We start from the raw sequence: 110,000 nt of genomic DNA on the forward strand, positions 1-110,000 counted from the left end.
CTGTCGCCTTTTCTTCTCCTGGTTGACTGTGTTGCCTTTTCACCCCCACTTTCACCACTTTCACCCCCATTGGATTCTCTTGGATGCTTCCTACCAGTTCTCTGCAACTGCCTGTGGGTGCCACCTCATCTCACCCCTAGTATCTCGCCGTCTATGCGTGATATATGTTGATATTGTTGTGGACGGCAGTACACATGTATATTTAACAATTTCTTCATGACAGACAACTGCTTGCAACCACTCATGTCTGTGTGTTGTCTGTATATTGTGAGACATTTATTGTTGTGGGAGGTGAATGTACAGAGCCACTGCTACCTATATAATGCCACAACTTCTGTGTGTGGCCTTACAAGGGCCCGCAGCTTTGCTCTCAGCTCTCTGTGATACGCGATGCTCTATAGCTGAAGCAGTAACATTGGCCTGCACCGCACGTGAAGTATGAGCATGCAATTAAGCAAATCAGCTCTTTATTCTTTTGAATTGCACCTAATTGTCCCCCACCAAAGGGGGGACTATGGATTGGTTGGATGGATGGATGGATGGATTAGTTAGTTAGTTCGTTTGTTTGTTTGTTAGTCACACTGTAACGTTGACTTTGTGCCACTAGGGGGTGGCATTGACAATGAATGGGGACTCAGTGGTAAAGCAGCTCATACAGTTAAAGTTATCATACAATGTGGGGGACAATGAATGGGGACTCAGTGGTAAAGCAATACAGTTAAAGTTATCATAGGTAACATAATAGTCTACACACGCTACACACTTGGAGACATCAGACTAGGTTGATGTGTTGAAGTGAGAGTCAATGGAGAATTTTTGGGCAAACCTCTAACCACAAGACACTGTAGTTATTGTACAGTTGTTGGACTGTTGTACTGTTATTGCATCATCACTGCACTACCACTGTGCCTCAGTGTTGACTACTTATATCATATTACCACTTAACTACTGTGGAATACCATATATCACTTATCATTTAGCATTTATATTATTCATAACACTCACGCTCCTGGTGTTGTATGTCATATTGTATATTGTATATTGTATTATAAATTATATTGTAGTGTACATTGTGTAATGTACAGATTGTATTTATTGCGTATTGTAGTTCTTATATATTGTACTGTATTAAGTAAAAACAGGACAATTACAGTTACTACATTTCTAGATATAACTTGTAAGCCTAATTCTGAGGAGAGTAGGCACCAGAAATATATGGTCAATCTGTCCTTTCATTGTCCCATACGAAAATGCTTATACAATTTCACTCATATTTCAAGTACACTCCGCAATCATTGACTGACCCAAGGGTGGAACTACATCACTGGTGGGGGACAACATGTTTACTATTTGCTTGTAAATATTTGCTTCCCTATTTGCCAAATGGTCTAAATCTGCCTCTGAAATGTCAAGAGGATTAATATGTTGAAATAAGTTTATGAATCTCAGACTAGTGATATGGAACAATAAATGAACTCAAAGCATATCCAATGGGCTGAACTCTAATTACAAAAATAAGCACAAATAAAGAAACTGTAAGCTGCTCTGTCAGAGTACTTTGCCTTAACGGTCCTGATAAGAGCGCAACCAGCCATATCTCTGGTCATCATAAAGGCTATCAAGTAGCTTCCATTTGAGTATTGTTGTTGCTAATGCTCAGTCCACCTGAAATCTGTGTCTAGTGTCTTATACAGCACGTGTTGCCTCCGAGAAATTATGTAATTTGCCGTAGACAACACGCACTGTGTGACAGGCTAGTAATAAAAGAGTTAAGAGTGAAACAGTTGTTGCTCTCTCCTGTCTTTACTGTGAAGCTTTGGCTTTGTAGGGTAGTTACTTTGATGATTATGATGTAAGCACTATTGTAGCATGCAGTGCAGTGCCTTGTTGTTACAGAAGCTGAGCTTGGGGAGGAGTGTTATAATAATATTAATTAATTAAATAATAATCAAATATTATAAAAAATATAATTCCACTGTAGTCACAAACATTTCTCATATTCAACTCTTACAATGGCTGAAAACTCCATAGACAATAACTGTTACTCTTGTCAACCTTATTACCTTTAACTATTTCAACAAATTCACATATTGGGCAAAAAATATTTTGAAAACCTATTGTTGTAATTGTGTGGTTTTAATTAATTTAAGTAATTTCCCATACTAACTAAATTCTGCAAATACAATTAAGCCAGTAAGGAGCATTTTACATCCAACTGAATCAGTTAGTTTTATTATGTGTGTACCTTGAAAATATTAATACACTGTTTATTTGGTCTGCAACATGTTGTCAATACACTTGTGAGCTATATTGTTTAAAAGCAGACAAGCTGAGATGGCAGAGCATTTTTTATTTCTTGAAATGTGCTTTGCTCACTAGAGGATTTTACAATGGTTATCAACTCAAGAAATCCTAGGAATCGCCTCTTTGTGAGCCATGCTCTGCTAAGCTAATCATTAAGGATAATAAAACACGGTTATGTCACCAAGCTTCACTTAAATTCTAACCAACCTTTACATGGAGTTTGGGCCCAGAAGAGCGAGGAGACACAGGGAGCAGACATGGATCAACAGCCCAGCAGACCAACATGGAGCCGCCAGATAGAGTTCACTTTGGCTGGTATCGGTTGTGCTGTGGGTCTAGGCAACATATGGAGGTTCCCTTATCTCTGCTACAGGAGTGGAGGAGGTGAGAGACCAAGCTGTCAACCAGTTCATCCTCAAATTTCATCCACAAATACAACAGACTTAGATTTCTGGCTCCAGAAGTTAGTATAATGTGTTATTAAAGAGTATGATATCGAATGCTTTGTTCTACGGTAATGTTGAGTCAGATGAAAAATGTTAAAATGATGTTATTGTTATCACAAGTTTTGGTATTGGTATTTATTACATGAAAGCTTATGTGTTACAGGAACATAATTTGAAATTCTGTATATGCAGTTGCTATGAAAGGTATTTTTTTGTATGAAAATATTGACTGATAGTTATATCTATCCCTCCTCTATTCTGAATTGAACAAGTAGGAATCATTTGATGGAAGGATAGCTCACTGGATGATTATAAACTGTCCCTAATGTGAGGAAGGAGATGGCACGACACAGTGACTTTCATAAAAGTTAAAGATTAGAGGATACCATAAAGCAAGTAGAGTTGTAACGTCCTTTGAGAAGTGCCAACAGGAAGTGTGTGAAGGGTGAGTTGTCATCATTTCTTGCTAGGTGCCTTTCTGGTGCCATACCTACTTATGCTGGTGGTGCTGGGGATCCCTCTGCTCTACATGGAGCTGACTGTGGGACAGTACATGAGGAGAGGGCCTGTCCATGCTCTGGCTAATGTCTGCCCACTGCTCAAAGGTACCATGGATCCTAATATGGGTCTGATTGAATTTTTCCAATGTAATAAAGCAGATTATTCAATATTTTGAGGTATCACTGAAAGAAGTCCTGAACTGTAACATGTTCCTTTGTCTCACTGGAAAACAAGTGACATGACATGATATTGTTTGTCCCCCAGGAGTGGGCATGGCATCAGTGGCCATCTCCTTCATCATGTGTACCTACTACAATGTCGTCATTACGTGGGGCCTATATTATCTGTTCAGCTCCTTCCAGGCACCGCTGCCCTGGCAGAGTTGCAACAACACCTGGAACACTCCTAACTGCACCGAGCATGCCACCAACGACAGCGCATACTCTTCCACGGCCAGCCAGGAGTTCTTTGAGTACGTTTCACTGTGTGGGAGAGACGAGTGACAAGGCCAAGCAAATATTTATGTCGAATGACACCTCACGTGTTTTTGGGTGTTGGGTGTACTCATTACCTTGTTATACTACAGTGGTTATTGGTGGGTTAATGGTGAAGAGGAAAGCCAACACAGACCAAAGTTTTTGAAAAAAGGTTTAGAGCTATTGAAAAAGACAAGTGAAATAACATTACAGTCAGTTGAAGTTATATGGGATAAAGTTGAGGATGGCCTTACTCTGTCAATCTGTAAATTCTGAATGATTAATAGAAGTTTAGTATAGCACTATTTGGCCACGTGCCAGGCAAGTTACTGTTTGATTTTAGTCCGCTGTTGGGTGTCGACAAATAGCACAGCTACTGAATGATTGCTTAGGCAATTGGTCATTCATTTCTCGCTTGATTTCTTACTTGATGCCATAACATAATTGAACACCTAATCTTATAAACCATTTGTGCCTGCTTAATGTTAATTGTGGAATAGAAGATTACTCATTACTGAACACCTATTCTGAGAGTGGTACCTCTCATTTACAAATGGCAAATTTGGATGTTATATCATTCTCAATCTTCCATCTTCTGTTTATACAGAGTCAATATGGTGCCATTTAGTCTTGATGCAGAAATTAGAGTTAGAAAGAGGTGAAAGTAAATCGAAAGCAAACTTTAAAGGTCAAGGGAAGAAATTCTGGTAAATGTTTGTATTTATTACTATACAAAAAATGTAGGTGTGATATTGTACAAAAAGGTATTTGTAATAATAATAATAATAGAATATTTGGTTGGTGAAAGAAACCCCCCCCCACAAAGCATTGATGAGGATGCTGCAGCTAGGTCATTATTGTAGATCAAAAACAATAATGGGCCAAAAATGGAACCCTGCAGGACACCACATGTTATTATCGCCCCCTCTGATGTCCATCTATTTGCAACCTCATATTGTCTGTCAAGAAATTAATTGAGAACCATCTGTAGGTTGGTCCATAAAAGGTGTAGTGTGGTAATTTGTATAGCAGAATGTCATGATTAACAAAGGTTTTTGTAAGTGAATATTCTTTATTGTTTAGAGCAGAGTGAATTTCATCAAAAAGTATATTCTGAAGAATATTTTTTTCTAAATCCATACTGAAAAATCATACAGGATGGAAAGGGCATTCAGATGCTTCAGATTTATGTGATACACCAACTTTTCTAGAAAAATATATACTGTATCTGTCAGCTTTGACCAGCGCAACACTGTGGGGTTTGTTGTAGTTATAAGGTGCTGGAGCGGACGGGGGGAGTGGAGGAGACAGGAGTGATACGGTGGGAGCTTTCCCTTCTTCTCCTGCTGGCATGGATCCTCATTTACCTCTGCATCTTCAAGGGGGTGAAGTCAACAGGCAAGGTGAGAGGAGAGAGAGAGAAAGACACACAGAGAGTGAACAACAAGCCATCATTATATTAATGTGTGTGTCTGTGTGTCTGTGTGCAGGTTGTGTACTTCACAGCTCTGTTCCCGTATGTTATCCTGTTTGCTCTGCTGATCAACAACGTGCAGCTTCCTGGAGCTTTAGATGGGATAACCTTCTTCATCGTGCCAGAATGGGACAAGCTGCTCAGTGTGGAGGTAAGAAAAAGGAAAAAGAGGAGAAGAGGAATGTCTGCAGTAAAGAGAAATGGCTGGAAAAACTAGAGAAGAAAATATTGGCTCAGTCACCCTGACTGGATAGTCACAGCGACTTGGCATGGGAGGGCAGCATCTTGTGGTCAGTTTGAGTTAGCTGCTTTTATAGTGTGAGCTATACGTATACAGTGGTATAGGTATTAGTAATGGCAATGGTACTGGTATAGGTATAGGTGTTGGTGGTTAGGGTTAGTGTTAGTATTGGTATTGGTATTGGTATTGGTATTGGTATTAGTATTGGCATTGGTAGGTATTAGTATTAGTATTAGTATTAGTCTTAAAAAAATAGTATTAGTATTGGTAGTGGTATTGGTATTAGTGTTGATATTGGTATGGGTATTGGTATTGGTATCAGTATTGGTGTCACAATTGGTATTGGTGTTGGTATTGATGATGGTATTGGTATTGTATTGGTGATGCTGTTGGAAATAGCGTTAGTATTAGTGTTGGTATAGTGATGGTATTGACACTGGTTGGTGGTTTTGGATGTGCGCCCCTCTGTGTTGCAGGTGTGGGTCAATGCTGCAGCTCAGATCTTCAACTCCATTGGGATCGGGTTCGGCTCCCTCGTGGCCATGTCCAGCTACAACTCCTTCAACAACAACGTTCTGAAGTAAGCTAGAAACAATCATCAACTCAGATGTTCCCCTTTAACAGTAACAACAAGACTCTGTGGGCAGAGAAAAGGTGATCTAAAGAACATCTTCACTCTCCACAGAGACACCCTGGCTATATCCATCATCAACTCGTTAACCAGCATCCTGGCAGGGTTTGTCATTTTCTCTGCCTTTGGATACATGTCTCATCTACAGGGCATTCCTGTCAGTGAACTGGCTGTGGATGGTAAGATAATGAACAAAGTCTTGCATTATCTACATGTTATTAACAATATTTGTATGGATTTGTTGTAGTACTATACACATTTGTATCCGTAATTCTGTTCAAAGAAGCTTTATTTTGCTCTTGATTATTGTTTTGAAGAGTAGCGTCCTATGAAGGATCATTCACATATGTTAAGGGGTTCAGAACAGGGGAGAAGCATGAGTGTTTTGTTATTGTGGAGTAGGAGGTGCTTCAGTCAACTGTAGGATATTTGCAGCTATTGAAATCAATATGGAAACAGCAGTTTCAAAATGATTACAAGTCAAACATAGGTTGATGCTTTGGCTTTAATGTGGTAAATTGAACAAGCATTGGGGATAGTTGATATTTTTAAATGACAAAAACAACATGCACTTTTCATTTTGGATAGCACACAATAATTATATATATTGTATAATGAAGTGTAGTTGTCAATGTGTAGAGTGAATAAAGGTCAAACCAATCAAACTAGCAAGTGCTGTGTTTAAGTGGAGTGAACTGTCACGTTTGAAAACAGTGTACTCATTAACCTGTTATACTGCAGTAAGTGGCCTTGTCTTCATATCTTTCTCTAAACATGACAAGTTGAAAATGGACTCGCTCTGTAGATTCTACAGTGCTTACAGTAACAAAAGCTTACCTGCTTTGACAATAATTGTTGGTATTGGTATTGGTATAGGCACTGGTTGGTGGTTTTCCCTCTGTGTTGTAGGAAAGGGTCAATGCTGCAGCTCAGATTGGGATCGGTTTTTTTTTATTCAGGTTTAGGAGTGTCACCTTTTTACAAAATGCAATGAGGGAATTGATACATTTTTGATAAATGAAACAAGATTTAGATATTTTGCCACTGTGAGGGTTGGGAATTTGTAGGTCTATAAATTAGTAACTTTGGAATGGCAGCGCTTCCTGTCCCTGGTGCATTTGGTACAGTTCATTTTCATTAATGGGCTTTAATGTTTCTGACTGTGAGCAAGTGAAGCCAAGCCACACTACATCCTAGCGGTGTGCTAACTACAGGCATGAAATATAAGCCATAATGGCACATTAAAGCCATAATGACAAGACAAAGGAGGACCATGTGATGGGAAAAGGCCAACTGAAATTAATGCAATTGCCTCTTCCTCTTCTGAGTTTGGCAAAAGCTCATGGCACTTTATTGCTATTACAGAAATGATTCTGACTAACTAAGATGCACATGACCTTTCCATCTATAAATCACAAGTGCCTCAGGTATTGGAGTGGACATGAAGAGGCTTCAGATCCCTGCTTTTTAAAAATCTAGACTAAATGTCATTGAACAAGCCTTTCCCTATTGTAATGCAGTGTGCTTCACTCAAATACTGTTGGCTCCATCAGCTAATATAGCCCATTAGTACTCTACCTCCATATGTGTGCAGTCCAGCTGGGACCTTTCACTTTAAGTTCATACGTTCATAAACAACAACATTAATACTCACATTTCTAAGATCAAATGTGAATGCAAGAGGGCTAAGTATGCACCATCATTTATATAGCTTAATCAAGGGAAGGTCACTCTTTCCATCCTCAGGGGGTTATGGAAAATTATTTTTACTTTTCCAATCACTGAATCAATGAATCATGCTACAGTAACATCTTGTGTTTTTGTGTATCTAGGTCCAGGCCTGGTTTTTGTTGTTTACCCACAAGCCTTTGCCACCATGCCAGTGGCTCAGCTCTGGGCTGTGATGTTTTTCTTCATGCTGCTCTGCCTCGGGCTGGACAGCGAGGTACTGGACCAGGAAAGCAACATTACAGATGCAGTAGTCATCCACAGCAAAACCTCTCATGAACTACACTAGCCATAGAAGAGTTGTGATTCACCAGGAATGCTACATCTTGGTGTTTGTCTTTGGCAGTTTGCTATGGTTGAAGTGATGGTGACCAGTCTCATGGATGAATTTGACCAAAACCTGATGAAATTTTTCAAGCGGAAGGAGCTGTTTGTTCTTGGAGTTTGTGGTGCAGCCCTTCTTCTGGGGATTCCCTATGTAATGCAGGTACATGGATCTTGACCGCTTCACTGTTATCATTTACTGGAGCTGTAAACTGGAAATGACACAGGCTGTAATGCTGTAACGGGTCACAATATCCAAGACATCTCCTCCTCGGAGAAATTGGAGTAACCAAATTGTAACTTCCTCAGTCTCACTTACCTGCTGTCCTAAAGAGTCTGTGTCGCTGCCCAGGTGGGAATCTATGTGTTCCAGCTGATGGACCATTACACTGCCATAGTGTCCATCCTGTTCCTTGCTTTCTTTGAGGTGATAGCCACCTGTTGGTGTTATGGTGAGAGTAACATCACTTCACAACTAAAAGTAGACACATCATAGCAATGTTGAGCGCTGTGTGGGATATCTGACTCTCATAGTCATAGCCACAATACTCTACAAGTCAATCCACGTTCAAATAAAACATGCATGGCTGTTCACTGACATATCAAGTTAGGACATGTCTCAAATACCTTTTCACAGGTGTGAAGAGACTGTCAGACAACCTAGAAGAGATGACAGGAAAGAGGCCAAACATCTTCTTCAGAGTGTGTTGGCAAATAGTTGCCCCTCTGCTGATCACTGTGAGTCAGCAGGGTTTTTGCATAACCAGGATTTATTGTTATGATTTTTCTGACATCCCTCTATAACTGTCAGTTAAAACACTTCTCTTTGTGGCAGGTAATCCTAGTTTTCGCCATCATCCAGTTCAAACCAGCCCGTTATGAAGAGTACGTCTTCCCTCCCTGGGCTCAGGGGGTTGGCTGGGTCATCGCCTTGGCCTCCATCATCTGGATTCCACTGGGTGCCATTCACACCATGTGGGTCCTGCCTGGCTCATTCACACAGGTAATGGACACCAATTGCTTCACTTATTTTGCGCAACAGTATCTAACACACATGTGGATGTGTTGCCATCTACTCATTAAACATACTGTGTCTTAAGAGGATTATTGGTAAATTTGTCCAACAGAAACTGAAGCTGTCGATTACACCATTTGCCCTGAATGAAATGTCAAAGATGCCTTATTATGAGAGGGGAGGAGCAGACACATATCCAGGCATAGCAGTCATCAGCTCCACCATCCATCTACCAGAGAAGGCTCCTATTCAGACAAACCTCTGATACCTCTGTGCCTCGCTAGGTCAGCAGGGCTCAGCATTTGACCCGCCCACCACTGGCGCTGGTACGAAATGTTTGCGGCAGGTAACTTGTGGCATATTTTTAGCAAGTTGAACTTTGTCACAAATTCTCACGGTTCGCCTTTAGTGGCAAATCTATACCAAACTTCTGCTAAGAGTTCACCATAAGTACAAAACTAATTTACATAATTGTGAAAATTTGTTGACGCATTTCTGCCATTGAACAACATTGCTACAAGTGTCCATTTTTATCAGTCAGTTTTGATTAGCCTGCTATCTTGTTGAACTTCTGCTACTGGTTTTGCAGATTTGTCACTAAGAGTGAGATGTTATGAACAGTCAGTCTTACGAATCTGTTTTTCACAGATGTGTGCATCTTTAATATCTGACCTACAGTGCTTCTGTTGGGAGAGTGCTCCAAGGCCATGGAGCCCAGAGCTTCACAGAGACTTAACACTGCCTTCCTGCATGGGCTTTGCTTTGCTAGAGTGCCATCTTTTGGCCATATCTGTTGATGCGACTCTGTATAATTGATGCGATTCTGTACATTTATAAAAATGAGATTTCATAAAATAATGCCACTATTTTAGCATTCACAGTTCAGTGTTGCAATTTTTTATAAGCCCACTTTTCTGAAAACATTAATGACTATGGTCCAATTCCTGATAACTGCTAATTTATTAGGTCAAACACAATATGATATTGCTGATTAAAATGATAAATGTAGGTTGGTGTCAGGAGTGGGTGTGGTAAGTGGCATGGGTCACGCTATTCTTTTCATGTCATGTAAGGTATAATAAAAACTGTCACAAAGTCCACAGCATGTGTCTTGTTTCTATAATCACAAGATGATGTAACAGGAACTGCCTAGGACTGTTTGGTTGGCAGGAAGGACAGAGAATAAAGCAACACAAATCAGGTACTCACTTCTGGGCAATAATGTTTCTTTATTTATTGCAAAATTGCTACTGAAAAGTACACACTTGTAGGATACACATGTGCACTGAGTTAGTTACGTCCTCTACACAAGTTGCCAGTGTTGCCTTTGTTAAATCCCTCACAAACGAATCCAAAGAGCGAAACAGTTGCAATTGCACGGGCAAATTAGTGGACTGGAGAAATACACTTGCTTGACAGAAAAGGGACTATCCCTTGTACACTTTTGCTCATTGCTTACATGGGTTTGGAAAAGTGAGCTGGTTACATCCAAACCGGGCTAAACCGAATTCCTTTGTTAAAGCATAAGTAAGGATGGCAGAATGGACAGAATGTAAGTAGGACATGGTATCGTCTACGGTTAGGGGTTGTGTGTGTGAGACCACATCTATCTATAATCGAAAGTTAAAATATTTATAAAAAATTAAAACAATAATCATCATTATTCTTATAAACAGCAATTACTCTTTTCATTCCATTTCGAAAAGATATGTAATATGACCTACAAAAACAAAACAAAAACAGACCAAAACACAAAACCATCATGTGCAATCAATGGCATTCTCTTCCCTCTGAAGTGGCGGTCGTGCAGATGGCCACGTAGCACAGGAGCAACGCACTCCTCCTCTCACTCCTACTGTTTGTTTGCAGTCAGCTTAGTACTTGACAAGGCTGAAGATACACCAGAGGCCAGGTTGCTGCGTTCAGTAGTATTTTGGTAGTGGTTGAGAACGTCCGCGCCCTTCGTGACCGATCCCCCCCCCCCCCCCCCCAAACCACCCCCGCACAGCCTCCTCCTCAAGGCTCCGGCCCTCCAGACCCAGCAGAACTGTAGTTGATTTGTTTTCCCTTGCCCAGCAGAGGTCGCCGAGGAGTCGAGTCACCGTGGGCTGCCATCTGTCCGCTCCTCCTGCAGCTTCCCGCTCCACTGCTATGACACCTGCTCCACCGGCCTCATCTGCACATCTCCGATCTGACAAACAAATCAAACAAATCGATGCTCAACTGCATTGCTGACAGTGTACTTGGTTTCAGATCAAGCGATGTTGAATTTGAGAGGCAGAATAAAGGCAAGGGTTGAGAGAGAGAGAGAGAGAGAGAGAGAGAGAGATACCTGGACATGAGGAGGAGCACTGAGGACATATGTGACTGCGCTGGCTATGTCTTCCGCTTTCAAACACTGCAGACAGAGAAAGCAACTATTAATAATAAAGCTCCTTGAGTATTTTCACTTTTTCGGTTTAACTCATCCGCTCGCACGGCGACTTACTTTTATACTCTCGTACACTGCAGCCGCTTTCTCCGGATCACTGTTGTGGTGCCGGAAGGCAAACTCAGTCTCCACTATTCCAGGGGATATACACTGCAGGGGAGGAAGTCGACGGACAGATTTATGACCCGTGTTTACACATAAACACACGCACAGGCAAAACAGACTTCCTTAAGACTCATTTTTTTGTGAGTCTTCAGCAATGTTTTTGTTTGGCCTGCCCTAATTTGAAATCACGCCAACTTAAGGCCTATTTTAGCAGCAGAGCTCTCACTGTGGAATTTGGTTCCTGTATGTCATTAGATCACTTCATCTAAGATCTCAACGATTACATTTTCAACTAGCATTTTTCTTCAGTTATAGGGGCCTTATGTGACTCAATATGGCACCGACAGCTGAGGCCAGAGGAGGACCTGATGGTGAAAACTTACTGTGGCTCTGATGTGGGTTTTTGCTTCTCGTAGTTCTTGCCTTAGCCCTTCGGTTAGCGCAGTCACAGCATATTTAGTGGCACAGTAGAAGTGCTCGTCAGCACTTGGTACCATTCTGTGTCCACCCATACTACAACAGGAGCAAGGTGAGAGCGAGAGGGAGAGAGGGAGAGAGAGAGAGAGAGAGAGAGAGAGAGAAAGAGAGAGAAAGAGAGAGAGAGAGAGAGAGAGAGAGAGAGGGGTGGGGGGGATTCTTTTTATTGCTATTACAGCTTAATCTATACTTTAGGCCTTGCGTTTAGAGGCCCCTTGCATAACCTACCTGTTAATATTGATGATGTGGCCATCATCCACATTCCTCTCCTTCATTGATTTGTAGGCCTCACGGGTGCAGATAGACAGGGCTAAGACATTCACCTGTAGGGGAAGTGCAGTTAAAAACAGCAGTCAATACTATATATAAAGTAAGTAAAAGAAGAGCAGGCTAATTCATACGGAACAACCTCATTTGGAGCTTATCAATGAAAAAATTATATAGGAGTTATTCAGTTAGCTGATATCTGTTGTTTGCAGAATAACTTTATTGTGAAATCGCAATTTAGTATGTCACATGATGGAGCGGTATCAGTTCAGCTGGTTGATATTCACTGGGTCACTGTGTCAGACCATGTGAACCTGCTGCTCCTGTCCCGCTTGCAGCCTCTGAGCTGCTCCCACAGTGACATTGAGAGACGGCAGGTTAAAGCCAAAGTGGTGGCAAGATAGGGGGAGGTGACTAAACAAGGTCAGTGTGCAGATTACACAGGCTAAAAATACACTGCCGTACACATTCACGCGGGCTGCCATGACAACAGATGGGCAAGCGTTAGAAATGCTGGACTCTGGAGGCAGGGACTTTTGAGGAGGGGGTCTTGAATGGTCAAAAGCTCAATGAATCAAACTGTAAAGAAAAGTCCCAACAAGGGAAAGAGTGCTGGCTTTCACAACTGGGGCCTCTGTGCTGGGCCAGGGCTTCTGCTCAGAACCAATGAAGCAGCCTCTGTGAGTGGGAGGGTATCAGTGTGCGCGTGTGCGTGTGTGTGTGTTGTGTGTGTATGCGCACGGGCCCATGTGTCCACACATTTGTACGCCTGTATGAGCTGCCTTAGCTCTCAGTGCTGACAACACGTGCTCTGCAAACACAAGCCTTCCACTCACCCTGGGCAGCCATTTCAGCTCCTCCCTTTGGTTCTGTGTTTTGAGTGGGAATTTCAACCAACTTCAGGTTTTTATGACAATATGAAACTAATAGCTAAAAGCTAAAAATAGAGACACACCAAAACTGCACAGCCAAATGTGGCCTACCTACTTTTTCCATCAAGTCTCGATGAACATTGCTTTTTCCAAAATTTGTTATTACACTATCATAGAGTTTTCATTCTTTTTCACAAATGGCCGTGTTCTTTTATTGTAAAGTTACTGAATATGCTTGCAGAATTACATTACAATGGCAAGAGGAGCAACTTTAAAATTGGGACAAATTAGTAAATTAAATTAATTTTGTGTCAAATTGGGAAAAGAGAGAGCAAGTGGTAAATGGATGGATTTTGTTTAAATTACTTTTATTTTCTCTGCCAACTATCAGTTCTTCCATGGCTAGTAATTTAAAGGGCTAATTGTTCCCATCCCTATTCTGAACTGCTCTTTGAATACTTAGAATCTCTCAAACTTTTTTCTGCATGAGCAGTTATATGTTTGCATGTGTGTGATCCACCCACATCGATCATGTTCCTCCAGCCCTCCGTCTTGCCGCTGAGCAGGGGCTCGTCGTGGGCCAGTCCGGCGTTGTTGATGCACACGTCCACCCCCTGGTGCAGCGTCTTGATTGCTGAGAACATGGACAGGATCTCCTCCTCGTTGGACAGGTCACACTTATAGGGGATCAGCGTGCCACTGTAGCCTGCGCTCTGACACTCTGCTGCCAGCTTCTGGAAAACACAACACCAACCCATCCACTGTGATTGGAGCAAATGTGGCTGCCTGTTTCTTACAGGACAAACACAAGCGTTATGAGACTTTCTTTTTCTGAAAGTTGACTGTTATCAAGAATGACACACTGTTACATAAGAGCTCCAACAGATTAACTTGCAGTACCATAATTAACTCAGAGCGCCACAGACACCCTACCCACTCATCCGCTGAGAAAAGCTGTGAGCACATGCAACCATAAAATCAATATTACATCAGAGGAGGGCCAGAGGTAACCTGGTCAGCAACTGTGAAATCTAAACTGCTCCAGTCAGAGCAGGTTGTTTAAACTGATAAAAACATATTTATTGGGAACACAACATCCTCACATAGCTCACACCATGATCCTGGCTGTGGAGAAGTGAGCTCAGCCCCTGTGGGAGGCCTCTGCCTTTGGGATGCGGCTGAGCTGAGCCCGCTGCAGGCAAACAGGAAGGCCAAACCCCAACCAGGTCAGCTGGCCGTCCAGGACTGTGGGGTTTGATGCAACTCGACACAGATCCTCCTGCGAGGCACAGCTGCACCAATCACATGATGTCTCGCTCTGGATGCCAGTCAGGCGGGGAGGGGAGGTGGGCGATAAGGGTGGGGTTGGTAGCAGCAGCCGTGCCGCTGGCAGGCAGAGATGCTGCCCAGGACTGTGGGACACGGAGTGAGCCTCTCTCCAGCTAAAGGGATCCAACATTTAGCAACTGGACTGCATAGACTCATTAAAGGAAAACTTAAAGGAAAGCTATTGGCATGGTACCTTGCATTTCTGGGTCCATTTTGTTTTTGGTGTATATTTCTTATTACTGCAGATAACTGGCCAAATGTAGACAATGTGACGTCATATTGAGATTCTTTCAGCGCAGCTACAATGGAAAATGTCAGTGATCTAAAACATCAACAGTAAACTTCAGGTTTTGGTGCCAGTTGCTCAGAATCAATGAGCAAGGCCTTCTTTCTAGACTCACAATTTTGCACCGACGTTCGAGTAAGGGGCGTGGCCATGATCATAGACACGCCCCCGGTGTTCACAAACTAGCTGGCTAGCTAGCTCTAGCTGCATCACGTCACCCTAGAAATGCTTCCTACTACCTCCTCCCTTCCTTCGTGAACCGGAAACTGATGTTTGCTACACCATCTTGTCAACTGTCCCAATACTGTAGGAAACTAAATAAGTTATCTCCTTCATGGCAGCTTTGTCAGAGGAGTCTTCTGTCAAGAAGTATTTTCCCATGCCATGCCTTCTGCACATGAATGGCATTTGAAAAAATTGATATGCCTTGCCAACCACTGGCAACCAGAATGAAAATGAAAGTAGCGGTAGAAAAGTTGGTAGTAGTTGTTACTCTCATCATAGAGTCTTTTCTTGCTTAATGTTAAACCACTTTTTGTTTTCATAGCACTCTGAACCATCTGGCTACTTACCCTATTGATGCCTGAGGAATGTTCGCTTATCTCACTGCTGCACTGCTGCTAAATGCCTTAATTGTAAATTGAGTCAGCATGGATCACAGTGGCTATGATGTGGGAGTTTCTGTTAAGTGTCTGACAGTTGGATGTACTGTAAGTACTATTTGCTGATAGTGGCAGCTACTGCAGTTGGTCCTTATGGAAACAAAGTGTACATCGTGCAACCTGCTTTTCATTATCTGCAGAAAATGCGGTTGGGGAAGTGCTTTTTCTACAAAAAAAAAAAGAAGAATATAGAGAACACACCCTAACCTGCACTGAGAGTGTCCAGATCTCCCTGCTCCTCCTCTAAGCTGTTTAACTTGGATTATCCACAGAGAAGGCATTACCTGAATAAAGCTGTCAAAACGCTCAAACACTTTACACTGTGCTGTAAAGACTGACACTGACCCTCTCTAAGTGATGCCCCTGCAGTAGAAAGGCAAACCATTTCCTTCAGTCCACCACCTTAGATGTGAAGCTCAGCGGTCAGCGGTCTGCTCAGTTGCAGTAGAGCCTTGTATTTGAACTGCATTTAAACTGCCGCACTTTAATCCAAGATCACCTAATTCCCCGGAGAGATTGGCATGGGAGTCGGCTCTCAGGGCGGAAGGGGCCACAGGGGAGGCAGCGGGCAGGTGGGGTGCTAGAAAGGCCCTTCTTGACTCAGGGAGGAGGTTAATGTAAAGGGGAAGCCGGGCCAGTCTTTTGTGACAAGGAGTGAATTAGCTGAGAGCGCAGTTGGAGTGTGAGCAGCAGTGCAGAAAAGGCTACGACTGGCTGTGATCCGGATCCAACTACAGGAAGTCTCAGGCTGTGAATCTGTGAGTGTGTGTGTGTGTGTGTCTGTGTGTGTGTGTGGGGGGGGTGTTGGCACTAGCATGCGCCCTCATACTGGTGCTGCCTGCAGCAATGTCACTATGGAATGCTGTCCCACAGATAGGCAACCGGGCCTGAAAATGTGTTTACAGCAGTAAACACAGGCCAATTCGATCCACACATAGCTTCATTCAATACAATCCACATGAAAACTGGGTATATGCAGGTTTCAGACAGTTAAATGACATATTTTTTAAGACCTTTTTAAGTGAGAATAAACAACCATTTTGACCAGTTTGGCCAACATTAATGTTTACAAAAATCAAACCTTTTAAATACATAATACAGATTTACAAAACCTCGTCTTTATCAGTCACTTTCATTTGGTTCTGTTGCTGTGTAATTATGAAAGATTCGCCTACACGTGCACACACACAGAGACAGAACCAAGAAAGCCTTGATAAGCCCAATATTGAAAGATAACGATTCTTATGATTCATAACACAATTTATGTGATTACAGGCCATAAACCCTTCACATGTGATAGTGCTATATGTGCAATGAGTAATGGGCGTACACACACCCACCCAGCAGTCAGACTCATGTGGGCAGGCCCGCACAGTCACATTCGTGCCCTGTAACCCCTGCGGGGGTCTGTTATGTAAGGTCAACAATGCAGGAGACATCACTGTCCCAAGCCATGTTCATCAATCATTCACCCAGTCACATGGAACTGCCATGAGTGTCCCAGCAAAACAACTCGCCAGTGAATGGGAAAGAGATAAAAATAAAAGATGCCGAAGCGCTAAAGGCTGGCGCGCTTTAAGAGGTCCGCTTGCATTTAGCCAGATCAATGGCACATGGCAGCAGCCATGAGCGGGGAGAGCTCTGAAATTAGATTTGTCTCAGGTTGGCTCAGGAGGTCTCCCAGACAAAAGAGGGATTGTGTTATAGGCCAGCGTGCCTCCTTTTATTCACTGACAAGACTACACACTGATGGGCAGTTAAGACTCAAAAGACGGCCAGCAGGAGCACAATCTATTTGAGGATCCAGCCAGTAAAACCCCCCTTCATCCTTCCTGTCCCGTCTCCTAAGTACCTGTGACACACAATACAATTTTGCCTGTCATAATGCATTTTCATCCTCATTACCGAGACTGTTGACCAGTGATCACACAAAAGTGTGAGCAGGAGGAGGGGGGGAGGGAAGGAGGGAGCCACTAAGTGAGAGAGAAGAAGACAGAGAAATCAAGGGAGAGAACAAAACAGACCAACCTGAAACTATACACTGTATAACAAATGATCAAAATACATACAGGTTACAGTGTCATAATGCTTTAGCAGCGCCAAGTACAGTTCTCACATCGTCTACTTTTCACCTGCAAGCCACCAGCCTACATAATATTAAAGGAAACCTCACATATCTCACATGTGATAGTCCTATTATCTCTAAGAGTTCAATAACTGTCTGGAACATGAGCAACACTCCCCCAAAGCCATAAACCAGAGAACCAAGGCTCTATTCTGTGTTGTCAAGAGATTTCACCTGGAGCTAATCCATTGAAAATTAATTAGAGACTGACTCTGTTCAAAGGATGTTTGTTTGAGATTTTATAGCTAAAACGAGCTTCATTTCTTGATTGTACCATTAAAGATTTCTTGTTCCCAAATTTGTTCCCAAATCTTCAATTTTCTGAGCACAAACCAACAAGAATGAGAGTCTGTGAAGAACACATCCAGTTGGAACACATTATTCTGTTAAGGCCAATCACTCATTATCCAGCTGAGCTACTATTGTGTGATATAACAGGAAAATTGCTCCTAAAAGTCTCTTTCAAGCTTTCAGCCCAGAGCGCAAGGTGTGACCTGGGGTCAAGGATGACAGTAGGCAGTATAAAAGGATTGCGGCAGGGCAGAAGGGATGGTTTTGTGATTATCTCTTCTTCACACACTGAAAGACTGCCACTAAAAGGTCTAAAGGTTGAACAGGGCGGTTTTACAGCACTTCCCACAGGATAGTCTAATAAAGATAGGGAGATACCGACAATAATTACCCTCTTGTTGGTTGTAACTACGCTCAATGATGGATTTAGCCTTTCCTAGTGAATTCCAAAAAAGGAATCGATTAACTATAGAGCAATTCAGGGCGGCTAGCAGCAGTTTGAAATAATTTGATTAAAGTATTAGCTCTGTAGTCCAAGTCCAAACATTACACAGGCCAAGTGCAGGAAAAAAGTAAATAAAAAAAACAATAAGCACGTCTTTGATGAGAAGTCCAAGACAACTGATGTTTGGTGTGTGGATCTGGCACAAATGAAAAAGCCTTTTATAACTGGTAGAATAAGGACAGAGCTGGTAGCCAGGTGTTGTGTAACAGACTGGTGCAACCAGTGTGGTGGGATTTCATTTTCCCAAACAGAGCGATAAAACCCAGGTACAGACAGGAGCAGAGCTATATTATAAATAAGGGAGCAAGCGGTGCCCAGATGTCACTCTAATACGAGTATTACTTGAACACCACATTTATGAGTGAGAAACCATGACTCATATGTTCACATGGGCATCATATGATAAATAAAAGTCCTGTTCTGTTCTTGTGTTTCTAGTTGTAATGTGATTACTGCTGGAGGGGTGAAGACTCCCTCGACTGAAGCAGCATGCACCGCATGCCTTCCCCGTCTCATGTGATGGGTTATTTCAGCACCTGACGCCGGCCCTCAGTACAACAACTATGCTCTCAACAACACAGGCCCGAGGGCGGCCCAGATGTCAGCGACAAGCCCAATCATTATGCATGTTAAGTTTACACTAGGCTGTGCCCAGAACAGACAACAACACAGCCTCATGGAGACGGTGGCAATTTGAGACATCTAAGGTAACAACCTTTCAAATTGGGCCATGTCTATTTAGTATGTAGGCTTGGAGTAGGCCTAAAATGTTTCCAGTATCAAACAAGCGCCCAGCGACAAATCCAATTTGGCTCCTGTTGGAGAGAGCAATCCAATTTGCATTCTTTCACCTCAACTCCCCATTTTTTTTAAATCATGAACTTGCTGAACCCGGCTTGTCTCTGTGTTTGTGATGCAGCCTCATTCAGTCTTTACACCGCATAGCGCTTTCCCTCTCACTCTCCTCTCTGCTACCGATATACATTTGATTAAGACTGCTGGCCCGCTGCCTCAGTTGCACTTATGTACCTCTTGCATGACTTCATCCTCCTCTGCACATTAGCTCTCCTAATACAGACACACACAGTCTCACACACACTCACACAATCACAGCAGAGGCTTCAACAGAGGAGAGCTTTCCAAGAAGTATTCAACAGGACAGGATAGGACAGGACAGGACAGGAAGCACCCCACCCATCATAGCTTTATAGTCAAGCAGGAGGCCCAGGAGGGAATGTCAGTGCCAGTAAACCTTACACCTTGTAAGATGATAAGCGCAGAAAGGACAGCGCAGTGGTGGTGCAAGGGAAAAGGCTCACAGGGGTCGCTGAGCTGTCCGGGCCAATCAGACTGTTTCTGTACGAGGCCCAGGTGACCTAGTATAATGTAACTGTTACAAATTAAAAACACTCCTGCAATGCACGCATTAAATAGATTTAAAATAATAGTGATAAGAAAAGTAACTGATTAAGGAGTGTAGAATCTTGTCATTGGTATACTGCAGTGATATTAGTTGAGATTGTAACGCATGAAATTTGGTCCAGCTGTTTCAGTATTTCTGTCCCTCAGTCACTCATCTCGGTCACTCAGCGGGTTGTAACTCCACCTAGGAGTGGGTTATTGATGGGGTAAAGTGCTCTGTGGAGGCCCCAGTGCCCCTGGTGGGGTCAGGCAGAGAGCTTGCCACTGAGCGCTCATCACGGGGGTCCAGCTCGGCTTGGTCACTCACTAAACAGAAACTGTAGAAGTAGGCTATCACAGCAGGGTAAAGACCATCGCCAAGGTCCCAGACTCTGATGAGAGCTGGGAAAAAAAAACTGAGGACAATTTTATCACTCTGAAATCCATTGACTGAGCAGATACTACAAAGACTGTCAGTATGGGATTGGTGAAAATGAGTTTTAAAACTAATTTGAAGGTGTAAATGGAGCTGAGGTTGTCGTGTTTGTACACTTGGGTGCGAAACAGAGCTGAAATAGTGTGATTTTTCCAGCATCACCACCCTTACTTCATAAATGTATGACTACATACCCATATGCAATTGGTATCCTCAAAACAATCTGGACTGCTGCTTTGGAAGGTTTCATATATCAGGAAATGGGTGTTATTTGTTGTGTGGGTGTGAAAGCTGCTGCTGTGGGGTGCAGAATCCATGGGAACATGATGGATTATTAGATGGATACATGTCCTTGTCAGCTACAACTCAAGTGGAAAATGTACAGTCAGTGGAAAAGCTTTCTGCATGGGCAAGACAAAAGCTCATAAGCTGAAGAAGTCATGAGGTGACTAGATGAGCTCAGGAGAAAATTGACACGGCAAATAAAATACCTACTGTGTAGGTGCAGAGACAGCACCTCATAGCCAGCGACAACTGATACAGCAAAAAACACACTGTTAAACACAATGACTGCACTGTTCATAGAGATATTATGTTGTACATAGGCATAGGCTAAATGGGCTTTTGTAGTACTGAAGTGGGCTTTGTAGTTCTTAAGTCAGAAGCTATTACATTTCCAAACAAACATCTGGCACATCACACACACACACACATACCTCTAGCATGACAAGATGTGGGGAGAACAAGACACAACAAATGCATTTGTACGGGGAAAACATGGAGATGGAGAGGGGCACAGACTGGCTGGGAGAGAGAGGAAAACACAAAGCGAGGCAGAGCGTGTGAGACAAAGAAAGAGCAAGGCTGTCCCTCTCTGACCTGACCCACTTCAAATCCTTGCTGGAGTGAAACCTATTCACTGTAAGATAAGTGGACTGGCCGGCCAGACACAACCTAAGGGGGAGGGGGGGGTCCACCATGGTGACAGCCTCTCAAAGATACAATGGGTGGTGGGCAGTATTCAGAAGTCCTTTGGGCCAAGTCTACCACCACAGGCATGTGAATGCAGAGAGGGAGACACTGATTCACTTTTAGTGTGTCACCTCAGCCTTTGAAGCGTGACGGAGCACCTTTTCACCTCCTCCACAACGGGCACCGAAACTAAGCTGGACAGCCAGTGTCTGAAATTAACTTTTTGGCTCACCTGCCAAGGGCCTTGAGTTTTAATTTAAAACTTGCTCACTCACTCATACCATGGATCAAGTTTGTAATTCATCAAGAAGTGACTCACCACATGGGAATAACATGAGGTTTCAATTAACGTTAGGCTAGTTAACCCTCCAGGTGGCGGAGAGACAGGAGAAAAGTTTGTAGAACTTTCTACGCTATTGCTTTGTGCAGAGCAGCAGCCAATCAACAGCCTGTTTACTAGTCCTCTCAAGTGTTGCCGTCATTTCGGGGCATGAACGGGATTTTTGGACCCCATTTGCCAATCATTCTGTTCGTAAAAATGGGTGAAATAAAGTACGTGGAAATTACATATGATGAAGTTATTATGCTCTTTATGGTCTGTTATCCTCGCTTCATAAAGCCATGAAATGCTGGAATGCTAAGTATGGCTAGCATTTTTTTCCCTTTTTCATTGCAGCTTCAAAACTAGAATCCACCTCAACAAATAAAAAAATGTATAATAGAGAAACCGCCTCTATTCATTTTTTACATTACACTTAAAGGAGTGGGATCCAGAATCCCTTATTTGGGCCAAAAATGATGTCACGCTTGAGCGGTCTATACATGCCATTGTTTTGCTTTGATTTAATGGTCAGACAGAGTGTATAGTGGTCAGTAGGGATAAAGTTTCAGACCAACGACTGCATTCAAACACCAAGGTATTCAAATGCTGTTGTCTCAAAAAGTTACCGCCCACTGGGTGACCCTTATTGATTTATCTATCAAGGACAGATCTTACTGCAATTTGGCGGGTGTTAATTTCAGACCCTGTGGATAGAATTACACATCTCTGTCTGACACAATGGAGGCCATCAGCTTTCTGAGCACAGATTTGAAGAAAAACACTTATTTGTCACTGATGGTGCTAGTTTAAGTCTTCTGACAACTTTCAAACACTTATAGTTAATCGTTTCTGGGGCATTTTTTTATGTAGACGCATCAATCCCCTCCCAAAGTCATGCGAACTTCAATCAGTGTGCATACTGAACACATATATATATTGTGTTATATGCTAAATAACACAATAACAATAACACAATAACCTGTTAAATAACCACAGGGCTATTTAGAACTAAAAACCCACAAATCATCTTTGGTAAATGTATCTGATCTAAAATTGCAGCAGTCAAATCCTCGTAATTTTCACTGATGCCACCACCGGTAAATTCGCCTAAACTGGCACTCAAGAAATGTCAGTTTCACTTTATCAATTATAAAATTCTAAAACAAATGTATTATCTAGAATTTAGGGCCTTAACAATGTTCTTTCTACTTTTAGCTTAGGTTAAAATGGACTTGGTTACTTGCAATGAGGCTACAGAAGTAATTCTCCATAGTAAACAGTTACTAGAACTCTTTAAGTTAATGACTGATGTTTAAAATGCTGTTTCTTTCAGTGAAGAGATAAGCTAATGATAAAGATGGGTGCCCATTGATTCTCTTGATCAATCAAGGGACACCAGCTGAGACAGTGGCCCTTCCCTCTGGGTCCTGGTAAAAGTCAAACCAGGGTCAGTGGAATAGCTCATTTCTGATTAATTATTTTACACTAGCTTCAAGAATCACACTTTGATGTTTAATGCAGGCCTGCATCATGACACACAGTACATTTTCTATTAAGCATCGGAGGCTTAGGCAACTCATCGATTACATGACAGCCCCCACCCACCCACTCACCCCCCACCCAAGCTCTGCCTCTCCTCCCCCGGAGCCAATAACGACAGCAAAACTGACACCAATCTGCTCTACACCCTCCCTAGCCTGCAGATAATGCACAGAAATAAAGATTTAACTTATGGTTATCTTATATTTACAAAGTGTAGGCGTAGGCTAATGACACTGGCATATTACCAATCAAATCATAAAGTCAGCATATACAATTCTACAGTTCACCAAGACTCTCGTCGGTACACAGAGATGATGCAGAGAGTAAATCCATGTAAACTCAATTACATCAACCTTTTCATTTGTGAAATAAAGTTAACTAAGTAAATAGAAATGTCTATGATATCATGAATTCACGGTATGCATTATGGCAAGCTGCAAGTTGAAAATATACAGGCTATGTGGGCCAAATAAAAACATGATTACCCTATTCAACCAGTAGACATTTGCATGCTCTGAGTTGTGGCCTTGGCCAACATATGAATTTCAGCCTCTGCTCAGACTTAAAACCCTTATCCTCCTATTATATATATATAGGATAATATATATAGGAGGCCGCTTGGACACCTATTGTAACCACAAGGAATAAATTGTGCAAAGAGATTTTTCTACCAGCTAAATAAAAGCTTATTCCACCGGGGGTTTCAAGAGTTAATGAGAAGCTCTGTTGCTGCTGCTTGGAAGCAGCCAGCTCCTCTCCATTCCAGCACAGAGCCCATGGTGACCACACGTCTCCCTTCAGCTCGCTGTTCCCCCCGCTGCCTACTCTACATTCTCACAGACAACAGACACTGCTGCTGCCGCCACAACTCTCCACTCAACTTTCTCCGTCTTTTGTTTACAAAGTAAATGGCCTGAAATAGAAACACATGACATTTGGATATGGTTTTCAATTTCAGCATGCTAATATGTGGTCTGCTACGATTAAGAATATTGTTCTTGGGAAATGCTCATCCATAGTCACTGCCCCATTTCCCGACGTAAAGAAATGAGCACCAAGGGGAAGTCAAGAACAATTGCTTAGTGATGGACACTTGCATCCCCACTAAGAGCATGCCAGGTTTGGCACAACTACAGCAGGAACCCAGTGTACATGGCAGAGAGAGTACAATGCTGGCTTTGTCCCTCAGCTCACACACAGACAACTCTCTGAGGCCTCGTACAAGTGATGAAGTCTGTCACAGACAGTCAGAGTTGGAAACCTGTTGCTCTACACAATCTGATATTTCTCCCTAGTTTGGCTAAATATTTAGGCAACTGAAGCATAGTGCTTAATTAAGTCTGACACAGCTGTACTGGAAGGCAACGCTTAACATTTTCAAAATTTCAAAAGGTTTTATTTGCATCGGTACTATAAAGATTTTGAGGGCTGTGGTCTTGTTTGCGTCTTGCACAAGTCAAGGACAGGGAAACGAGCTGCTGCAGTTAACTATTGACAGGAGAGGCCATGTGACCAGAGTATGAATGGAGGGAGGCTACATCAATTGCGCAATTCAAATGCTCTGTATCTGTGCATGTGTGGGAATGGGTGTGTATATAGCCAAGGTGGGGAAAATATATTGCATGTCTAAAACAAGACCTAAAGTAAGTATGGGGGCATTTATTTTGTATCGCTAGAAAGAAAAACAACTCAACTTTCCTTTGAGCTGGCTTACATGCTTGTCAGATGAACATCGTCAGCAGCAGAGCTCCTGAAACTGATGTTGCCCCAACACCGTTGCCAATTTTAGACCGAAGCCGGTCTAAATCACAGTGTATTTTCAGCTTATTGTTACCTCTAGAAACAAGTCCCAGACCTCAAGATATTAGTCATGGTAAAAATACAGCCTGATATCAGCCTCAACAACTTACTAAGTACTTTGGGAACCATCCATTTACACTTAAGACCACTGGTTGTGAATTTGGAACTAGTAAATAAATACTAGTGAATAAAGAGAGAAATGGTGCAGTGAAGGCAGGGTTTCACGTTTTGCCAGCACGTGCACGAGCAAGAACAAGCATAGTTTGTTGCTCAGTACATACTGAACAAGTAAAATGGGTGTTGCTGCAAGCTGTAAACAATACAGCAGTAAAATAGGTATAACAGCCACAGTATAGCGCATAGCCTTTTATGTTTTGCTACTCCAAATCCGATAGCGTGTACCTTACATCAAATAGTCAGAAACAGTTAATGATGGTTATAACTAGTTATAGCTTTCAGTGTACTTGCATAAACATGGGCAAAGTCCTCAAAGAGCTCCGCCATGGGTTTATGGAGAGCAACAGTAAGTAATATAGCAATAGAAAGTGAAGAAACGTCCTACACTCTAGAAGCACAGAAATATGGACGCTTCAAATCTACGGTGACAAGGCAGTCTCCTTGTTCGACACATTTCAGCCTGTGCAAGGCAGTGGGAAGACGTCTTGGCTATTCGGCCATGCAATATGCTTGTTTTGGAGTAGGAGACTAACAGAGTGTCACTCACTAAAGATAGTTGTTCTTCTGCCATGGTGGCTGGAAGCGTATTGAAGACATTTGGCTTCTGGGTTGTGCCTGTCCTGTATTGTATGTTACTGTATGTGGTGTTGCAATGTGTTTTATTATGGTTTAGAAAAGAGTATAGATAAACTGGCTCAAGTTCTTGGTAGGAATGTTTGAGGAAACATGATGTGTCCATTGGGGTGTATTATTGCTGCCCATTTGTGATCATGTATTTGAGAAGGATTTTCCTTGTTTTCTTTTTTCTTTCTCTCTTTTCTATTCAATGCTTTTTGATACATCCTTATTAAATTGTACACCAAATATACATATATATATATATATATATATATATATATATATATATATACAGTATATGGGATGTTAACAGTAGACCCCACTTGACTATTGCTCACTTGGTGATGCCTAGCCTGATCGGCTGATCATAGGTTACTAACTGAGCACATCTGTGTAATGTGAACCTTTATAAGTGAGCGTCTCCAGTGGGAACTCATACCAACACACCCCTGAAGAAGACTGCGGTCAAAACACTGGGTGCTGGCTATGTATGTGCTGGCTTTAAATAAAAGTAAAGAATGAAGCCTTCCAATTGTTTTGATTTAGCTGTGAATTTTACAACCTAAATGTAGCCTATTCTGATCATCCTGTCCAGCCAGGAAGATATAATACATCTTTTCTGCCACATTTGAAAAATGGTGTGTGCACCCCTGAGCAGTATCTAAAAATAATGTGCTCATACCGCACCGAGGCATATGCTACCATTGTGTGTCTCAGAGTAACGCACTTCTCTTCATCGTCAAGTCACATTTTGCCACTTGAGCAATGGCCGTGCTTGCTGACTGCTGTCTGATTTACAGGCCTCTAAATCTTAATTATAATTAAAAGTTGATTTCAATAGTAATCACATTCAACTTCAAGTCACTGCATTCAATTTCAAATTCTACCTTACAAATTACATTTTTGAATTCATTCATTCAAGAAATCCATTTTTAATTCAGCAGTTCAATATGAGCAAGCCAAATTCAAATTTAGGTTAGGTTCTTGCTAATAAATTTCTTTCATTTTTTTACAGTTATATGTAAGGTATACATTTGGGACCATAAGTAATATTTTTTATTATGGACCCCCAATTAGATGTATGTTAATCCAGGGGCCCCATTGTGAAATGACTTTTGTTGTTAAATATTATCCAGAGCAGAAACTCAGGTCTGGCCTGCCGTTGGTTGAGAGATAACAGTGAGGAGGCTGAAACCTTTGATCAGAAAACACAGTCTTATAGCTTATAAACAAGACTGAAATTATACTGTTTCACAAGGCTGGGGACCCCCTGTGACCCCCTCAAGACCCCTGGGGATCCCCAGACACCACTTTGGAAACCATGTGGGGGAACCTTGCTCTGCCTCAACAGCCGGTTTATTTAGCACTGGCAGGGGACACATTAAGGGATGACAGGGTGGCCTAGCAGTTAGAGAGACCCCCCTTCCCCCAGACTACCCAGTTCAAGTCCCCGTGTCAGCAACTTCAGCATCTCCTCTGCTGAAGTGTCCTTGAGCAAGACACTGAATCCCTACCAGCTCTACATGCTGTTCTGTAGCTGACCCCGACCTTTGACCTCCCTGGAGAGGATCAACTGTAAGAGAAATTCCCTTCAGGGATCAATAAGCCATACAGGGATCAATCAGGTGAGGTTATGTGTGTGGCAATTGGGAAATTCAGCATGGACCCAGACAGCGTTTTATAACTCAGTGTGTCACATTTCCTTCATTTGGTGGGCGGTGCCGTCTTGATTTTACCAAATACTTTTCTTACTGTGGCATTAGCAACACTCACTCTCATTGCATAGTCCAGCCTTAACAAAAAAAATACTACAATCTTTCTGGGATCAAACCGGAGCAAATCAAATTTGATCCCATAAATCTTCCTCTAATATTCATATGGAGAGTTAAGTGTGTCGGTGGTACATTATAGTCGTGCTTTATTGTTTATATCTCCTATGGGATCACTATCACTTATAGTTTTGCTGTAATAGTTGTAAAGTATTCTTCTAAAATGTACTATATGATTACTAACGTTATAGCTCTTTTTCGTGAGGGAAATGCGTTAACTGACGTTACGTTACGCCTGGCTAAACACATACAACAGCAGCGTTACTTAATTTGCAATTTGCATAATAATAGGTTATTTGTCTAGAGGTTAGAGATTTCTAGCCAGGTAACGTTACTGCTAACCTACCGCTGAAGTTGTGGAGCAAATGTTAGCTAACTTACCAGTTCACGTTAGGTTAGTTAGCTAGTCTGTTGCCCCAACGTTACTCTTAATGTAAGGAGCTCGTCTGCTCTGAGTCGGAGGGTTTTCAAAGCATCAGTGGTTTTAAATTACATTGCTCACCTCTATCTTGTCGACATTCCTGGCACAGCCGACAACCCTCATGCCTTGCTGGACCAGTGCCCGGGCTACAGCCGCTCCAATCCCGACCGAGGCTCCAGTCACCAGAGCCACTCTGCCTTTCCACCGCTCCATCTCCAGATCAACGTTAGTTTCTTCACTGGTCTTGTAGCAGCTGCTCCTCGGCTGTACCTATGTATACTTAGCTCAAATTGTTGCACAGTTGCACTTCACAGTATCATGTAGCGTGGGGAGGGATGCAGCACCTACTGGCTTCTCGCTCTGTCTATGCAGCATCCAGGAAAACAGCAGTCAGTGTACGGAAGCCCAGATCCATGCGCTCCTCGGGATGAAATATTAATGGCAACCTTTGCGTTTGCAAAGTGTTTGGTTCACATCACCTCCTACTTTATTTTTGAGCCCTGGCGCCTGCGGGCTCAATGTGACTTGTGAGCTCCTCATCTTTGGTTATGTATCGCCGCCTACTGGTAAAAACAAGTAATTTATAAACAGTAATGTGCGCTGAACTAGGAATTTTCATATTTCCGATTGCAACTGAAGGCAGCAATAGTTCCACGTCAGATCTACTGTATAAATTAATTTGTTGTGGCAACCCGTGGTATTTTTTATTTTTTGTTTAGATTTTATTTAACTTATAATAAAAGCACTCACGTTAGAGGAAATCACAGATAGGGGTGTATGAACATTGATACTGGTCTCAGATATAAAACAGGTTATTGGCATTAGTCACTACTTTTGTGTCCCTTCAAGTAAAGTTAGTGGTTACTGGTAACACATATACCTTTCCATTAGCTATCATTTTTTCCAACTAAAAAGTAATCATGGAAAGGTAACCATAAAGTAATGATGCCGACATAATGTATATTTTCCCACTCTGTAACTACAGCATAAAGAGAAAATGTTTTGAGCTACAACACATGTAGTCACTGTATGTGATGTTTCTCATGCCATGTTTTCCAGACTTTGGACACTGGAATGACGGTGTGTGCCAAGACAGTGTGAACATCAACTTTTTAATTCAAAGTCGACATGGAGACTTTATAAATTGTGATTCAGTTGGACTGGTCAGTTACATCTTAAACATTGCAAACACAAGCTTCCTAAAGTTACTGAAATAAATGTTCTTCAGAAATATGTGCATGGTTCCCTGTTATATGTTTGTGTATTTATCCATAAGACAGTGGTACCCACTGTAGGCCTACATCTATCCTGCATTTCTCTTGCAGCAGCTTCATTTTCCTATAGTGAAATATAACTGGAAAAACCTGTGGTGCAATATGGAAACAGAAGAAAAAACAACTTTATAATGCATATTAATAAATATTCTTTATTTAGTAAATTTTGCACATTGCGCTCTTAACATCACACCCAAATTCTTATTATAAATGGATGTTTCTTCTCTGTAAAATCTTTATATTTAGAATTTCTGTACACATTTATTGGTACAACCTTTGCCACTACATTGAAGTGTCACAGAAGAGAAACAAAATGGAAACAAATAAAAAAAAAATGGAAATAAGACTACTAAAATGTATCCCTAATGCCTAATTCCACTGTGCTCTTACCAACAGCCCTACAAGACCAACAACAAATAGCTAGGTTTGGTCAAAGAGAACAATTACAGGTGAGAAGATGACTGAAAAATGGGATGGAAAGCGTGTTTGTGTGTAAGAGCAAAAGAGAGAGAGAGAGAGATGACAGAATAGATAGAAAGTAAGAATCACATTTACTTCAAACAAAGGAAGAAATAATTGAACAAGACACTAAATTTATTTCTGAATTTTCTCTTTTCTAAAGGTGGCGCAGCAGTGGTCATGAGTGTTTTCCCACAGGAAGATTTCATGAGTGCGGCTAGTTGACGCTAGCGGTGGCTAGCCACTCTCCACTACAGACCGTCTTACTCTGCTCAGTGGTGCGGCAGTACTTGGTGAATTTGTCTTTCAGGTGCTGTCGGTACTGGTCACGGTTGGTGTAGAAAGACTTGTTGCTTTCCACAAACGCCTGGATTTCATCCTGTGTCAGACAGTTCTCTTCATCTGAAGTCACTTCAGAATCGTCCTGCATCAACAGCACAACCGCAGCACAGAAAGTTACTTCAGGGTCAGAATAAAAACAAGCGCACTAAAAAATGCTAAACAGGTTGGTAGACAGGTAGATAAAAGTAAAGGCTAAAAAATAATTAAAATCATACAAACAATACAAGCTACTAACATCCTTTTCTAGCATAAACCACTGAATCTTTAATCTGAATGTCTCACTAACCAGAAGTTCCATGAGACTTTTCGCGTTTGCCTCTTGAGGCCCCAGATGAAGGCTGAGGCTCTTTTGATGTACTGCCCATGGTAACCGAAGTGCAATGCTGGCAAACGTATTGCCACACAAGGAGGAAAATATTTCTTTGGTTCGGCAAGTGTGCGAAGTCGGACTGTGCCCCCTTGTGTTGCCATCTTTCATAAAACCTTCACCTTTGTGTCCCTGTAGAAGTATGCATACTTTAATTGATATACAAAGAACATTGTAGAGTGCATTCAATGTGCAAAGTTTCATTTTTCCCCTCACCTGATCATTGCATAAGCCCTTGCCCTTTCTTTTCTTCTTATTTTTGCACTTAGTGTTTTCTTCAGAGTTAGCCCAGCAGTCCACGCAGCTGTCCATTCCCTCCTCCTTGTCTTCAGCACAGTGGTGTTCTCCTTCAGAGGGCAAAAAAATGTGACAACAAAAGTGTGAGACAAGAGATTGAAGAGACTATATGTTCAAAATCCCTGAACTAGTTTCAGTTCTAAGTCCTCGGCGTCTCAGCGCTGTTCGAACCGGACCTGCTTCGTCGTGGTTGCAGATTCCCTCGGTGCAGGCGACGTCGGAGCCCTCTCGCGATCCCGTCTCGCTGCCCTCCATACTTGAGGAGTAGCCACAGTCACTAATGTTGCTGTGGGGGGGCAAACCTGGAGACACACGCAGATAAAAACAGACCGATCCCCCTTAGCTCAGTAACTTGTCCTCGCATTCGAACATCATGGCATTGGTAGGGCTGATCTAACAATAACTTCAATGGAAATATTAGCTTGGCTTGGCTTGAGGTGCTGTCTGATGGGCATCGTTACCTGGCTTGGTGGTGTCTGGGCAGCTACATGAAGTGGTTCCATTGGTGGCGATGCTCTCCTCATTTCCAGCCTCCTCCTCCTCATCCTGGCTGCCACAGACCTTGCAGCCCTCCACATCCTCAAGTGAACCCTGCAACACCAGAGGGGCCAGAGGTAAATACAGGCAAAGGAATCAGATAAGCTGCTTGGATGCACTATGAACGTTTAAAGGATACGGCTGGTGTTGGCACATTTGTTATCATCAACAAATCCAATGAAAATAACAAAATCAACAATGCATTTGCTCTACTCCCATTACTTTCCGACTTCCCACGTTCCCTTTTTAGCCTTCAAACTGGAAGTCATTGGCTCCAATTGTAAGCTAAAAACCTTTAAATACAGCTCAAAAAGACATAGTCTCAATTTAAAAAATCGTTAACTGTTACCATGAAAACTCAGGCTATTGTAGTTCCTACCAAATCAAATTCAAATGGGAACAACTTTTTTGGTGCTATGGAACTACTTTTCTGAGATGGAAAACGCGCTTACAGCCGGCTTATTAAGTTGTTTGAGGAAAAAGTCGGCTGGCCCGGTGCATCGCGATGATGAAATATGCTGCCCAGAGCAGCGGCATGGCTCTTTGACGTGTTTTTAATCGTTTTTTTTAATACAATGGAGTTCTATGGCTACTGGGACATGGCTTCATTGGGCATCGGCTACATGGACGGGACTTGTTGGCAAAACAAATTCATTGCTGAATTTGTTTTGTTATTATTCATTTTGTTATTTTCATAGGATTTGTTGACGTTAGGCTGTGTTCACACATAGCATTTTTTGATGTGGAAAAAACCCTGCCTGGTGCGCTTTTTGTGAGGAGAAATAAGAAGCGGATCACGGCAACGTCACCTGATGTTAGCTGAGCAGCTGCTAGCTCACTAACCAGCTGGTTAGCACTTCTAGCAGACAAAACAGTGTTGTGCAACAAGCAAAGGCTTACCAGATATTTCCAATACATGTCCAGTATAATCCATACTGCCTTTATGATCGCTGTTGCGGTAACGGAAATTCACTTATTACAACGTCCAATTTCACCACCAGCACTTTCACTTTCTCCATATTTGTTGTTGCTATGGGAAACGGCCAGCGTCTCTGTCATCACGACTGGTTGGCTGGGAAAAAGCGGTTCACGTCACCCGGCACTTTTCTGAAAAGCTGAACATTTCTCAACTTTTGAAAGCGCTCCGCTCTGAGGAAAAAACCCCGGCTGCAGCGCTTTTCGGGTGCAGCCGCCTTTTGTGCACCTCGCGGTCGCTTCCCATTACTTTTAATGAGGAAAGGGCACTGGCAGTTGGGGAAAGGGCGCTATGTGTGAACGAAGCCTCGTCCTTTAAGACCTGGTTTATTTTCACAATGACATAGTGCTTTGAAGAATATTACTACAGCTCTCGAGCAGATTGGCAGTATAACAGAGGGGGAGTGGAGGGGCAACTTCCTGTCTGTGAGTTCACTGTTACTTCCTGGGGTGGAGGATTACCTCATCCAGACTTTTCTCCTTGTCCTCTGCCTCCTGTTCAGTCATGTCAAAGCCACACTTGTTTTTGCGTCTGTTCTTTCGCTTTTGCCTCTTCTTCTCCTGCTTCAGCTCTTTTGCCCTCTCCTCCTCAGACAGCTCCTCCACAAACTGCTCCAGCCGACTGATCCCCTGCATCTTCTCCACAGCCATCTAGAGGCACGGTAATAGATACATTAGTGACACAGTGAATCGCACAGCAATAATTCATTCATCATTTGATAAATCCATCTTATCGGCATTACACATTCACTGGCTTGGAAGATATGTACCTCAAAACTCTTGCGTAGTGCATCTATTCCCAAGTAGAACAGCATCTGCCAGGTCTGCTCCTCAGCTCTTAGTTTCTGCCAGATCCTATGCAGCCGCTCATAGAGGTGGATTCCCAGACAGGTGAGGACTTCCTCTTGTGCAATGTCAATGGTCTTGGCGTGCCTCTCTCTGCGTCTAAAAAACACACAAAAAACCCCATCAATTAGATGTATAAATACTAAGAAACAATCATGCAATGGCAGAGGGTGACTGAATTCAAATTGACCTTGTGAATGAGGAATGCAAATGCTAGAAGCACCATGTAGTACTTTACTTACTCATAGCCCCCTGCAAACTCGGGCTCCGCCCGGCCAAGGAGGTGGGCAATGAAGTCGGTCTCACAGCACACGTGGACATGGCGTTCGTGGGGGCAGCAGCAGAGTCCCTCATACAAGGCAGCGCAGTAACCCTTCTCTTTACTGCAGTCCAGCTCCCCCACCAGGATGTTGTACGCCCTAAGTACTTTATTCTTACAGTCAGTGCAAAACCTGTAGGTAAAAAGGTAATTCCTCTTAAATCTCCAGCACAAGATGTAACAGAGTAAAACAAATGAAGCATCTTTGAAATTGACGCTATGACACATTACCTGTGTTTGCGCAAGTATGTCTCCAGCGTCTCTAGGAGACAAGCGTTATCGATGACGACGACCTCATCCCTGCACTCCTGAGACATCAGCTCCCACACATCCATCCAGCTTCCTCTGTGAGCAAACCCACAGCTATTAAAATACCGGCATCAAAAAGCACCAACAATCATCATCTCTTAAAAGATAAACGAGTAATTCTGGCAAATCAACTCTGCAACAGCTCTCTTTCTCTCTCATGTCTCAAACTCCTACCTCAAGGTGAACCGTCAGCCTTCACAATGCAGAAACTGTATAGTCAACAGTATAGTCACATCACTTAATAAAAACTAACATGTCTGACTGAGGTTGTCTGATAACAACTGTGATACAAAGGCCCATTCCCGACATCCAGACGCTGACTTTGAAGCCGCTGCTGCTACCGTAGAGCCACAAGACCCGAAGCCTGCACCACACACACAGACTTTACAAGTGCTGGATGAGGATTTCAATAATCTGCAAATTTGAGGACTTTAAGAGAAAGAAGTATCAAAAGATTACAGCGGAAGTGGCAGGAGATGGATATGTGGTAATGTCTTAGTTCATTTAACAGTATAATTCTCACACTAAGCTACAAGCCCTACTAGGTTTAACATGGGCCTGGGTTGTTATGTTATACCATTATATGCAGAAATGCGTTATGTATTTTTATAACCTCTTGCAGGTCAAGACTGATGTAAAACTTGGGTGTAACTGGCTTGTTTAACAAAAAGCACACAGCAGTGCCGTCGGCCATAAAGTTTTACATCTGACTGTAAAACCAGTTGCGAATCAGTATTCATGTAATAAGATATACTGCCTAACTGTAGGGAAATGTTTTTCCAATGCGGTTTTCTAATCTAAAAAATTAGATTTGGCCAAACTTTTCTACCAAGCAATGTGCTCTCATTCACAAGAATGGTGCTGTAAGTGCATATGTATGCAACTAGGCTACACGCTGAACCTGTTTTAAAATAATCTCACCATTGGTGAGAGGTACAAAAGTTTCATTGTAGCATTTGCAAAATGCTACAATGCTACAGTTACAAGCCAGTTACACCCAAGTTTTACATCAGTCTTGACCTGCAAGAGTACAAAAAATGTCAGTGTTATCATCTTTACATGCACTCTCTTGCCCATGTCTCCTACTGTCTTTCCAAAATGCAAAATCCGTCACTGTTCATCTAAAATAACATCACCATGACAGCTATCTCAGGATTTCCATGTTAGGGCTAAATTCCATTGTGGTAAAGCAGCTTAAGCATAACCGTTACATTTTCTGCCTTTCTTATAGGGTTCACAGCACAAGACGTCTAAAGAGAAAAAAGGAGAGCACTGCGATTATGGCATTCCACAAAAACTCAACATCATAAGCAGCTTATGATGTGAGTCACCGCTTATAAGATCTCAGAACAGGAATACAAATCATATTTCTCCTCATTTTTCTCTCTTTCTGATTCATTTTTATTTTAGATGTTTATTAGCCGTTTATTTTCTTGGCTGAAGGTAGGGTTGTCCCAAAAACTTCTGACAACCACAGATCCTTGCCCCCACTAGACTAGCAAAACTGACCACGTAAGCTTAAGACTGTGAGGGCTAAGTCTGAGTCTGGAGGTTGGAGAATGGGCTAAAGTCAGTCTTTTCTGAAAGCACAGGCTCTTCTGCCTACCTGCAGGGGGACTCAAATGGCCCAAGGGAAAAGAGGATGCTACATCTGTTTTCTGCCACGGGTCCTACAATGTCTTTTCCAAAACCTACCGCTCTCTCTGTCCCTTCACTAAGGATTAATGGAAGACAACTCAAAGACACGTTTCTGGGTGTGGGTGGAGTTACTATCGGACTTGTCGAATGTAGCCTCTAAACAATAACATCCTGGATCTAGTTAAAAACAAATAAACAAAAAACAACTGATGCAGCGGTTGGATGATGAAAACAGATGTTATACGTTACTCACCCCAGAGGTTTGGGTTTGTGCGTGTCTAAGGAGTGCAACTGGCATCGTTTGTTCTTTTTGCTTTTTGGAATGGCATCAATCATGTCATTCAACTTTGACCTATAAAACAAACAAACAAACAAACAAACAAGCAGATAAACACTGAAGCCTGCCATTCCAATAATATTTCTAAGCTTTACTATGAATAAAACAGTGTAAGTTGTTTTCATTTGCTACACGTTGTGAGACTTGTCGTAACTGACCATCCTCATATTAATCAGAAAAACAAACTTAAAAACAGAATTGATGGGAGTTCAGTCTAGGTAAGTGACCATGAAAAGTGTCTATCAAAGCCAGAAATAGAGTGTAAGCCAGAGAGCCCAGACTGTAATCTGTGAAGTCAAGAAGAATCATTTTATGGCTCCATTTACAAACAAATGACACTGTGAGAGTATTGAGGATGACTTCTCTATGTATGTGTATTGTCTGATTCAGAACTGTTAGAGCTACTATGAAATAAATATTTGATTGTTAAAGGTCATATGAATATCTCTCTAATAGCCCTTAATACAACCCAGGAGTATTACAGTATGGCATAATACCATCTCAGCACTGGAAATGTAAACCAAAGCATAAAGACTGTATGAGTCTCACCCATGGATGTAGAAGAGGGTGTAGAGCTTCTTTACATCGGCCAAACAGGCCTTGGTGACAGAGAGCATGCCCGTGGGTTTCACAGTGAGGGGCTCCAGCGCAGGGTTCCCCGACTCCACCAAGTGGGAGAAGAGCCGCTCTACACTCCGTCTGCAGCCCACGCATGGCACCAGCTGGGATAACGCACTGAGCACCTCCCTGGACTTCACCATCATGGCAATATTCAAGTCCTGCTGCTTCAATTTGGAGTGATACTGAGGCAGAGGAGTGAAACATCTGTTACCAATGTGTTGACAAGTCATATGAAGGCATACCTTTCCTCTGGTCGGGTACAGTACATCAGGAAAAGAACACAAATCCATGTTTTCTTACACCTTTGTACGTTTAACACTAAAACCACTCACCTCAGCAAACTGTTTCCATTGGGAGCTGTTAATCTGGTGGCTGTCAAGGTTCATGACACTGTCAGAAAACTCCATCACCAACTGTGAACAAGATAGAGGGGGGACAACATCCAATACATTCAGTTATTGTACAGGTATTGTATATTACAGAACGGCTCACAGACTCATTCCAGCTGTGCTGATAATTGTGCAACTACGCCTCCTATGTACTGCATCACCATCACACCCATAATCACAGCCAAAATCACCTTCTTGGATATTACTGTAATATAACACAAACTGTTCCCCATAATAACAGTAAAGAATGCCCTCTAGGCTATCATTGCTATATCAAACAACCTGTCGTACCCATAATCACAGTAAAGAATGTCCGCTAGGCTATGGTTGCTATATCATACAAGCTGTCGTACACATATTCACAGCAAAGAACACCTTCTCGGTTATTACTGCTATAAAAAATATTCATCCCTTGTCTACACCCAACTCAACATCTCCAATATACTTTGCCAGCTAGAACATTAACACCAAAACTATTCAGTCACTGTACAGTCAAGACATCTTCCCACGCAAAGGCAAAACTATGAAGAATTCCTATGCAGCAGGTCAAATAGATCACAAACCGCACTGACATTTTTAATAGCAGTCATGAGGGCATTGTGGCTCACTGAAAATGTCACGATTGACATTGTAGAACACGCTGATCCCTAATTTATGTGGCAAGACACTTTAAGTTTTTTTGTCATTGAACCATGAACAACCACGTGCCATGCAGGTTATGCAGGTTTACATTCCAACCAAAGACTACACCAGTTGAGTTTTACTGATAAGTTCCTCCTTTCTGGTTGAAGTTGTGCTAATCAGTGAAATCACCTTCTGTTAGGGCGGGGCGATAATTCAATATTATCGTTTATCGTCTTTCAGTGGAATCATATTGTGATGATATGAAGATATTTTAATATCGTGACACATTTCTGCTGTCTAAACTGATGATGACAAGCAAACTTTAAAAACTCTCATAAAATGAGGTATGGTAGGAATATTATTTGAATATTTCTGTTTTGTTTGACATCACACCTAACATTACCATTCGGTTCAATGAGATGAACATTAATTTGATTATTTAACGTCATTTTGCATACATGAACCATATTGTGATATATATTGATATTGAGAAAAAATCCTTATGATTATCGTGATATTGATTTTAACCATATCTCCCAGCCCTACCTTCTGTAGTCTTTGGCTGGAATGAAACCCTGTATACTCTTGGCCCTCCATGGCACATGATTACCTATCTGTGATCTACACACAATGATTCATAATATGAAAGTGGATTTTTTTTTTTTTTTTTTACAAATTAATTAAAAATTAAAAGCTGAAATGGTTTGAGTCAAGAAGTATTCAACCCCTTTGCAGTGACACTCAAAATTGAGTTAAGGTGCATCCAAATTCTTTTGAATGTTCTTTTGAGTTCAGAAGAGCACAAAGCAAAGCAAGGGCTTTTCAGTGGTTGGGACTGGGAGACTCGCAAGGACAGGGGGAACGATGAATGGGACCAAATACAGGTAAGTTTCCAAGGAGAACCTGCTTCAGAAAGCTCGGGACCTTAGACTGGGGTGACGATTTATGTTCCAACAGGAGACTGACCCTGAGTATACAGCCAAATCAACACTGGAATGGCTTCAGAGCAAGAATGTGAATGTCGGGCGTCCTGGTAGTTCAGTTGCCTAGGGCCCATGCTATGTGACTGCTTCATCCTGGGTTCGAATCTGGCTCTTGACCTTTGTCGCATGTCATCTTCTGCTTGCTCCCAGTCTTTTGTGTCTCCACTTTGAACTGTCTAATAAAGGCAAAAATGTGGCACAGGGTGGGCAGTACATCTTAGGGAGGCTTTGAAAAACCTGACAACAGAGTGCTAGTAAGCAAACTTAATGAACTTGGTTTTTCAAATGCTACATGTTAAGTAATGTCACACGCATGTTCTTTATGTTTTGAAGCCATAGAAAACACTGTAAAATTGTACACTACTAATTTAGCTTGTCAATGTCATCACCTCAATGCAAATTGGTTGGTGTTATTTCATTATCACGTAGCTAACCCAATCTTTTAAAATTGCAAGATGTTGTGACTTGGCAAACTTCATAAAGAATCTCACTTTTCAACACTATATTTTCAGATTCTATGGACTTCAGATGTCATACCTAGAAACCTATATAAATAGAGTTAAAATTATCTTTAAAAAAAATATATCATTATAAATATATATTTTTTTGTCTGGTCGGATTTCTCTTGGACTGGGTATGCATACCAGGCCTATGCACTGGTCGGGGATGTCACTGATGCTTACTAGACTGGCATTCGGTGTGCGATTCCAAAGAGTCATCAGAGCTACTATTTATTTTGAAGAAACATTTTAGTGAGTGACGTGCGGAAATTACATAATTTGAAAGATAAATCTGCAATTTTACACCCTGAATATCAATAACACTATAGGACTCAGCACTCGGGTATTGGTCTGGTATTGGCAATGCCTTAGTCCTATCTAAACTTTTGCTACTGGTGATCAAACCAGTCAGAGAACCGAATTGACAAGCTAATACTTCACCTAAGGAGGCCTTGTTCAGTTAGCTAGTCCACACCTGTAATCTTCAGAGCACTGGGACTTTTTCCCGGTTGTCATACGTATTAAGGATAATCTGTAACTGTGGGGACATCTGTTTAGGTAGGTACAGAAATGCGTACTTACCGTGAGAGTATCATCAATATACAGCGGGATTTGTCTCGCCAGGAATGGGAAGTCTTCTTCACCGTCCCTGCAAACCGCTACCAGACGCGCCATGTCTTCTAGCTCCGGTTGTAGTGCAGCACCGCCTGTACATTACACACACACACACACACCCGACTGACCAAATCTGACATTCGCAGAGGCTACACCAAGCTAATGCTAATGTATTGCAGGTCATTTCGAGCTAGCTGCAACATAACGTTGTCACTGCAATAAAGACCAACTTTCAGATAATCTCATGACGTTACAACAAAGTACGAAATGCTTACGTTGACAATATCTGATATTGTGAGACGGTTGCAATTACAGGTTTGCCTTGACCCAGATTTAGCTAGCTAGCAAAACAGACAAGGAAATGAGAGCTTACACGAGGGCAAGGGGATGACATTTTAGCCAAGTCTGTAAGACTTGTCTGTAAGTCTAAAATTATCTAACGTTAGTTACAAGGACAGGTTCATCGTGCTAGCTTCTATCTGCTAAGTAGGTTAAACCAGCTACCGGCTAGCTAATTGACGTTAGCTTGCTAACTTTATTTATCAGCACAATTCTATAAAATGTGCAATACTGAAAAGCAATGGCTCGTAACCTTACCTGTGTAACGTTAATATTCTCAACGTTGACTATATACTACCGTTAACGTTACGTTGACACAAAGTTTCTGTTCCAGTTGTGATAGTCTAAGCCCCGTCGATGCCAGCAAACTTGGCTAACTTAGTTAACGTTAGCCCTGCTACCCTAACGTTACCTGGCTAACTAGCTCACATTAGCAAGCTCCATTTGTATGGCTGAGAAATACGGCTAATATAAAGTTAAATTGCGGTGACTGGCTAGTTAACGGCTGTCACTCTCATCAACTCGTGCTATTTACCTTTTAAAATATTGACCATAGTTAATCAAAGTAAGAAAACAAAGGGCCCGCTTTGCTAAAAGAAATCCGCCATTATATTTTACTCACCCGTTTTTGAAAGTTGCTTTTTTAAACAAAAATAAACAAGTGCGACGGAGAGACTACGGTGGCGGAATCTTCTTTACTGCCTGACCTTTGCACTCACGACGTAGACGCACGTAATGAGCTGACGTACATGATACATGTGGCCGCCAGGGGGCGCCAGAGTGGAGACAGGTGGCAGGTAAGCGAGAAACATCCAGCTGCATGGAGAGAGCGGTCAGAGACCTGTCGGCTTTAATGGTACAATCAGCTACTTATTTTAATGTTATTGAAGAGCTTGATCGGTAGATGGAACATGTAGTGCCATGTTGCGACAATTTCCAAATACAGGCTATTTTACTCCAGTGTTTACAGACATGACATACAAAATGCATGTTAGCTCTCCTATGAAAAGCTCAGACCTACTACTGACCCAGTCTTTAAAATACCATAGTAGTGCTTTACAATAGGTAGACTATATCATTCAGTAGTGAAAATGCAGTGATTTAACAAATTTAATTTGCATTTAAATAACATTGTCAAAGGTGAATCATTCAAGAACATTCAGCAATGTGTCCTGGCCACAGATGTATTTGTAATAGCCCATGTCCTCACTGGCTGTGGGACATCATTTCATTAAGATAAGCATATATGAGCATAAATATCACACAGCATGTACAAAGGTAACCTAAGCATCACAGTTCAAATCTTATGACATAAAAAAAATCTCCATGTTTTAATTGCTCTGAATTCCAGTCTTTCACTCTGCCACACAAAAAAAGTTCAAAATGTATGAAGTGATATTGTAGTTTTGCAAAAGCAAACTTCACCAGAATTTTACTGTAATCCCACAGAGATGTAAAACATATATTACAGAGCAATTTGTGAACATGTATGACAGCAAAACACACACCGAAAATGAGTCACTGCGACTAAATGTGTCCACCAACACGTTGGTCAAGCCTGTCATTACATTTGCGAGCATGAAAAATAACAACTGATTCCTGCTGACAGCTTGAACGAGGCAAAGTCCGTCCACCTCGCTTCTCTTTTTGTCAGAAAGGGAGTCTGCTTCTTTTTTATACGAATTCCATGACGACGGTACAAAGTGACAGCCTGAGAGTCTTTTGAAATAAAGCAAAATCACATCAGCTACGCCAAGGCAGGACATAAAGAACAAGGACTGAGCGATAGTCCAGATGCAGAAAGGTAGATTGGCCAAGCGGCGGGACACCGGCTCCACAAGCACCTGACATGTGAACAAAGCAGCGTACAGCACGCCGCTTCCCACCAAGAGGCTGCCCATCGCTTCCAGCCACTCTCTCACTTGGCTTCTTGGCCGCATCACATACAGTCCGATCTGAGCTCCCGCCATGTAGATGGCGATGTAGCCCACGACGGAGAAGATGCCCTCCTTGTTGGCATGCAGAAAGTCCTTCTCTCTGTCGTTGTTGTGGATAAGGAAAGACTTGAGACCGGTTGTCTCCAGAGCATACTGGTAAAGACCGCCGATCAGCAGGGCAAAGACCCACGACTGACCGACTGGGAGTAGAGCCAAGAGCATAGAGGCCGCAACTCTGACTATGGCTAGTGTGAAGAAGAAGTTCCAGTGAACGCCGTATTCTGTCACATGCTCATGGTAGCCAGTCATTTTGACACTCGCCAACCTTCCCATACCCAGGACGACCAGGGGCCAGACAGACAGCAGCTGCTTGGTGACATGATTCATCTTGGACCCCGAGACGTTCTTCCTCCGCGCTTCTGGACAGACTAGGGCATTCGCAAAGACATAAGCTCCAACGCCAAAGTCCATGACCCCCGTCCCGTAGGTTTCGGTTTTAGCATACCGCCTCGGGAAGACGCTGAAGTCCACTGCCAGAATGCTGATGGCCGTTTTCACGTTAACGAGCACTCGAAAGATAGTCACAAAGGGGATCTGGTCGCTCTGAACATGGGTCTGGAGGAAGCTCTTGGCGGCGCTCTGCGGGTGGCTGTTGGTGCGGTAGATGAAGCACAGCACGCACCCTGACACCAAGGCCAGGCCCGCGATGACCTGGTGAAGGATGTCACTCAGGATGGTGCAGGAGAGGACCAGGGGGAGGATGACCGTGGAGAAGTCCAGGAGGAGGTGAGACATCCATGGGAACGGCAGCGGGAGACTCCCTGTGCCCTGGTGATAGAGAATCAGGACCACCGCTCTGTTGATGAGGCACACTGGGGCCAGAAATGAGCCCAGGGCCACTTCCTGCAGGCTGGTCCCATTCAGGTTGCTGACGAACGCCTCCTTCAGTTCCCGCTGAGACATCGCCTGCCAACATTCAAGTTCATTATTCACCATAACAACTGCAAGGCTGCTGAACAATCTCCCAGATCTTTCTATTCTTATTCTTAATAGTAGTAGTCGTAGTCGCAGTAGTAGTAGTAGTCCGAGTAGTTGCCTAATAGCAATTATATTTTCAGATACTAATCGTAATAATGTGATTAACTTGAAGAGCAGTAGTGCACTAGCTTTCAGCAGGCCCACTAATACTAGCCAAACCGGTAGGCTCTATACAATATTACAGTCCTGGCAGGGCCAAGTCCAGTAACCTACAACGTTAACATCACGTTACTTGTCACTTTGTCAGTCGTGTTATAACAGTACTTACCACGGGCTGGTCTGAAAAGCGTGGTGGGATACAGGTTCACTCAAAAATACCTTTTATTTTATTTATTTTTTTACTACAGCATTGCTGTTTACAGAGGGTTCATGCTTTCAGAAAGCTTCGCACACAACACTGGCGTCGCTCATTTCCGTGTTCTGCGGTTCCAATGCCGCATTCAATACGACTCGGATTCCCGGAAACTTCCGACTAACCGGGACCCGGAGTTCCCCGCAGCGAGCTCATGCGGTTCCTTGCGTCCTTGGCTGTGTTAGGGGAAAGTATCAGGCATTGCAAGGATCTTTTTTTTTCTTTTTTTTTTTTTTATCAAAATAATATTGTCAACAGTGCCTCAAAGTGTTGCTCGTGTATCATTGCCTTTGTCTGTAGTATAATCCACACATCCTATGTTCAGAATGTGTGCACTAATTCATCATCATATTTTATCTTGAAGTTGAATTTTGTTAAAACGTATCACTCTCTATAACAATGGGCACCTTGACACAAATAGAAAAGAAATCCAGCCATTGCAAATAAAAGAAAAAAGAAAAGAAAAAATGAAATAAAATAATCAATGGTATTGCTTTATGGTCATTCTGAGAGAACCTATCAACAAGATCTCAGCCTCCCTCTCTCTCATATTGCCTGTAGTTCTCGCTATCTCACTAGCTAGACTATCTCCAGCCTCTACAATGGTCTGTTAAGGATTAAATCAATTACTGCTAGTCAGGTATTTTTGTCCCAGTTTCCATGGCTTGAAAAGACATATGCTACACCACATTGCCTCTGGTCTTGCATTACTTATTGGCCTATTGGTCTTTTTCACTAATATTGTAATGGAAATGTGTCTGTAATTCAAATCAATCAGCTTTCTTCCAAATGTATTTGATTAGTTATATCTAGTGAATACTTTACACACGTTTTCAGCTTTTGACAGCACAAAACAGGAAGCAAAACATCTTATTTTCAAGGTGCCCTGAAGGCACCTGAAGGAGCAAGCGCGCAGCGAGTTCACACGGGCAACATTTGCCCTCAGTAATGACTTGTAACTAAAAGACTATTTAAAAAAAAACAGTAGAGATTCAAATAGCACCCTGTAAGCATATTTCAGCAAATACTGATCTTATTTCATATTTCAGAAAAAAAACACTCAGCAAGTTTATCTGCCTTCAAAAGACACAGCATCCTGTGCAAGTATGACCATTCAAAAACCTCCACAAAAGTTGAAAGTAAGGAGGAAGATAAACCATCTATCTGACAGCAGCAGAGTTGATGTGAAAAGCCTACTTGACTGACAGGGAGGAAACTTCGACAGACAAGCCAGCAGCGTTGCTCCATGAAACTGACAGAAATAACATTCTGGGGAAACACTGAATACATGTCATTTGTTGGGGGGGGGGGGGAATGATCAAATTTAAAGATATTGAATATTGGCACAAAATATTGTCTATCGGCAGCTCCAAAACCCCCTATCAATTGAACCCTATCTCAGATTAGGACATGAATATGAAGCTGAGAGTAGCCTACTGATTTCACTGCTATCCCTTTCACACCAGACTAGTGAACTGGGAAATATGTGGGTATGTGAAAGTGTCGACCTGGACAAATTGGGAAAGGGGTATAATTGGAAATGTCTGAGTTCAAACCTGCAGCGAATGCAGGTCAAATTCCGCTGCCTTCAAGTCTGTCTTCAGGGCTAAGTTTACCCGTGTGGTTTTCAGCTCTGGTGGGCGTGGCCTGAGCAGCATCAGGAAGAGGGCGGGAAGAAGTGGATGTGGTTAGGGAGGGAGGCAGGCAGCCGGGAACAGAAAAGTCATATTTGTCCTTGTGGAATTTTATGACAGCAGAGGAAAATGTCCTGATTAATGGCGGCAGAGTGAGATTAATAAAGTACTGGTCTTTGTTAGAAGGCAGAGAACCGTTTGTATCATAGTTTTAGTGACCGATGTGAAGAACATTCCCTGGAGAAAATATCCGTAACGCTAAAATCCATGAATTCTGCCGAGGACCAACGTACTAGAGCAGGATATAGACATGGAGGGGGAAAGGTAAGTAGCCAGCGTTGTGCCGACAGTCACAGTAACACTAGCGGCTCAGAAGTTTAGTTAACCAAATTAAAAGTTAATGAAAACTTTAACAGATTGGCTGAGTCACATTCAAAGCCTTTGTAAAATACCCGATAAACGCACAACTGGTGTCGCCACATAACAAATATGCGGTAACGTTAGCTGAAATCGACACTCACCCCAAAGCCGCCCCGGTGTGTGTTGGGTACGCCAAACTCAATTCAAAAATCTGGCAATTTACTGCTACCTTGCTTATACGCAAACGCACACACTTCGTAGGAGACATTTTACGAATCGTCTGTGGCCGGTTGTTAATTTGACATACAGGTGATCCACCAGGCAGCAGTTATTTCAATACAATTTCAATATATAGAAGTGGGCCATAGTGCTCGCGACTGCCCACCACGGTGTGTTTTGGTGGAAGCAAAATATGGGGAAAAAGCAAACTAGTTCTAAAAGTGAAAACTTTTACTAAAATAGGCGCTGCTTGGTGGATCATGTGTGTGCCGAGTCTACTAGTGTCATAAATTCATATGTACAAAAAAAATCTTCAAGTTATGTTTTACGGGGTTAAGTAGGTATGCCAATAAGCAAGACAAAATTAAATTGCCATTTTTGAATGGAGCTTGGTTTGAGAGAACAGTACGTAACGTTTCAAGGGCTAGTCATACCGGTTTCGCTGAGCAACCACGTTGTTTAGCTATTGTTCAATAACTATATTGCTTAAATCAAATATTTATTAAGCATTTTTGCGTGCATTCTTCATACAATGTTGTGTAACCGCCGTTTTAAAATGACAACAAGCCACTTGACGCTGTGCTTTCTAAAATGATAATCTAATATTATATGATCTAATATACCTATTAGCAGTGTAGAGTTCGGTGTTTAATTCACAACATCAAAGATATTTAGCCTGGTTAAAACTAAATTTATGTGTAATAGTGTCCGGAGGAGAAGTGATCAGAGATGCCCCTGCAGAATCTATTATGAGTGATACCCAGATAATGTGATGGATTACATCTGTCTGCACTAGTTCTACAAGTTCAGACTGTTTACAGAGTCAGGCTGCAGGTCCAGTGCCATGTGATCTTGGCAGGATAAAGTAGACTTCCTTATGTCCAGGCTTAAGTAATTGTGATCACTGTGAATTACACATGACACATTGACCAATAAGTGGTTCTGGAAAAAAGATTATGTGTGTAAGACCTAACATAAGTGTCCATGAGAATAGCACACAATTGAATTCGTACATAGTTTTATACTTTGTATGTAATCAGTATTTGTGATCATGGACTTTCCCAAAGCCGAGAACTAATACTTGAACCTATAATGGCATTGAGATGAAAAGTGTGTAGCTGCTACATAAACCATAAATATTACACTGAATTTATGGACCCACAGAATGTTTGACTTTTTTTTTTTACTTTTTTGACCTAAATAAACTTTATTTTGTCATACTGGTATCAGTTCAGAGCCAGGAATTGTATCCTCATACTGAGAATACTACCTTTGCCATCTTTTTAAATGTATTGTCTTCAGACTTGAAGACATCACTGGTTTGGCTCTCAGTTGCCTGGTTTCTGGCTTTTGGAGAGAGTTCATGTTACAATATTGATTAGACTGTCCTAGACCAAGGAATAACAAAAAATATATACATAAAGAACCCTCTACATTTTCTCCCTGACTCTTATTTCATCATCCTGCACTTCTCTATCCATTATGATCAAGAATTTAAGCTTTTCTGTTTATGCATTGATGTAAGTCACTACGTGGACGAGAGCACTGATTAAATGCCTAAAATGTACCTACCGGTATATAAATTGTTAAATTCTTTGGTATCCCTAATTATCATCTTTATTATTGCACTAACACTTGTGCCAGCTCATGTTTTGTGCACAGTGTCTCTTCTCTTTGTGTGTTTGACTCACTCTTTGCCTCCTCCATATAGGCGAAGGGAGTGGGCAAGAAAGTCCATCCTCATCGCCAGTCTCTGAATGATTCACTGGAGGGAGAAATCCAGGCCTTCCTGGTAGACGAAGACCAGCTCCACACCTACGATGACCTCACCAAAGTCAACCCAGTGACCCCAACAACAGGTAACAAGTAGGGCTATAATGGTGTGGGGCTCTGGAACCGCTTTGAAGAGGTTTTGTATCACAGGGATTGGTTGTCCTGGTTGCAATGGTAGCTAATGAACAAGGCTTGTTTTTAACTTCATAACCAAGTCAAGAAGACAACAGGCTGTTACTCCCAAGCAGCAAGTGTGCTAATAGTGAGAAGAACAGTGAAGGTCAGGGCTTTTACACAGAGACTTCTCTCACTTATCTGATGTCAGAAATGTTGATAAAAGCTCTTGCCAGTTTTTTAGGCTGCAATGCTTCCAACAGTCTGATTCATGATCTGTCTGAGCCCAAAGGAGAGGCTGCCATTGTATGTGGCAGTGTGTCAATGAGAGCTTAGAGAGGTAGAGGGTGAAGAGAAGTGGGTGCAAAGTCAAGTACACCCGATTATAACGACAGAAAAGATGACACCCATAGAAAATTAATTATTCCCTGACAGTGCTGTTCCTAAGTCTGCGATGAGCAGATAAATCGGACGTGTTATTTGTGCTAAATAATTTATTTTGAATTGCATATAAAATTCTTTGTTGCTGGAGCATGCTGTAGCCCATGAAACTAAACATTTCACAAAGACGCTGGTTTGACATGGTGCATAAACTTAATACACAGCCAGTGGTGACACAAATGTTTTCCAGCTCATGTCACCTTGGATTGCAGTATTTGGTGTGTATTTACCCACGTCAAGATAAAATCTGCAGGGATGATAAACACAGCATTAATGCATGAATAATTGCTCTGCCCCCATAATGATGTAATATTATGGGGGCATTAAACACAGAACCAAGGGCATGGTTTGCTTTGTTGACTATATACTTCACAGACACATACCCAAAAAGCAGTGATAATAGGCCAGATACTATTCATTTATTTTATTATAAAGTTGTGATGTAGTAGGGCCATAGGTAAATGGGAAACATGATGTATGAATTGAAAAGGGTCTATAATGTGCAACATTTTGTTTTATCAGTTTTCATTTTCACTCTCCATTGTTTGTACCATTTCAAACAATACAAAACATTTCTTGCAGCTCTCATTCTGATTGAGATAGAACTAGTGCAATGTCCTTGGCATATAAAAGAATACATACAGACACCATAAAGCTTTGATTGCTAGATTGTTGATGCTCATTAAAATAAAATTGATGTAGCCCTGTTTTGAACTACTATTAGCAAGGCACCAGTCAGCAAGGCAGCCATTTAGTCTTACCATAACAAGACCGTCATGCTTACTTCATATAGCTCTATTAATGTGGTCAAAAGTTTAGAGAAGTCTATAAAAGAACAGAGACTTTTTAAATCGATTCAAATCGATTCCATTGAATCTATAATTGTAGTTAATGTTTTGATATCATAAAGGCAGCTCTGTTTCTCTCTGAAGTGCTTTAGTTAATCTGCTATGCTGTTACTTTTTTCAGCCCAAGGAAAATGCTGTCAAACAAAACATAACAGTACAGCTTATTAACAGTAGAGGTCAGGCTAATACCATGGTGCTGCAGCAGGACTCTTCTCTGACTTGGTTACTGTTGCTGTAGGGTCGATTATGCTGCATTTCCATATTGTTTGGATAATGTCATGTTCAAAGCGTTTAGAATGGAGCCATGTTTAGAATCATCAACTCTGACCTGTGGTTTACTGATCAGACTGGAGTAGGCTCACAAAAACTATCTATTTATCTATCTATCCATGATACTGGATTTATCAGTATGAGAAGACCCGTCAGACCCCAGAACCTCCCAGGAAATTTGCTGGTGGTTTTGACTACAAGTTGGGCTGCATGTTGCTAGAAAGCCTCTGGGGGGCGGTGGCTCAGTGGAGAAAGCCTTTGGATCAAATTAATCTAGTTTTTGGGTGTTCTCCTGTTGTCGCCTCCAGTGATGTTGGTAGTATATTGTTTAACATTACTAAAAATGAGATTGTATCAGAAATTATATCAGTTTATTCACCTTTCTGAATTTCTGTCAGTGACATTCAATTTTGAATCTTGTTAAGCTCATTGCTATTCTGTTATTCCTTCAAGCTTTTCCTGTGTGTGGCCAATGCTAATGAATATATCCTGTTTATTTCTCTGGCAGTGCTGAAATGCCTGCAGGCCAGGTACAGTGTGAAGGTGTTTTACACCCATGCAGGCTGCACCTTGGTGGCACTCAACCCCTTCCAGCCCATCCCAGACCTTTACTCTCTGGATGTGATGAAGGAGTATCACTGTGCAACTCAGCCTCAGGTATTTACTGATCACACTGGTCTCTCAGCGTTATCAAACTGATTTACACACGTTCTGCTGGTATTAAAGAAGAAGCAGTGACATTACATTTAACATGTCTGTGATATTGTTCTCCACAGGAGTTCAAACCACATATCTTTATTGTGGCGGAAGAGGCCTACAGGAATGTGCAGGGCCAGCTGGAGCCGGTCAACCAGTCCTTGGTGGTCAGTGGTGAGAGCGGCGCAGGAAAGGTGAATCAACATATACTATGTTATGCTTATTATTAGTTGACTAGTGATTTATTTTGCCCGGCTGAGCTCTGATTCTTGGTGGTCTCTGAACGATCTTCTTTCTACATTCTAGACCTGGACGTCCCGCTGCCTGATGAAATACTACGCCACTGTGGCCGCCTCCTCCTCAGTGGTGAAGAGTCAGGACACGGTGGAGCGGATCGAGAAGAGGGTGCTGGACTCCAACCCCATCATGGAAGCTTTTGGTGAGACGGCTTGCCACTGGTTTCTTGTTGATGTGAACATTGTTGCTGTGGACCGTCACTCAGTCAAAGCTTTAACCCCTGTGTAGGCAACGCCTGTACTCTACGGAACAACAACAGCAGTCGCTTTGGAAAGTACATCCAGCTCCAGCTAGACAGGTACCTTTTGTACTTCCTTCATTATTGAGCTTCATGTCATCAGCTTATTGTTGCAGAGAGGAAGTGTAGGACAGGCCGATGATCTGTTTATTCAGCTAAACACGCTATTTGTCATGAAGGTGTCAACTGTTAGTGGGGGCGTCGGTGCAAACGTATTTGCTGGAGAAGACCAGGGTGGCCTGCCAGCCGGCTAACGAGAGGAACTTCCACATCTTTTACCAGGCAAGTTAAAAGACACTAAACGTCATGTGTAATCCTGAACTCTTGACAGTTGAGCCGTGGCTACATTTAAGTATGGGTGATCATTGTACAAGAAGATTTCTTGTATAGTGTTGCGTAAGTTGGTTCTGTAAATTATTGCTGTTTATAATGGGATATAAGTGGCTGTAGGTTATGGTATTGCAATTTGTCATTTATACACTATAGATGCTGAGAGCTCATTGTGTTTCAGATGATGAAAGGGGCCACAGATGAGCAGAGAAAGGAGTGGAGGATGCCATGTGACCAACAGTTTGTCTGGCTTCCAAATGCTGAAAAAACAGTGGAGGGTTGGTCTTTATTTGTTGTATTTAGGCATTTTTAAACTGATCTGTTTTTCTGGACAGTGATTTTCATGAGTAACTTTGCTCTTCTTTTGAATGTTTTGCAGAAGATTGTTATCATGAGACCATAGAGGCAATGATTCACCTGGGCATTAATGCAGAGAGGCAGAGACAAATATTTAGGGTAAGGTATTTATATTTAAATCTATCTTTATATGCGTCCTTGATTATCTTTCTTTGTAAGCATAGCATCTCATTTCTTCTCTTTGGTGTAACAGATATTAGCAGGGATTTTGCAGCTGGGCAATGTCAGTTTCTCCTCCTCCGCGGATGAATCGCAACCTTGTAACCTGGAGGAACAATCTAAAGGTACTGGATATGATTTTATTTCACATAATGTCACTTGCATTCCAGTCATAGAATGCTTGAAATCTCTTCTATCAAAGTTTTTATGCTGATTTCAATCCAAAAGCTATGTTGTTCAAGAGATTAGTTCCATATGGCATCATTCTGACAAACCATTTTTTTTACCCTCTTACAAGGGTTTGATTTCTATATATAAATCTGGTATTATTATAGTGTTAATTGTTTGTGTGTGTATGTGTGGAGAGATTTTCCCATTGTCGTAGCCTGGCTGGCGGAGCGGGTCCACCCCACTTTGACAATAAAATGCTTCTCTAACCTTTGTTGGCACTCGATTGGACTGTATTCCCATATTGCAAGCCGCTGGATTAAATTATAAATTCCGTGACACTGTGCTCCCTGACATCAATTACCACATACATGAATTCTGTTATGTTTCCTTCGGCAGACTTCTTGCAGCGGGCTGCTGGGCTGCTGTGCGTCCCTGTGGAGGAGCTGCAGACCTGTCTGAGAGTGAGGACGCTGAAGGCCGGGAAGCAGAGCGTCCTCAAGCCCTGCTCCCAGTCCGAGTGCAGCGTTAGGAGAGACTGCCTGGCCAAGGTCATCTACGCCCAGTAAGAATGAGGATTTGATTAGCAAACAGATCATGGAAATTTGTCAGACTGATAATATTGAGTGAAAAGCGCTGGTCATGCTGGAGCTTGTGTTTGCACTGCGGCTGAGTCTCTGTAATCAAACATTCCTTTCTATCAACCACTTAAATGTGAAACCATCATACCTGTGTTGTGTACTGTACACAGTAAGGGAGACATGCCCTTTAGTCACTGTTTATAATTATTGGCTGTCTCTCTTTTTGGGGGATTAATTGAGTTATTTTCTTTAACAGATTGTTTGAATGGCTGGTTACATTCATCAACAACAGCATATGCGCAGACAACTCCACTTGGTGCAATTTCATAGGTACAAAAAATATTTTCTTTGATTATGTTGCATACATACCTATCTGTCTTTCTTCAGTCTCTTTGTTCAAGCTCACACAGTCCTCTCTGTGATCTCCAGGTCTTCTAGATGTGTACGGGTTTGAGTGCTTTCAGATCAATAACCTGGAGCAGCTGTGCATCAACTACGCCAATGAGAAACTCCAGCAGCACTTTGTGGCCCACTATCTCAGAGCCCAGCAGGTAGCTCTTCTCAGCTTGCTGTTTCCATGCAGAGACCTCAGCAGAGCCTGAGAGTCTCAACGTCCGGGGCTCAGAGACTTATGGAGGCTTCGTTCACTCTTTATGACCCTCTGCCTGTGGAAAACTCTAATAGAGCAGTCTGTGAACAATTTTAATGAAACGTTGGAAGCATCGTTTCAGCATTAGCTTTTACTGTATCCTTCTTTTGTTCTTATTCTGTCATTTAATTTAATTCTATTGTGGTACATGTTGAGGTATTTCTTTTTACCAAATGTGAAGAGGCTAGATAAATTTGATTGTCCGATTAGTTGATAATCTGAAGATGAAATGAGCGGATATGATAATGTTTGTCTTGCCTCGCCTCTGATGTGAAATAATGGGTTTCCTATAATTCAATTGGATGAATAGTTTTTTCCTTGGGTATGTGAACACTTGGTTGGCGGGACTGAATATCTACTTTCATATCTGCTCCTCCCAGGAGGAATATGTGTCAGAGGGGTTGGAGTGGTCCTTCGTCAAATACCAGGACAACCAGAGCTGTCTGGACCTGATAGAGGGCAGCCCTACCAGCGTCCTTTCTCTTCTAAATGAGGTCTGCTGGTCTTTTTCATGACTTGTGCATGAATTGATTGATTTTAAGTATTTATTTATCAAGAGTAGATGGATTTTGTACAACTTCTTACCTGCCTATCCAGGAATGTCGTCTTAATCGCGCCTCAGACGCCAAAAAGTTCAGGACCCGTCTGGAGAAGGAGCTCTCTGACAACACCAACATCAGCTGGGATAAGTTCAGCAAGGAGCCACACTTTACTGTGGCCCATTACGCTGGCAGAGTCAACTACCAGATAGAGGGCATGATGGAGAAAAACAAGGTATGCAAGAAAGTCAGTAGCTGTTAAATTAAGTTGACCATCGACCCATCCATTAATTTTCTGCTGGATTTGCTGCTGTAGGACCCGGTGCCCCCAGAGCTCATCGACCTGCTGCAGAAGTCTGACGACCCTCTCCTTCACCAGATCTTCGCTGACAAGGAGACTGAGAACCCAACATCCAGGGGGCTCAGTAAGGTCACCGTGGTCTCCAAGTTCAAGGTGGGATTCAACTCAACCATTATTACCAGGATTATGAAGCTTGTTAGGGCCTCTAGAGCTCCTCCTGGCAGGATTTAGCCACACTGGATCTTGTCATGACACTGATGATGTTCATGTCTGACTGTAGAACTCTCTGGAGAGCCTGATGAAGATCCTCCACACCACAACCCCCCATTACACCCGCTGCATCAAACCTAACCCGGACTGCAAGCCGATGACCTTCAAAAAGGAGGAGGTAGATGCTCTGCACTGGTATCTGGTGGGGTGATTGAAGATGATGCAGTGGAAATTAGTGCTTTCTATTTTCACAATAGGAAAAAGTCTTAATGAGGACCTTTCCTGTCTGTTGTCAGGTTATTATGCAGCTGGAAGCCTGTGGGATTGTGGAGACCATACACATTAGTGCTGCAGGGTTTCCAATAAGGTAACACATTTTTGTCTTTGTTTCACTCCAGTCTTCTTTGCTTCATTTCTGTTGTTTTTTGGTTGACTTGTCATTTCTGTTCTGTTGTGCAGAATTCCTTTCAAAGGCTTCATACAACGGTATGGACTGATTTCTGAATCTTCAGTGTTCAAGTCAGGAGCTCATGATGGCAGTAAGTACGGTTTCTGGCTTGATGCAGTTGAGGTCAATTTAAGCATGTTTACAGTTGACAAAAAAGTGATTTTATTTCCTCTCTTTAGGTCTGCTGGTTTATTCTCCTTTTCCTTCACTAGCCCTCTTACTAGATTTGGTCCTCAATTCTCTACTCTCCTTGGGGCTTTTCAATTTGGTGCATAAAAACAGGACTTTTCTAACAAAACTTTGCAACTCCTTTAGAACTTTTCAGGTAAATGCATGCATTTCTGACCATCAGAACCTGCTTTGCATGTTGTTTAATGGCATTTGTTATATTGGTCTACTTGACTATTGTTTGCTTGAGCTTTGATATTTGTCATGATCCACTGTTGGGCTGCTTCTTATATTAATGTTTAAGGAGCCTGCTCACTAACCCTGAACACCGCCAAATGCTTTGGCATACTTCACATCTCTACTGTCTGTCCTTGATTTACACTTGCATGTTATCAGGTTTGAAAGATGCATTGCCGACATTCACCTCAAATTCCACAGCAATCATATCAGTGTTCTGTGGTACCAGTGCTGGTGATGTCTGTGTTGCATTTCTACTTGGTCTGTGGCTTTGCACCTAAACTGTGTGTGTGTTAACTAACCAACCGACATTTACTGCCAAAATGTACTGTATGGTAAAACTGAATCTCTAGACTAGTGGAGTGCAGCTCAGCACTAGGCCTGCACCCTGGCTACTGGCTCTGTTGTCCAACTTGAAGTGTGTCTCTAGTGCTTAAAATGACTGTTTCGGCCCAGTCTAATTTCTGGTTGCCCCCCTGTCTCAGATGTGGAGGCTGACAGCAAGGACAGTCTTCGGCCAGCGGTGGACAAGCTTCTCAGAGTGGTGTTACAAAGCCAGGCTCTTGACAGGGAAACACGCAGCTCATTGGTGCACTGTGGAAGGACTAAAGTTTTTCTGACCCAGTTCATGGTCAGTCATTTGTACACACACACACACACACACATTCTTACACATACTTTCATCAAGTGGATGTAGCTTAATGCAAAAATGTGTGGGAAAACATTTTCTGATTTGCTACATAATGCTATAGAAGCTATTAGCATTCAGTTGAATGTATCTTCTCGGTCTAAATATGGTCTAATCTGTCCCGTAGCTGGAGTTTCTGGAGGATCAGAGAAAGAAGATCCTATCCCAGCGGGCCTTCTCCATTCAGTGCTGCTGGCGAAGGCACCAACGGCACAGACGCCTCGCCCGGAGACGGGCTGCCACCCAGGTCCAAGCAGGTAAAGCCCTTAATGCCCTGGCCTGGAACTGCCGAGTGAGCTCAGTGTAAACAGTAGAGTTCACTGGCCTCGCTCCCACTGTGTCTGCTCGCTACCACCCGACTGTCTGGCCAGCAGGCGCCAGCTGGTGGAGTCTGTACACACCGTCTCAGGTTGACTGTTCTTATCCCTGCAGAAGCAACAGAACCCGTCACAGATAATCGCAGCTCATCTCATCACCTGTTAATGAGAGATGTTCTCTTTTAGCTTTTCTTTTGACACTTTCTTCTGGACGCTAGTCTCCCTCACAAAGGATATAAAAACATTCATCCCAACAGTGGTACAATATGGTGCATAGATTGCACTTGCAGTGTGTAAATGGCTTAGTGTTTTTCAGTCAAATGTTGAAGCTTTGAGCTTTGTGCTTTGTGCTCCCTGCAGCGGTGCGGTCATGGCTGGTCCGCAGGCAGGTCCAGAGATGGCACAGCGCAGCTGCAGTCATCCAGACCGCCTGGAGGAGATGGAGGGTGAGCAGTAGAAAGAAAACATCACACTGTCCGTAGAGTCAAGTAAAAGTCTGAATATTAATATTTTTATGATGGAATTCTGTGACATGACAGTGTACCAACTACTTTCAGCACAGTTTGTTTTGATTGTGCAAATGGAATAATTACGATTTCTGTGATGATGGGTATGAATTTTATTTTAATGTCACTCATGATTTCATACTCCAAATCATACAGTATTTTCTAGCTAGTTCTCCTTGTAAAGTTGTAAATAATCTGTATGTGGCTGTGTTTTGTTCTTGTTATGGCAGGCATTATTGAATTCCTTGGCCGAGGCAGAGCTGGATGATGCGAAGCAGCTTGTGGAGGAGGACATGCCCGTGCTGAACCCCGTCGTCAGGGAGCGAGGCTCGGTGCAGCTCTCCAGCATCCAGGAGCCGGTCACGGTGCGAGGATGGCCCATGGGCCTGGCTCTGGCCTCAGCCCCGTCCATCACCGTGTCTCTGACCGCCACCGGCTTCCAGAAGATGATGTCTGTCATGGCCTCCCTCAACCTGCCCTCCAGGAGAGGGGAGTACAAGGTGGAGACCAACCAGTACAAGCAGGGGCTTGCCTCCATAAGGGCTAAACCCAGGGTGAGGACACATCCACATCCCTTAGTGAAATGCATCCATCATCACCCATAGCTTTTCTTTATGTGAGACAGGTGATATTATGTTTTTTTTCTTTTCGCCTCTCAGGGATCTGTAAAGATGCACTATCGGCGATCTCCACTTCTCTATGCTGACATGCATCCAGACCTGGTGAGCAATGGAGAGACAGGATTCAACCAGATCCTGCTTGAGAAAACCTTGTAATCTGTTAAGAGCTCCCTTTCTTTACATAACACTAAGGCTTTCATGGACACAGTTGAAGGCTAGTTGCTTTTGCAATGGAACAAAGGGAACAGCTACTCATCCACAATTTTAAATAGAAGGAACAAACTTGAGATTTTACACTGCCACTTTGCATAATCAATTTTTTTTGCATCTTACTTTCTCAGTGTTTAAGTTGATGACTATTTAGAGCTCAAATGAACCTTTGTAAAGATGCTAAGGATGCCAAAGGTTATCTTGTTATGTTGCGATATTCAAAAGGAGAGTAACATGTAACCAATCATGAACTACTGATACAGCCCATAACATCCAACTTTTTGAAAAATTGCCATTTAACTAAAACTTCCCATTTGCACCATTGTATAATGATGCTTTTAGGTTACAGGAGATCTTAGAAGATAAGAGCCTGACATTATCTAAAATGATCTGTAGTGGCCTCTAGGGTTATCAGAGACTAAACAATCATAGCTGAAATTCAGCATCTCAGTCAGTAGACTGTCTAAAAAAATTTTTGCTTTGGTACATTTGAGATAAGAGGGTCTTTCAGGGCCGTTTGTGGAACATATGGCATGTGTCCCAGGTGTAGGAAAGTTTTTCAATCTCCCAGATGGGACATGAAGTCGTGTATGATGATAATGTCAATAGAGGACGAGGAACATAGCAATACCTGATTCATTATGCTTTACTTTTGTCTAAAATCATCCAGAAAATATAAAGGGGAAAAAAACAAACTGCACAGTCTTCCAGTTGACAGTTCACCAAAAGAAATGTGATCTTTTTCTAACTTTGTTGCAAAAATTTTACATTTGATTTGATGGCCTAAAACAAAACTAGAAGAAAGGTATAGAACTGCAACAGGCAAGCAAATGTTAAACAGAACTTACTTAAATCTTTCAAACCTTAATATCCATTATATTTATGTTTTGTTTTTGTTTAGGTAAGTGTATCTTGAGGCTGGTCATTTAACAGACAAAAAAACGCACAACCTGCACTCTGCATCACAGTTACATTTCACTGATAGTTGTCTCTTTGTTTATCTCGTACCACTTCATCATATGGCTTGAAACAAAACCACAAATGATGTAGAATTGCTGGAAAATGCAAGAAAATAACAAAAAATGGAAATAACGGGGCACTAACAACATTTTTCAGTCCCCTTGGTTGAACTGCACCCTCACTTTACAGCACTATTTTTGGTCCTGGACAAAATACGCTACACTGAACATAATTGTTATGTAAACCGGCTCTATCACGTGGCACAATCTAAGCACCTTTAAAAACCAAAGACCACAAGTATTTTTCTAGTTGTGGCCTTTTGGAACATTTGATCGTTGTTGAAAGTCTTGGTCCTTTGACAAGTGCCTTTCTTAAAATCCGGATTTAACTTACAATGGGGTATTAGTGTATTTATTTATTTATGGGTGATTTGATTGACTTCTTTTTGGGTGTAAATACATGATAAAATATCCATTCAGATGCACATATGAATGGTGCAAAGTATATTAGAAGCATTCATTTCCAATGTGTTCCCCGGTGGAAAACAAATTACACATTACGCAAGCATTGCACAGATTAAGCGCACATATTGCACATAAAGCCCATACAGCAGCTGACATACACATTGAAGCAGACACACAAACAGAAAGATGATAAACCAGGTCATATTCAAATTGCTGCTCTTTCTAAGTGTTTGATAAAGGGTGCTGGTAAAATGCACATCAGGGAAATATGTTTTGATTACACCACTTTCTGCTCTTATATCTGGATATTTCAGATGACAGACCAAATAAGCATTTTATCAACTACAGCTCAAAGCAATGCAAGTACTGTATAATACATGAAAATCTTCTCGTTACACTACAGTGTTTTGTGTGGGAGAAAACTGACTTTGTTGTCTTTTAACTGACATGCTTATACAGGGACCAAGCTTCATTATCAATATTCAAAACTTCATCTTGCTGCAGGAAGTTTTACTTTTAACCAAATGATGCAGTAAAGGAAGCACCTGACGTCTCTGCTGTAGCTTTTGATGTGACAGTTCTGTTGATTGCGAGCATATCCCCATTTGCTTGTTGAATAATTCCCACTAGATTTTTTATTACCTATTACCACCATCTAGACTTAGTGTCACTTGAATATTTGTTGACCTCTTATTATCAGTATATACTTTGGAAGCTTTATACTCAGACCAAGTGTCTTGTTTCATGTATTACGTCAGCTGTACCAAGAGATCAATGTATAATAACTTTTGTATTATCTTTGTGTTGAAATAAATGTTTAATTATGATTGTGTTGTCAGTTTATTATAATATAAAATCTTTAAAGCACAAACTGGCTTTGAAACTCTTAGGAGTGTTCAATGTTTTTTGTTCTGTTTTACATCCATGTGATCAGTCATTTCATAAGTGTGTTCAGCTAAGCACATTATAAAGCCTCAAGTGTTGACTCTGGAATTTAAACTGTTTGAAAGTGTTTCATCTTTTATTTGAACACTGTTATGCATACATGGCATTAACAGGCAGATGACAGGAAGTTAGATCAATAGAAACCACCGCAACAAAGTAAATATACAGCATGCTTGACACAATATGGGCCATAGCAAAACATCTTATAAAATGGTATTGCACAGTTAAAAAAATAATAATCAAAAGGTAATTAATTTCTCTGTCAAATCAATGCTGGCACAATTCTATAAATCGTCGCCGTCTCTGGACCCCAACGCTTTTTCTTCATTTTCTACAATTTTCAAACACTGATCTGAAAACTCAATGAACAGAGGCTCCTGCATGGCGGCCTTCATCGCATCTTGTTTGCTGTCAGCGTTGTCAATGGACTGCAGTAACTGTCTGAGATGGGGGTTACAGAGAAGATCTTTCAGCCCCTCTGATTGCCCTGCAGAGAAGAAAAATATACAGAGCATGAAGTACCCAAAACTGACTTTTCTGAAAACTTATTTCATGTGGTCATTACTAAATTCAAGTGTGAGATGAAAGCTGGATATGTGATGCTGCTGCCAATAGCTTAAGAAAGACTGGAAGATTAAGGTTATACCTAACAGTTGGAGCCTCTGTAATGGCACTTTGTCTATATAATCATCTTCATGCAAGAGATCTTCGACACTCCATGGCTCTGCAAAGAGAAAATAAGAATGACATTCATGCGGAGCATCAAAAAGGTTTTAAGGTGAAGTGTGTTCACCTATTACTATTTATATGATTGTGCTCCCACTGGATTACTTGAACACTCTGCACAAAGCAAAACAAAGAAAGAATCACATGAATGATTAAACCTATCACACTGTACCAGTGGAGGATGCAGCCGTAACAGGAGTGATGGGTGCTGGCTGCTTAACAGGCAGGCAAGTGTCTATGGACAGAAAAATAAATAAATTAGGAGGTGAATCAGTTGATGATGACCAGATTAATACCTTCCAGTGATATTACATCATAGCTTGTCTTAACATCACACAACTGAATTAAGATACTCTTTAGTTTTGTGATCCATGTTTTATCTATCATGGGCATTAATTGTCATGATTACAGTTGGCTCTTTGTTATTTTTGTTTGAATCCCGTTGATTTACCTTTATGTCTCTTGTAACAGCCTAGCGAACAACTGCGAGGGGAAAGAAACAAATAGGTGAAGTTAATTTATCTTGCTGATCAAAGCTTATTCTGACACATAAAGGCAACTTCTGCGCAATACTGAATCCAAGTATGATGGACATTAACTGCAATAGTATACATTTTTAAACAGCATATTTTTATGATAGGTAATTGATTCTATTACTAGGCAAATAGGAATAACCATGGATGTATTAACCCACTCCAACATTTTTTTTATTTGACACTAAATCACGGCATCAAACGTAAGAGATTAAAACAGAAACTGTTTATATTGAGAATAAAGGGAAACACAGGCCTTTAGGTCAATGCTAAACCATGCAAATAAATCTACACATCTGAATGACACAAAAAAGTACTTTCGTGGCACAGTGAAGTGGAAGCGTGACTTTAGTTAGGAACTCGTTATTTGTACCTACGTGGCTTTCCGTAACATGTGATGGTGGTGTCCAACTATCAGGTCAAAATGCACACGTGCTCCTTATTGACGAGAGCAGGATTATGACCTGTAAATATGCCCATGCCCTTCTCTATTTTGAATCTCAAGCTGCGATTGTGTTTGTATTTCAGGTTTCTGGGAACCACTGATGTGTTTAGGAGCGTATAACGTTACTGCTGTACTGTAACTTACTACTGTACCGTAGCAGCTTGTCTGGGTAACCTCGTTTGGGTTGCTAATAGGTCGAATATCACAACTGCGAAGCCCATAATGTTCTACCAGGGCAATGGAGTACACTATCGACAATATTTTATTCATTCTTCATCACTAAATTACAATACTGTTAAAGTTTTGGCTAGCTCCGTGCCAAGCCTAGACAGAACATAAGAAGCTAACGTTAGGTTAACAGTTGTCGGTTAGTTAGCTTGCAAACAGTAGGTTAACGTTACTTACTATCTTATTTTGCAGGCTGGACATCTGTATTTTGGTGTCTGGTCGCTGCAAACATTGCAGATTTGCATATTTGCGGGTAGAAAGAATACGAAAACTAAGCTAACAAGTTGCTGTAGGATGTAGTAGCTAGATGGTAACCACGTGTCAAGACGGCAGGAAAAAACAGTAATAGCTCTTCCGGTTGGGTAATTCCAGTTTCAAAATAAAAGCACTTAAATTCACATCCTCATTTTTGTTTTTTTCCCACCACAATTTGAACACTGTATATTGTACTGTTCAAAACCAGTTGGACTGTACTCACGGGATAAAATGAGAATCACGATTTTCTTGCTTAGAACTGAGATCACGATTCTTAGGGAAACAAATTTTTAATAGAATTTTTTATTGCACTCCGATACAGACAGAAACAACACACACACAGCACCAGCCAGCAGAGTGGGAGGGTCGTCACATGTGGTTTGTTGTCACAATTTGAACCATCAAAGTCAAATTGTTAATGCCATCAGAAATGATAAAGCAATCGAAAGACACCAGAAAGAAGTTTTTTTTTTTTTTTTTACAAAGAAATCTCTTCCCAGGCTAGAGGAGCAGCACACACCCTTGAGCAGTTTTTGGGAGCTGACCTCTGTCTGGCTTTGATGCCTGAATGTGCCACTCCTCTGGGACAGAGAAAGGTGAACAGAGAGGCGCTCGCTCCCTCTCAGAGCTGAGGAAACACCAGACAAGGGGAGGAAGGACAAATTGTTAGGGAGCAGGAAGCGGGTTGACTCCGGTGATTGAATAAGGTAAAATGGGAGGGACAGATGCTGAATAGAGAACACAACCTGTTATAAACCTGTTGTATTCAATATAATCCAGCAAGAATTATGTTTCCCTGCTAGGTTATAACCAATGGAAACAATCAATCAGAGATAGCTTTGTTAACAATATCCTCTTTATTGAAATGACATACAGTATAATAGCTTTTTCACCCACATAAATGACTATACACTGAGCGCACACCACTGACCTATATAGCTCAACACAAACTATTCTTGCACAGCTGTAACCAGAGAGTAGCAGATCTCGTTACAGGGGTAGACAGTGGAATGGAGAGCCATCTCGTGACTGGTTTCCTGGGCTTGTTCCCGGTGTCACAGCACTCCATCCACTGGGTCAGGGAAGGCAGAAACACGTTTGGCCACGGTCAACATCAGAAATCCAACTTGTTCCAGGATCTGTATGGAAAACAAAATGAAATGTTTATTATGAAGCCAACTCTGTATATAGCTTCTACCAAAATTCAATTTACACTTGTTCTAAATAATTGCATAGATGTTTTTATTTGGCTAAACAACCTGGGAATAGAACAAAAAGATTTTACACACAAGCCCATCCCATGTACAAATTCTGGGTGTAGAGAATATTTTTTCCTCTATCCCAGCCTGAGTCTTGCTTACCATATAGTGCTATTTAACTTGCAGTGCATTTGGTCAGCCTTCATGAACTGGTAAATTTGTAATTTTGTAACATTATCCCCACAAAGTTCAACCCAATCAGTTGACAAAGTCCTACAAGTGGTAAACTCAAGCTAGTCCCATGCAAGGTCTATAGATTATCAGGTCTAAATGATAAGAAAACAACCAAGTGTCCTTGAGAGCAACGTAGAATGACGATCCTGTGAGTTTACAAATGCAAATCCTGACCCAACCTCGTCATTTACAGACCTTGGTTCACGACACCTGACATTAGGAGTTGTAAAGTATAAGTAGCTTTTTGCAGTGGGAACAACGTCAATGTACAAACAAGGCTTTGTGTGTGCACATGACAATAAGGAACATCAGTAATCTAATATTGACCTACTGAGATTCTGAACAGGTAGGGCTGGGTATCAAAAAAAAATTTTAATACCCTACCTATCCCAGTTCCTCAGTTTTTGGTGCCAACATCAATTTGAAGGCGTCGAAAAGCTTTAAAATATTGGATTCTTTCAATGGGGTCTCACATTTTCCACAGGTTCATGGGCATTTTGTTGAAAAAAAACAACAAAACAGCTGAGCATGATCTGATTCTGTTTAGAGGAATACTGTTATCACATGAAATATGCTTTTTTCGCTCAACAAAGCGGTCACTACCAATAGCAAAACTGAATTTAGTAGCTCATTCTTCACAGGTCCTGACTGTGATCAACCTAAACAAGCTGTTCACCTCACATAAAGGAGGTGGTCACGTGATAGCAACAGTAGCCTACGGGTGCTTGTTTACAAGAACCACCGAACGTATTGACTACCTCCTGCTTGACTATTTATCTGAATATGAACATAATATAGTTAGATAATTATCCAAGCAGGGAGTTGTACTTTTTTGTTTTGCATAGCTTAGGCCATTGTTGAGAAATAAAAAAGCAATTAGGTGCCAAATGAACACCATTCCACAGATGAACAGCTCAGATTAAAAGGCATACCTACCTAGAGCAGGAGGAAAGTCAGTCAAGACGACGAACTCTTGGTTCTCCTCCGTTTAATTTCGCTGTTGTGAAATTTCTCTGCTATTTTCCTCTCGTGTCCCGCGGGGCAATGGCGATTCGTGTTCAGCTCGATTTCTCTCTTTGTTCTCCCCTTGCCACCAGCATGACACGAATATTCAACTAGATTATAGTAATCATATTGGTCGTAGTATGCTTCCTCGAAAGAAGCAAATCTTTCCATATCTGTTGCCATGAGGAGACGAATGCAGCAGTTTTACCAGACGGATCTCAGAACGAGTAAACAGATGATGTCACCCAGTGTTTATATACAAGCTGTCACATGATCACGGCGCGTCGGGGGAACGGCGTAGAGGCAAGGCAGTGCACCAACTACCTTATACATTAATAAACAGTTTGTAAGCTAATAAGGTATTTGGGGGTTTAAAATTGTGATAATATTGTGATAACAATGGTGCATAATACGCCATAGGTATTAAGCTGCGTTAAGATGAGAGAAGGGCTATAGACCTTCAGTGGTTTAGACCTTCATGCAGAGGATAGCTGTGGCTAAATGGGATATCTATATGTGGGATATATGTGGTATACCGTATATGAGTAGCCAGGCGGTGTGCACTGCAGGGTTATTTACTGATGCGTACTTTATTTTTAATTATAAGCATCACAAACTATTTGAAACCACAACAAAACTCTCTTACAGACAACTGTTGTACTGTTTTTTTTCCCAGCAAAAAAATAGTTTTGAACCGGGGTATGAGGTAGGTTACTATAGCTTTCTGTACAGTCAGAGGAACACGGTATGTTAATGGAAAGTTTTGCATGAGCAGAAAAATACAAACCATTTCCTTGCATAGTAGAAGTTGTTTCCGTATTTAATCCCATGTTCAGTGAGTGTGGAGACTGTTCTGTTGCTCAGCCACATGATAGCACAGTGGCACGCCCATGATGGTGTGGCACGTCCTGACGCGTTTCCACGTCGCAGCTCTGTCCCAAATGCGAAGTAGCTGCGTATGCGTGTCTCCAGCTAGGCCAGAGAATGATGGCGGCGCCCGTCCTGAGAGTGTCCACCCCTCGATGGGAAAGAATAGCCAGGCTTCTCGTTTGCCTATTAGGCATAATATTGTCTTTATATGCTTTTCACGTTGAGAGGGAAAAGGCTCGGGACGCGAGTTATCGGGCTATGTGCGACGTCAGCAGCTCCATCAGCTGTTCAAAAGTCTTCAGTTCAAGGTAATTTGAATTCACCAAGCAGCGCCTACTGTGGCGCTCAATGAGACTGGCTTGTATTGTGGCATTTTGGGAAGGGCTGCGCGGTTTGAACTGTCAAATGCATTGAGCTAACGTTTGCCAGAGACACATAGCTAACGCTAACTGCAAATCATAACTGCCTAGGTGTAACTACTGGCTAAGAAACCTACTATTGGAAATTAGCTAACTGTTAACGTTACCATGAACCACCCAGTCAACATTTTATTAAGCATATCATTAGCTAGCTAGCTCAATGGAGCTAGCATTGCTAGCTACTATCCAACGTATCACATCTGCTAACGTTACACTCTTAGCTAGCTAGCCATCAACAGAGAGCCGTCAACATTGTTAAATTATCATTCGATAAGGTACTGATAGCTAACGATATCTTATCGTACTTGCTACTCTCAATTTTAGAAACTTAATACTAGCGCCAACGTTATCTTAGTCTGACCATTGTTGTGAAGAGAGAGTGTCTATCAGTGGATGAAGCCACTCCATCCACCGTCCAAAAACAGAGATTTTTGGTTCTTAGCCGGCTCATTTTGATGGTTTTGGGTAACGTTACCCTATCCCACTATAGTTAGCTGTCATGTTAATGTTACCAGCTATCTATAACGTTAACCGTGGTGACATTTCAGTCCAAAGGGTCATTGTTAAGCCAGGGCTACTCCCTGACCAGATACCCGGTGAGGGACACACTGCACTGAGCCTCTCCAGAGGTCACTGGGGGACTGGAGTGACCAAGGGACCCAAATTGTCAGGAAAATCTAATTGAATATCACTGATCATATACTGTTACCAGTTGGACAAATTGTCCTAATTGGACAGATGAAACTGTTACTAGGATATTTGATGATAATTGTATTGTTGCATTACTGCAATGTTGATTGAATGAAAACATGAGACAAATCAGAGTTGGTTTACTCTCAAAGAACAGTTTGCCAACATCAGCCATTACAAAAAATATTGTTATACTTGTGATAGAGGTATTCAGAGCAGTTCATGTTTTGAAGTTACCATACTTCACTTTGGGAATGCCCAGTTTGCATGCACCTTTTCGGGAATCAAATTAAGACCCCACCTGTTGGAATCCCACTGAATATGAGTCATTTCAGTTCCTTGGCCCTGCACAGATACTTACAGCATGATTGGAATGTAACCCACCTACTGACAGTTACATATTTTTGAGATGACTGTGTGAATACTAGAGGTGTTAATCCAGCCTTTCTCACAGCTTTGAACAATTTTTATCAGTTAACAATTTGCAAAAAATAAGTTACTTAATTGACTTAACTAAATGAAAGCTGGGTGAATTTCCTCCCTCTAAATGAAGGCTCATAGTTTTTCCTACTTTTACCTTTAGTAACTCTGGTCTCAGCAATCTTGGTTATATGACCACCAGCTGTCTGATCGATAACAAAGATCAAGAGGCTATTTTTTAAATGCAAATTTCAGTTTTTAAGATAAAGTGAATGTAGTTATATCCCCTGTATATGCAGCTGTAGCCCATTTTATTTGTCATGTCTGAGTGTGTTACTGTACGTCACTTCAACATATTTTTGTATCTGTACAAGATAACAACAAACATCTGTGGGACAAATCAAATCCATTGGTTTACCTCAATTTGAGGTAAGGCTGCTATAATTTACACCACAATGTCCAAAAGGCTGTCACTCCTACACCTCCTATAATAATGAAACTTTGTACACATATATATATATACAGCATTAACAGATTTGTTAATGATGCATTTCCAGAAAAACTGGTATTTACCTTAAGCATCGACAGGGTTCATATGCTGGTCTGGAAAGCATAGAAATAGAGTGTGACAATTTCAAGGTCTTCAGAAGTATGGGAGAAAAATCACAAAGTTTTGAAAAAGTCTGTCTGAATAGGGCTAATCAATGATCTGTTATTTAGGCCTATTCCTGACTGTGTGCAACATCAATCACTGTTATCAAACTGAAAGATTAATTTTGGTGTTCGTTGTATGTTGGTGGAAACGTGCTTTCTTTTATATTGACCGTGACAAATAGCATAATGGAAACATTCTGTGAGAGTAAAAAAAAAAACAGTTTGAATCATTTGCCAACCCTGCCTGCTGCCCTACCAAGTGAGCTAAAAGTTGCTACTATACTATTGATTATCCATACTACTATAGTATTAACTATTAATATTACTTTTGGGACATATAAGGTCTACAAATGCGCACTATCAGAAAAGCAATGTGGCCATCATTAACCAATAAACTTTGGCCAGTCAAAAAATTGGTGATAACAATTTGTCCAATCATCATGAAGCTTGATACATTTAGTATATGAGCATGCAAACTATTGTTTTTACATGAGTTACAGGTGCTCCGGTGTTTGAAGGTAGGTGGGATGTTGCAGTCTTCTGACTGCCTTGTTCCACCACGTGTTAGAAAGTACAGACTGTAAGCCTTCATTTGAGGGTTAACAGTTGAAGAGCAAAAGCCCTTTGGGTCCATTGTCCATTTCAGGGTGCTAAAAGGTTGATGAAGATTATTAAAGTAACCATTAAAAAATGAGGCAACAGTAAACATGTCATCCCCACGAATGATGAAGTCCCCATCTGGGCCAATCAGTAACAAATATGTCACTTTGTTTTGAGCTGTAATTGTAGTTCCCTCTTGGGCCAATCAGTGTAATTTTGAATGCTGTATTGCAGCGGTGAGATGCATCAATTCCCCAAGTTTGGTCAAAATGTGGTGTCTTGAATTTTTGCGCCTTACACATGGATGAGAGAACAAAAGATGTAGCGCCGCCCCTTGGGCTGATCAGTGTAATTTTGAACATGTGAGATGCATCGTTTCCCCAAGTTTCGGGAAATTCCAACAAGTAGCTAAAACGTTCTAGAGCCCCCCTTAGCTCTGTCAGTGCAATTTTTAAAGCATTTATCATAGCTTATGATATTATAACTGTCGCAATTTTTACAATTTTAAAATAGCAAAATATTTGTGTAAGGGGCTTTAAGCCATGCATCATCACCAGTCTCTTCATATCTTACCACTGTTCTCCCCAAACATATCAATGTATGTCAATGAGAAATCAGCAGTGACTCCCTTTTTACTCTGATGCACAATGTGGCACACTGTTGGGGCATATGATCAAACCAGCCTCTTACCATCATGCTCCTGCTGCAGAGCCTCACAATTGACGTGAATAACCGTGATCATTGTTTCTCCTCCTCTGATCCCAGAGTTCACAAAAAAGTATTAGTGAAGAGAAACAATGCACATAAGATCTATGTTTATCCAGGCACTTTGAAAGTACCCCATGTACTGCTACGCTAGAGCTTTGGAACGTGCTCATTGATTAATTGGACTTTTTCTGTAAAGTCACTTGACAGATATCAGAATGCCTGGACTAGCAGGATCTGATCTGCTACTTTGCACAGTGTTATAACTTATGCTACAACATGTAAGAAACTAAATCCACAATTGACTTGTCTGCAGCACTGTAGAGCAGTAAGGTTGCAAAGTAGTAGTATATGTACTACTTTGGAGTATATGTACATTTTCACTGAAACAGTTGAATGATTTGACTATTCCCAGTGATGGTATGAAACTTGTTCTGTTTTAATTACACAAAGTTAATGCATATGTATTCCATCTTCCAGGGAAATATTTCACCATACTGAACGATAGTGCTTAAATTGTGTATGTTAAAGTGCTGCTTTTAGCCTGTGTGATGTTCTGGTTTTCTCTAAAGGAAATATGTCAGGACAGAAAAAATATCCTGTTGGCATATTTAGAATTGCAACAACAGACTTCAGACACAAACTGCAACACAGCAGGGCAAAAACTTAACTAAGTTCACTGGGGCACACATTCTTATGATGGAATATGGGGCCTACTGTGTTGCATATTTACTGTGAACAACGGAGTAGTGCAACCATGTGGGGATGTGGAAGAAGTGTTAAACCAACACCAGTAGTTGCACCACTCAAACTCCTACCCAGGTTAATTGATTATCTTGCCGTTGAGGCCATACTTAGAGTTCTGGAAATCAGACAAATTTAAATAAAATGTAGGGGTTAAAATGTAGTCTAATTTGTGATCTGATCTGTCTCATATCCTGAAACAACTAGGTTGGGAAACCCTGTCTCGATGGAAACAGTCATCTCATTTCTAGGTGATTGTGCATTGCTGTATATTTGTTAATTTACAAGACGGAGCCTTGTTCTTTTCTCACCTCCACAAGCACCTCAATGGGGTTTGAATCTTGGCTTCAATACTAAACTGCGATCTATTCTTTTCAGTTTGCCACTGTTTTGCCCCTTACTTTTTTTGCAATTAAGGTTATAACTGCCTTCTCTACTGATGTTTATTTTTTGTCATGGTTTAGGTGGGGTCGAGGATTTGGACTCTTGGGCTCAATTTTTGGAAATGACAGTGCACTGAACCAGCCGAACAGTGTCTATGGGATTTTCTTTTACGCCTTTCAGCTCTTACTAGGTAAGATGTCATTTTAGAGTGATCTGTTGGTATTGAAAATTCAGTTGACACATCTCCCTAGTCATGGCACAATTATTGCTGACTCACCACTCTCTCTTCCTCTGTCTCAGCTATATTTAACTAAACCTGGCTCACATGATAAGTCATGTCTTATCATGTATAGTGTCTGTCTTTAAATATTCTTAAATGGAAGGCTCACTATTTTTAGAAACTTATCCTATTGATCGCTTGTCAAACCCTCCGCTCAGGACATTTTGAAAGCTTTCATACCGCAATTTTTTTTTAAGAAATTGGTACCAGCTTCCTCTGTGCATTTGTTAGTGCAAGTCAGTGGAGATTGAAACAATTTCTCTCAGCATCATCTACAAGCTATCCAATTTACCATTATGGCCTGTTCAAACCATCAGGGATATATTAGAACAGCAACATGCCTGTGTGTTTTCCGGTTTTCAAGATTTCAGGGTCTCAAGATTTTACTTTTTTACTGAATAACAGTAATAACTTGCTGTTAATTGTAACAGTAAGAATAAGCAAGTTAACAGTTTGAAAGGACTTGAATGCGGTTCTGAGAGTAGTGGCTTCATTCTCCGGAGTTTGATTTTTAATTGGATAAACAATACAATGATTGGCCTATTCTGATACGGGCAGTGATAAGTAAGAATGTGTTATAAATACTTTGCCTTATGAATGACTTGTTTTAACTTAAAGGTCTTCTTCAGTACCCTTGCCAATGTTAAAGTCACATTCTCCTCCCTCCTTAGTACATTGTAGATGGTTTTGCTGACTCAGTCATGCTAGTTCTACATGTAGTTTGACTAGTTTGACACGTTTGCCTGCTGACTGCTGAGCCACCTGGTGCTGGCACAGAACAAGAGGTCCTTTTACCCATAGCAGTTACTACTCATTTGACTAACACAATAGTAGCCCAGTTAAGTCAAACTGCAGGGCAGCGGGTCAGGATTTCCATACTGAAGGGCACAAGGACTAGGGACAAATCCACAAACTCCAGAAAAAAGACTTTAAATTATTTCTGATTCATGCCAATGTATAGCTTGGAACTGCTCCATCAACACTAAGTGCGAGACTGACTTTGTAGACTCGAAAATGTTCATATCCAAATGATGATGATTATGCTACGGCAGTGCTCTCTAAAACCATAAAATCCCCAGACATCCTGTGTACAGTCATATTTACTTTTTCGTTTCCAATTCATTCTTTATGAAGCTGTGCATTGGTTTATCACAGATGAAGAGGCGAAACTCTTCTCTCATCAGAGATACTGAAGAATGTACTAATACTTGAATGAACCATTATAGGACATTACATTTCAGAGTTGAAATTCGGTGCTATTCCCATTTAAGTATTTTGATATACTTATATATATTATATATGAAGTATGTGAGGAGTTTGTCTCTTGCTGTTATTTTCCTCTCTGTTAACAATCCCTTGAAACGGAAAATTACTTTTTTGTGTTGTATCAATAAGATGATACAGACAAAAAAGTCACATTTTTGCTTTCTTCAAGATTTTATACCACTGCAGCCAAACTGCAGTGCAAACTCCTGCCCATGCTTCCTTTTATCAGGGCTCTGATTTCCATTTCCTGAGGTTTTTAACGGAGCTTATCCTCAGCTGCTGCTGCCCTTGTACAGTATGTTGGAGCTGCTTTGTTGTATTGCTCCTCTATTGTAATTTCAGTGATATGAAGAGAACATTGTGACAGAATGTGTGTGCTGGGTATTTCCCACGTTAAACAACCTGTTTAGTACTACAACTATATAAAGTTCTGATGGTGGTTCATGTTGCCAGGGTTAGGACTGCACTGAATCGTGTATAATCATATAACGCGATTTTAGTTTCCACAATTAATAATTGTAGAATTTGACAATATGTAAACATTTAACTTTTTATTTCACTTAATTCGGAACACTCACTGTGAAATCATGCGCTCCCATTAACACTGCTCTGCTGTTCACAATGAGCACTGCGATCAATCACAGCCTTCAGTTGCGCAGCTTATTTATCTCTTTTAGATTTGCCATTCTACATGACTGAAGCATGTGCGGACATAGCAGTTGTGCTGGGTACATTGCTGGCAGGAGAAACAAAAAGCCTAGCATGTCAACTGAAGTAGTGAATAGCCAAAATTGAATGTTTATCTATCTGGCAGTACATCAGTCCAAAACATTGTGTAAAAACTGTCAAATCCAGCCTCGGACCGCCTCATCTTCTGTCATTCGGAAATATTTTGGTTACCAACCAGATGACATCAAACAAGCACAGATAGTGGGGAACCTTTGCCTTGGAACTATGGCAGCACCTCATGTGACCTCCACATTCTAAGGTTGAGGTTGCTTCAGCATCCCATCCTCGTCTTCTCACACAAATGTAATGGGAACACTGTGCAGTGAGTCTCCATAATTTAGACCAATTTTAGACTGAAATCAATAATTGTTGATTGATAATTGTGATCACAATATTTGGCAAAATAATCAAGACTAGCATTTTTAGCCATTATTGTGCAGCCCCAACCAGGGGTAATGTCTGTGTTTGAACTGTTCGTCATCACCAAGAGTGATGACACCAATAGAGAAATGTCTGAGACTGAAAGAGACAAGAACAGTTGATTTGACAAACTCATCAGGTTGTCTGTGTATTGCAGGACTGTGTATTTTTTTACGGTGCCTTACACAATTTACCTAAGCCCTAGTTTCTGTTTCCTGTCATAGGAATGACTGTCAGTGCAATGGCTGCCCTTATTCTCATGACGACGTCCATCTTATCGGTGGTGGGTTCGCTCTACCTGGGCTACATCCTCTACTTTGTCCTAAAGGACTTCTGCATCATCTGCATCACCACATATGCGCTGAACTTCATTCTCTTTATCCTCAACTACAAGCGACTGGTTTACTTGAATGAGGCCTGGAAGCAGCAGCTCCAAGCCAAGCAGGACTAAGTTGTCAAGATGGCAAGAAAAATATGACAAACAAAAAAAGAAATGTGACCTCTGAACATTTGACTTGCCACCAGGAGACCTTGCTTCCAAACAATGTTTATTCTGCTGTGTGTTCAAAAAAAGAAACGAAGAAATTTAACTTAATGTTGGGCCCGACATCTCAATGTTGATTGCAAACACGGAAGGATTTATCAGTGAAAGATTTTTTTTTTCTTTTAATTTCTTTTTCCTTTTTTTAACATTGTACTCACTTAAGGAATGGGCTGGCTTTGTGTGTGGGGAAGTACATCAACCCAAGCAAGCAGTGGCAGAGGTCCACAATATAGACGATGGAGGACAGCCCTCTTGTGAACAAAAAGGATCGGAAAATGGAAGAAAAACGGGACATAAAAGGGGTTTACTTGAAATGGTTAGGAAGGTCCTGTTACTGCACAGTGGATCTGCACTAAAACCTGAGCAGGACGGAATAATGTGTCCGAAAAGTAGAAATACACCATCACTAGGTTATCATACAGTTTGCAGATATGGTTCTATGGGAGGGTGAGGGGGGACAAAATGGTTAACATTTATAAAGAATAGAGTTTTGTTGTTTTGTTTTGTTTTTTTTGTTTTTTTCCATGTTTACACTTTACAGCACGTTTCTTTTTGAAGAGGACCACTAAAATTAAACATGGGAGAATGTGAGAACTTGTGTGTAGATCAGTCAGATTATTGTTTCTCTTTTGCAATTCTGTAAATAGCTGCTGAGCAATATTCCAGGCTAGATTGTGATTTAGTGTTGACATAGACTTTTAAGGAAAAAACCACCAACAAAACAGGAAAAAATAGAAATAAATCTGGAACAAAAAGCGATTGAGGTCACCGTGTCGGTGAATAAGTCTGAAGATGTGCTTGCGGTTAGTGTGGGACATCTTACTTCCCGCAATCCTGGTCAGGCATGCAGTTCAGAGTTGTGTGATTTCTTTGTCGTAAGTGGTCACTGTCTCATCTGCTCTCAGAAGCCATCAACACAAGAAGTCTTTCAAACAGAACAATAGGTTCATAACACCAAGTCTGCGTAACAGCACCCTCACTGTCTTTTTTTGTTGTTGTGTGAAAAGCATTCCTGACCACCACACACAAGTGGGATCCATGAAGACTTATGTGCCTAAAGGAGTGTGAGGTGAATTAACTTTTTATTTTTCGGGAGGGTTGTAATGTCACGTTAACACCATTGTTGCTGATTGTTTTATTGTTACAGATCCAAGGCTTTATTTTTATGATCACAATATTGTAAACTAAAATGCCAGTAAAGTGTTTCTCTCTCCCCAATATACTCTAATGAGGTAGCACAGGCTGCTACACTGTGATTGTCTGCTCAAGGGTAAAGTGGCCTGGTGGCAGAGGCGTCTAATGTCTTGCAGATGCAAATGTTCTAGTTACGTTGATGCTCGTCTGGCTTTTGTTCCCTGTCAATTGCAAGGTAAAGGTGATCTCGACAAGCTGAGTTACAGTTCATTTGCAGGATGTGAACAAAAATTGGAAAATGTAATGCTTTGTTGACATGAACAACAGAAGTGTACACGGTGTAAGATTCTTTCAGCAAGAAACCAAGACAAACTCTTAAGCCATATCTGGGTTGCTGACGGTCTCCTAAGATGTACAGTTGCAGACACTGAAGCTTTTCATTAAGTGGTTGATCTCTATTTATTGAAAAATGTTTTTTAGAATGGAAACTGGCATAATCTTGATCTAACTCATAGTGATACAGATTTGTAGACTGACACCAGTATGGGAAAGGAGACCAGATTGCAGTGCCTAGAAACCCACAGTATTGTCCAACATGTGGAACAGTTCCAGGCAGCTGGATTTCCCACTACCACCACCAAGGTACCTAGTAAGACCATTGTCTTTTATTTCGCACCCAAACTCCATTGATTTTATACATGTTTGCAGTTTCCTACTTTTCAGATGCATGGTACAATACGTCCTGGCTTCAAGCATATGTTGGCCATCGGACAATCTTACAGATACTGTTATAGATCTATAACAGGAGTACTACTAATAACGGTAATAATCTCTGTGTGGTTCAGGTTTTATACCAGTTGGTTAATAGTTTCAATTCCACCACTGCTAGTCTCCATGTCCCTTCATGTGTGTATGATGGAATGCGGTTTCTCTGAGTTTTTTTTTTTTTCTGGGGGGAAAAAGTCTTGTTGATGATGGCAACTGTTCAATGAATTTTAGTGACATGCTCCCTGTGATAATGTATCAAGTCATCAGTTGTGTTTGAAAATGATTGATGCAGTACATGTATTTTCCAGGATATTGTCAAACAGTTGTCAGATATTGGATATTGTCAATTTCTGCCATTTTTATGAAATTGTATGGTCTTCTGGTCTTTCATAGAATGAGGTAAATGGTTGCATTGTCAGTTCTCAGCATGTCATCGTTCACTAAGATCTTGCTCTAACAGCATTGCCTTGTTGGGCTTGCATCAGATTCTTTTAAGTCAAACTCAGAATGAGATCACCAACCACACTGTTTTGTCCTCATCCATATCTGGGAAAGCCTGTGCACTCTCATCTGTCACATCTAAGACAAGTCTCCCTGGGGTTCACTTGCATAAGTCAAATTTCCATTTGCAAAAATCTGATTTGACTTTGACATAACTTGCTCATTTTTGGCAACGATTTTGGGTCCTTTGAGTGTCAGCCATAGAAATGACAAGCGTAGGTAGTCTAATGTTAAGTCCGTGATTCCTGTAATTTGTAAGCCTGTTACTACTAGTCGCCCAGTTACTTTAAAGAGTCGGGTGAGGAATTTGGGATGTTGAGTCACTAAAGTTAAAACCCCAAGAAAGTGTTCGTTGGCTGGATAAGCGATTGCAGCGATGTGAAGGTTTTTTTTTTTCCATGTCAAAAAGAAGGTTAAATTAAGATCAGTACTGCTATGACTCAACCTGTCTTAGCATGACTGCATTTTCATAAATATTGAATTAGGCCCTGAGGTATATAACTGCCATGTTTGTTGCATCACCAATGCCATCAAAAGTGCCTTCTGTTTGATCACTGGGCCTTGAGCCAAAGAAGAGCAACAGTAAAAGCCTTGTAAAATGAAGAATGATAACAGTAACGGGCACTCCTGCTTGCCTTCCTTAAGATGTAATCTGATAATTGGTAATTCCCAAAGATTTGTTATCCAGTATCAGTGCAAAAATCCATTTAGAATTACCAGGCAAAATGCCCTGTCGAATCAATGGCCGTTCCTTTTTTTTTTTTCTTGAACTCCACTATATTGTCATCTTTACTTTTTCTAGCTAGGACATGTTTGTTAGCGAAGAGTACACTATCAGTTAAAACTACAAGATTGTAATGTTCCTTTTCCATCATTAATTACGCCCTTTAGCTGTATAGACTGTTAACATTCTGGGTTATTTTAGTTAAAAAAAAATTGGGGGGTTGGAGGGCTAGGATTCCATGTGTCAGCATAAAATGTTTATTAAATTTCTTTGTGGAGGAAAACTACTTAGGTTTGCTTCTGTATTTGCCAAATATGTTTTAAAATGCTGTATTTTCTTACATGGAAAAGTGTTACATGAATGGTAGGAGGGTGCAGAAAAACAATCTGATTAAATCCAGCTTACCTTACGGGAAAAAGTTGACACGAGAGAACATTTTAAATTGTGTCATTGTCATGTGGAAATGATCTACCATTAAAACATTCCCTCTGAAACGACTTCTGTCATTTTAAGTTATTTGAGAGAAACACTGCTGTTACACTTATGAACTATTATTACTATTAATTAAAAGGGCATTACTGCTTAATTTTTCTTAACAATTCATATTATTCTTATGACCCAGGACATTAACATCAGTATGTGAACATGAACAAATCTTTCCTAAAAAAAGTGCTAAAAATAACAAGAGAACCAAGAGTCTCATCTTTGATGTCATACTGATAGCCTCAATAGTAAAGCCTCAAGCTGCTCCGCTGACCATGAATGGAGACTTTTTAGACTGGTTGAACATCTATATTTTATATTAAAGTAATACTGCTGGTTCCAAACTCCAAATCCTCAGTGAGCCTCAAAATAATCCTGGATACGGGCAGTATCACCTTTCCATCATTTGCAAATCACTGCCTCTACATTGGTGTAACATCACAGATTGAGACAAACTCTTTCAGACAAAATCGGAGACTGTGTGGGATGTTTACTGATCATGGTCTGCTTCTAGTGTGATAAGTGTCCTATGGCACAGGAATAGGGTTGGGTATCGTTGGATTTTAACGATTCTGATTCCAATTCCGATTCTGCTTATCGATTCCGGTTCTTAACGATTCTCGATTACAATTCTTTGAGGGGCAGGGTCAAAACATGCTTATTTCACAGAAAAAACTTTTTTTTTTTTTTTAAATATGACTTTACACAAGTCATATTCAGACACTCCTAACTTGTGCGCACAAACAATAAAGACCCGGGTATTTTTCAAAGTCTTTGTAAGAGTCACAGTTCTCACTCCGACTCCGGTATGGCCGGTATGAAGAAAGGTATGTATGTTGTCTGTCTCCGGAGCTGTATGTGTGTGCGTACAGTTCAATCCTACCGCACTTGAAGTATGTGTGGAATACATGTTCCTTAGTTCACAGTCTTCTTACTGCAGGCAACAGGTTCTGTATCTTGTGGGCTGGGCTCGCCATCCAGTGCTGGATTAGTTCAGAGAGCTAATGCCTTTAGTAAAAACTCGATTGCAGCTAGCGGACTTTTAGATTGCTAACGCTTTTAGCATAACTCAATGGAGTTGAACATAGCGAAAATTAGCATCACGGCTAGCGGACTTTTAGATTGCTAACGCTTTTAGCATAACTAGACTAAACTGCATAACTAAGAAACAGGAAACTTCTTCTTCTTCTTCATTGGTTTTACTGGCGGACTACAAACCAAAGGTGCATGCCGCCACCACGGAAACTGAAACTAGCGCGAGTGAAATCTGTTTAGGAACCGATAAGCAGAATCGAAATTAAAATGTCTTAATGATTCCTTTGAATCGGAATTTTGGAACCGGTTCTCGATGCCCAACCCTACACAGGAATAGCATCAAAATAGAATTTCAGGGGTCTTCCCCTTTAAATTAAAATATTTTAATTGGTCCCTTTTGGAGGCATGAGAGCAATCAGCAGCTGACACATAAACATCACATCCAAGTACATCCAACAACTCCAAGTGAGTTGTTGGAAACATTCAGCAAACATTCTTCAAATGTTTCAAGCAAGCTGTTGAGAGAGCAGTATCTTTTATGGTACATGTGCAGAGAATCTCCAGTTACACAACACAGTTTGGTGTGAACGGAAATTACAGCTGGACCAAATCCCAATGCATTTATAACACTGAAAAAGTGCATGTAAAGGCCAAGTTTCAATTGCCTTTTCACAGGCAATACAATTGGATTGTGATGGCAAGTTGGGGATTTGAGTACAATCAATGTGTACAGCTTCTTGTACTGCAACATATTACTAGAAATGTTTGATGGAAAACAAAAGATCAGAGTCTTAATGGTCAGTATTTGTCCAGCTGTAGCACAAAGGTCAATCAGCAGTCACAGATAGTGATAACTAGTTGGAGTCACATCACCTTCACAAATTCGAAAAGCAAGTTAACCCTTGAGTAATACATGGCTTAAGCCCAGCATTGTGATTCACATTAACACTGTATATAAAGTACTTTGATCCCCAAAAAACCCTAAGTTGGGTTGGTTCTGTGGTTGTCATCACAAAATATCAAAACACCATTTGACAGCTTTATTAGAGAAAATCCATCCCCAAACACACGGAGTAAAGGAAATTAGAGGAAATGATCTTAATGATTAGAATTTGTTTGAGATTTGTAAATTGATTTCATGCCAGAAAATACACCCGTCCCCAGTACAAAGCCACCAGAACCAGAACTTAAAGTTTATGTTTCCTATAGTCCCATACCATATCATGTGCTTCTTATTCAGATGATAGTGGACAGCCCAGTCAATATTTAAAAAAAAAAAATCAAGTGAATCAAGACTTGATGTCATAGTTTGATGTCATCAAGCAACAAAACCTAGAATTGCACCAGTTATTGACAGTATTTTAACAACACTTTGACCAAGGCCTAGCTTCCATAAGGCACGGTGCTTACATGGAATCGAGCCCGTCCTGGGCTGGGTGTTAGAGCAGGCAGGAATACTTGGTCCAGGGAGGCAGTCTGCCTGTTTCGTTTGCCAGTCTCCAGTACCTCTCTTTCAGTATGAAGGCTCCTGCTTTAGGCTGCCTCTGCCTGCTGAAAATGCCCTTCTTGTTCCCCACCACACGGACCACCCCTGCAGACAGAACAGGAAGGATCAACAGTAACCTTTTTATATAGAGGACAGAGAAACAGGGGCCGTTTCCCAGGTCAGTGAGCAGAACGATTAAGGTGTAAAGAAATTTCAATTTTCTTCGCAATAAGTCTGCTTCCTGAATGCTCACAGGCCAATAAACTAATCCTTGAGGTGTAAGTAGTTAGGAATAGGCTAATAATAGTTCAGTCACCATGGTGTTCTGATATGGCTGTCTGGAGTGCAAACGTAGAGAGCTGGCCCGACATCGGGCTGGCTTTCACACAACCCCTGAATGTCGGGAAACTTCAACCCATGCTTGTCTTAAAAAATGCACGAGTGATGCCAAGTCCCAGTACAGACTGAATCTCCCAATGCACAGACACACCCTTTGTACAGCAATACCAGAACCCTTTGCATAATTTAATCATGGAGGGTAATAAATGACAAAAAAGCAATAAAGAACTCTGCTATAGTACAAACTAGGGCAAATAAGGGCATGCATCTGCACCAGATTTGGTTCTACAGGTTGTCGTGATCCCACGCTACCTTGTGCGGTCATGAAGTCGGCAAAGTTCCAGATGAGTTCGCCAATGACGTACTCCTTCCTCTTCTGGTCGAACACACTGTGGTAACCCTGCAGGACTAGCTTCTGGTACTCCTCAGTAAACATCACAGGTGGATCCTGCAGGGTGGAGAACAGAGCTCGATGATAATTATGTTAGGCATTAACATGTTTCTGGCACGGTGTGTTGTAATCGGACTAGATTTTAACCAGATTCTCAAAGGCAGATGTGAGGTGATTGATTGTCTGAGTTTCAGCGCAATTTGGATTTCATCATGGCCTTAGGATCCTACCAGAAATACCATGCATGCTGGTTCCATAAGTATGTTAACACTGTACAGTCAGGTTTCCTCACACTGTGAAGCCCTGGGACCGCGTCGGCTCCATATTCACTCTGGATGATGGGTTTCTGGTACTTTCCATACCAGTTCTCAAACTGGGTGTTGAGCTGGATGGGGATCAACTCTAGGTGGCCTGGGTCATGGTACCAGGAGAAGTAACTGTTCACAGAGAGGACATCTACATAGGGAGCCTGCGGACAGGAAAAGATAACGGATATGAGATGTGACTGGTTGAGATGCACTCCTCAACACGTTCATGGCATTCCTACTCCTAACACAGCCTAATCAGTGTTTTCTGAACATAAACAACCCCCACCCTAGCTAGAAATCAGGACACAAAGATTATAATCTCTAATGTCACTCTGATAAAGAGCCAAGAGATACTCCATTGACAATTCATGGGAGACTAACTTTGTGGGTTCATGGAATGTTTATCTTTTTGGTGCTGGTGTGACCGCGGCTTTAGCATGAAAGTGTGTTGCCCTTAATTGGATCAGGTGTGCAAGAGTAAAGTTGGGGGAAAAAAACTTGCAAGACGGGGTACTTGGCTTGGGAAACACCGATCTAAGGAACTGTGGACTGGTATGACAAAAAACTATGGAGCGGCACAAAGACTTTTCTCTCATGTTTGAGTATAAGAGACCGCAGCGAATGTTCACAAATCCAGAGTGAATTGCCCTAAGATATAGGAGTAGAATTTGAATAATGAATTCAGTGGTAATCACCTTTAACAGTTCTGAGGCCAAGGAAGAGCCCTTTGCAAATTATTGGCTGCAGGGAGTCAGTCACTGCAAACTAATCAGTACCTTCAAGCTGCTAACATCAGCCAGAGAGATTGCCTCACAGAATAGGTATGTCCACAACACAGTTCGACATAGCATAGCAACAAGTATTTTAGAATTTCTGAACTTCTGAAGCTCTCAACGGGTGTCTTGATCTGATGTGCCTATTGCAGCACTGGGACAGGGCTATATTCAAAGACACAAAAAGTGTATGTTGCACTTTTTCCTTGCATTTTTTTCCCTGCATGAGTAAATAAGAGAGTCAATCCTTCATCCTAAATGCAATTGTAGCCAATGCATAGACCTTTCATAAATCAGAGCAACGTTCTAGAGGCACACCCACAACAAGATTTCCATTGATGCACAACTCAGGCCAGGAGAGACTGATCAAAATTGGTGATAGTGATTATATTTTTTTCCTTGATTTTGGACATTTGTTCACTTTAATTGCTATGTTAGGAACAAGCATTATGGGGAAAAAGTTCCAGTATTTGTCCTTAAAGGAATAGTTCACCCAAAAATGAAAATTCTATCATCATCTCCTCCCCCTCATGCCAGTTGAAACACAGGTGAAATTTGTCCATATAACACACAGGGAGCTTGCCAGCACAACTCCATAGCAGCCTTCTCCAAAACAACTGAAGTCAGTGGGGACCAGTTCTTCAGAGTTCCAAAAAGACCTACAGTATATTTACACCATCATTTAGTGCAAATCTTAACTACAGCTGATTGATTTGCAACAAATAATGGTGTATAGGTCTTTCTATTCACAGTGTGATTGTTTGGCTGTTTTTGTTTTGGAACTCTAAAGAACAGGTCCCCATTGACTTCAGTTGTTTTGGAGAAGGCTGCTACCAAGTTGTGCTGGCAACCTCCCTGTGTGTTATATGGACTAACAAATTTCACCTGTGTTTCATTTGGCATGAGGGTGAGTAGATGATGACAGAATTTCATTTTTGGGTGAACTATTCCTTTAAGCTGCTCGACAAGTTCTTAGAGCTGTTTGACATGTGCCCTGCTAGCTGCAAGACTGTGCTAAGAGCTAGCAGCTAGCTAACACTGATTTCAATGAGTTTCAAGTTTCAATGATTTCCCCTCTCACAATGTGGCAAGTGTCCTTTGAAGAACTAATGGGCTAAAAATAATATATTTTAATCATATTTTATTAATAAATGATATTGTGCCAAGTAGTCATGTGCTCGGCAGGTGTTTACATGCAGGCATATTGATAACAGATATTGAGGTGATGGCTGTAAAAACTCACCCCTTTGTCCCTGGCATAGTTACTGCATGTGACATATGTGACAGGCCGGGTCGGGTCCAGAGTTTTGGTATGAGTTATCAAGGTCCTGGAAGAAAAACAGAGAGCACCCTTGGGTGACTTTGGAAGTGTGGGGTTTAATCACATACCAGATTACACAATGCCATAGAAAACTGTTACAAAATATGAACATCTGTTGTGTGTGATTTGAACAATTGCTTTAGTCTGTCACAACTCCAGAGTGACAAAGGATTTGTCTGTGCACTGGGAATTATCTGTACTCTCCATGTACACCCAACACACTACATAACTTTGTTGTTTACTATAGCTGGGTAGGTCAAGTATTTGTCTGCTCTCTCCCAAAGTCTTGCGCTGTTATTGAGCTCCACCTGTTAGTGTTCAGGGCAGGTTCACTATAGAGCTGCAACGATTAATCGATTAGTTGTCAACTACTAAATTAATCGCCAACTATTCTGATAATCGATTAATCGGTTTGAGTAATTGTTTAAGAAAAATAAGTCAAAATTCTCTGATTCCAGCTTCTTAAATGTGAATATTTTCTGGTTTGTTTACTCCTCTATGACAGTAAACTGAATATCTTTGGGTTGTGGACAAAACAAGACATTTGAGGACGTCATCTTGGGCTTTGGGAAACACTGATCGACATTTTTCACCATTTTCTGACATTTTATAGACCAAACAACTAATCGATTAATCGAGAAAATAATCGACAGATTAATCGACAATGAAAATAATCGTTAGTTGCAGCCCTAGTTCACTACCACTCTGACTGCATTCCACACACCATAGTAAAGGCCACAGGCTCTGACTAGCCCATACCATTACCTCTGCTATTTCTCCCCAACACACACACACACACACACACACACACACACACACACACACACACATACAGTTTTCCAATGCTTGACATTTCTGGAAAATTGCAGGCTTCCAGTGCCTTAATAGTTCAAGACAAAAGGGAAGTGGCATGGAAGAGGTAAAAAATATATATCACCACGACTCACTTGAAATACAGTCCAGCAGGTGGCATCTCTGAGGCCGGCTCATTGGCTACTGACCACATGACCACAGAGGGATGGTTCTTGTCCCGGCGGACCAGCTCGTCCATGACAACCAGGTGGTGGGCCAGGGAGGCGTTTCTAAAACTACGACTAGATGATCACACAAGACACACAAGACTTCAATCAACACCCACTGGGCTGATGACAAATCTGATCAGGGTTTAGATCACGCTAAACACAAGGCTCACAGATCAGATCCAGTCTGATACAGATTTTCTGCTGGTTTTGGTCGTCATTTCAAATTCATCCTGTCTCAACCGGCCCACAACACAAGTGAACTCTCTACTGGCATCCGCAAGCACACAGAGCACTGACTCACCTCCCTCTGTGTTATGTGCAATGATTCTTCTGCTTTTGGATAAAAAGTTAGTTTCACAAAGGTCACTGAAGAAGAAGCTAATCATCAATCCCTTGTTTAACTTCACACTCTTGTGAGTGATATTTCCTGATGCCGAGACTCGACTGTTCCAGTGTTCTTTCTAGCATCCATGTTCATGCATCTTAACACTAGCAAATTCAATTTTTGTTTGTTTATTTAATGATGCTGCAAATGTTTTAAAAGTGATATATAAATAAAGCTTATTTTTATTATAAATGTCTCTCAAAAAAGCCCAAAGTTTGGGCTTACAAAAACACAGTGAGAGAGTTGCGAGAATGCTGAGAGACAGAGAGATGTTTCTGTATGTTCTCTTCCTCTAATACCACAACCAGTTATTAAGCATATCATCTAACTGTAAATTAAACTGCATGTAGATGTGCAGTAATTCAAACCTAATGGAATTTAGGTGGATGGAACTGATGCATCTTTTTGTTTTGTTTTTTTCTTCAGTGAAATTTTGACGGATCTAAATGATCCAATTAAAATTACTTCAATTGAATGTAGGCAAATGCAAAGTAGCTTTGTGCATATTTTGTAATGTGATTAAATCTTAACACAATTACAACCCCCAGTTATGAGCGGGTTTGCCCACTTATTTTTAGTACATTGCCAGAAATGAGTAGCCTTTTCTGTTTTGCAATTATGCTGGCTACTATACAAAGATGAAAGTGAAAAATTTCAGATTTAATGGCTTTTCATTAGAAAATCTGAATTGAATGACAAGTGTAAATGAGTGTGTCCAGCCTGCAATTTAAATCAGGACTTTTCAACATGCCCTCTTGTAACTGAGTTAGACAACCTATCTAGACTGACTTTAATTAATTTACTGTTGATTATTCTCGAAGCGAATGGTGATGGGTGATGCAGCCGCAAAGCAAACTGTAACAGTCTGTGCTCAGTGTTCAAACACAGTGACTGATAGATAGATGACCATGCTGGCAACCACTTTGAACCCTCAAACAAACAGAAAGGTCACAGAGATGTGAGCAGGGCCACCTACATGTCTTTGATGCCCACCCCCGGACACTCGTCTATCACCACGATGCCGTGCCTGTCACACATCTGCAGGATCTCCTCAGCATAGGGGTAGTGGCTGGTGCGGAATGAGTTGGCCCCCAACCACTTCAATAAGTTGAAGTCCTTGACGATCAGGGGCCAGTCAAAGCCTTTACCTCGAATCTATGACACCCATTGGACAGAAGAATGGAAGCTTGTGTTACTGGACTGGATTCACTTATTTTTCAGGTCGTTTCATGTGAATTTCATGTTTGGAATACCATAAATATCCATATGCAATGTCCACATAACTGACTTGGCGGGGGGGAATTGAGTCTCTTGGTAAGAGTGTTGGCTCCCTCTAGTGGTACTCACATCAGAGTCCTCATGTTTATTGACTCCATGGAAATAGAAGGGCTTGTTGTTTATGAGGAACTGGGTGCTGGTAACCTTGACTGTGCGGATGCCAACTGGTAGGGTATATACATCCTCATATGCTGCTCTCCCATCGGCTGCCATCATGTGAACCTGAGGGTTTCAGTAAAGAACACTTATTTAAGAAACACTTATTTCTCAACTGCATCTCTCATCTCAGGTTGAGCAGCCAAGTTGGAAAGCTAGGAGACATCCTGTGTAAGTTGGTACCCATTGATCAGTGACAACATCTGTTTCTAGGTTACTTAAGGAGTTGGGGATTTGGGGTCAACGCTTGTGTCAGGTGATGCAGGCAACTTCAGAAACCACTAAAAAGAGCAGTCAGTGTCTCTCGCTGAAAAGAAACACCATCAGCTGTTGCACAAAGTATGGAAATCCATCTCATAACAAAAGGTAAGTGTTTTAATGTCAGGGAATCATGATAATTGTGGTGGTAGAATTGGGTACTCTGACATTATCCAACTTGTAGTTCTTAGTTAAGTATGTTTAACTAAGAAGTATGACTTATGTCTGTTGCCTGCTAATAGATTGTGGCTTCTAAACTGCTGAGCAGGGTGTCAGCATCAGCCATCACTTTATCTTCATTCATTCATTCCTTCACTCATCCATGCATTCAATTATGCTTGACTGTTTTTTTTTTTAATGGTTTAATTTATTTCTCCAGTCTCGCCCATAGAGCTCTGAAACAAACATACTAACAATATTAAGAAAATGAGTGTTGCTCAATCTGTGTAATGCACCAATGATGCAACACACGCAGGAGTCTTGTTTTTAAGGGCAGCGCTGCATATCTCCAACTATGGCAACAGCTGACCGGTGACATGCCATGTCAACAGGAAGCAATGACAGAGGGAAGTGCGTCCCAGAGCTGCAAGTCATCCAGCCTCTCGCCACACACCTGTGATTGGCCCTTCTGATGCATCACTAACACTTCTAACAGAGTGTCGCTCAAAACGGAGGGGGAGTGTTTAGGGGGCGTAATGGGACAGGGGGATGGTGTTCATTTTGAGAAATATTGTATCTGTTGTGATAGTGCGGGTCTAAGCCAGGCTTATTCACTAGTTTTTGGACCGGAGCTTTGTATGATTATTGTGACCAAAAATGCATCATTTTGCTGAGGATTTCTCAAAATGGCAATGCAATTTGCAGAATTGCATTGAAGGTGTTTTCGCTCCACTGTAGAGTTGTTTGGGTATAAGAAGTAGTATAAGAACATGGTAGACTGGTTTGGCCATTTCATGAAGAACATTTGAACAAAATTTGCATTACTGCAAACATTGTGGAGACTGGATGAATTTGCATTACATATTGCCAACGCCACATCAAATTTATTACTAGTCTTTTATTATTAGTCTTGAATCTGGATTATTCAATGTGGTTGCTGGTCACATATTTCATACGAACATTTATCTGAATTTCAAAATAGTGTTAGATAAGTTAGGAAGTTTGGCCTAGCAGGAGAAAAAAAGTGGGAGAAAAAAAACGAGAAAAAAACATGTCCACCCCCAGTCTAAACCGTAGGTTTTAGATTAGGTGCAGTGTGGCGTCAGGATTGTAGGTCAGGTCAGTGGCCAGAGTGGAAAAATCTTTCCCACAATCAACCCACTCCATCTAATCCGTCTAAGCAAAGTGTCTATGTAAGCACTCACTGGACATCTGGTTCTGGGTATTCGTACCAGTCTTGGTGATTTTGAGATAAAGAAAATAATACTGCTTTTTCTGGCCTGGGCTTGAACAGCAGGTAGAGGATGTGGTGTCGCTGGTGGTGAATGTACTGCTGATGGGATGAAATGATGTTTACTCAAATCAAAAACAGCTGATATCTGCTAAAGCTACTTGCCTTTACCTTGTTATTTTCACATATCTGGTGGTCTTACTCATATGGGCTCTATCTTATTTTTCATAAAGTTTAAGTCACAAACTTTATGAAAAATAAGATGATGCATGAGGCCACTTGTACATGTATATAAACATGACCGTGTGCCATGCTGTCTTACCTCCACAGAGTAAAGATAGCCTGGATTCTCATGCATCAAGTACGGCCACCACAGGTTGACATCCATCACTTTCAGCACTCCAGATGGCCCGCTGGAGGAGGCCACACAGCGGCCATCTTTGTCCATCAGAGTGACCTTCAGGTTGGCAGTGGGAGTACCAAGGACTGAGACTTTGTAGTTGACTAGACCTGAAACACAGAAGAAACAAACCTTAAACAAGATCATATAAACAGGCATGCATCAGAATATAGTGCACATAATTAATAAAACTGTAAGTGATACAGTGCCTGTGCAAGGGTTTGTAAATTAAAAAAGATTTGTAAATTACTGGCTTCAACCATATTTTCATTTACCAATGTTGTCAGAGAAGTCAGTCACTACAGTGATGTCATCCACATATGCCTGAGGAGTGGTGTAGAGCAGGACAGGACGATGTATCCCAGCATAGTTGAAGAAGTCAAACTGGGTATTTTGCACAAAATAACCAGGAGGATACCTGTTGAACAATTACACACTGATTGGCAACTGCATGCATTTGAATGTTGCCCAAATAAGGGGATTATACCAAATGCTTAGATGCGTTTTTTGTCCAGTAAGTTTTAAAGTACTAAATAAAGACTGAGGTTACATGGAGGTGTCATCCATGTGCTGGATGCTTCCTGGAGGCAGCGTCTCCAGAGTCAGTGTGTTGTTGACAGCGATAGTGATCCTACATGGCACGGCTGGGTCCTTGCGGATTAAATCGCCTATCTCGGCCTCAAAGGGAAGATGGCCACCATTGTGCTCTGTCACTTTCACCCCGTTCACCCACTGCAAGGGTAAAGACAAGTTATTTTGGAGAAGCATGATGACTACATTATTTTAAGAGGTGAGTATGAGGGGATGAAAAAATTGAATCCTTTATTTGTATTCTATTTTGTAGGAAATCTAGCGTTTAACATTGCAGCGTATTCAATATGAGCATGGAGAGTTATAGCTCTTGTGTAACATATTCTGTGCACCAATCACACACCTCCTATCTCACAACTGAGTGAAACTGATGACTCTGTTTCCGAATGCTGACTGGAGTCGGAGTGGAAAGGTACAAATGATACTCACCACCACTGAATAATAGTGAGCGCTTCCCACCCTCAGCACCACTCTGGTTCCCTCATCTGCGACCCAGCGGGCAGGAACCACCACCTCTCGCTCGTACCACACCCAGCCAATGAAATCCCTCAGCATGGGGTCCTGGGTGATGTCATTATAGCTGGCAGGAACTGGCATGTCAATCACTGGGCCGGTCTAACACATAAGATCCATTAGGTCAGATGCAGTTGGACTGTGTGGTCAAGCTCTTAATAGCTAATTGAGCTAGAAGGGAATGTCTGTATGTGATGACAGTTATTGTTTAGGTGAATCATTGAATAATTGGACATGTAAAAGGACACAAATATATAAATACCAGCCTGAAGTATCATGGAACAAAAAGAAAAAAGTGCTTGCACAACTAACAAAATCTTTCCAGGTAGCAGTAGCGGTACATTCAAAGACCTTCTCACTAAATGACAATACAAAGTTGACCTGTGCAACAGATACACTGATGCTAGATGCTAATAAGGAATTGTGCAAGGACGTGGCTGAACCTGATAAGCCTAGACAGGATGCTAATAAGGAATTGTGCAAGAATTAACATATGCAGGTTTGCAAACAGAGATAATAATTGTTGGCTAAACGCTACACTACACGCAATACTTCATCTGAAAATTGTGCAAGATACATTAAAACTGTTAACCCATAGTTCTATGATAGAAATGGCAACTGTTGAAGAAAACTGAACATATACATGTATTACCAGCTGAACTGGGGTCCCCCTCTGGGAATACACTGTTTCATGATGAATGGTCACCTCACTGTAACCCTTGTGCCATAACTTAAGACGAACCTCTGACTCAAGAACTTTTTCCTCAACAGCAACTATGACAGAAAAATGTGCTATTCTCAATCCAAGCAGCCCTCCAAAACCCAGGAAGAAACTTTAACCTCAGAGAGCTCCATGAGGTTTTCTGGTTGATCTATCCAGTGTAATGTATAATCTCTCTGTTGTTTTTACGCTGTCGTCGTGCTTACCTCTGCCAGGCGACTTTTGTACCAAGCCTTCTGGAAGCCCAGGTCCCTGCTCGGGGACAGGTCTGCTCTGAAGTCCCACAGCCCGGTGAGCTCCTTCACCTCTCTGGAGGGCGACTCCCGGGGGAAGAGCATCCCGGAGTCCGGCAGAGGAGCCACATCCCGCAAGGCACACAGCAGCAGCACGAGCAGCACTGCTAGCTGTCCTGATCCACACATCCTAAACACACTTTCAATGCGTACGCAGTGAGCGCGAGTCCACACACCGTTTTTGTTGGCGATTCAGTCACAAGGGCAATTCGCAAATCACGTGATCACAAACTTCCTTCTTGTGCTGCGTTTGCGTGCTGTCGGAAATCTTGTTATTACGCGTTGGGCCCATTTTATTTATTTTATTATATTATTTACAATTGAGCACACGCTTCTTAACATTTTTCTGTCTAAAATAAATATAAATGACATTTATAATGACATGAAATGAAACTATGGCCATTATCAGAGGCAAACTCAATGTAGACTGCTGCGGCTCGCACGTTCAGCGAGGTAGCCGTCACGCACAGGTAGAGGTCTTACCTTCTTTTCTATGCGGATGCTGCCTCCATGTGCTCCTCATAAGTTCTTGCGTCTTGTCACTTAAGCATTCAGGTCCTAGATGGTCGGAAATAATAACAAAATAAACCCTGTAACACAAGTGTTTCTGATGGCTGTTGTTTTTGGTGGCTGTTTGTTTTGAGTAAGAGTGGCACAGAGCTACTTTGTGCAGCAGAACCACAATGAGATGGACGACAGAATGTTGCATTGGGTATGTAATTGATGCTTTAATTAATATAGGTTTGCACAAAAAGTGGGATAACTAAAAGTTAAACAGCTTCCATGCTCTCCACCACTTAAACATCACATCTCGGTGAATACCATAGAGAAATTCCACTTTCCCACACAGTCGTATTTACTACCGTTTTGAATCGTTCATGTGCGCTTTTCTCGAAATTGCGACATTTCCGTCAGCACGGGAAGGCAGCACTAAACCACAGTTTGTGTTCTTGGTCTCGACACTAGATGGCGCCAGATAGTCAACTATCAAACGCCATAACACAGAAAACCTCAGGTGAAATGGAAATACCCATCTCTGTGGCAGATTATCCTCTTCCTCATATACAGTATCATGTAGTAATAGTGAGTGGGCAAACCTCCTGATCATGTGTGTACAGTGTTTCCCCACCAACTTATGAAGCAAGCGGTTGATGGTCAGTTTTGGTTCTGGTGCATGTTGTAGCAATATTCTAACTGCTCTTTATACTACAATACTTTATATCAAATACTTCATTGTGATAAAAGTATTATTTACATGGCTAAATTATAGTATTATTTTGATAGCACAATCTTAACAGCATTGGGGTCAGTGTTCTTGGTGGCCCTCTGCTGCTAAATGATGAGGGAAATAAATACTGGGACTGTACCATCTCACATGGAAATCAAACACTGAGAGCGGGTCATGTTTGTGGACAGTGGTGTGAATTTAGAAGACATTTCGAAGGCGAATATAGTTTTGAAACACTTTGAAAGTTTCCCCTTGCATACCCTTAGGGACACGTAAAGTAGTATTGCACTGAATTGAAAAAGATGGAGCAAAATACAGCGGAATGATCATCATACCCTCTGAGACTTTACTGTATGTATCTACCTGAAGTTAACACACAATGCCCCCGATATACACCTATTGCCAGCTTTTGAAATTAGGGGCGCAGTTTTAGAAGTGAGAGCACTAACATGAAATGCAGTGCAGTTAAGTCAGTTTCCCATCCACTGTCAGTGGAAAAGCTACAGGCTGTAAAATGAGCGATAAGCACAAATCAAAGACAGTACAGGTGTTCAACTGGCACCTTTTTCTTGCAGGGCCTTTCAGTAGGATTTCAGGGTTTGTGACAATTGAATTTGTTAATACATTTTTTTCACACCTAGGTCTAATGATTTATGTTATCACGTCTGTTCGTTATTATAAGGTTCCCCTGGGTCAGGACCAGCTGACCTGGCTGCTATTTAAACATTCATTCATTCATTCATTCATTTGTTCATTTGTTCATTTATCCATAGTCTTTACTTGCTTATTCCTATTCAGGGTCACATTGGGCAGAGGACAGTGAAACACCTTAGGTCGCCAGTTGTGCCAAAATTTGTTTCCCCTAAAAAATGTATTTCCCCTTGTGGCGTCTTTACCTTGATTTCACACTAGGGAAGAAAAGAGCAAAATCATTTAAATTGTTGTGGATTGTTTTCCTATCACTGGAATGAAAGTAGCCTACTCACAGTAATCTACCCAGCTGCCTCATGATGCCTGCAGATCAGGCGTGTTTGTGATCATATTATCTCAAACCACAAGCATTTATTGATTCTACAGGAAGTTGTCAGGCTACACATTACTTGTCATTTATTAAGAACATTGCACCATTTCTTTGTGTAGTGACAAAGCAACAACACACACTGAGGACAACATGGGGACACTAAATGGACCCATACATACCCAATAAACCAAATTTTGGCTTGCCATGTACTAGCCATCGGCTTGTTTGGCAAAAGTTCCCTGTGCAGGTATGTTTCCCTTCCCTTATTGCTACTGATTGAAAAATGCGTTATTTTCCCACAGAACTGCTTAATGCTTGAGGAAGTGACTCTACAGACTCTTGCTGGCTAAAAGGCAAAGTGGTTTTTACTCCTGATTTATGGCTGCCAGCTTCTTAAACCCAAAGACCCACTGGTTCCACTCCAGAATGTTTTGTTCTAATTCATTCTGTGGAGCAAGTTTTCTCATAAAATCAAAATATTTCACGTTGACCAAGTGAGGTCAGCTATGTTCCCAAGACACAAAAATAATCAAATCAACTGAATTTAATGTCGGGTTTTTAGCGAGTTCAAACTTAGGCTCTCTGGCACCAACAATTCAAGTCAAGCATTAACAAAACAGGTTTATTCTAGAGTGTCTTACTGAGAAACAAATGGCTCATCCTCAGTACTACAACTCATCCATAACACTGCCATCTGCCTGATATTAATGGAGGGTTAATAGTGAGTTCAAAGGTTAATTTCCTGTCTGAAGTCTGTCTGAGGTCATTTTCCCACTAATTCATTGGGAAATTCAGAATAAAAGTAATTTTTTATCTATATTTGGACATTATTGAAGATATGAAACATCCTCTGGTTCCCACCCTATGACGTCTTGCTCTGCCTCCCGTTCTCTTTCACTGTGCTGAATATGGTAATCTTGGGTTTATATAATCCGATGGCAAAAAGCAGGTGTAATCAGCCCCGGATACTTTTCAAAAGGCGTTTAATCTGATTACAATCACAATCTGGTATGAGACCAGTTCTCCTGCGCTTTTACGTGAACGAGATTTACCGACCCAGGCTTAAGCATCGGGATCTGAGCAAAAAGTATTCATTACCTGCCTCTCAGCACATTTTTGCTCTTGCAATAACTTTGTGCCCCCTCCAAAACCCCTTCCATCACCACCGACAGCACAACAGGAACCCGATCCCAGAACACCAAGTGCCTCGGTGTGATTCTAGTCACACCGAGGACGCTTTGAGGCACTTCTCGCAGCCACAGTCTGCTAGGTATCCTCTCTACAAAATCTGCTCAAGCCCTCATCATCTCCCTCCTAGCTGGGATCCCATGTTCGCTCTGGGGCTGCAGCAAATCAAGTGAAATGTATTCGTAAAGGACTAACAAAACAGGCTAGTCCTAAAGTGCTTTACAGAGCAACAAACGGCTCGTCCACAATGCTCCAAATCGTCCATAACCCCGCCATCTGCCTTGTTTTTACCAGCTAGCGTCTCTCCTCTGCTCCCTCCATGACTCTCAGTAGCCATCCACAACCAATTCTTTCATTGGTCTACAAGGCTACAAAGGGATCCGCTCCCCTCCACCTGCAGGCCCACGCTGCTGTTCCCGCCCTGCAATCTGCAGCTACTATGCTTTGAACTCTCTTCCCCGCAACAATTTGGCCATCTTTCCACATGGCTTCACCTCCTCTCCCCAAGAGTGGAATGATCTTCCCAGCTCAGTCACTTTTGGTCTCTGGTTGCAGAGTGGAAACACGTCTCCTCAGGCTACAGCGCTCTCTCGTCTCCACCGACCCTCCTCTAGTTCCTGCACTTTGAGAAAAGGGGGGAAAATGTATCTTGGACTTGTTCTTTCACTCTACCTGTACTTTATCTCATGTTGTGGAGATGTATTGTGTGTCTTGTGTCTGTTGTTTTTCCATGTATCCATCTACCAAGATGTCTTTCTTCTAAGACAGAGCCATGTCACTAAAAAGCACAATGCTCTGGGGCCGTGGGTTAAAAAGGAAGCTATAACCTTGACCTAGATAAAAGTTGGCCTAGGTCACGGCCATGTCAGACCGCCGTGAGGAACAAGGGCATAACTGTTGACAGGAATGTGGGGTGTGGCTGTCCATCTGACTGCCTCCTTGTCTCAAAAAGACCCTCTCTCCTTTTCAGTTTTTAGCATTTCAGTTATTGTCACTTGCACTTGCCTCACTGATGTTTTCTATTGTTACCCAAGTCACTCCTGATGATAAGAGTGTCGGCTAAATGCCTAAATTGAAACTGGAGTTAAAACAGCATCACATAGGGTGATATCTAGGTTTATATCTACCATATTTTGAATGTGCTGAACTCCTATGCTTTGCAGTTGTGAATCAAATATAAAATCTGCTCCAGATGTCCTGACTAGGAAGAGCAATATTAGAGATCAGGAAGAAGCTCTTTAACTGTCATTGTTTGGACATTCGTATTATTTTGTAGCTGCTGCAGCGGTAAATGAAACATGACTGTTGTTTCATGAATCTCTCATATCGCTATCTCTTGTCATTTTTGAAGCACTAGTTGTTTTTATACTTGACCTAGTATTAAACTCGTTTTTATATTTGTTTGTGAATAAATCTGTGAGTCGGCACAAAGTAAAAAGCAGTCGGCAGTGAAAACAGTTTTGAAAGGGTGTTATTCATGCATTATTGATAGATAAGCAAGGGAGAGAAAGCCAACACGGAGGGGAAGAAAGAGAGAGTAAAGGGGAACACAATTCCCAAAATGCTCAAATTTTCGCTGATATGCTTTTCACAGCCCTGCTGTGCCCACATTAACACTTACATGAGTGGTGAAGGGAAACATTGACGTGTTTTGTTGTGAAGAGCGGTAACAGCCTGAATTGTGACTTGCTCCAGTCAGACAAGAGAATGAGCTGAAGTTTGTTCACCTTGGCCAAAAGGCATATGAGAGACCAAAAAACACAACATACAGATATATAAAAAAAAAACCAACAGATACGAAACATGTTTAAAAAAACAAAACAAAAAAACAGGCGTTGTTGGCCCAAGTATAAAGTGCAAGTTTAAAGTGCAGAGTGCAGCGTTCTGCCCAAAGTGCAAAACACAGCCAGTCCAGTACATTCACTGAGTGCTAAATGATAATATGAATTTTTAAAATCCTACCTTATCTCAGTCTGTGTTTTGTACAGACATCTGCCACATAGTTAATAATAGGACATGCTATCTCCTCTGATAATAACATCCACAAGAAAAGTGTCTATGATAAGTCTCTTCAGTGACAGCTTGTACTGTATGGACTGTTGAACGGCCTGATTACCTGCCTGGACAGTCATTTATCTGGTGGAAGATTCTCTTATAGGCGATAGCAGTTTGTCACTCCCTTGACAAGACTGTAATACATGAATGGGTATAGTGTCATCATCTGCTGTAAGGGGCCACATCCACTTAATGGTTGAAGTTGTGAAGTTTTTGTATTCTCTGTTTATGTAATAATTGCATAACAAGCCATACACATCAGAAGAAAACAGGCTGCTGCTTCTAACTAGTTAGTTCCAGAGTGCTGCGGACGTACTTCTGTGTTTCCTATAGCCCTCTCTGCATCCTGTCTCTTGTCACTGCCCAGTCTGGCTGGATAAACATTTACCTTGACAGCACAACTGATTAGGAGCCTGATTTATGTGGCTGGGCTTCTGAATCCTCCCCATTCTGATCCTAGCGCTTGCTTTGTATTTTAGGCCAACATGGTTTGACACGTTTGATTGTCAGTGTTCCTAAACCACTGACCGACAAGACAATCCTCGAATTAATCTGTGAGTTTGTTCATTGATCTGAAAATAAAATGCAGCGTGGGTGAGGGAGGGAATGTAGTTTACTGTATAGGAGAGGAAGGTAGTGAGGCAGCAACACTTGGCTGCAGATGAAGAGGTGAGTTTGCCCTGGGACGTGTCAGTGTCAGTCAGACTGACCAGCGTCAGTCAGCGGAGGGGGAAGGACAGCTTCCTCTGGCCGGCTGCTGGAGCCACAAGTTGTGCCCAGTGAACATGTGGTACAAGGTGAGTCAGGTCATTTCAGAGGGCTTGCTGTGTGCTTTCTTCCTCACTCCACACATGCTGTCCTGGCAGCAGCATCCGTACCAGCCAGCATCCCTCTGCTGCCAGCATGAAGCAACACAGACACAGACACAGACCTGTGCTGCAACTCCTGAATCCTTGGAGCAACTCGTAATGTAATAACAGCACATACTGTAATAAAAAGTCTAATAAAACCTCATAATATAATAAAGGGATAATCTAATAAGATATTACATTTGATGTGACTTATTATTACATTATAAAGTGAGTGGAAGCTTTCAATGAGTTTGTGGATGTGCTGCTATCATAGCTTAAGATGCAGGAGTCAGTAAGAATGTAGTTGTCAGTTAGTTTTGTGTAACATCTATCATCTGATCATCTATCAGTCAAAGGTTTTCTTTCTTATTAATTTACAGATCACTTTATAATGCATCAATGTAAAATGTGATCACTTATTACATTTTCTGCGAAAAGATTATTACACTATGTGTCCAGCTACATTATGGACCCTTTATTACATTGAGTCTTTATTACATTTTTAATTACATTATACACAGTTTTTACTATATGCAATTACATTATGAGCTGCTGCAATCCTCATTGTTTTCTGAACATTGCTGCCAGCTCCTATAGATCTAACATGGTCAAATTATATATGATTTTTTTCCTCTTTTGACTCAAGTGAAGAGCATCATTTAAGGAAGATAGCTCACCTGCATTATCTTCTGTTCCAGAGAGGTGAGGGCGGGGCAACAGGAGTAAGCCCAAATAAGGGTGTAGCTGCACTGAGGGTCCTGGGAGCCTCTGTCAGACAGCAGCAGTGGCAGATTGGCTGTGTGGGCGCAGGCATGACTGAGTAGGAAGTCATCTCTTAAGTCCTGCTGGGCCTCCCTCTGTGCCAAGGGTTCACACTGCCAAAACCCCAGCAGGCACCGTGAGCCTGCAGAACAGCCAGCTCCTCGGTAGCGATCTGCTCTTTCATACACGCTTTCACTGTTTATTAATGGGTACTTCAGTGCAGAAATGGTGCGTTTGAGGAGGTGAATCAGAGGTTATTTCTAATGCGGCTGTGGAGCGATTACACTGCTCCGACCATAAGGAGCAAAACAGGTTTTCAGCTTGCCAAGGATGGATGGCATCTCTCAAAGTGTCTGTCAGATCTGGTGGTTATATTGGAAGCAAGAACTGATGTGCAGTAAATGGGCTGTTATGGTTGATTCACATTCAGGCCACCACTGCTGCTGGGGGAAAAAAAAACCCTGTCACCTTCCCTGCAGATGACATAACAGCCTCGCAGACTGGTGTAGGCTGCTCCCCCCGGACACAGTAACACCGATGTATGACAGCACGTTTAACACCGTGGCCTCCAGTGTGTGAGCCGCAGCTGCAGAGGCACAGACCTGGCAGATCGATTTTAATTCCAAATTGCAATCCTCTCCCTGTCCAAACGGGACGAAGAGGATATATGACTATATCGCAGCTGACCCTGAAAAACAAGGTCATTTTAGAGAGAATAGATGTGGATTACGGTCTTTTCAATAGCTTAGTGTAGTTCCAGGCAAATGGCTTCGATATCCTGCGGACGTGCTGTCCATTCAAAGTCTTGTTTTCACAGCAACCTGTACAGGTGAGGTGCCAAAGCCAGCTAAATATTAACTGTCTCATTGAAACCTGTTAATGGCCATCACAGGTCATGTGGCTGGAGATGAGGAGAGAAACATAATAGCTCTCATGGGACAGGGGCGGAGCAGAGGTCACTGACCTTTTATGCGGATTTGGATGCCTCATCATTTTTCAGCGTCAAGAAGCCGGTGTTTTTCTATTTGCGGTCACATTTTTGTGCCATTCTCGTTTTTTTAATTAATAATTCACCAAATGATTACACAGAGGAATGTTGCTGGTATCACACAAAATAACAAAGCACTGCTGATATCTTTAAGCACCATATCATATGTTCTTATCCATTGTGAATGCTATCACATGATAGTTTACATGAGCAAAATTCATTCACTTCCTAATGTAATGTACTGCCTCAGAATGTATTCAGTTGTTTTTTGCTGTCATGAGCAGACTTGTTTGCAGAGAGTTTGTTTTGAGACAATAATGACAATAGAGTCTTCCTTTTTGATTTTGGCAGTGTGAGATAAACCCAGCCTCTGTTTCACCTTGATGGAAGAGTGTGCACGCTGATGGGAGGCAGCCGAAATTCTCCCCCATCTTTGACAATGGCGCATGATGGAGGGAGATGGAGCCGGAGGGAAGAAGGGGAACGGAGGAGAAGCAGGAATGCGGAGGAAGAGAGAGGAGCGGGAACAGGCATTCCTCATGTCTTCTCTCGCCGGTCTCGTGTGGAAATGCGAGCGTTGAATAATTCATGGCCTGTGGGAGGTGAATAATGAATACGTGCGAGTGATTAAAGGATGCATGCTGATGAGCCACAGAGAGAGAGAGAGAGGAGGGCTTCCCCCGCTGAGTGATCTCTCACCTGCTTCACCAACTAAAAATAAAACAATAAAAAACGCTCCACTAGAGGAGCTAAAATAGCACATCATAAATATCCACACACAGTACATAACAGTACTAAGTGTTCAGCCTGCTATAACTGGATTTTGTTGGCTAAAGTGCAATGTGAACACAAAACAGCACAACGTATATCCAGGTGGGCGTCGGATGCTGCCATGCCTGATGCATTTCTTCCCTCTGAAGCTCTCTGAATGACAGAAGGCTGCGTGCAAATGGACTGGAAAGGAGGATCCATGTTTAAGGACGGCTTCAGCGGTGAATAATACATCGCTGTAGCATCACGCAGAGCTGTGTCTACATGCTGGGGTTTCCTATGGAGGAGGGGTGGGAAGAGAGCCAGTGCATCTGGGGTTTATCTGTGTGTGTGTGTGCTAGTAAATGAGTCTCAATGCACGTGTGTACATGTGCATGTGGTTGTTTTTTTGTGTAACATGGGTCATTGGTTTGCAGTGTTAAAAGGAACTCCTTCACAACCGCCCACACAACACCCACTGCTACGCACATATATTCTAAATATACGCCTCACATGTGTGTGGAGAAGCAACACACCCCCGGGCAAGACAAAGGAGCGCGCTGCACTTTTATTTATTAAAGCCATGTAGGAGGGATGTGCATGTGTTGTGGAGGTTATCCTGACACTTTCATTGAGGCTACGGCAAAGCACCGGGGACCGCTTCACCATGTGAAGAGCAGAAGCGCTGTGTGCTGTGTGATGTTCTGTTTAGAGCTCATTTTCTAGTATACACACAAAGGATAGAGAGAAAGTACAGGCCTTTAGATAGACAGGTCCCATATAAGTCGGATGTCACGATTTTGTTTTTGAATGTATGATGGGTCAGGATAAGAATGAAGCTCTTACTGATGTTCTGTGAATAAATGTAGTTTGGTTAAAAGGGTATTGAATGAGTTTGTGGTTTGAAGTCCTCATCGTACTGGACCCTGATTGGTCGACAACAGCAGCTCCTCTAATTCAAATGAGGTAAACCTGCAGATTGGAGGCTTTCCAGTTCAAATGCTGCTTCCTGATTGGAAGGACTTCAGAAATTGAGTTGACTGGAATTGTGGATTTTTGAAAATTCTGTAGCTGTTAATTTAACCTCTCAAACAAAATCTAATTTTAACAATGCCTTCGTTAAACATCTTTGATCTCATAAAATAGAGGAAAATTGGAATTCCCATAATGATTCCCATAATAGAGGCTCTTTAAATCTAATTCCTGCCATTTGTTACCATTAAAATCATTGTTAAAACCGACAATATCTGAGCTATCTTCCATTGCACACTGTGCTACTCTGTAAATGGTTCAGTCAGTGTTACATGCTGTATTCCTGCTGCGGAGCTGAGCTTGTGCAGCGTCCTCCAGAGAGGACCAGCATCCCTGGGGAGTTCAGCTGAGAAAATAAATCAAAGTCCCCTCTCTCCTTCTCTTAAATTATCACAGCTGGCCGGCACAACTCTCCAGTCACATTCCTTAATGTGACCTGAGGAGTAAAAATACTACTGACAAACCAATTATATCACCATCGATTTTCAGGAAAAAGAGTATGTGATTCTTGTTCTGTGTTCATGTTTACGTCGTTGCTACAGTCGATCCCCGATCTAACAGTCCTGATAGCAGCTTAGGGTTTCTATCTGTGCTTTGCCAGTTATTATGGTCTGCAGAGAGATAAGCCATAAATGAATGTCTTTGTCATGTGTACATTTTGACACTTATGTTAGTCTTCTTTAATTCTGCCAGATGCCACATTTGCTCTGACTGCATGATTTGTTATTGGAGAGGTGGTAATCAGGAGAAGCACTGGTCAGTATTTGGCTCCTCGACACAATCAAACACTCAGCTTCCCCTTCCTGCGTCTAAGTAGCTTGAATAAGAGGCATGTGCTGCAGGAGAGCGTTCACAGAGAGACGCTCACAGAGGATGTCTGGGGGACTGTTTCCCATGCAGCCACACACACACACACACACACACACACACACACACACATTCCTTTGCTTTTAACTACCAGAAGGAAAGAGTGGCTCCCTCAGACTGGGGCTCTCAGCATTAGGAGGCTCACGTGACAGCAGGTGTTGATCCAGATCAGCAGCAAACAAGTCAGTGAGTGAGGCTCCTCTCATAGATAAGAGGACTCGTCTATCAACACAAAACTCTCCTTTGTACCATTGTATTAAGACGCTAAGGATGTCCATCCGCTAGTGTGATGTTTATGATAAGGTTCCTTTAAGAAGATCCCTGTCTCACTGTCATCTTTTTGAGTTGGAATTCCCTAAAAATAGTCAACTATCAGCGGTATGGTAGCATTTCAATAACAGGCTTTATGTGCCTCATTCCAAGGTGAGATATCACCATCTGACAAAAAGGAGCACAATTGAAAACTCATTTTGAAAAACATGTAAATATTAGCTATAAGAGATACAAAACACAATAATATCTGAGAATGTAATCAACTGTTTTAGATGTTGATTGATGAAGCTCAGGCATTTTTTTAAATGTTTGTCTGAAAATGAATAAATTCATTTTTACAGTGAAACGTTTTGCTCGTGCCATACGTGTCATTTCATGCAAACATACCCCTTGCGAGGCGACTGTATTCTCTCCTACAGCTCCACAGAGGCTGGTCTCCAGCAGGGCAGCCCACACATTTATTGTTCCTGGCATCAACACAACAAACCATTTCCCAGCTCTCTGCTTGTCCTTACGACAAGAGACTTAATCAGTGTTTCTGATCACATCAACACAGAGGGGGCCACTCTTAAGAAGTCGGTGCCAGCACTCTGCCGGGACTCCAGGCTGTTCCAGCAAGCAGCAGGCGCTGTCCAACCCAATGCTCAGGTCTTTAAAAGTCCTGTAGAGTGACACATGTCCTGCTCACTGACTAACTACCTGTCTGGCAGCAGCAGGCTATTCACTGACAGCCTGGACCTGGGCTTGATTCAGCAGCCTCATTCTCTCTCACTGGTGTGTCCCGCAGTGCTAAGAATGGTTGTGTGCCATGACGCGACACCTTTTCGTCTCCCATTGTCCCAGGGTGGACAATTTGGCTCTGGCTTTTCCCTTTCAGAGACATTCGGAGCCTGTGTCAGACCTCTGCACATTCCTGTGCTTTCCAAAGGCAGCCAGAGGTCCTCCCGTCAAGTCTGTTGATGTAATATAGAGCAGGTAGCCATGGAGTCACAAAAACAACGGACATTTGAAAACCCTCTCTTTTGCCGTAGGTCTGGAAACAGCAGCAAGGTATGGGGAGTTTCTCATATCATGTTTAATTTTAGAAAAAGTAAATCCACCCCATATGGTTGTTAATTTAGATGTTAATTTTTGTTTCTTATTTGTTTCTTATTAGGATCCCCATTAGCTGTTCATGATGCAACAGCTACTCTTCCTGGGGTTCACACAAAACATAAAAACAAGACATAAAACCTAATATTGCTTATATTGCACTTCACTAATGTGGTTAATACACTAAAATCTATGGCATGGTGGGTTTCCAACTTATTCAAGAGACCCTGACTGATGTTTTAGATGTTCAAGTGATATTTTAGAAAACCCTTCCATGCTTCAGAAGAACTCTGCTCCATTAAATATGTTTTTTTTTTATATATATATGTCAAGAAGAAACATTTTGGGGGATAAAAGGCTGCTGGAGGTCATCCAATCATCAGGGAAGAGGAGTGAACTGTGAATGTGAGCAAAGCAAGAAAAAAATGTGTATGCAAGAAACACTGTAAAAGAAACATCTTTGAGGAAATGGAGGCCACTCAAACCATGACACGCTGATGAAGGCATGTAGCCAAAACATGCTGGTGAAAAATTAATACACATGGAGCATGTTTCATCACTTTCCACCGATCTTCACCTTGTTGGGGTGTGTGTTCGACTCAGACTATATCAGACATATAAGGAGGCTTTAAGGAGAGAGATTAAATGAAAGAAAAACATTATGTACACAGACATTTCACTTACAGTATATATTACAGATACACCCATTCTATGCATAAGTGGTTTTATGAACAGTGTCCTACATCATCTAATGCTGCACTCAAACTTAGACTTGTATAAAAATTTCTGTTGAGCAGTGAAAACCTTGTATCTTCAAAATCTCAACTTTTCACTCAGTAAGAAAAACAGCTTTTAGCTTGATGACCATGCATTTTTCAGGATTATCTAAATACTTGTGAAAAGGTTTCATCAGCCCAAGAGTTGTGCAATGTTCTCAACCCACAGAGAAGCATGTAATCACTCAATTTAAGTTAAAAGATGAAAATCAAGGAAATTAGAGTTGAACATGATAGCAATGATTTACAGATTATAAACCATATCTGCTGTACATTCAAACCACACTGAGTGAGCTTTAAAGTCAATAAGACAACATGTGCAAACACTACAAAACGTGTGTCACAGATTTTATGTTGTAACATTTTAACACAGATACTGTACATTATGTGCACCTAAGACATATAGAGGGACTAATGCATGCTGGCTCCCCAAACTCTGCAAACCTGAACTCCTCCTCTGCTTCAGTTTGATCAACTTTAAAACAACAATGGCATTATCTGACATGACAGCATGATAACTTTTCATGCTGGTCTCCACTTATCTTCGACCTGCAGTGGAAGACGTGGAAGGAAATCACACATGTATACATGATGTTTGTAACAAAGCCCTGGGTCATTGTGCCTATAGAGGAGAAGGATGGATTGGAGGGAGGTGATAGCGCTTCCATCCATAAATATTTCGGTTTCTGCCCATTTGTCTCTACTCACTCCTGAACCCTCTCTCCTCTGAAACTGAGGATGCTTAAGATGGAAAAGGGTTTATTGAGTTTGCACCTGATCTATGTATAGGACATGGAGAGCATGATCTCAGGGCAACATGGGGATGAGGGTTGGGGGTCTAGGGAGGGTTACGACTGAACATGTAGCGTCAATGGTGGGAAGAGGCCGGTAATCGTAAGAGAGCGGCTGCATCATGAGAAAGTCACGGCCTTGTGCACAGACCACCCACAATAAACAAACCAGGACGAAACATCTGCAACGTCTACAATATCACCAAGGATTTTAGGGCTCAGAATAGTACGATCCTCTAAAATACCTTCTCAAATTTGGCCACTGACGCATTGCTCTTAATTACTTGTTCAAAATGAGTATGACCGTCATTTTTAATCTGAATATTGCCTGTCGGGTATCAATTCCCCAGATATGCCATGACCTAATTAAAAAATATGAAATGAGCAGATGATGTATTGTTTTCCTTATCTCCAGTTCTCTAACCCATCCACTTCCTCCCCGCAGCTGAAAACAAACAAGATTCAGGGTGGCTATCGCACATCCTCCCTCTGGGCTGGGGGTGTGTGTGTGTGTGTGTGTGTGTGACGTCGCTGTCCCTCACCCTGCGCCCCTATAGAGAGGCATCACCTCTGTCATCCTGTCAACTCAGGTCCTGCCCTGACCTGCTCTCCTGTCCACACACAATGGGGAGAGCTGTCAGTCAGGGTCTACAGGTCAGGCCTGTAACGTATGTCTTCTTCCCAACACAGTGAACACAACAAGACTGCGTTGTACATTTGAGTGAGTATGAAACTGGTATGAATCCATGCTGCAAAATCCCAAGAGAAATGATCTCACCCTGGTGTCAAACTCCACGGTTAATTGGAATTGACCTTATTCACACAGCTGCCATTTTGAATATGCAGAGTGGGAAACTCCACCTGGAAGATCCAGTCTGCTCTGCTCTACTGTTGTGAACCAAGATACATTATACAAACATTTCACAGATTCCTCACTGAAAAACATATTTGAAACAAATCCAGAGGGATATGTTTACATTTTAATATATTTAGTTAATTATTGCTAGCTACCAGAGCATAGCCTCGGTAGCTAGTTAGTAGCTTCCTAACTAGCTACTAAGATAACTAACTTCCCTGCTAAATATAACTAACAATATTGTTATATTGCCTGCTAATTACATTCCAGTGGCTTATTCCATTATTATTTTGGTGCAAAGGCCAAAATAATTGTTGGTCCGTGGTCTGTGTCTATAGCATAACATGCACGTTCATCTGGTTACTAGGTTAGGTTGCCACAGCAAAGAGTCCCAGTCCCAATATTTTCTCAGTCATTGCCTCAGATTTCTGTGACTCACAGATTAACAGTCCTGCATTCAGGCTTTCTTCATAAACCAACGTCATAGAGAGTTCACCAGCACGCTCAGTCACTGTTCATCATAGTCCCCGCTAACACAAATCACTCTTCCTCTCCTTCTGTGGAAGTGTATTTCTTAGTGAAGTGCAGAAATCTGGAAATTATTGGGTAATTGAATTCTAAAAAGCCAGTGGCCGTTGTAGCATTTATACTGAAAACAGAGATTGGAGTGGAGAATCACAAGCTGCTGGATGCATTGACTTCAGTGGGGCGGGTTGGTTGCCCTCCTGCTGTGGGAAAAGATCTAGACGAGGATGTTGGGTAAACAGAAATGTTCCTCATCTTACTTGCAATTAAGCTCATCTAATTAAGAATTCCATTTATTGTAAAAAAAAAAAAAAAGAAAATTTAATGAGCTGCCTTGGTTGCCTTAGGCCTGCCTACGTGACTTGTGTAATATCACTGTTCGGGAAGTTATTTCATCATAAATAGTTCTGTAGAAAACCATTGTCATTTAAATACTGCATTATTCACTAGTACTCCAACTGGCCCGCAGGCTTTTATTTGTGCTTACTGTACAGAAAATCTTACCAGCAAAGAGAGGAATGTGATGACAGATGACCTCATCACGGTCTGAGTCAGAGGCCGATGTGTCAGGCGTAAATGTTGACCCTCGACCCTGGCCGTGCCCTGTCTCCCCCCAGTGGCGCCCCTGTTTTCATAAATAAACAACCTCTCATTTTCCTGACTAGAAACAAAATCTCATCCCATTCTGGAGAATAATGTGAGGCAGGAAGCGTGAATTATAAATATTAATAATCCAGGGGGCCGATGTTTTGAGAGCCGCTCATCTGGGAGAGAATTCAGGGCCGGCAGAACCCAAACATGGTTTAACAAATGCAGACATACTTCTGTGAGAAACATTCAATATGTAAAAATGTATGATTGAGATCTTTCTACGAGCCAGTTAGGGGTTAATGATAGATTCAGAATAAAGAAAATGACTGTTGTACGGCTGAACTATATAGTCACAAATGAATCTGGCTGCTAATTATCATTTTTCATCACTGTGGCTGATTACAGGCCTACAAGCATTTGTTTGCAAATGCTATGCTTTATAAATTGATGCACATTATATTCTAAGGATCATAAGACACTACCATGAGCCTTAAACATGGTGCATGCATTTTTTCAATATTGTCTTCAATGGATTTTTCTTTTGGATTTGGCTTAAAAGTGAATGAAAATTGTTTATGAATTTTACATGTAAATTTGTCTCTGTGTGTCCTGGTCTGCTCCTCTGCATGCATGTTTCCCTGTGCATCCACCCATCCATTCATGCTTGCATGTATGGAGTCAAGAGTGCAAAGGAGCTCCACTTCTCTCAGCTGAATGGTCCAGGGTTCCCCTTTAGAGATGTCCATAACCTGAATAAATCATGATTAAAAAATAAAGCCTCTCTTCACCTCTTTTTTTCTTTGTAAACTGTGTATAAACTGTTAGAGTTAGACAGTAAAGCAAGCTAATGGCAAGTGAAGCAAGGCAGCAGAGTTGCTCTGTATTCTGAGCAGGTGCCTCCTGTAAAGCTACTGCACTGTAACCAGTAGCTTTTAAATCTCCCAGCAGAAACCTATCCTTCTGTCCCCGCTGCGGACATGTATCACACAGTCTGCGTTTTACACCAATATGCTTGAAGGTGAGGTGTCTCATTGGGTTTATGTGATCAGAAAAATCCCCTTATCAACAGCCATGCAACTATCTGACGCTGACAAAAGTTGTCATCTGCCCAACGTTATTCAGGTCAGAATGAGGACACCGACTTGCAGCTGATTCCACAGGCAAACAAACAACGGGAGGAGGAGGCAGATGAAATGAAACAGAGACAGGCGCTTCACCCCTGGGTGCCTCCACCCTGTGGGGCGCCCGCAGAATCCTTTGAAAAGTCGTCCTCTTCCCATTCCAAATCAGCACAAAGTCAGCACAAGCGAGGGAAAGAGAAGCCCCCTGTCCGCTCCAGGCCAGCAGGAAAAAGGCTGAATGAACTTAAAGCAGACATCTGAGAGGCTGTGAGTGTCCCCAAACTGCACAGCAGAGGAATCCACTGCCAAGCCGCAGCTGGACGGGCAGCGGGACGGCGTGCGCCATTGATGTGTGGTGATAACATGATCTGATAAGTTGCAATAACACTATCACATGTGCGCCTTGTTAGCGCTGTGCAGCATGTCATGGGTACACTGCTCATGTTTCAGTCCCACGCAATCCCACACAACCTGGGCATGCGGTTATTTTTAGAACTGTTCCTCCGTAGTTATGTCATGTAAATGTGTACACTTTGCTGCTTTTGCTTGCATGCAGACATGTGGTGCATTTGTGTGTGTGTGTGGCTGATTGCCGTAGCCACAGAGACGCTCAGTAATACTACCCTGCAAATCCTGCCGACGCGCTCCTTTTGAAACCAGAGTGCTTGTCTAATTCAGCGCAAAATTGAAGAAGTTGAATATGATCTGCACCTTTGCACCACGGCACAGAGCCTCAGTCAGCTGTGAAACAAACGTGTCTGCCCATCCCCGCTTTTAATGGGACGGAAGCTGAATCTGCCTCACCAGAACGCTAATGAAGAACTTGCTGAACGTTCGCTAACAGGAAGAGAAAGAGGGGGACGTTTTTGATATTTCCTCCTTCCTTCCTCTTGGTATAGGCAAAGTCAGAGGTGAGGGTTTGCTTCGCCCGCCCGGTGTGCGGTTTTGGCACAACCGCATGTGAGCCACTGATCCGCCACTGGCTCTCCTGGGAAAGGTAGTGAAGTGTAACAATATATGGAAGACATTTCAGCAGGTTCTGGAAAGGTCACAGCACTTTGCCACAGAGAGGAGAGGTGACATAACTACTATCCCACTGACCTGCGGCATGCCCGTCGTGGCAGAGGCTGCACTGCTGCTTCAGAGTGGCTGAAGTCAACATGGGCGATTATACATCTGACGAGGCCTAGTGAATAATGTTTCATGTACCCCTCTCTCTGTGTGTGTGTGTGTAAAAGAGGAAAAAAAAGCCATGAAAGAATAGTCTAACTTGAAATACTGTTAGCAGATGTGGAAAGTAACAAATTCCTACTCTGCCATTTAATTAATACTCAAACTACTTTAGGTTTTGTGAGTAAAACAACTTTTGACTAGTTTTAAAAGCCTGCATTTTTACTTCTACTTGATTATCTTCAAGCATTTACTTGTACCTTTACTTTGACTTTGACTTTGACACGTGTGTGTGTGTGTTTTGTTTTTTTTAGATATAGGAGTAATGGGATACAGTGGGATCTGTCATTTGGAGCAAAACAGACTCAATGTGGACCTGAAGAAGTGATCCTAAATTTGTCGATATGAAAGTATAAACCTTGGAATGAGCCTTTAAATCATTTGCAAAGACAAAGACAAAATGGGTAATAGGCGAAGTCAAGTTTTTGGAGACATCTCAAACATCTTATTTTTCTGTACTTTTTAAAGGCACACTGAAATGAAAAATGACTTCATCACCTTTTTATCTTATTCTACCTATTTGACAATTTATGCCAAAAAAAGACAAACATTTTATTTTATTCCATTTATATATCAAAATCTCATTACTGAAAAACAGAAAATATTTAGTGGTGACTTCATCGTGTTCCAACCAATAAAACCATCACAGATTTTTGAACGATCCCGCCCCTCCACCCCTCTCATCAAATAAAACTGCCCTTCTCTTCCTAACTGATATCCCATTGGTTTAAAGTATTGAATGATCACTACCCGCATCATATCCAGCCCAAATATCCTGTTTCAACAGGAATAACATCACTTTAAGGAAGCAAGATGCTCTCAGAATGCTATTTCATCATGACTTTCATGACACAACTGCCACATGAGTGAAATACTTCTCTTTGGACAGTGAGAGTTCAAGTTTCAGTCTGACTCTAAGGCAGCGGTGACACAATCTGATGGTGTGACAATGACAATATTGCATTACACCGTTTGTTCCCTCCATCAGTCTTCAAACGCAGTGTCCTGCTGTCTCATATTCCAGTTCAGTTACAGTAGATGTTGTCCTGCTCCAATGAGATACTGTTGGGTTCTCTGTATGAGAGCTGTGGTAGACTAAGTCTTCCAATTATTTACAATAATTTACAGTTATTGAGTCCTTCAGAAGAGCTGTCTGATTTCTAATAATTTGTGTGTCTATATGATGTGTACAACTCAGGTATATAGCTATTGTATTAAACTGTATCTGTATTATATTAGTTGTAAAAATCAGATTTTGTTGGCTGAACAAGCCGACTGGTGTCCATATGGGCAAAGGATATGACTCACTAGGAGTTTCATATCTGCGTGTGCATGGAAGCTATTAGAGAAGATATTCATTCTGGAGTTTGATTGCTGAGCCGTAATGACAAAACAATATTGATTGAAAACATTTTATAAAATCCCTTTAGCATTCTCAGACAGGTTCCTCAGATTTTACTGGAAAAAGCAACTTTTTGAATAGAATGGTGTAACATCTAACATGGCAGAGCCATGAATACGTTTCATAAGAAATATATCACCTTTAAATTTAAGGGGCTTTTGCAAACCAAATAACATCAGATACTGAAACTTGGTGGAGGAGGGGTTGAGGGGGGGTTGGGGGGGGGGGGGGGGGGGGGGGGGTTGGTAGAAATTGGGTCATTGCAGCAGCTCAGAATAGGATATAGATAAGAATACAACACAAAGAACATATACAAGATAAAGATACAGCATCTGCGTCATGCTAATACAGACCTGCCATTGGCTTGAAAGAATTCTCGCTATGTCCTAATTCAATTAACCTAATTCTCAGGTTAACAGATGTTCAGGTCAAAATAATCATCAAGATAATACTAAAATTCTTAAGTGCTGCTTTTTTGTAACTTTAGTTAAGAAATGATGATATTCATCAAAATAGTATTTTACTAACTTTCTTCTCCTTTTGCTTCCTAAGAAAAAACGTAGGAGTAAATGTGATTCTTGAAAGCAGTTCTCTATTTGTTCTTACATTTTTTTTTTTTACTTTTTTTTTGTTGTTGCTCAAAGTCTTTTTATTGGTATTTAAAGTAATACACAGATACAGTTGGATAAACACAATATATCCCCCCCCATGTTTCTGCTCCAACAGAGCCCCACCCCTATTGTACCATTTAGTAATCAAACGGAATAGATTTCACAAACAATTACATGTACATATAAATAAAGTAAATGTGACAAGAATTGTAGGTGAGATACAAAAATAAAATAAAATAAATAAAATTAAAAGATACAATAAACGATAAACAATAAATGAATAAATAATAATAAATAATGAGTGGTAAGAAAAACATACAAAAAATATATACAATTTAAAAGTTACAAACAATAAACAAGTATAAATAATATGGGGTCAGTATTACAAAACTACAATATCAGTGGCATCCGTTTTTTCTATATAGGTCAAAAATGGTTGCCATATAGCGTAAAACTTCTGAGCACACCCTTTTGTAGAATAGCAAATTTTCTCCAGTCGTCTAGTCGTCTAGCTAAAAGAGATGCAAAAGCTATCATTTTTTACTTTAAGATAACCCTCCTCTTGCCTTAAAATTATTAGGCTACAGTGAAAAGGTGAGCCTCTAAATTCATACATTTAAACACTCACACTTCTAGACAATTCAGTAGGTATTTAAAAGTGTTAATATGATTTTACTTACTCTACCTTACATCATAGGCTGAACATTTCATTATTGAGCTTAGCTTGTCACTATTTGAATTTGGTGTATGTCTCATGTGTCATGAAAATAAACTCGCACATAGACAGTTACACTTAATGCCTTCAGCCAAAAGGCAGAAACCGATGTCCCAATTCTTCAAGTTACTTATTTAAGTAAACCATAAATAAAGACCCTCTAAGAAACTGCTCCAGATTGTTTTCTAGATGGATGTACTATGGGTTGCAGCAGGGGGGGAAAACCCTTTCCAGATTGTTTTCTAGATGGATGTACTATGGGTTGCAGCAGGGGGGGAAAACCCTTTCATGCTTGTTTACATCTTGGTTGCCAGGTAAACTCTATTTGAGAAGGTTCTGAGAAAGAAACCAAGAGAAGTTCCAAAGAGATGAAACTAATCTAAAATATTGGGAAATTCCACTAAAGAGCCTTATGAAGCGCTTCCTAAAATTTCTTCTTATGAACAGAAATATGCACAGGTCCTGTACATAATGCAGATCAGATTATGCCGAGCAGGGCATAGATTTCATTTCTTTTATTTCATAGCCAGTAGAACAGTTGTACAAACTTCGCAGGTGTTCATGGGATGGGGAAATTTGTGAATAGATGCGTGTTGCACCATGGGGAGGAGTGCTGACCGATTCATTGCTAGTTTTCGCCTCTGTGTGAAAGGACCTGTTGACTGTAATGTGTCCTGTGTGCTGTGGAATGTGAAAGCTATTGAGCAGAGAAACACGAGTGAGAACAGCTCTTATGAGCGTCCATGTTATCACCCAAAATATACTGCATGCAGCTCTCTACCATTTCCTATATCAGACAAGT

The 110,000-nt window shown here is 41.5% G+C and overlaps 9 protein-coding genes across 14 annotated transcripts; 3 read left to right on the plus strand and 6 right to left on the minus strand.

Moving 5' to 3' along the window:
• Positions 1-3,335: 3,335 nt before the first annotated feature.
• Positions 3,336-9,593, plus strand: LOC139652981 (sodium- and chloride-dependent GABA transporter 1). The gene is made up of 12 exons (XM_071529914.1): positions 3,336-3,355; positions 3,516-3,723; positions 4,998-5,130; positions 5,218-5,352; positions 5,919-6,022; positions 6,128-6,252; positions 7,906-8,018; positions 8,148-8,288; positions 8,478-8,577; positions 8,763-8,863; positions 8,961-9,128; positions 9,253-9,593. Exons 2-12 carry the CDS (start codon positions 3,524-3,526, stop codon positions 9,403-9,405), a joined length of 1,473 nt encoding a protein of 490 aa, XP_071386015.1. The 5' UTR covers positions 3,336-3,355; positions 3,516-3,523; the 3' UTR covers positions 9,406-9,593.
• Positions 9,594-11,129: 1,536 nt separating this feature from the next.
• Positions 11,130-28,419, minus strand: dhrs11a (dehydrogenase/reductase 11a). 2 transcript variants are annotated; one of them, XM_071529916.1, is made up of 7 exons: positions 28,090-28,419; positions 13,817-14,023; positions 12,382-12,476; positions 12,060-12,189; positions 11,629-11,721; positions 11,473-11,538; positions 11,130-11,331 (listed from the first exon to the last, which is right to left on the minus strand). In XM_071529916.1, exons 1-7 carry the CDS (start codon positions 28,219-28,221, stop codon positions 11,290-11,292), a joined length of 765 nt encoding a protein of 254 aa, XP_071386017.1. In that variant the 5' UTR covers positions 28,222-28,419; the 3' UTR covers positions 11,130-11,289. The 2 variants fall into 2 exon arrangements, with proteins under 2 accessions (XP_071386017.1, XP_071386016.1); XM_071529915.1 differs by having other exon boundaries at positions 11,131-11,331; positions 13,817-14,026.
• A 1,035-nt stretch (positions 28,420-29,454) lies between these two features.
• Positions 29,455-40,491, minus strand: ggnbp2 (gametogenetin binding protein 2). The gene is made up of 14 exons (XM_071529913.1): positions 40,402-40,491; positions 39,408-39,532; positions 36,662-36,742; positions 36,258-36,511; positions 35,625-35,723; positions 33,656-33,769; positions 33,348-33,557; positions 33,030-33,204; positions 32,722-32,910; positions 31,209-31,338; positions 30,924-31,049; positions 30,667-30,797; positions 30,370-30,582; positions 29,455-30,165 (listed from the first exon to the last, which is right to left on the minus strand). The coding sequence occupies exons 2-14, from the start codon at positions 39,498-39,500 to the stop codon at positions 29,959-29,961; spliced, it is 2,022 nt and encodes a 673-aa protein (XP_071386014.1). The 5' UTR covers positions 39,501-39,532; positions 40,402-40,491; the 3' UTR covers positions 29,455-29,958.
• A 151-nt stretch (positions 40,492-40,642) lies between these two features.
• pigw (phosphatidylinositol glycan anchor biosynthesis, class W) lies at positions 40,643-43,161 on the minus strand. 2 transcript variants are annotated; one of them, XM_071529917.1, is made up of 2 exons: positions 43,023-43,161; positions 40,643-42,682 (listed from the first exon to the last, which is right to left on the minus strand). In XM_071529917.1, the coding sequence occupies exon 2, from the start codon at positions 42,677-42,679 to the stop codon at positions 41,201-41,203; it is 1,479 nt and encodes a 492-aa protein (XP_071386018.1). In that variant the 5' UTR covers positions 42,680-42,682; positions 43,023-43,161; the 3' UTR covers positions 40,643-41,200. The 2 variants fall into 2 exon arrangements, with proteins under 2 accessions (XP_071386018.1, XP_071386019.1); XM_071529918.1 differs by having other exon boundaries at positions 40,643-42,670; positions 43,023-43,141.
• Positions 43,162-44,839: 1,678 nt separating this feature from the next.
• LOC139652979 (unconventional myosin-XIX) lies at positions 44,840-58,715 on the plus strand. Its single transcript, XM_071529912.1, has 24 exons — positions 44,840-45,064; positions 47,031-47,178; positions 49,274-49,422; positions 49,542-49,655; positions 49,768-49,900; positions 49,987-50,056; positions 50,176-50,278; positions 50,508-50,604; positions 50,706-50,782; positions 50,877-50,967; positions 51,410-51,575; positions 51,848-51,921; positions 52,021-52,142; positions 52,621-52,734; positions 52,838-53,014; positions 53,096-53,233; positions 53,361-53,468; positions 53,587-53,657; positions 53,750-53,829; positions 54,629-54,774; positions 54,959-55,088; positions 55,509-55,594; positions 55,885-56,208; positions 56,314-58,715. Exons 1-24 carry the CDS (start codon positions 45,008-45,010, stop codon positions 56,428-56,430), a joined length of 2,892 nt encoding a protein of 963 aa, XP_071386013.1. The 5' UTR covers positions 44,840-45,007; the 3' UTR covers positions 56,431-58,715.
• A 179-nt stretch (positions 58,716-58,894) lies between these two features.
• Positions 58,895-61,105, minus strand: znhit3 (zinc finger, HIT-type containing 3). 3 transcript variants are annotated; one of them, XM_071529920.1, is made up of 5 exons: positions 60,963-61,105; positions 60,031-60,062; positions 59,752-59,814; positions 59,500-59,577; positions 58,895-59,340 (listed from the first exon to the last, which is right to left on the minus strand). In XM_071529920.1, exons 1-5 carry the CDS (start codon positions 61,028-61,030, stop codon positions 59,138-59,140), a joined length of 444 nt encoding a protein of 147 aa, XP_071386021.1. In that variant the 5' UTR covers positions 61,031-61,105; the 3' UTR covers positions 58,895-59,137. The 3 variants fall into 3 exon arrangements, with proteins under 3 accessions (XP_071386021.1, XP_071386022.1, XP_071386023.1); XM_071529921.1 differs by lacking the exon at positions 60,963-61,105 and adding an exon at positions 60,490-60,947; XM_071529922.1 differs by lacking the exons at positions 59,500-59,577; positions 59,752-59,814.
• Positions 61,106-61,402: 297 nt separating this feature from the next.
• Positions 61,403-63,714, minus strand: LOC139652976 (nuclear protein 1-like). Its single transcript, XM_071529909.1, has 2 exons — positions 63,410-63,714; positions 61,403-62,179 (listed from the first exon to the last, which is right to left on the minus strand). The coding sequence occupies exon 1, from the start codon at positions 63,659-63,661 to the stop codon at positions 63,431-63,433; it is 231 nt and encodes a 76-aa protein (XP_071386010.1). The 5' UTR covers positions 63,662-63,714; the 3' UTR covers positions 61,403-62,179; positions 63,410-63,430.
• A 748-nt stretch (positions 63,715-64,462) lies between these two features.
• On the plus strand, positions 64,463-73,665 carry vkorc1l1 (vitamin K epoxide reductase complex, subunit 1-like 1). Its single transcript, XM_071529908.1, has 3 exons — positions 64,463-64,656; positions 69,045-69,154; positions 71,884-73,665. The coding sequence occupies exons 1-3, from the start codon at positions 64,463-64,465 to the stop codon at positions 72,108-72,110; spliced, it is 531 nt and encodes a 176-aa protein (XP_071386009.1). The 3' UTR covers positions 72,111-73,665.
• Positions 73,666-77,247: 3,582 nt separating this feature from the next.
• gusb (glucuronidase, beta) lies at positions 77,248-88,662 on the minus strand. Of its 2 annotated transcripts, XM_071529906.1 has the most exons (12): positions 88,387-88,662; positions 87,376-87,561; positions 86,906-87,087; positions 86,631-86,773; positions 86,278-86,465; positions 84,221-84,373; positions 83,850-84,028; positions 82,414-82,560; positions 81,389-81,473; positions 79,357-79,533; positions 78,986-79,121; positions 77,248-78,439 (listed from the first exon to the last, which is right to left on the minus strand). In XM_071529906.1, the coding sequence occupies exons 1-12, from the start codon at positions 88,600-88,602 to the stop codon at positions 78,288-78,290; spliced, it is 1,944 nt and encodes a 647-aa protein (XP_071386007.1). In that variant the 5' UTR covers positions 88,603-88,662; the 3' UTR covers positions 77,248-78,287. The 2 variants fall into 2 exon arrangements, with proteins under 2 accessions (XP_071386007.1, XP_071386008.1); XM_071529907.1 differs by lacking the exons at positions 86,278-86,465; positions 86,631-86,773 and having other exon boundaries at positions 84,221-84,379; positions 87,016-87,087.
• Positions 88,663-110,000: the final 21,338 nt, after the last annotated feature.

The sequence above is a fragment of the Centroberyx affinis genome, unplaced genomic scaffold (genome assembly GCF_046629955.1).
Source record: "Centroberyx affinis isolate AG114_WGS23_722 - 3 ecotype Tasmania unplaced genomic scaffold, CSIRO-AGI_Caff_v1 ptg001851l_1, whole genome shotgun sequence".
Classification (NCBI taxonomy): Eukaryota; Metazoa; Chordata; class Actinopteri; order Beryciformes; family Berycidae; genus Centroberyx; species Centroberyx affinis.

Excerpts from the sequence above, each read along its gene's own strand:
- LOC139652981 (XM_071529914.1), top strand. The coding sequence starts at position 3,524 with ATGGCATCAGTGGCCATCTCCTTCATCATGTGTACCTACTACAATGTC. Across the intron at positions 8,864-8,960 it reads TTGCCCCTCTGCTGATCACT|GTAATCCTAGTTTTCGCCAT; the intron begins GTGAGTCAGCAG and ends TCTTTGTGGCAG. Across the intron at positions 9,129-9,252 it reads TGCCTGGCTCATTCACACAG|AAACTGAAGCTGTCGATTAC; the intron begins GTAATGGACACC and ends TTTGTCCAACAG.
- dhrs11a (XM_071529915.1), bottom strand. The coding sequence starts at position 28,221 with ATGGAGCGGTGGAAAGGCAGAGTGGCTCTGGTGACTGGAGCCTCGGTC. Across the intron at positions 11,722-12,059 it reads AAACCCACATCAGAGCCACA|TGTATATCCCCTGGAATAGT; the intron begins GTAAGTTTTCAC and ends CCTCCCCTGCAG. Across the intron at positions 11,332-11,472 it reads GTGCTCCTCCTCATGTCCAG|ATCGGAGATGTGCAGATGAG; the intron begins GTATCTCTCTCT and ends TTTGTTTGTCAG.
- ggnbp2 (XM_071529913.1), bottom strand. The coding sequence starts at position 39,500 with ATGGCGCGTCTGGTAGCGGTTTGCAGGGACGGTGAAGAAGACTTCCCA. Across the intron at positions 33,770-35,624 it reads CACAAACCCAAACCTCTGGG|AGGAAGCTGGATGGATGTGT; the intron begins GTGAGTAACGTA and ends GTTTGCTCACAG. Across the intron at positions 33,205-33,347 it reads GAGTTTGCAGGGGGCTATGA|ACGCAGAGAGAGGCACGCCA; the intron begins GTAAGTAAAGTA and ends TGTGTTTTTTAG.
- pigw (XM_071529917.1), bottom strand. The coding sequence starts at position 42,679 with ATGTCTCAGCGGGAACTGAAGGAGGCGTTCGTCAGCAACCTGAATGGG.
- LOC139652979 (XM_071529912.1), top strand. The coding sequence starts at position 45,008 with ATGAATTCTGCCGAGGACCAACGTACTAGAGCAGGATATAGACATGGA. Across the intron at positions 49,901-49,986 it reads CCCCATCATGGAAGCTTTTG|GCAACGCCTGTACTCTACGG; the intron begins GTGAGACGGCTT and ends ACCCCTGTGTAG. Across the intron at positions 55,089-55,508 it reads TGCCACCCAGGTCCAAGCAG|CGGTGCGGTCATGGCTGGTC; the intron begins GTAAAGCCCTTA and ends TGCTCCCTGCAG.
- znhit3 (XM_071529920.1), bottom strand. The coding sequence starts at position 61,030 with ATGCAAATCTGCAATGTTTGCAGCGACCAGACACCAAAATACAGATGT. Across the intron at positions 60,063-60,962 it reads CCAGCCTGCAAAATAAGATA|TTGTTCGCTAGGCTGTTACA; the intron begins GTAAGTAACGTT and ends TTCCCCTCGCAG. Across the intron at positions 59,815-60,030 it reads CTGTTACAAGAGACATAAAG|ACACTTGCCTGCCTGTTAAG; the intron begins GTAAATCAACGG and ends TTCTGTCCATAG.
- LOC139652976 (XM_071529909.1), bottom strand. The coding sequence starts at position 63,661 with ATGGCAACAGATATGGAAAGATTTGCTTCTTTCGAGGAAGCATACTAC.
- vkorc1l1 (XM_071529908.1), top strand. The coding sequence starts at position 64,463 with ATGATGGCGGCGCCCGTCCTGAGAGTGTCCACCCCTCGATGGGAAAGA. Across the intron at positions 64,657-69,044 it reads TCAAAAGTCTTCAGTTCAAG|GTGGGGTCGAGGATTTGGAC; the intron begins GTAATTTGAATT and ends GTCATGGTTTAG. Across the intron at positions 69,155-71,883 it reads CGCCTTTCAGCTCTTACTAG|GAATGACTGTCAGTGCAATG; the intron begins GTAAGATGTCAT and ends TTCCTGTCATAG.
- gusb (XM_071529906.1), bottom strand. The coding sequence starts at position 88,602 with ATGTGTGGATCAGGACAGCTAGCAGTGCTGCTCGTGCTGCTGCTGTGT. Across the intron at positions 87,088-87,375 it reads CTCACTATTATTCAGTGGTG|TGGGTGAACGGGGTGAAAGT; the intron begins GTGAGTATCATT and ends TTACCCTTGCAG. Across the intron at positions 84,374-86,277 it reads GCTATCTTTACTCTGTGGAG|GTTCACATGATGGCAGCCGA; the intron begins GTAAGACAGCAT and ends TGAAACCCTCAG.